Genomic DNA, 132,416 nt, shown 5'->3' on the forward strand with positions numbered 1-132,416 from the left:
TCAGTGGTGGCTCAGTGCCTGCTAGGCCAGTGCTAGGTGCGTGGGTGCTGTTTGTGGTTGTGAGGTCAGTGGTGGCTCAGTGCCTGCTAGGCCAGTGCTAGGTGCGTGGGTGCTGTTTGTGGTTGTGAGGTCAGTGGTGGCTCAGTGCCTGCTAGGCCAGTGCTAGGTGCGTGGCTGCTGTTTGTGGTTGTGAGGTCAGTGGTGGCTCAGTGCCTGCTAGGCCAGTGCTATGTGCGTGGCTGCTGTTTGTGGTTGTGAGGTCAGTGGTGGCTCAGTGCCTGCTAGGCCAGTGCTAGGTGCGTGGGTGCTGTTTGTGGTTGTGAGGTCACTTTTGCCTCAGTACCTGCTAGGCCAGTGCTAGGTGCGTGGGTGCTGTTTGTGGTTGTGAGGTCAGTGGTGGCTCAGTGCCTGCTAGGCCAGTGCTAGGTGCGTGGGTGCTGTTTGTGGTTGTGAGGTCAGTGGTGGCTCAGTGCCTGCTAGGCCAGTGCTAGGTGCGTGGCTGCTGTTGGTGGCTGTGAGGTCAGTGGTGGCTCAGTGCCTGCTAGGCCAGTGCTAGGTGCGTGGCTGCTGTTTTCAATTGTGAGGGCAGTGGTGGCTCAGTGCCTGCTAGGCCAGTGCTAGGTGCGTGGGTGCTGTTTGTGTTTGTGAGGTCAGTGGTGGCTCAGAGCCTGCTAGGCCAGTGCTAGGTGCGTGGGTGCTGTTTGTGGTTGTGAGGTCACTTGTGGCTCAGTGCCTGCTAGGCCAGCGCTAGGTGCGTGGCTGCTGTTGGTGGCTGTGAGGTCAGTGGTGGCTCAGTGCCTGCTAGGCCAGTGCTAGGTGCGTGGGTGCTGTTTGTGGTTGTGAGGTCAGTGGTGGCTCAGTGCCTGCTAGGCCAGTGCTAGGTGCGTGGCTGCTGTTTGTGGTTGTGAGGTCAGTGGTGGCTCAGTGCCTGCTAGGCCAGTGCTAGGTGTGTGGCTGCTGTTTGTGGTTGTGAGGTCAGTGGTGGCTCAGTGCCTGCTAGGCCAGTGCTAGGTGCGTGGGTGCTGTTTGTGGTTGTGAGGTCAGTGGTGGCTCAGTGCCTGCTAGGCCAGTGCTAGGTGCGTGGCTGCTGTTTGTGGTTGTGAGGTCAGTGGTGGCTCAGTGCCTGCTAGGCCAGTGCTATGTGCGTGGCTGCTGTTTGTGGTTGTGAGGTCAGTGGTGGCTCAGTGCCTGCTAGGCCAGTGCTAGGTGCGTGGGTGCTGTTTGTGGTTGTGAGGTCAGTGGTGGCTCAGTGCCTGCTAGGCCAGTGCTAGGTGCGTGGGTGCTGTTTGTGGTTGTGAGGTCAGTGGTGGCTCAGAGCCTGCTAGGGCAGTGCTAGGTGCGTGGGTGCTGTTTTCAGTTGTGAGGTCAGTGGTGGCTCAGTGCCTGCTAGGCCAGTGCTAGGTGCGTGGGTGCTGTTTGTGGTTGTGAGGTCACTTGTGCCTCTGTGCCTGCTAGGCCAGTGCTAGGTGCATGGGTGCTGTTTGTGGTTGTGAGGTCACTTGTGCCTCTGTGCCTGCTAGGCCAGTGCTAGGTGCGTGGCTGCTGTTGGTGGTTGTGAGGTCAGTGGTGGCTCAGTGCCTGCTAGGCCAGTGCTAGGTGCGTGGCTGCTGTTTTCAATTGTGAGGTCACTTGTGGCTCAGTGCCTGCTAGGCCAGTGCTAGGTGCGTGGGTGCTGTTTGTGGTTGTGAGGTCACTTTTGCCTCAGTGCCTGCTAGGCCAGTGCTAGGTGCGTGGCTGCTGTTTGTGGTTGTGAGGTCAGTGGTGGCTCAGTGCCTGCTAGGCCAGTGCTAGGTGCGTGGGTGCTGTTTGTGGTTGTGAGGTCAGTGGTGGCTCAGTGCCTGCTAGGCCAGTGCTAGGTGCGTGGGTGCTGTTTGTGGTTGTGAGGTCAGTGGTGGCTCAGTGCCTGCTAGGCCAGTGCTAGGTGCGTGGGTGCTGTTTGTGGTTGTGAGGTCAGTGGTGGCTCAGTGCCTGCTAGGCCAGTGCTAGGTGCGTGGGTGCTGTTTTCAGTTGTGAGGTCAGTGGTGGCTCAGTGCCTGCTAGGCCAGTGCTAGGTGTGTGGGTGCTGTTTGTGGTTGTGAGGTCAGTGGTGGCTCAGTGCCTGCTAGGCCAGTGCTAGGTGCGTGGCTGCTGTTGGTGGCTGTGAGGTCAGTGGTGGCTCAGTGCCTGCTAGGCCAGTGCTAGGTGCGTGGCTGCTGTTTTCAATGGTGAGGGCAGTGGTGGCTCAGTGCCTGCTAGGCCAGTGCTAGGTGCGTGGCTGCTGTTGGTGGTTGTGTGGTCAGTGGTGGCTCAGTGCCTGCTAGGCCAGTGCTAGGTGCGTGGCTGCTGTTTTCAATTGTGAGGTCAGTGGTGGCTCAGTGCCTGCTAGGCCAGTGCTAGGTGTGTGGCTGCTGTTTGTGGTTGTGAGGTCACTTGTGCCTGTGTGCCTGCTAGGCCAGTGCTAGGTGTGTGGGTGCTGTTTGTGGTTGTGAGGTCAGTGGTGGCTCAGTGCCTGCTAGGCCAGTGCTAGGTGTGTGGCTGCTGTTTGTGGTTGTGAGGTCAGTGGTGGCTCAGTGCCTGCTAGGCCAGTGCTAGGTGCGTGGGTGCTGTTTGTGGTTGTGAGGTCAGTGGTGGCTCAGTGCCTGCTAGGCCAGTGCTAGGTGCGTGGCTGCTGTTTGTGGTTGTGAGGTCAGTGGTGGCTCAGTGCCTGCTAGGCCAGTGCTATGTGCGTGGCTGCTGTTTGTGGTTGTGAGGTCAGTGGTGGCTCAGTGCCTGCTAGGCCAGTGCTAGGTGCGTGGCTGCTGTTTGTGGTTGTGAGGTCAGTGGTGGCTCAGTGCCTGCTAGGCCAGTGCTATGTGCGTGGCTGCTGTTTGTGGTTGTGAGGTCAGTGGTGGCTCAGTGCCTGCTAGGCCAGTGCTAGGTGCGTGGGTGCTGTTTGTGGTTGTGAGGTCACTTGTGCCTCTGTGCCTGCTAGGCCAGTGCTAGGTGCATGGGTGCTGTTTGTGGTTGTGAGGTCACTTGTGCCTCTGTGCCTGCTAGGCCAGTGCTAGGTGCGTGGCTGTTGTTTGTGGTTGTGAGGTCAGTGGTGGCTCAGTGCCTGCTAGGCCAGTGCTAGGTGTGTGGGTGCTGTTTGTGGTTGTGAGGTCAGTGGTGGCTCAGTGCCTGCTAGGCCAGTGCTAGGTGCGTGGCTGCTGTTTGTGGTTGTGAGGTCACTTTTGCCTCAGTGCCTGCTAGGCCAGTGCTAGGTGCGTGGCTGCTGTTTTCAGTTGTGAGGTCAGTGGTGGCTCAGTGCCTGCTAGGCCAGTGCTAGGTGCGTGGGTGCTGTTTGTGGTTGTGAGGTCAGTGGTGGCTCAGTGCCTGCTAGGCCAGTGCTAGGTGCGTGGGTGCTGTTTGTGGTTGTGAGGTCAGTGGTGGCTCAGTGCCTGCTAGGCCAGTGCTAGGTGCGTGGGTGCTGTTTGTGGTTGTGAGGTCAGTGGTGGCTCAGTGCCTGCTAGGCCAGTGCTAGGTGCGTGGGTGCTGTTTGTGGTTGTGAGGTCAGTGGTGGCTCAGAGCCTGCTAGGGCAGTGCTAGGTGCGTGGGTGCTGTTTTCAGTTGTGAGGTCAGTGGTGGCTCAGTGCCTGCTAGGCCAGTGCTAGGTGCGTGGCTGCTGTTGGTGGTTGTGAGGTCACTTGTGCCTCTGTGCCTGCTAGGCCAGTGCTAGGTGCATGGGTGCTGTTTGTGGTTGTGAGGTCACTTGTGCCTCTGTGCCTGCTAGGCCAGTGCTAGGTGCGTGGCTGTTGTTTGTGGTTGTGAGGTCAGTGGTGGCTCAGTGCCTGCTAGGCCAGTGCTAGGTGTGTGGGTGCTGTTTGTGGTTGTGAGGTCAGTGGTGGCTCAGTGCCTGCTAGGCCAGTGCTAGGTGCGTGGGTGCTGTTTGTGGTTGTGAGGTCACTTTTGCCTCAGTGCCTGCTAGGCCAGTGCTAGGTGCGTGGCTGCTGTTTTCAGTTGTGAGGTCAGTGGTGGCTCAGTGCCTGCTAGGCCAGTGCTAGGTGCGTGGGTGCTGTTTGTGGTTGTGAGGTCAGTGGTGGCTCAGTGCCTGCTAGGCCAGTGCTAGGTGCGTGGGTGCTGTTTGTGGTTGTGAGGTCAGTGGTGGCTCAGTGCCTGCTAGGCCAGTGCTAGGTGCGTGGGTGCTGTTTGTGGTTGTGAGGTCAGTGGTGGCTCAGTGCCTGCTAGGCCAGTGCTAGGTGCGTGGCTGCTGTTTGTGGTTGTGAGGTCAGTGGTGGCTCAGTGCCTGCTAGGCCAGTGCTATGTGCGTGGCTGCTGTTTGTGGTTGTGAGGTCAGTGGTGGCTCAGTGCCTGCTAGGCCAGTGCTAGGTGCGTGGGTGCTGTTTGTGGTTGTGAGGTCACTTTTGCCTCAGTACCTGCTAGGCCAGTGCTAGGTGCGTGGGTGCTGTTTGTGGTTGTGAGGTCAGTGGTGGCTCAGTGCCTGCTAGGCCAGTGCTAGGTGCGTGGGTGCTGTTTGTGGTTGTGAGGTCAGTGGTGGCTCAGTGCCTGCTAGGCCAGTGCTAGGTGCGTGGCTGCTGTTGGTGGCTGTGAGGTCAGTGGTGGCTCAGTGCCTGCTAGGCCAGTGCTAGGTGCGTGGCTGCTGTTTTCAATTGTGAGGGCAGTGGTGGCTCAGTGCCTGCTAGGCCAGTGCTAGGTGCGTGGGTGCTGTTTGTGTTTGTGAGGTCAGTGGTGGCTCAGAGCCTGCTAGGCCAGTGCTAGGTGCGTGGGTGCTGTTTGTGGTTGTGAGGTCACTTGTGGCTCAGTGCCTGCTAGGCCAGCGCTAGGTGCGTGGCTGCTGTTGGTGGCTGTGAGGTCAGTGGTGGCTCAGTGCCTGCTAGGCCAGTGCTAGGTGCGTGGGTGCTGTTTGTGGTTGTGAGGTCAGTGGTGGCTCAGTGCCTGCTAGGCCAGTGCTAGGTGCGTGGCTGCTGTTTGTGGTTGTGAGGTCAGTGGTGGCTCAGTGCCTGCTAGGCCAGTGCTAGGTGTGTGGCTGCTGTTTGTGGTTGTGAGGTCAGTGGTGGCTCAGTGCCTGCTAGGCCAGTGCTAGGTGCGTGGGTGCTGTTTGTGGTTGTGAGGTCAGTGGTGGCTCAGTGCCTGCTAGGCCAGTGCTAGGTGCGTGGCTGCTGTTTGTGGTTGTGAGGTCAGTGGTGGCTCAGTGCCTGCTAGGCCAGTGCTATGTGCGTGGCTGCTGTTTGTGGTTGTGAGGTCAGTGGTGGCTCAGTGCCTGCTAGGCCAGTGCTAGGTGCGTGGGTGCTGTTTGTGGTTGTGAGGTCAGTGGTGGCTCAGTGCCTGCTAGGCCAGTGCTAGGTGCGTGGGTGCTGTTTGTGGTTGTGAGGTCAGTGGTGGCTCAGAGCCTGCTAGGGCAGTGCTAGGTGCGTGGGTGCTGTTTTCAGTTGTGAGGTCAGTGGTGGCTCAGTGCCTGCTAGGCCAGTGCTAGGTGCGTGGCTGCTGTTGGTGGTTGTGAGGTCACTTGTGCCTCTGTGCCTGCTAGGCCAGTGCTAGGTGCATGGGTGCTGTTTGTGGTTGTGAGGTCACTTGTGCCTCTGTGCCTGCTAGGCCAGTGCTAGGTGCGTGGCTGCTGTTGGTGGTTGTGAGGTCAGTGGTGGCTCAGTGCCTGCTAGGCCAGTGCTAGGTGCGTGGCTGCTGTTTTCAATTGTGAGGTCACTTGTGGCTCAGTGCCTGCTAGGCCAGTGCTAGGTGCGTGGGTGCTGTTTGTGGTTGTGAGGTCACTTTTGCCTCAGTGCCTGCTAGGCCAGTGCTAGGTGCGTGGCTGCTGTTTGTGGTTGTGAGGTCAGTGGTGGCTCAGTGCCTGCTAGGCCAGTGCTAGGTGCGTGGGTGCTGTTTGTGGTTGTGAGGTCAGTGGTGGCTCAGTGCCTGCTAGGCCAGTGCTAGGTGCGTGGGTGCTGTTTGTGGTTGTGAGGTCAGTGGTGGCTCAGTGCCTGCTAGGCCAGTGCTAGGTGCGTGGGTGCTGTTTGTGGTTGTGAGGTCAGTGGTGGCTCAGTGCCTGCTAGGCCAGTGCTAGGTGCGTGGGTGCTGTTTTCAGTTGTGAGGTCAGTGGTGGCTCAGTGCCTGCTAGGCCAGTGCTAGGTGTGTGGGTGCTGTTTGTGGTTGTGAGGTCAGTGGTGGCTCAGTGCCTGCTAGGCCAGTGCTAGGTGCGTGGCTGCTGTTGGTGGCTGTGAGGTCAGTGGTGGCTCAGTGCCTGCTAGGCCAGTGCTAGGTGCGTGGCTGCTGTTTTCAATGGTGAGGGCAGTGGTGGCTCAGTGCCTGCTAGGCCAGTGCTAGGTGCGTGGCTGCTGTTGGTGGTTGTGTGGTCAGTGGTGGCTCAGTGCCTGCTAGGCCAGTGCTAGGTGCGTGGCTGCTGTTTTCAATTGTGAGGTCAGTGGTGGCTCAGTGCCTGCTAGGCCAGTGCTAGGTGTGTGGCTGCTGTTTGTGGTTGTGAGGTCAGTGGTGGCTCAGTGCCTGCTAGGCCAGTGCTAGGTGCGTGGGTGCTGTTTGTGGTTGTGAGGTCAGTGGTGGCTCAGTGCCTGCTAGGCCAGTGCTAGGTGCGTGGCTGCTGTTTGTGGTTGTGAGGTCAGTGGTGGCTCAGTGCCTGCTAGGCCAGTGCTAGGTGCGTGGCTGCTGTTTGTGGTTGTGAGGTCAGTGGTGGCTCAGTGCCTGCTAGGCCAGTGCTAGGTGCGTGGGTGCTGTTTGTGGTTGTGAGGTCAGTGGTGGCTCAGTGCCTGCTAGGCCAGTGCTAGGTGCGTGGCTGCTGTTTGTGGTTGTGAGGTCAGTGGTGGCTCAGTGCCTGCTAGGCCAGTGCTAGGTGCGTGGGTGCTGTTGGTGGTTGTGAGGTCACTTGTGCCTGTGTGCCTGCTAGGCCAGTGCTAGGTGTGTGGGTGCTGTTTGTGGTTGTGAGGTCAGTGGTGGCTCAGTGCCTGCTAGGCCAGTGCTAGGTGTGTGGCTGCTGTTTGTGGTTGTGAGGTCAGTGGTGGCTCAGTGCCTGCTAGGCCAGTGCTAGGTGCGTGGGTGCTGTTTGTGGTTGTGAGGTCAGTGGTGGCTCAGTGCCTGCTAGGCCAGTGCTAGGTGCGTGGCTGCTGTTTGTGGTTGTGAGGTCAGTGGTGGCTCAGTGCCTGCTAGGCCAGTGCTATGTGCGTGGCTGCTGTTTGTGGTTGTGAGGTCAGTGGTGGCTCAGTGCCTGCTAGGCCAGTGCTAGGTGCGTGGCTGCTGTTTGTGGTTGTGAGGTCAGTGGTGGCTCAGTGCCTGCTAGGCCAGTGCTATGTGCGTGGCTGCTGTTTGTGGTTGTGAGGTCAGTGGTGGCTCAGTGCCTGCTAGGCCAGTGCTAGGTGCGTGGGTGCTGTTTGTGGTTGTGAGGTCAGTGGTGGCTCAGTGCCTGCTAGGCCAGTGCTAGGTGCGTGGGTGCTGTTTGTGGTTGTGAGGTCAGTGGTGGCTCAGAGCCTGCTAGGGCAGTGCTAGGTGCGTGGGTGCTGTTTTCAGTTGTGAGGTCAGTGGTGGCTCAGTGCCTGCTAGGCCAGTGCTAGGTGCGTGGCTGCTGTTTGTGGTTGTGAGGTCACTTGTGCCTCTGTGCCTGCTAGGCCAGTGCTAGGTGCATGGGTGCTGTTTGTGGTTGTGAGGTCACTTGTGCCTCTGTGCCTGCTAGGCCAGTGCTAGGTGCGTGGCTGTTGTTTGTGGTTGTGAGGTCAGTGGTGGCTCAGTGCCTGCTAGGCCAGTGCTAGGTGTGTGGGTGCTGTTTGTGGTTGTGAGGTCAGTGGTGGCTCAGTGCCTGCTAGGCCAGTGCTAGGTGCGTGGCTGCTGTTTGTGGTTGTGAGGTCAGTGGTGGCTCAGTGCCTGCTAGGCCAGTGCTAGGTGCGTGGCTGCTGTTTTCAGTTGTGAGGTCAGTGGTGGCTCAGTGCCTGCTAGGCCAGTGCTAGGTGCGTGGGTGCTGTTTGTGGTTGTGAGGTCAGTGGTGGCTCAGTGCCTGCTAGGCCAGTGCTAGGTGCGTGGGTGCTGTTTGTGGTTGTGAGGTCAGTGGTGGCTCAGTGCCTGCTAGGCCAGTGCTAGGTGCGTGGGTGCTGTTTGTGGTTGTGAGGTCAGTGGTGGCTCAGTGCCTGCTAGGCCAGTGCTAGGTGCGTGGGTGCTGTTTGTGGTTGTGAGGTCAGTGGTGGCTCAGTGCCTGCTAGGCCAGTGCTATGTGCGTGGCTGCTGTTTGTGGTTGTGAGGTCAGTGGTGGCTCAGTGCCTGCTAGGCCAGTGCTAGGTGCGTGGGTGCTGTTTGTGGTTGTGAGGTCACTTGTGCCTCTGTGCCTGCTAGGCCAGTGCTAGGTGCGTGGCTGCTGTTTGTGGTTGTGAGGTCAGTGGTGGCTCAGTGCCTGCTAGGCCAGTGCTAGGTGTGTGGGTGCTGTTTGTGGTTGTGAGGTCAGTGGTGGCTCAGTGCCTGCTGGGCCAGTGCTAGGTGCGTGGCTGCTGTTTGTGGTTGTGAGGTCAGTGGTGGCTCAGTGCCTGCTAGGCCAGTGCTAGGTGCGTGGGTGCTGTTTGTGGTTGTGAGGTCAGTGGTGGCTCAGTGCCTGCTAGGCCAGTGCTAGGTGCGTGGCTGCTGTTTGTGGTTGTGAGGTCAGTGGTGGCTCAGTGCCTGCTAGGCCAGTGCTAGGTGCGTGGGTGCTGTTTGTGGTTGTGAGGTCACTTTTGCCTCAGTACCTGCTAGGCCAGTGCTAGGTGCGTGGGTGCTGTTTGTGGTTGTGAGGTCAGTGGTGGCTCAGTGCCTGCTAGGCCAGTGCTAGGTGCGTGGGTGCTGTTTGTGGTTGTGAGGTCAGTGGTGGCTCAGTGCCTGCTAGGCCAGTGCTAGGTGCGTGGCTGCTGTTGGTGGCTGTGAGGTCAGTGGTGGCTAAGTGCCTGCTAGGCCAGTGCTAGGTGCGTGGCTGCTGTTTTCAATTGTGAGGGCAGTGGTGGCTCAGTGCCTGCTAGGCCAGTGCTAGGTGCGTGGGTGCTGTTTGTGTTTGTGAGGTCAGTGGTGGCTCAGAGCCTGCTAGGCCAGTGCTAGGTGCGTGGGTGCTGTTTGTGGTTGTGAGGTCACTTGTGGCTCAGTGCCTGCTAGGCCAGCGCTAGGTGCGTGGCTGCTGTTGGTGGCTGTGAGGTCAGTGGTGGCTCAGTGCCTGCTAGGCCAGTGCTAGGTGCGTGGGTGCTGTTTGTGGTTGTGAGGTCAGTGGTGGCTCAGTGCCTGCTAGGCCAGTGCTAGGTGCGTGGGTGCTGTTTGTGGTTGTGAGGTCAGTGGTGGCTCAGTGCCTGCTAGGCCAGTGCTAGGTGCGTGGCTGCTGTTTTCAATTGTGAGGTCAGTGGTGGCTCAGTGCCTGCTAGGCCAGTGATAGGTGCGTGGCTGCTGTTTGTGGTTGTGAGGTCAGTGGTGGCTCAGTGCCTGCTAGGCCAGTGCTAGGTGCGTGGCTGCTGTTGGTGGCTGTGAGGTCAGTGGTGGCTCAGTGCCTGCTAGGCCAGTGCTAGGTGCGTGGCTGCTGTTTTCAATGGTGAGGGCAGTGGTGGCTCAGTGCCTGCTAGGCCAGTGCTAGGTGCGTGGGTGCTGTTGGTGGTTGTGTGGTCAGTGGTGGCTCAGTGCCTACTAGGCCAGTGCTAGGTGCGTGGCTGCTGTTTGTGGTTGTGAGGTCAGTGGTGGCTCAGTGCCTGCTAGGCCAGTGCTAGGTGCGTGGCTGCTGTTGGTGGCTGTGAGGTCAGTGGTGGCTCAGTGCCTGCTAGGCCAGTGCTAGGTGCGTGGCTGCTGTTTGTGGTTGTGAGGTCAGTGGTGGCTCAGTGCCTGCTAGGCCAGTGCTAGGTGCGTGGCTGCTGTTTGTGGTTGTGAGGTCAGTGGTGGCTCAGTGCCTGCTAGGCCAGTGCTAGGTGCGTGGGTGCTGGTTGTGGTTGTGAGGTCAGTGGTGGCTCAGTGCCTGCTAGGCCAGTGCTAGGTGCGTGGCTGCTGTTTGTGGTTGTGAGGTCAGTGGTGGCTCAGTGCCTGCTAGGCCAGTGCTAGGTGCGTGGGTGCTGTTTGTGGTTGTGAGGTCAGTGGTGGCTCAGTGCCTGCTAGGCCAGTGCTAGGTGCGTGGGTGCTGTTTGTGGTTGTGAGGTCAGTGGTGGCTCAGTGCCTGCTAGGCCAGTGCTAGGTGCGTGGCTGCTGTTTGTGGTTGTGAGGTCAGTGGTGGCTCAGTGCCTGCTAGGCCAGTGCTAGGTGCGTGGGTGCTGTTTGTGGTTGTGAGGTCACTTTTGCCTCAGTGCCTGCTAGGCCAGTGCTAGGTGCGTGGCTGCTGTTTTCAGTTGTGAGGTCAGTGGTGGCTCAGTGCCTGCTAGGGCAGTGCTAGGTGCGTGGGTGCTGTTTGTGGTTGTGAGGTCACTTTTGCCTCAGTGCCTGCTAGGCCAGTGCTAGGTGCGTGGGTGCTGTTTGTGGTTGTGAGGTCAGTGGTGGCTCAGTGCCTGCTAGGCCAGTGCTAGGTGCGTGGGTGCTGTTTGTGGTTGTGAGGTCAGTGGTGGCTCAGTGCCTGCTAGGCCAGTGCTAGGTGCGTGGCTGCTGTTTTCAGTTGTGAGGTCAGTGGTGGCTCAGTGCCTACTAGGCCAGTGCTAGGTGTGTGGGTGCTGTTTGTGGTTGTGAGGTCAGTGGTGGCTCAGTGCCTGCTAGGCCAGTGCTAGGTGCGTGGCTGCTGTTGGTGGTTGTGAGGTCAGTGGTGGCTCAGTGCCTGCTAGGCCAGTGCTAGGTGTGTGGCTGCTGTTTGTGGTTGTGAGGTCAGTGGTGGCTCAGTGCCTGCTAGGCCAGTGCTAGGTGCGTGGCTGCTCTTTTCAATTGTGAGGTCACTTGTGGCTCAGTGCCTGCTAGGCCATTGCTAGGTGCGTGGCTACTGTTTTCAATTGTGAGGTCAGTGGTGGCTCAGTGCCTGCTAGGCCAGTGCTAGGTGCGTGGGTGCTGTTGGTGGTTGTGAGGTCAGTGGTGGCTCAGTGCCTGCTAGGCCAGTGCTAGGTGCGTGGCTGCTGTTTTCAGTTGTGAGGTCAGTGGTGGCTCAGTGCCTGCTAGGCCAGTGCTAGGTGCGTGGGTGCTGTTTGTGGTTGTGAGGTCAGTGGTGGCTCAGTGCCTGCTAGGCCAGTGCTAGGTGCGTGGGTGCTGTTTGTGGTTGTGAGGTCAGTGGTGGCTCAGTGCCTGCTAGGCCAGTGCTAGGTGCGTGGGTGCTGTTTGTGGTTGTGAGGTCAGTGGTGGCTCAGTGCCTGCTAGGCCAGTGCTAGGTGCGTGGCTGCTGTTTGTGGTTGTGAGGTCAGTGGTGGCTCAGTGCCTGCTAGGCCAGTGCTATGTGCGTGGCTGCTGTTTGTGGTTGTGAGGTCAGTGGTGGCTCAGTGCCTGCTAGGCCAGTGCTAGGTGCGTGGGTGCTGTTTGTGGTTGTGAGGTCACTTGTGCCTCTGTGCCTGCTAGGCCAGTGCTAGGTGCGTGGCTGCTGTTTGTGGTTGTGAGGTCAGTGGTGGCTCAGTGCCTGCTAGGCCAGTGCTAGGTGTGTGGGTGCTGTTTGTGGTTGTGAGGTCAGTGGTGGATCAGTGCCTGCTGGGCCAGTGCTAGGTGCGTGGCTGCTGTTTGTGGTTGTGAGGTCAGTGGTGGCTCAGTGCCTGCTAGGCCAGTGCTAGGTGCGTGGCTGCTGTTTGTGGTTGTGAGGTCAGTGGTGGCTCAGTGCCTGCTAGGCCAGTGCTAGGTGCGTGGCTGCTGTTTGTGGTTGTGAGGTCAGTGGTGGCTCAGTGCCTGCTAGGCCAGTGCTAGGTGCGTGGGTGCTGTTTGTGGTTGCGAGGTCACTTTTGCCTCAGTACCTGCTAGGCCAGTGCTAGGTGCGTGGGTGCTGTTTGTGGTTGTGAGGTCAGTGGTGGCTCAGTGCCTGCTAGGCCAGTGCTAGGTGCGTGGGTGCTGTTTGTGGTTGTGAGGTCAGTGGTGGCTCAGTGCCTGCTAGGCCAGTGCTAGGTGCGTGGCTGCTGTTGGTGGCTGTGAGGTCAGTGGTGGCTCAGTGCCTGCTAGGCCAGTGCTAGGTGCGTGGCTGCTGTTTTCAATTGTGAGGGCAGTGGTGGCTCAGTGCCTGCTAGGCCAGTGCTAGGTGCGTGGGTGCTGTTTGTGGTTGTGAGGTCAGTGGTGGCTCAGAGCCTGCTAGGCCAGTGCTAGGTGCGTGGGTGCTGTTTGTGGTTGTGAGGTCAGTGGTGGCTCAGTGCCTGCTAGGCCAGTGCTAGGTGCGTGGCTGCTGTTTGTGGTTGTGAGGTCAGTGGTGGCTCAGTGCCTGCTAGGCCAGTGCTAGGTGCGTGGCTGCTGTTTGTGGTTGTGAGGTCAGTGGTGGCTCAGTGCCTGCTAGGCCAGTGCTAGGTGCGTGGGTGCTGTTTGTGGTTGTGAGGTCACTTTTGCCTCAGTGCCTGCTAGGCCAGTGCTAGGTGCGTGGCTGCTGTTTTCAGTTGTGAGGTCAGTGGTGGCTCAGTGCCTGCTAGGCCAGTGCTAGGTGCGTGGGTGCTGTTTGTGGTTGTGAGGTCACTTTTGCCTCAGTGCCTGCTAGGCCAGTGCTAGGTGCGTGGGTGCTGTTTGTGGTTGTGAGGTCAGTGGTGGCTCAGTGCCTGCTAGGCCAGTGCTAGGTGCGTGGGTGCTGTTTGTGGTTGTGAGGTCAGTGGTGGCTCAGTGCCTGCTAGGCCAGTGCTAGGTGCGTGGCTGCTGTTTTCAGTTGTGAGGTCAGTGGTGGCTCAGTGCCTACTAGGCCAGTGCTAGGTGTGTGGGTGCTGTTTGTGGTTGTGAGGTCAGTGGTGGCTCAGTGCCTGCTAGGCCAGTGCTAGGTGCGTGGCTGCTGTTGGTGGTTGTGAGGTCAGTGGTGGCTCAGTGCCTGCTAGGCCAGTGCTAGGTGTGTGGCTGCTGTTTGTGGTTGTGAGGTCAGTGGTGGCTCAGTGCCTGCTAGGCCAGTGCTAGGTGCGTGGCTGCTCTTTTCAATTGTGAGGTCACTTGTGGCTCAGTGCCTGCTAGGCCATTGCTAGGTGCGTGGCTACTGTTTTCAATTGTGAGGTCAGTGGTGGCTCAGTGCCTGCTAGGCCAGTGCTAGGTGCGTGGGTGCTGTTTGTGGTTGTGAGGTCAGTGGTGGCTCAGTGCCTGCTAGGCCAGTGCTAGGTGCGTGGCTGCTGTTTTCAGTTGTGAGGTCAGTGGTGGCTCAGTGCCTGCTAGGCCAGTGCTAGGTGCGTGGGTGCTGTTTGTGGTTGTGAGGTCAGTGGTGGCTCAGTGCCTGCTAGGCCAGTGCTAGGTGCGTGGGTGCTGTTTGTGGTTGTGAGGTCAGTGGTGGCTCAGTGCCTGCTAGGCCAGTGCTAGGTGCGTGGGTGCTGTTTGTGGTTGTGAGGTCAGTGGTGGCTCAGTGCCTGCTAGGCCAGTGCTAGGTGCGTGGCTGCTGTTGGTGGTTGTGAGGTCAGTGGTGGCTCAGTGCCTGCTAGGCCAGTGCTAGGTGCGTGGCTGCTGTTTTCAATTGTGAGGTCACTTGGGGCTCAGTGCCTGCTAGGCCAGTGCTAGGTGCGTGGCTGCTGTTTGTGGTTGTGAGGTCAGTGGTGGCTCAGTGCCTGCTAGGCCAGTGCTATGTGCGTGGCTGCTGTTTGTGGTTGTGAGGTCAGTGGTGGCTCAGTGCCTGCTAGGCCAGTGCTAGGTGCGTGGGTGCTGTTTGTGGTTGTGAGGTCACTTGTGCCTCTGTGCCTGCTAGGCCAGTGCTAGGTGCGTGGCTGCTGTTTGTGGTTGTGAGGTCAGTGGTGGCTCAGTGCCTGCTAGGCCAGTGCTAGGTGTGTGGGTGCTGTTTGTGGTTGTGAGGTCAGTGGTGGCTCAGTGCCTGCTGGGCCAGTGCTAGGTGCGTGGCTGCTGTTTGTGGTTGTGAGGTCAGTGGTGGCTCAGTGCCTGCTAGGCCAGTGCTAGGTGCGTGGCTGCTGTTTGTGGTTGTGAGGTCAGTGGTGGCTCAGTGCCTGCTAGGCCAGTGCTAGGTGCGTGGCTGCTGTTTGTGGTTGTGAGGTCAGTGGTGGCTCAGTGCCTGCTAGGCCAGTGCTAGGTGCGTGGCTGCTGTTTGTGGTTGTGAGGTCAGTGGTGGCTCAGTGCCTGCTAGGCCAGTGCTAGGTGCGTGGGTGCTGTTTGTGGTTGTGAGGTCACTTTTGCCTCAGTGCCTGCTAGGCCAGTGCTAGGTGCGTGGCTGCTGTTTTCAGTTGTGAGGTCAGTGGTGGCTCAGTGCCTGCTAGGGCAGTGCTAGGTGCGTGGGTGCTGTTTGTGGTTGTGAGGTCACTTTTGCCTCAGTGCCTGCTAGGCCAGTGCTAGGTGCGTGGGTGCTGTTTGTGGTTGTGAGGTCAGTGGTGGCTCAGTGCCTGCTAGGCCAGTGCTAGGTGCGTGGGTGCTGTTTGTGGTTGTGAGGTCAGTGGTGGCTCAGTGCCTGCTAGGCCAGTGCTAGGTGCGTGGCTGCTGTTTTCAGTTGTGAGGTCAGTGGTGGCTCAGTGCCTACTAGGCCAGTGCTAGGTGTGTGGGTGCTGTTTGTGGTTGTGAGGTCAGTGGTGGCTCAGTGCCTGCTAGGCCAGTGCTAGGTGCGTGGCTGCTGTTGGTGGTTGTGAGGTCAGTGGTGGCTCAGTGCCTGCTAGGCCAGTGCTAGGTGTGTGGCTGCTGTTTGTGGTTGTGAGGTCAGTGGTGGCTCAGTGCCTGCTAGGCCAGTGCTAGGTGCGTGGCTGCTCTTTTCAATTGTGAGGTCACTTGTGGCTCAGTGCCTGCTAGGCCATTGCTAGGTGCGTGGCTACTGTTTTCAATTGTGAGGTCAGTGGTGGCTCAGTGCCTGCTAGGCCAGTGCTAGGTGCGTGGGTGCTGTTGGTGGTTGTGAGGTCAGTGGTGGCTCAGTGCCTGCTAGGCCAGTGCTAGGTGCGTGGGTGCTGTTTGTGTTTGTGAGGTCAGTGGTGGCTCAGTGCCTGCTAGGCCAGTGCTAGGTGCGTGGGTGCTGTTTGTGGTTGTGAGGTCAGTGGTGGCTCAGTGCCTGCTAGGCCAGTGCTAGGTGCGTGGGTGCTGTTTGTGGTTGTGAGGTCAGTGGTGGCTCAGTGCCTGCTAGGCCAGTGCTAGGTGCGTGGGTGCTGTTTGTGGTTGTGAGGTCAGTGGTGGCTCAGTGCCTGCTAGGCCAGTGCTAGGTGCGTGGCTGCTGTTTGTGGTTGTGAGGTCAGTGGTGGCTCAGTGCCTGCTAGGCCAGTGCTATGTGCGTGGCTGCTGTTTGTGGTTGTGAGGTCAGTGGTGGCTCAGTGCCTGCTAGGCCAGTGCTAGGTGCGTGGGTGCTGTTTGTGGTTGTGAGGTCACTTGTGCCTCTGTGCCTGCTAGGCCAGTGCTAGGTGCGTGGCTGCTGTTTGTGGTTGTGAGGTCAGTGGTGGCTCAGTGCCTGCTAGGCCAGTGCTAGGTGTGTGGGTGCTGTTTGTGGTTGTGAGGTCAGTGGTGGATCAGTGCCTGCTGGGCCAGTGCTAGGTGCGTGGCTGCTGTTTGTGGTTGTGAGGTCAGTGGTGGCTCAGTGCCTGCTAGGCCAGTGCTAGGTGCGTGGCTGCTGTTTGTGGTTGTGAGGTCAGTGGTGGCTCAGTGCCTGCTAGGCCAGTGCTAGGTGCGTGGCTGCTGTTTGTGGTTGTGAGGTCAGTGGTGGCTCAGTGCCTGCTAGGCCAGTGCTAGGTGCGTGGGTGCTGTTTGTGGTTGCGAGGTCACTTTTGCCTCAGTACCTGCTAGGCCAGTGCTAGGTGCGTGGGTGCTGTTTGTGGTTGTGAGGTCAGTGGTGGCTCAGTGCCTGCTAGGCCAGTGCTAGGTGCGTGGGTGCTGTTTGTGGTTGTGAGGTCAGTGGTGGCTCAGTGCCTGCTAGGCCAGTGCTAGGTGCGTGGCTGCTGTTGGTGGCTGTGAGGTCAGTGGTGGCTCAGTGCCTGCTAGGCCAGTGCTAGGTGCGTGGCTGCTGTTTTCAATTGTGAGGGCAGTGGTGGCTCAGTGCCTGCTAGGCCAGTGCTAGGTGCGTGGGTGCTGTTTGTGGTTGTGAGGTCAGTGGTGGCTCAGAGCCTGCTAGGCCAGTGCTAGGTGCGTGGGTGCTGTTTGTGGTTGTGAGGTCAGTGGTGGCTCAGTGCCTGCTAGGCCAGTGCTAGGTGCGTGGCTGCTGTTTGTGGTTGTGAGGTCAGTGGTGGCTCAGTGCCTGCTAGGCCAGTGCTAGGTGCGTGGCTGCTGTTTGTGGTTGTGAGGTCAGTGGTGGCTCAGTGCCTGCTAGGCCAGTGCTAGGTGCGTGGGTGCTGTTTGTGGTTGTGAGGTCACTTTTGCCTCAGTGCCTGCTAGGCCAGTGCTAGGTGCGTGGCTGCTGTTTTCAGTTGTGAGGTCAGTGGTGGCTCAGTGCCTGCTAGGCCAGTGCTAGGTGCGTGGGTGCTGTTTGTGGTTGTGAGGTCACTTTTGCCTCAGTGCCTGCTAGGCCAGTGCTAGGTGCGTGGGTGCTGTTTGTGGTTGTGAGGTCAGTGGTGGCTCAGTGCCTGCTAGGCCAGTGCTAGGTGCGTGGGTGCTGTTTGTGGTTGTGAGGTCAGTGGTGGCTCAGTGCCTGCTAGGCCAGTGCTAGGTGCGTGGCTGCTGTTTTCAGTTGTGAGGTCAGTGGTGGCTCAGTGCCTACTAGGCCAGTGCTAGGTGTGTGGGTGCTGTTTGTGGTTGTGAGGTCAGTGGTGGCTCAGTGCCTGCTAGGCCAGTGCTAGGTGCGTGGCTGCTGTTGGTGGTTGTGAGGTCAGTGGTGGCTCAGTGCCTGCTAGGCCAGTGCTAGGTGTGTGGCTGCTGTTTGTGGTTGTGAGGTCAGTGGTGGCTCAGTGCCTGCTAGGCCAGTGCTAGGTGCGTGGCTGCTCTTTTCAATTGTGAGGTCACTTGTGGCTCAGTGCCTGCTAGGCCATTGCTAGGTGCGTGGCTACTGTTTTCAATTGTGAGGTCAGTGGTGGCTCAGTGCCTGCTAGGCCAGTGCTAGGTGCGTGGGTGCTGTTGGTGGTTGTGAGGTCAGTGGTGGCTCAGTGCCTGCTAGGCCAGTGCTAGGTGCGTGGCTGCTGTTTTCAGTTGTGAGGTCAGTGGTGGCTCAGTGCCTGCTAGGCCAGTGCTAGGTGCGTGGGTGCTGTTTGTGGTTGTGAGGTCAGTGGTGGCTCAGTGCCTGCTAGGCCAGTGCTAGGTGCGTGGGTGCTGTTTGTGGTTGTGAGGTCAGTGGTGGCTCAGTGCCTGCTAGGCCAGTGCTAGGTGCGTGGGTGCTGTTTGTGGTTGTGAGGTCAGTGGTGGCTCAGTGCCTGCTAGGCCAGTGCTAGGTGCGTGGCTGCTGTTTGTGGTTGTGAGGTCAGTGGTGGCTCAGTGCCTGCTAGGCCAGTGCTATGTGCGTGGCTGCTGTTTGTGGTTGTGAGGTCAGTGGTGGCTCAGTGCCTGCTAGGCCAGTGCTAGGTGCGTGGGTGCTGTTTGTGGTTGTGAGGTCACTTGTGCCTCTGTGCCTGCTAGGCCAGTGCTAGGTGCGTGGCTGCTGTTTGTGGTTGTGAGGTCAGTGGTGGCTCAGTGCCTGCTAGGCCAGTGCTAGGTGTGTGGGTGCTGTTTGTGGTTGTGAGGTCAGTGGTGGCTCAGTGCCTGCTGGGCCAGTGCTAGGTGCGTGGCTGCTGTTTGTGGTTGTGAGGTCAGTGGTGGCTCAGTGCCTGCTAGGCCAGTGCTAGGTGCGTGGCTGCTGTTTGTGGTTGTGAGGTCAGTGGTGGCTCAGTGCCTGCTAGGCCAGTGCTAGGTGCGTGGCTGCTGTTTGTGGTTGTGAGGTCAGTGGTGGCTCAGTGCCTGCTAGGCCAGTGCTAGGTGCGTGGGTGCTGTTTGTGGTTGCGAGGTCACTTTTGCCTCAGTACCTGCTAGGCCAGTGCTAGGTGCGTGGGTGCTGTTTGTGGTTGTGAGGTCAGTGGTGGCTCAGTGCCTGCTAGGCCAGTGCTAGGTGCGTGGGTGCTGTTTGTGGTTGTGAGGTCAGTGGTGGCTCAGTGCCTGCTAGGCCAGTGCTAGGTGCGTGGCTGCTGTTGGTGGCTGTGAGGTCAGTGGTGGCTCAGTGCCTGCTAGGCCAGTGCTAGGTGCGTGGCTGCTGTTTTCAATTGTGAGGGCAGTGGTGGCTCAGTGCCTGCTAGGCCAGTGCTAGGTGCGTGGGTGCTGTTTGTGGTTGTGAGGTCAGTGGTGGCTCAGAGCCTGCTAGGCCAGTGCTAGGTGCGTGGGTGCTGTTTGTGGTTGTGAGGTCAGTGGTGGCTCAGTGCCTGCTAGGCCAGTGCTAGGTGCGTGGCTGCTGTTTGTGGTTGTGAGGTCAGTGGTGGCTCAGTGCCTGCTAGGCCAGTGCTAGGTGCATGGGTGCTGTTTGTGGTTGTGAGGTCAGTGGTGGCTCAGTGCCTGCTAGGCCAGTGCTAGGTGCGTGGGTGCTGTTTGTGGTTGTGAGGTCACTTGTGGCTCAGTGCCTGCTAGGCCAGCGCTAGGTGCGTGGCTGCTGTTGGTGGCTGTGAGGTCAGTGGTGGCTCAGTGCCTGCTAGGCCAGTGCTAGGTGCGTGGGTGCTGTTTGTGGTTGTGAGGTCAGTGGTGGCTCAGTGCCTGCTAGGCCAGTGCTAGGTGCGTGGGTGCTGTTTGTGGTTGTGAGGTCAGTGGTGGCTCAGTGCCTGCTAGGCCAGTGCTAGGTGCGTGGCTGCTGTTTTCAATTGTGAGGTCAGTGGTGGCTCAGTGCCTGCTAGGCCAGTGCTAGGTGCGTGGCTGCTGTTTGTGGTTGTGAGGTCAGTGGTGGCTCAGTGCCTGCTAGGCCAGTGCTAGGTGCGTGGCTGCTGTTGGTGGCTGTGAGGTCAGTGGTGGCTCAGTGCCTGCTAGGCCAGTGCTAGGTGCGTGGCTGCTGTTTTCAATGGTGAGGGCAGTGGTGGCTCAGTGCCTGCTAGGCCAGTGCTAGGTGCGTGGGTGCTGTTGGTGGTTGTGTGGTCAGTGGTGGCTCAGTGCCTACTAGGCCAGTGCTAGGTGCGTGGCTGCTGTTTGTGGTTGTAAGGTCAGTGGTGGCTCAGTGCCTGCTAGGCCAGTGCTAGGTGCGTGGCTGCTGTTTGTGGTTGTGAGGTCAGTGGTGGCTCAGTGCCTGCTAGGCCAGTGCTAGGTGCGTGGCTGCTGTTTGTGGTTGTGAGGTCAGTGGTGGCTCAGTGCCTGCTAGGCCAGTGCTAGGTGCGTGGGTGCTGTTTGTGGTTGTGAGGTCAGTGGTGGCTCAGTGCCTGCTAGGCCAGTGCTAGGTGCGTGGCTGCTGTTTGTGGTTGTGAGGTCAGTGGTGGCTCAGTGCCTGCTAGGCCAGTGCTAGGTGCGTGGGTGCTGTTTGTGGTTGTGAGGTCAGTGGTGGCTCAGTGCCTGCTAGGCCAGGGCTAGGTGCGTGGGTGCTGTTTGTGGTTGTGAGGTCAGTGGTGGCTCAGTGCCTGCTAGGCCAGTGCTAGGTGCGTGGGTGCTGTTTGTGGTTGTGAGGTCAGTGGTGGCTCAGTGCCTGCTAGGCCAGTGCTAGGTGCGTGGGTGCTGTTTGTGGTTGTGAGGTCAGTGGTGGCTCAGTGCCTGCTAGGCCAGTGCTAGGTGCGTGGCTGCTGTTTGTGGTTGTGAGGTCAGTGGTGGCTCAGTGCCTGCTAGGCCAGTGCTAGGTGCGTGGCTGCTGTTGGTGGTTGTGAGGTCACTTGTGCCTGTGTGCCTGCTAGGCCAGTGCTAGGTGTGTGGGTGCTGTTTGTGGTTGTGAGGTCAGTGGTGGCTCAGTGCCTGCTAGGCCAGTGCTAGGTGTGTGGCTGCTGTTTGTGGTTGTGAGGTCAGTGGTGGCTCAGTGCCTGCTAGGCCAGTGCTAGGTGCGTGGGTGCTGTTTGTGGTTGTGAGGTGAGTGGTGGCTCAGTGCCTGCTAGGCCAGTGCTAGGTGCGTGGCTGCTGTTTGTGGTTGTGAGGTCAGTGGTGGCTCAGTGCCTGCTAGGCCAGTGCTAGGTGCGTGGGTGCTGTTTGTGGTTGTGAGGTCAGTGGTGGCTCAGTGCCTGCTAGGCCAGTGCTAGGTGCGTGGGTGCTGTTTGTGGTTGTGAGGTGAGTGGTGGCTCAGAGCCTGCTAGGGCAGTGCTAGGTGCGTGGGTGCTGTTTTCAGTTGTGAGGTCAGTGGTGGCTCAGTGCCTGCTAGGCCAGTGCTAGGTGCGTGGCTGCTGTTGGTGGTTGTGAGGTCAGTGGTGGCTCAGTGCCTGCTAGGCCAGTGCTAGGTGTGTGGGTGCTGTTTGTGGTTGTGAGGTCAGTGGTGGCTCAGTGCCTGCTAGGCCAGTGCTAGGTGTGTGGGTGCTGTTTGTGGTTGTGAGGTCAGTGGTGGCTCAGTGCCTGCTAGGCCAGTGCTAGGTGCGTGGGTGCTGTTTGTGGTTGTGAGGTCAGTGGTGGCTCAGTGCCTGCTAGGCCAGTGCTAGGTGCGTGGCTGCTGTTGGTGGTTGTGAGGTCAGTGGTGGCTCAGTGCCTGCTAGGCCAGTGCTAGGTGCTTGGCTGCTGTTTTCAATTGTGAGGTCAGTGGTGGCTCAGTGCCTGCTAGGCCAGTGCTAGGTGCGTGGGTGCTGTTTGTGGTTGTGAGGTCACTTTTGCCTCAGTGCCTGCTAGGCCAGTGCTATGTGCGTGGCTGCTGTTTGTGGTTGTGAGGTCAGTGGTGGCTCAGTGCCTGCTAGGCCAGTGCTAGGTGCGTGGCTGCTGTTTGTGGTTGTGAGGTCAGTGGTGGCTCAGTGCCTGCTAGGCCAGTGCTAGGTGCGTGGCTGCTGTTTGTGGTTGTGAGGTCAGTGGTGGCTCAGTGCCTGCTAGGCCAGTGCTAGGTGCGTGGGTGCTGTTTGTGGTTGTGAGGTCAGTGGTGGCTCAGTGCCTGCTAGGCCAGTGCTAGGTGCGTGGCTGCTGTTGGTGGCTCTGAGGTCAGTGGTGGCTCAGTGCCTGCTAGGCCAGTGCTAGGTGCGTGGCTGCTGTTTTCAATTGTGAGGGCAGTGGTGGCTCAGTGCCTGCTAGGCCAGTGCTAGGTGCGTGGGTGCTGTTTGTGTTTGTGAGGTCAGTGGTGGCTCAGAGCCTGCTAGGCCAGTGCTAGGTGCGTGGGTGCTGTTTGTGGTTGTGAGGTCAGTGGTGGCTCAGTGCCTGCTAGGCCAGTGCTAGGTGCGTGGGTGCTGTTTGTGGTTGTGAGGTCACTTGTGGCTCAGTGCCTGCTAGGCCAGCGCTAGGTGCGTGGCTGCTGTTGGTGGCTGTGAGGTCAGTGGTGGCTCAGTGCCTGCTAGGCCAGTGCTAGGTGCGTGGCTGCTGTTTTCAATTGTGAGGTCAGTGGTGGCTCAGTGCCTGCTAGGCCAGTGCTAGGTGCGTGGGTGCTGTTTGTGGTTGTGAGGTCAGTGGTGGCTCAGTGCCTGCTAGGCCAGTGCTAGGCACGTGGGTGCTGTTTTCAATCGTGAGGTCAGTGGTGGCTCAGTGCCTGCTAGGCCAGTGCTAGGTGCGTGGGTGCTGTTTTCAGTTGTGAGGTCAGTGGTGGCTCAGTGCCTGCTAGGCCAGTGCTAGGTGCGTGGGTGCTGTTTGTGGTTGTGAGGTCAGTGGTGGCTCAGTGCCTGCTAGGCCAGTGCTAGGTGCGTGGCTGCTGTTTGTGGTTGTGAGGTCAGTGGTGGCTCAGTGCCTGCTAGGCCAGTGCTAGGTGCGTGGCTGCTGTTTTCAATGGTGAGGGCAGTGGTGGCTCAGTGCCTGCTAGGCCAGTGCTAGGTGCGTGGGTGCTGTTGGTGGTTGTGTGGTCAGTGGTGGCTCAGTGCCTACTAGGCCAGTGCTAGGTGCGTGGCTGCTGTTTGTGGTTGTGAGGTCAGTGGTGGCTCAGTGCCTGCTAGGCCAGTGCTAGGTGCGTGGCTGCTGTTTGTGGTTGTGAGGTCAGTGGTGGCTCAGTGCCTGCTAGGCCAGTGCTAGGTGCGTGGCTGCTGTTTGTGGTTGTGAGGTCAGTGGTGGCTCAGTGCCTGCTAGGCCAGTGCTAGGTGCGTGGCTGCTGTTTGTGGTTGTGAGGTCAGTGGTGGCTCAGTGCCTGCTAGGCCAGTGCTAGGTGCGTGGCTGCTGTTTGTGGTTGTGAGGTCAGTGGTGGCTCAGTGCCTGCTAGGCCAGTGCTAGGTGCGTGGGTGCTGTTTGTGGTTGTGAGGTCAGTGGTGGCTCAGTGCCTGCTAGGCCAGTGCTAGGTGCGTGGGTGCTGTTTGTGGTTGTGAGGTCAGTGGTGGCTCAGTGCCTGCTAGGCCAGTGCTAGGTGCGTGGCTGCTGTTGGTGGTTGTGAGGTCAGTGGTGGCTCAGTGCCTGCTAGGCCAGTGCTAGGTGCGTGGCTGCTGTTTTCAATTGTGAGGTCACTTGTGGCTCAGTGCCTGCTAGGCCAGTGATAGGTGCGTGGCTGCTGTTTGTGGTTGTGAGGTCAGTGGTGGCTCAGTGCCTGCTAGGCCAGTGCTAGGTGCGTGGGTGCTGTTTGTGGTTGTGAGGTCACTTGTGGCTCAGTGCCTGCTAGGCCAGCGCTAGGTGCGTGGCTGCTGTTTGTGGTTGTGAGGTCAGTGGTGGCTCAGTGCCTGCTAGGCCAGTGCTAGGTGCGTGGCTGCTGTTTTCAGTCGTGAGGTCAGTGGTGGCTCAGTGCCTGCTAGGCCAGTGCTAGGTGCGTGGCTGCTGTTTGTGGTTGTGAGGTCAGTGGTGGCTCAGTGCCTGCTAGGCCAGTGCTAGGTGCGTGGGTGCTGTTTGTGGTTGTGAGGTCAGTGGTGGCTCAGTGCCTGCTAGGCCAGTGCTAGGTGCGTGGCTGCTGTTTTCAGTCGTGAGGTCAGTGGTGGCTCAGTGCCTGCTAGGCCAGTGCTAGGTGCGTGGCTGCTGTTTGTGGTTGTGAGGTCAGTGGTGGCTCAGTGCCTGCTAGGCCAGTGCTAGGTGCGTGGCTGCTGTTTGTGGTTGTGAGGTCAGTGGTGGCTCAGTGCCTGCTAGGCCAGTGCTATGTGCGTGGCTGCTGTTTGTGGTTGTGAGGTCAGTGGTGGCTCAGTGCCTGCTAGGCCAGTGCTAGGTGCGTGGGTGCTGTTTGTGGTTGTGAGGTCAGTGGTGGCTCAGTGCCTGCTAGGCCAGTGCTAGGTGCGTGGCTGCTGTTTGTGGTTGTGAGGTCAGTGGTGGCTCAGTGCCTGCTAGGCCAGTGCTAGGTGCGTGGCTGCTGTTTGTGGTTGTGAGGTCAGTGGTGGCTCAGTGCCTGCTAGGCCAGTGCTAGGTGCGTGGCTGCTGTTTTCAGTCGTGAGGTCAGTGGTGGCTCAGTGCCTGCTAGGCCAGTGCTAGGTGCGTGGGTGCTGTTTTCAGTTGTGAGGTCAGTGGTGGCTCAGTGCCTGCTAGGCCAGTGCTAGGTGCGTGGCTGCTGTTTGTGGTTGTGAGGTCAGTGGTGACTCAGTGCCTGCTAGGCCAGTGCTAGGTGCGTGGGTGCTGTTTGTGGTTGTGAGGTCAGTGGTGGCTCAGTGCCTGCTAGGCCAGTGCTAGGTGCGTGGGTGCTGTTGGTGGTTGTGAGGTCAGTGGTGGCTCAGTGCCTGCTAGGCCAGTGCTAGGTGCGTGGCTGCTGTTTGTGGTTGTGAGGTCACTGGTGGCTCAGTGCCTGCTAGGCCAGTGCTGGGTGCGTGGCTGCTGTTTGTGGTTGTGAGGTCAGTGGTGGCTCAGTGCCTGCTAGGCCAGTGCTAGGTGCGTGGCTGCTGTTGGTGGTTGTGAGGTCAGTGGTGGCTCAGTGCCTGCTAGGCCAGTGCTAGGTGCGTGGCTGCTGTTTGTGGTTGTGAGGTCAGTGGTGGCTCAGTGCCTGCTAGGCCAGTGCTAGGTGCGTGGCTGCTGTTGGTGGTTGTGAGGTCAGTGGTGGCTCAGTGCCTGCTAGGCCAGTGCTAGGTGCGTGGCTGCTGTTGGTGGTTGTGAGGTCACTTGTGGCTCAGTGCCTGCTAGGCCAGTGCTAGGTGCGTGGGTGCTGTTGGTGGTTGTGAGGTCAGTGGTGGCTCAGTGCCTGCTAGGCCAGTGCTAGGTGCGTGGGTGCTGTTTGTGGTTGTGAGGTCAGTGGTGGCTCAGTGCCTGCTAGGCCAGTGCTAGGTGCATGGCTGCAGTTGGTGGTTGTGAGGTCAGTGGTGGCTCAGTGCCTGCTAGGCCAGTGCTAGGTGCGTGGGTGCTGTTTTCAGTTGTGAGGTCAGTGGTGGCTCAGTGCCTACTAGGCCAGTGCTAGGTGCGTGGCTGCTGTTTGTGGTTGTGAGGTCAGTGGTGGCTCAGTGCCTGCTAGGCCAGTGCTAGGTGCGTGGGTGCTGTTTTCAGTTGTGAGGTCAGTGGTGGCTCAGTGCCTACTAGGCCAGTGCTAGGTGTGTGGGTGCTGTTTGTGGTTGTGAGGTCAGTGGTGGCTCAGTGCCTGCTAGGCCAGTGCTAGGTGCGTGGCTGCTGTTGGTGGTTGTGAGGTCAGTGGTGGCTCAGTGCCTGCTAGGCCAGTGCTAGGTGCGTGGCTGCTGTTTGTGGTTGTGAGGTCAGTGGTGGCTCAGTGCCTGCTAGGCCAGTGCTAGGTGCGTGGGTGCTGTTTGTGGTTGTGAGGTCAGTGGTGGCTCAGTGCCTGCTAGGCCAGTGCTAGGTGCGTGGGTGCTGTTTGTGGTTGTGAGGTCAGTGGTGGCTCAGTGCCTGCTAGGCCAGTGCTAGGTGCGTGGGTGCTGTTTGTGGTTGTGAGGTCAGTGGTGGCTCAGTGCCTGCTAGGCCAGTGCTAGGTGCGTGGCTGCTGTTGGTGGTTGTGAGGTCAGTGGTGGCTCAGTGCCTGCTAGGCCAGTGCTAGGTGCGTGGCTGCTGTTTTCAATGGTGAGGTCAGTGGTGGCTCAGTGCCTGCTAGGCCAGTGCTAGGTGCGTGGGTGCTGTTTGTGGTTGTGAGGTCAGTGGTGGCTCAGTGCCTGCTAGGCCAGTGCTAGGTGTGTGGGTGCTGTTTGTGGTTGTGAGGTCAGTGGTGGCTCAGTGCCTGCTAGGCCAGTGCTAGGTGCGTGGCTTCTGTTTTCAGTTGTGAGGTCAGTGGTGGCTCAGTGCCTGCTAGGCCAGTGCTAGGTGCGTGGGTGCTGTTTGTGGTTGTGAGGTCAGTGGTGGCTCAGTGCCTGCTAGGCCAGTGCTAGGTGCGTGGGTGCTGTTTGTGGTTGTGAGGTCAGTGGTGGCTCAGTGCCTGCTAGGCAGTGCTAGGTGCGTGGGTGCTGTTTTCAGTTGTGAGGTCAGTGGTGGCTCAGTGCCTGCTAGGCCAGTGCTAGGTGCGTGGGTGCTGTTTGTGGTTGTGAGGTCAGTGGTGGCTCAGTGCCTGCTAGGCCAGTGCTAGGTGCGTGGCTGCTGTTTGTGGTTGTGAGGTCAGTGGTGGCTCAGTGCCTGCTAGGCCAGTGCTAGGTGCGTGGCTGCTGTTTGTGGTTGTGAGGTCAGTGGTGGCTCAGTGCCTGCTAGGCCAGTGCTAGGTGCGTGGGTGCTGTTTGTGGTTGTGAGGTCAGTGGTGGCTCAGTGCCTGCTAGGCCAGTGCTAGGTGCGTGGCTGCTGTTTGTGGTTGTGAGGTCAGTGGTGGCTCAGTGCCTGCTAGGCCAGTGCTAGGTGCGTGGCTGCTGTTTGTGGTTGTGAGGTCAGTGGTGGCTCAGTGCCTGCTAGGCCAGTGCTAGGTGCGTGGCTGCTGTTTTCAGTCGTGAGGTCAGTGGTGGCTCAGTGCCTGCTAGGCCAGTGCTAGGTGCGTGGGTGCTGTTTTCAGTTGTGAGGTCAGTGGTGGCTCAGTGCCTGCTAGGCCAGTGCTAGGTGCGTGGCTGCTGTTTGTGGTTGTGAGGTCAGTGGTGACTCAGTGCCTGCTAGGCCAGTGCTAGGTGCGTGGCTGCTGTTTGTGGTTGTGAGGTCAGTGGTGGCTCAGTGCCTGCTAGGCCAGTGCTAGGTGCGTGGGTGCTGTTGGTGGTTGTGAGGTCAGTGGTGGCTCAGTGCCTGCTAGGCCAGTGCTAGGTGCGTGGCTGCTGTTTGTGGTTGTGAGGTCACTGGTGGCTCAGTGCCTGCTAGGCCAGTGCTGGGTGCGTGGCTGCTGTTTGTGGTTGTGAGGTCAGTGGTGGCTCAGTGCCTGCTAGGCCAGTGCTAGGTGCGTGGCTGCTGTTGGTGGTTGTGAGGTCAGTGGTGGCTCAGTGCCTGCTAGGCCAGTGCTAGGTGCGTGGCTGCTGTTTGTGGTTGTGAGGTCAGTGGTGGCTCAGTGCCTGCTAGGCCAGTGCTAGGTGCGTGGCTGCTGTTGGTGGTTGTGAGGTCAGTGGTGGCTCAGTGCCTGCTAGGCCAGTGCTAGGTGCGTGGCTGCTGTTGGTGGTTGTGAGGTCACTTGTGGCTCAGTGCCTGCTAGGCCAGTGCTAGGTGCGTGGGTGCTGTTGGTGGTTGTGAGGTCAGTGGTGGCTCAGTGCCTGCTAGGCCAGTGCTAGGTGCGTGGGTGCTGTTTGTGGTTGTGAGGTCAGTGGTGGCTCAGTGCCTGCTAGGCCAGTGCTAGGTGCATGGCTGCAGTTGGTGGTTGTGAGGTCAGTGGTGGCTCAGTGCCTGCTAGGCCAGTGCTAGGTGCGTGGGTGCTGTTTTCAGTTGTGAGGTCAGTGGTGGCTCAGTGCCTACTAGGCCAGTGCTAGGTGCGTGGCTGCTGTTTGTGGTTGTGAGGTCAGTGGTGGCTCAGTGCCTGCTAGGCCAGTGCTAGGTGCGTGGGTGCTGTTTTCAGTTGTGAGGTCAGTGGTGGCTCAGTGCCTACTAGGCCAGTGCTAGGTGTGTGGGTGCTGTTTGTGGTTGTGAGGTCAGTGGTGGCTCAGTGCCTGCTAGGCCAGTGCTAGGTGCGTGGCTGCTGTTGGTGGTTGTGAGGTCAGTGGTGGCTCAGTGCCTGCTAGGCCAGTGCTAGGTGCGTGGCTGCTGTTTGTGGTTGTGAGGTCAGTGGTGGCTCAGTGCCTGCTAGGCCAGTGCTAGGTGCGTGGGTGCTGTTTGTGGTTGTGAGGTCAGTGGTGGCTCAGTGCCTGCTAGGCCAGTGCTAGGTGCGTGGGTGCTGTTTGTGGTTGTGAGGTCAGTGGTGGCTCAGTGCCTGCTAGGCCAGTGCTAGGTGCGTGGGTGCTGTTTGTGGTTGTGAGGTCAGTGGTGGCTCAGTGCCTGCTAGGCCAGTGCTAGGTGCGTGGCTGCTGTTGGTGGTTGTGAGGTCAGTGGTGGCTCAGTGCCTGCTAGGCCAGTGCTAGGTGCGTGGCTGCTGTTTTCAATGGTGAGGTCAGTGGTGGCTCAGTGCCTGCTAGGCCAGTGCTAGGTGCGTGGGTGCTGTTTGTGGTTGTGAGGTCAGTGGTGGCTCAGTGCCTGCTAGGCCAGTGCTAGGTGTGTGGGTGCTGTTTGTGGTTGTGAGGTCAGTGGTGGCTCAGTGCCTGCTAGGCCAGTGCTAGGTGCGTGGCTTCTGTTTTCAGTTGTGAGGTCAGTGGTGGCTCAGTGCCTGCTAGGCCAGTGCTAGGTGCGTGGGTGCTGTTTGTGGTTGTGAGGTCAGTGGTGGCTCAGTGCCTGCTAGGCCAGTGCTAGGTGCGTGGGTGCTGTTTGTGGTTGTGAGGTCAGTGGTGGCTCAGTGCCTGCTAGGCAGTGCTAGGTGCGTGGGTGCTGTTTTCAGTTGTGAGGTCAGTGGTGGCTCAGTGCCTGCTAGGCCAGTGCTAGGTGCGTGGGTGCTGTTTGTGGTTGTGAGGTCAGTGGTGGCTCAGTGCCTGCTAGGCCAGTGCTAGGTGCGTGGCTGCTGTTTGTGGTTGTGAGGTCAGTGGTGGCTCAGTGCCTGCTAGGCCAGTGCTATGTGCGTGGCTGCTGTTTGTGGTTGTGAGGTCAGTGGTGGCTCAGTGCCTGCTAGGCCAGTGCTAGGTGCGTGGGTGCTGTTTGTGGTTGTGAGGTCGGTGGTGGCTCAGTGCCTGCTAGGCCAGTGCTAGGTGCGTGGCTGCTGTTGGTGGCTGTGAGGTCAGTGGTGGCTCAGTGCCTGCTAGGCCAGTGCTAGGTGCGTGGGTGCTGTTTTCAATGGTGAGGGCAGTGGTGGCTCAGTGCCTGCTAGGCCAGTGCTAGGTGCGTGGCTGCAATTTGTGGTTGTGAGGTCAGTGGTGGCTCAGTGCCTGCTAGGCCAGTGCTAGGTGCGTGGCTGCTGTTTGTGGTTGTGAGGTCAGTGGTGGCTCAGTGCCTGCTAGGCCAGTGCTAGGTGCGTGGCTGCTGTTTGTGGTTGTGAGGTCAGTGGTGGCTCAGTGCCTGCTAGGCCAGTGCTAGGTGCGTGGGTGCTGTTTGTGGTTGTGAGGTGAGTGGTGGCTCAGTGCCTGCTAGGCCAGTGCTAGGTGCGTGGCTGCTGTTTGTGGTTGTGAGGTCAGTGGTGGCTCAGTGCCTGCTAGGCCAGTGCTAGGTGCGTGGGTGCTGTTTGTGGTTGTGAGGTCAGTGGTGGCTCAGTGCCTGCTAGGCCAGTGCTATGTGCGTGGCTGCTGTTTGTGGTTGTGAGGTCAGTGGTGGCTCAGTGCCTGCTAGGCCAGTGCTAGGTGCGTGGGTGCTGTTTGTGGTTGTGAGGTCAGTGGTGGCTCAGTGCCTGCTAGGCCAGTGCTAGGTGCGTGGGTGCTGTTTGTGGTTGTGAGGTCAGTGGTGGCTCAGTGCCTGCTAGGCCAGTGCTAGGTGCGTGGCTGCTGTTGGTGGTTGTGAGGTCAGTGGTGGCTCAGTGCCTGCTAGGCCAGTGCTAGGTGCGTGGCTGCTGTTTTCAGTCGTGAGGTCAGTGGTGGCTCAGTGCCTGCTAGGCCAGTGCTAGGTGCGTGGCTGCTGTTTGTGGTTGTGAGGTCAGTGGTGGCTCAGTGCCTGCTAGGCCAGTGCTAGGTGCGTGGCTGCTGTTGGTGGCTGTGAGGTCAGTGGTGGCTCAGTGCCTGCTAGGCCGGTGCTAGGTGCGTGGCTGCTGTTTTCAATTGTGAGGGCAGTGGTGGCTCAGTGCCTGCTAGGCCAGTGCTAGGTGCGTGGGTGCTGTTGGTGGTTGTGAGGTCAGTGGTGGCTCAGTGCCTGCTAGGCCAGTGCTAGGTGCGTGGCTGCTGTTGGTGGTTGTGAGGTCAGTGGTGGCTCAGTGCCTGCTAGGCCAGTGCTAGGTGCGTGGCTGCTGTTTTCTGTCGTGAGGTCAGTGGTGGCTCAGTGCCTGCTAGGCCAGTGCTAGGTGCGTGGCTGCTGTTTTCAATTGTGAGGTCAGTGGTGGCTCAGTGCCTGCTAGGCCAGTGCTAGGTGCGTGGCTGCTGTTTGTGGTTGTGAGGTCAGTGGTGGCTCAGTGCCTGCTAGGCCAGTGCTAGGTGCGTGGGTGCTGTTTGTGGTTGTGAGGTCAGTGGTGGCTCAGTGCCTGCTAGGCAGTGCTAGGTGCGTGGGTGCTGTTTTCAGTTGTGAGGTCAGTGGTGGCTCAGTGCCTGCTAGGCCAGTGCTAGGTGCGTGGGTGCTGTTTGTGGTTGTGAGGTCAGTGGTGGCTCAGTGCCTGCTAGGCCAGTGCTAGGTGCGTGGCTGCTGTTTGTGGTTGTGAGGTCAGTGGTGGCTCAGTGCCTGCTAGGCCAGTGCTATGTGCGTGGCTGCTGTTTGTGGTTGTGAGGTCAGTGGTGGCTCAGTGCCTGCTAGGCCAGTGCTAGGTGCGTGGGTGCTGTTTGTGGTTGTGAGGTCGGTGGTGGCTCAGTGCCTGCTAGGCCAGTGCTAGGTGCGTGGCTGCTGTTGGTGGCTGTGAGGTCAGTGGTGGCTCAGTGCCTGCTAGGCCAGTGCTAGGTGCGTGGGTGCTGTTTTCAATGGTGAGGGCAGTGGTGGCTCAGTGCCTGCTAGGCCAGTGCTAGGTGCGTGGCTGCAATTTGTGGTTGTGAGGTCAGTGGTGGCTCAGTGCCTGCTAGGCCAGTGCTAGGTGCGTGGCTGCTGTTTGTGGTTGTGAGGTCAGTGGTGGCTCAGTGCCTGCTAGGCCAGTGCTAGGTGCGTGGGTGCTGTTTGTGGTTGTGAGGTCAGTGGTGGCTCAGTGCCTGCTAGGCCAGTGCTAGGTGCGTGGGTGCTGTTTGTGGTTGTGAGGTGAGTGGTGGCTCAGTGCCTGCTAGGCCAGTGCTAGGTGCGTGGCTGCTGTTTGTGGTTGTGAGGTCAGTGGTGGCTCAGTGCCTGCTAGGCCAGTGCTAGGTGCGTGGCTGCTGTTTGTGGTTGTGAGGTCAGTGGTGGCTCAGTGCCTGCTAGGCCAGTGCTATGTGCGTGGCTGCTGTTTGTGGTTGTGAGGTCAGTGGTGGCTCAGTGCCTGCTAGGCCAGTGCTAGGTGCGTGGGTGCTGTTTGTGGTTGTGAGGTCAGTGGTGGCTCAGTGCCTGCTAGGCCAGTGCTAGGTGCGTGGGTGCTGTTGGTGGTTGTGAGGTCAGTGGTGGCTCAGTGCCTGCTAGGCCAGTGCTAGGTGCGTGGCTGCTGTTTTCAGTCGTGAGGTCAGTGGTGGCTCAGTGCCTGCTAGGCCAGTGCTAGGTGCGTGGCTGCTGTTTTCAGTCGTGAGGTCAGTGGTGGCTCAGTGCCTGCTAGGCCAGTGCTAGGTGCGTGGCTGCTGTTTGTGGTTGTGAGGTCAGTGGTGGCTCAGTGCCTGCTAGGCCAGTGCTAGGTGCGTGGCTGCTGTTGGTGGCTGTGAGGTCAGTGGTGGCTCAGTGCCTGCTAGGCCGGTGCTAGGTGCGTGGCTGCTGTTTTCAATTGTGAGGGCAGTGGTGGCTCAGTGCCTGCTAGGCCAGTGCTAGGTGCGTGGGTGCTGTTGGTGGTTGTGAGGTCAGTGGTGGCTCAGTGCCTGCTAGGCCAGTGCTAGGTGCGTGGCTGCTGTTGGTGGTTGTGAGGTCAGTGGTGGCTCAGTGCCTGCTAGGCCAGTGCTAGGTGCGTGGCTGCTGTTTGTGGTTGTGAGGTCAGTGGTGGCTCAGTGCCTGCTAGGCCAGTGCTAGGTGCGTGGCTGCTGTTTTCTGTCGTGAGGTCAGTGGTGGCTCAGTGCCTGCTAGGCCAGTGCTAGGTGCGTGGCTGCTGTTTTCAATTGTGAGGTCAGTGGTGGCTCAGTGCCTGCTAGGCCAGTGCTAGGTGCGTGGGTGCTGTTTGTGGTTGTGAGGTCAGTGGTGGCTCAGTGCCTGCTAGGCCAGTGCTAGGCACGTGGGTGCTGTTTTCAATCGTGAGGTCAGTGGTGGCTCAGTGCCTGCTAGGCCAGTGCTAGGTGCGTGGGTGCTGTTTTCAGTTGTGAGGTCAGTGGTGGCTCAGTGCCTGCTAGGCCAGTGCTAGGTGCGTGGCTGCTGTTTGTGGTTGTGAGGTCAGTGGTGGCTCAGTGCCTGCTAGGCCAGTGCTAGGTGCGTGGCTGCTGTTGGTGGCTGTGAGGTCAGTGGTGGCTCAGTGCCTGCTAGGCCAGTGCTAGGTGCGTGGCTGCTGTTTTCAATGGTGAGGGCAGTGGTGGCTCAGTGCCTGCTAGGCCAGTGCTAGGTGCGTGGGTGCTGTTGGTGGTTGTGTGGTCAGTGGTGGCTCAGTGCCTACTAGGCCAGTGCTAGGTGCGTGGCTGCTGTTTGTGGTTGTGAGGTCAGTGGTGGCTCAGTGCCTGCTAGGCCAGTGCTAGGTGCGTGGCTGCTGTTTGTGGTTGTGAGGTCAGTGGTGGCTCAGTGCCTGCTAGGCCAGTGCTAGGTGCGTGGCTGCTGTTTGTGGTTGTGAGGTCAGTGGTGGCTCAGTGCCTGCTAGGCCAGTGCTAGGTGCGTGGCTGCTGTTTGTGGTTGTGAGGTCAGTGGTGGCTCAGTGCCTGCTAGGCCAGTGCTAGGTGCGTGGCTGCTGTTTGTGGTTGTGAGGTCAGTGGTGGCTCAGTGCCTGCTAGGCCAGTGCTAGGTGCGTGGCTGCTGTTTGTGGTTGTGAGGTCAGTGGTGGCTCAGTGCCTGCTAGGCCAGTGCTAGGTGCGTGGCTGCTGTTTGTGGTTGTGAGGTCAGTGGTGGCTCAGTGCCTGCTAGGCCAGTGCTAGGTGCGTGGCTGCTGTTTGTGGTTGTGAGGTCACTTGTGGCTCAGTGCCTGCTAGGCCAGCGCTAGGTGCGTGGCTGCTGTTTGTGGTTGTGAGGTCAGTGGTGGCTCAGTGCCTGCTAGGCCAGTGCTAGGTGCGTGGCTGCTGTTGGTGGTTGTGAGGTCAGTGGTGGCTCAGTGCCTGCTAGGCCAGTGCTAGGTGCGTGGCTGCTGTTTGTGGTTGTGAGGTCAGTGGTGGCTCAGTGCCTGCTAGGCCAGTGCTAGGTGCGTGGGTGCTGTTTGTGGTTGTGAGGTCAGTGGTGGCTCAGTGCCTGCTAGGCCAGTGCTAGGTGCGTGGCTGCTGTTTTCAGTCGTGAGGTCAGTGGTGGCTCAGTGCCTGCTAGGCCAGTGCTAGGTGCGTGGCTGCTGTTTTCAGTCGTGAGGTCAGTGGTGGCTCAGTGCCTGCTAGGCCAGTGCTAGGTGCGTGGGTGCTGTTTGTGGTTGTGAGGTCAGTGGTGGCTCAGTGCCTGCTAGGCCAGTGCTATGTGCGTGGCTGCTGTTTGTGGTTGTGAGGTCACTTGTGGCTCAGTGCCTGCTAGGCCAGTGCTATGTGCGTGGCTGCTGTTGGTGGTTGTGAGGTCACTTGTGGCTCAGTGCCTGCTAGGCCAGTGCTAGGTGCGTGGGTGCTGTTTTCAATGGTGAGGGCAGTGGTGGCTCAGTGCCTGCTAGGCCAGTGCTAGGTGCGTGGCTGCAATTTGTGGTTGTGAGGTCAGTGGTGGCTCAGTGCCTGCTAGGCCAGTGCTAGGTGCGTGGCTGCTGTTTGTGGTTGTGAGGTCAGTGGTGGCTCAGTGCCTGCTAGGCCAGTGCTAGGTGCGTGGCTGCTGTTTGTGGTTGTGAGGTCAGTGGTGGCTCAGTGCCTGCTAGGCCAGTGCTAGGTGCGTGGGTGCTGTTTGTGGTTGTGAGGTGAGTGGTGGCTCAGTGCCTGCTAGGCCAGTGCTAGGTGCGTGGCTGCTGTTTGTGGTTGTGAGGTCAGTGGTGGCTCAGTGCCTGCTAGGCCAGTGCTAGGTGCGTGGGTGCTGTTTGTGGTTGTGAGGTCAGTGGTGGCTCAGTGCCTGCTAGGCCAGTGCTAGGTGCGTGGCTGCTGTTGGTGGTTGTGAGGTCAGTGGTGGCTCAGTGCCTGCTAGGCCAGTGCTAGGTGCGTGGGTGCTGTTTGTGGTTGTGAGGTCAGTGGTGGCTCAGTGCCTGCTAGGCCAGTGCTAGGTGCGTGGGTGCTGTTTGTGGTTGTGAGGTCAGTGGTGGCTCAGTGCCTGCTAGGCCAGTGCTAGGTGCGTGGCTGCTGTTGGTGGTTGTGAGGTCAGTGGTGGCTCAGTGCCTGCTAGGCCAGTGCTAGGTGCGTGGCTGCTGTTTTCAGTCGTGAGGTCAGTGGTGGCTCAGTGCCTGCTAGGCCAGTGCTAGGTGCGTGGCTGCTGTTTGTGGTTGTGAGGTCAGTGGTGGCTCAGTGCCTGCTAGGCCAGTGCTAGGTGCGTGGCTGCTGTTGGTGGCTGTGAGGTCAGTGGTGGCTCAGTGCCTGCTAGGCCGGTGCTAGGTGCGTGGCTGCTGTTTTCAATTGTGAGGGCAGTGGTGGCTCAGTGCCTGCTAGGCCAGTGCTAGGTGCGTGGGTGCTGTTGGTGGTTGTGAGGTCAGTGGTGGCTCAGTGCCTGCTAGGCCAGTGCTAGGTGCGTGGCTGCTGTTGGTGGTTGTGAGGTCAGTGGTGGCTCAGTGCCTGCTAGGCCAGTGCTAGGTGCGTGGCTGCTGTTTGTGGTTGTGAGGTCAGTGGTGGCTCAGTGCCTGCTAGGCCAGTGCTAGGTGCGTGGCTGCTGTTTTCTGTCGTGAGGTCAGTGGTGGCTCAGTGCCTGCTAGGCCAGTGCTAGGTGCGTGGCTGCTGTTTTCAATTGTGAGGTCAGTGGTGGCTCAGTGCCTGCTAGGCCAGTGCTAGGTGCGTGGCTGCTGTTTGTGGTTGTGAGGTCAGTGGTGGCTCAGTGCCTGCTAGGCCAGTGCTAGGTGCGTGGGTGCTGTTTGTGGTTGTGAGGTCAGTGGTGGCTCAGTGCCTGCTAGGCAGTGCTAGGTGCGTGGGTGCTGTTTTCAGTTGTGAGGTCAGTGGTGGCTCAGTGCCTGCTAGGCCAGTGCTAGGTGCGTGGGTGCTGTTTGTGGTTGTGAGGTCAGTGGTGGCTCAGTGCCTGCTAGGCCAGTGCTAGGTGCGTGGCTGCTGTTTGTGGTTGTGAGGTCAGTGGTGGCTCAGTGCCTGCTAGGCCAGTGCTATGTGCGTGGCTGCTGTTTGTGGTTGTGAGGTCAGTGGTGGCTCAGTGCCTGCTAGGCCAGTGCTAGGTGCGTGGGTGCTGTTTGTGGTTGTGAGGTCGGTGGTGGCTCAGTGCCTGCTAGGCCAGTGCTAGGTGCGTGGCTGCTGTTGGTGGCTGTGAGGTCAGTGGTGGCTCAGTGCCTGCTAGGCCAGTGCTAGGTGCGTGGGTGCTGTTTTCAATGGTGAGGGCAGTGGTGGCTCAGTGCCTGCTAGGCCAGTGCTAGGTGCGTGGCTGCAATTTGTGGTTGTGAGGTCAGTGGTGGCTCAGTGCCTGCTAGGCCAGTGCTAGGTGCGTGGCTGCTGTTTGTGGTTGTGAGGTCAGTGGTGGCTCAGTGCCTGCTAGGCCAGTGCTAGGTGCGTGGGTGCTGTTTGTGGTTGTGAGGTCAGTGGTGGCTCAGTGCCTGCTAGGCCAGTGCTAGGTGCGTGGGTGCTGTTTGTGGTTGTGAGGTGAGTGGTGGCTCAGTGCCTGCTAGGCCAGTGCTAGGTGCGTGGCTGCTGTTTGTGGTTGTGAGGTCAGTGGTGGCTCAGTGCCTGCTAGGCCAGTGCTAGGTGCGTGGCTGCTGTTTGTGGTTGTGAGGTCAGTGGTGGCTCAGTGCCTGCTAGGCCAGTGCTATGTGCGTGGCTGCTGTTTGTGGTTGTGAGGTCAGTGGTGGCTCAGTGCCTGCTAGGCCAGTGCTAGGTGCGTGGGTGCTGTTTGTGGTTGTGAGGTCAGTGGTGGCTCAGTGCCTGCTAGGCCAGTGCTAGGTGCGTGGGTGCTGTTGGTGGTTGTGAGGTCAGTGGTGGCTCAGTGCCTGCTAGGCCAGTGCTAGGTGCGTGGCTGCTGTTTTCAGTCGTGAGGTCAGTGGTGGCTCAGTGCCTGCTAGGCCAGTGCTAGGTGCGTGGCTGCTGTTTTCAGTCGTGAGGTCAGTGGTGGCTCAGTGCCTGCTAGGCCAGTGCTAGGTGCGTGGCTGCTGTTTGTGGTTGTGAGGTCAGTGGTGGCTCAGTGCCTGCTAGGCCAGTGCTAGGTGCGTGGCTGCTGTTGGTGGCTGTGAGGTCAGTGGTGGCTCAGTGCCTGCTAGGCCGGTGCTAGGTGCGTGGCTGCTGTTTTCAATTGTGAGGGCAGTGGTGGCTCAGTGCCTGCTAGGCCAGTGCTAGGTGCGTGGGTGCTGTTGGTGGTTGTGAGGTCAGTGGTGGCTCAGTGCCTGCTAGGCCAGTGCTAGGTGCGTGGCTGCTGTTGGTGGTTGTGAGGTCAGTGGTGGCTCAGTGCCTGCTAGGCCAGTGCTAGGTGCGTGGCTGCTGTTTGTGGTTGTGAGGTCAGTGGTGGCTCAGTGCCTGCTAGGCCAGTGCTAGGTGCGTGGCTGCTGTTTTCTGTCGTGAGGTCAGTGGTGGCTCAGTGCCTGCTAGGCCAGTGCTAGGTGCGTGGCTGCTGTTTTCAATTGTGAGGTCAGTGGTGGCTCAGTGCCTGCTAGGCCAGTGCTAGGTGCGTGGGTGCTGTTTGTGGTTGTGAGGTCAGTGGTGGCTCAGTGCCTGCTAGGCCAGTGCTAGGCACGTGGGTGCTGTTTTCAATCGTGAGGTCAGTGGTGGCTCAGTGCCTGCTAGGCCAGTGCTAGGTGCGTGGGTGCTGTTTTCAGTTGTGAGGTCAGTGGTGGCTCAGTGCCTGCTAGGCCAGTGCTAGGTGCGTGGCTGCTGTTTGTGGTTGTGAGGTCAGTGGTGGCTCAGTGCCTGCTAGGCCAGTGCTAGGTGCGTGGCTGCTGTTGGTGGCTGTGAGGTCAGTGGTGGCTCAGTGCCTGCTAGGCCAGTGCTAGGTGCGTGGCTGCTGTTTTCAATGGTGAGGGCAGTGGTGGCTCAGTGCCTGCTAGGCCAGTGCTAGGTGCGTGGGTGCTCCTGGTGGTTGTGTGGTCAGTGGTGGCTCAGTGCCTACTAGGCCAGTGCTAGGTGCGTGGCTGCTGTTTGTGGTTGTGAGGTCAGTGGTGGCTCAGTGCCTGCTAGGCCAGTGCTAGGTGCGTGGCTGCTGTTTGTGGTTGTGAGGTCAGTGGTGGCTCAGTGCCTGCTAGGCCAGTGCTAGGTGCGTGGCTGCTGTTTGTGGTTGTGAGGTCAGTGGTGGCTCAGTGCCTGCCAGGCCAGTGCTAGGTGCGTGGCTGCTGTTTGTGGTTGTGAGGTCAGTGGTGGCTCAGTGCCTGCTAGGCCAGTGCTAGGTGCGTGGCTGCTGTTTGTGGTTGTGAGGTCAGTGGTGGCTCAGTGCCTGCTAGGCCAGTGCTAGGTGCGTGGCTGCTGTTTGTGGTTGTGAGGTCAGTGGTGGCTCAGTGCCTGCTAGGCCAGTGCTAGGTGCGTGGCTGCTGTTTGTGGTTGTGAGGTCAGTGGTGGCTCAGTGCCTGCTAGGCCAGTGCTAGGTGCGTGGCTGCTGTTTGTGGTTGTGAGGTCAGTGGTGGCTCAGTGCCTGCTAGGCCAGCGCTAGGTGCGTGGCTGCTGTTTGTGGTTGTGAGGTCAGTGGTGGCTCAGTGCCTGCTAGGCCAGTGCTAGGTGCGTGGCTGCTGTTGGTGGTTGTGAGGTCAGTGGTGGCTCAGTGCCTGCTAGGCCAGTGCTAGGTGCGTGGCTGCTGTTTGTGGTTGTGAGGTCAGTGGTGGCTCAGTGCCTGCTAGGCCAGTGCTAGGTGCGTGGGTGCTGTTTGTGGTTGTGAGGTCAGTGGTGGCTCAGTGCCTGCTAGGCCAGTGCTAGGTGCGTGGCTGCTGTTTTCAGTCGTGAGGTCAGTGGTGGCTCAGTGCCTGCTAGGCCAGTGCTAGGTGCGTGGCTGCTGTTTTCAGTCGTGAGGTCAGTGGTGGCTCAGTGCCTGCTAGGCCAGTGCTAGGTGCGTGGGTGCTGTTTGTGGTTGTGAGGTCAGTGGTGGCTCAGTGCCTGCTAGGCCAGTGCTATGTGCGTGGCTGCTGTTTGTGGTTGTGAGGTCAGTGGTGGCTCAGTGCCTGCTAGGCCAGTGCTAGGTGCGTGGGTGCTGTTTGTGGTTGTGAGGTCAGTGGTGGCTCAGTGCCTGCTAGGCCAGTGCTAGGTGCGTGGCTGCTGTTTGTGGTTGTGAGGTCAGTGGTGGCTCAGTGCCTGCTAGGCCAGTGCTAGGTGCGTGGCTGCTGTTTGTGGTTGTGAGGTCAGTGGTGGCTCAGTGCCTGCTAGGCCAGTGCTAGGTGCGTGGCTGCTGTTTTCAGTCGTGAGGTCAGTGGTGGCTCAGTGCCTGCTAGGCCAGTGCTAGGTGCGTGGGTGCTGTTTTCAGTTGTGAGGTCAGTGGTGGCTCAGTGCCTGCTAGGCCAGTGCTAGGTGCGTGGCTGCTGTTTGTGGTTGTGAGGTCAGTGGTGACTCAGTGCCTGCTAGGCCAGTGCTAGGTGCGTGGCTGCTGTTGGTGGTTGTGAGGTCAGTGGTGGCTCAGTGCCTGCTAGGCCAGTGCTAGGTGCGTGGGTGCTGTTGGTGGTTGTGAGGTCAGTGGTGGCTCAGTGCCTGCTAGGCCAGTGCTAGGTGCGTGGCTGCTGTTTGTGGTTGTGAGGTCACTGGTGGCTCAGTGCCTGCTAGGCCAGTGCTGGGTGCGTGGCTGCTGTTTGTGGTTGTGAGGTCAGTGGTGGCTCAGTGCCTGCTAGGCCAGTGCTAGGTGCGTGGCTGCTGTTGGTGGTTGTGAGGTCAGTGGTGGCTCAGTGCCTGCTAGGCCAGTGCTAGGTGCGTGGCTGCTGTTTGTGGTTGTGAGGTCAGTGGTGGCTCAGTGCCTGCTAGGCCAGTGCTAGGTGCGTGGGTGCTGTTTGTGGTTGTGAGGTCAGTGGTGGCTCAGTGCCTGCTAGGCCAGTGCTAGGTGCGTGGCTGCTGTTGGTGGTTGTGAGGTCAGTGGTGGCTCAGTGCCTGCTAGGCCAGTGCTAGGTGCGTGGCTGCTGTTGGTGGTTGTGAGGTCACTTGTGGCTCAGTGCCTGCTAGGCCAGTGCTAGGTGCGTGGGTGCTGTTGGTGGTTGTGAGGTCAGTGGTGGCTCAGTGCCTGCTAGGCCAGTGCTAGGTGCGTGGGTGCTGTTTGTGGTTGTGAGGTCAGTGGTGGCTCAGTGCCTGCTAGGCCAGTGCTAGGTGCGTGGCTGCTGTTTGTGGTTGTGAGGTCAGTGGTGGCTCAGTGCCTGCTAGGCCAGTGCTAGGTGCGTGGCTGCTGTTTGTGGTTGTGAGGTCAGTGGTGGCTCAGTGCCTGCTAGGCCAGTGCTAGGTGCGTGGCTGCTGTTTGTGGTTGTGAGGTCACTTGTGGCTCAGTGCCTGCTAGGCCAGTGCTAGGTGCGTGGGTGCTGTTTGTGGTTGTGAGGTCAGTGGTGGCTCAGTGCCTGCTAGGCCAGTGCTAGGTGCATGGCTGCAGTTGGTGGTTGTGAGGTCAGTGGTGGCTCAGTGCCTGCTAGGCCAGTGCTAGGTGCGTGGGTGCTGTTTTCAGTTGTGAGGTCAGTGGTGGCTCAGTGCCTACTAGGCCAGTGCTAGGTGCGTGGCTGCAGTTGGTGGTTGTGAGGTCAGTGGTGGCTCAGTGCCTGCTAGGCCAGTGCTAGGTGCGTGGGTGCTGTTTTCAGTTGTGAGGTCAGTGGTGGCTCAGTGCCTACTAGGCCAGTGCTAGGTGCGTGGCTGCTGTTTGTGGTTGTGAGGTCAGTGGTGGCTCAGTGCCTGCTAGGCCAGTGCTAGGTGCGTGGGTGCTGTTTGTGGTTGTGAGGTCACTTGTGGCTCAGTGCCTGCTAGGCCAGTGCTAGGTGCGTGGCTGCTGTTGGTGGCTGTGAGGTCAGTGGTGGCTCAGTGCCTGCTAGGCCAGTGCTAGGTGCGTGGCTGCTGTTTTCAATGGTGAGGGCAGTGGTGGCTCAGTGCCTGCTAGGCCAGTGCTAGGTGCGTGGCTGCAATTTGTGGTTGTGAGGTCAGTGGTGGCTCAGTGCCTGCTAGGCCAGTGCTAGGTGCGTGGCTGCTGTTTGTGGTTGTGAGGTCAGTGGTGGCTCAGTGCCTGCTAGGCCAGTGCTAGGTGCGTGGGTGCTGTTTGTGGTTGTGAGGTCAGTGGTGGCTCAGTGCCTGCTAGGCCAGTGCTAGGTGCGTGGGTGCTGTTTGTGGTTGTGAGGTGAGTGGTGGCTCAGTGCCTGCTAGGCCAGTGCTAGGTGCGTGGCTGCTGTTTGTGGTTGTGAGGTCAGTGGTGGCTCAGTGCCTGCTAGGCCAGTGCTAGGTGCGTGGCTGCTGTTTGTGGTTGTGAGGTCAGTGGTGGCTCAGTGCCTGCTAGGCCAGTGCTATGTGCGTGGCTGCTGTTTGTGGTTGTGAGGTCAGTGGTGGCTCAGTGCCTGCTAGGCCAGTGCTAGGTGCGTGGGTGCTGTTTGTGGTTGTGAGGTCAGTGGTGGCTCAGTGCCTGCTAGGCCAGTGCTAGGTGCGTGGCTGCTGTTTGTGGTTGTGAGGTCAGTGGTGGCTCAGTGCCTGCTAGGCCAGTGCTAGGTGCGTGGCTGCTGTTGGTGGTTGTGAGGTCAGTGGTGGCTCAGTGCCTGCTAGGCCAGTGCTAGGTGCGTGGCTGCTGTTTTCAGTCGTGAGGTCAGTGGTGGCTCAGTGCCTGCTAGGCCAGTGCTAGGTGCGTGGCTGCTGTTTGTGGTTGTGAGGTCAGTGGTGGCTCAGTGCCTGCTAGGCCAGTGCTAGGTGCGTGGCTGCTGTTGGTGGCTGTGAGGTCAGTGGTGGCTCAGTGCCTGCTAGGCCGGTGCTAGGTGCGTGGCTGCTGTTTTCAATTGTGAGGGCAGTGGTGGCTCAGTGCCTGCTAGGCCAGTGCTAGGTGCGTGGGTGCTGTTGGTGGTTGTGAGGTCAGTGGTGGCTCAGTGCCTGCTAGGCCAGTGCTAGGTGCGTGGCTGCTGTTGGTGGTTGTGAGGTCAGTGGTGGCTCAGTGCCTGCTAGGCCAGTGCTAGGTGCGTGGCTGCTGTTTTCAGTCGTGAGGTCAGTGGTGGCTCAGTGCCTGCTAGGCCAGTGCTAGGTGCGTGGGTGCTGTTTGTGGTTGTGAGGTCAGTGGTGGCTCAGTGCCTGCTAGGCAGTGCTAGGTGCGTGGGTGCTGTTGGTGGTTGTGAGGTCACTTGTGCCTCTGTGCCTGCTAGGCCAGTGCTAGGTGTGTGGCTGCTGTTGGTGGTTGTGAGGTCAGTGGTGGCTCAGTGCCTGCTAGGCCAGTGCTAGGTGCGTGGCTGCTGTTTGTGGTTGTGAGGTCAGTGGTGGCTCAGTGCCTGCTAGGCCAGTGCTAGGTGCGTGGCTGCTGTTGGTGGTTGTGAGGTCAGTGGTGGCTCAGTGCCTGCTAGGCCAGTGCTAGGTGCGTGGCTGCTGTTTGTGGTTGTGAGGTGAGTGGTGGCTCAGTGCCTGCTAGGCCAGTGCTAGGTGCGTGGCTGCTGTTTGTGGTTGTGAGGTCAGTGGTGGCTCAGTGCCTGCTAGGCCAGTGCTATGTGCGTGGCTGCTGTTTGTGGTTGTGAGGTCAGTGGTGGCTCAGTGCCTGCTAGGCCAGTGCTAGGTGCGTGGGTGCTGTTTGTGGTTGTGATGTCGGTGGTGGCTCAGTGCCTGCTAGGCCAGTGCTAGGTGCGTGGCTGCTGTTTGTGGTTGTGAGGTCAGTGGTGGCTCAGTGCCTGCTAGGCCAGTGCTAGGTGCGTGGCTGCTGTTTGTGGTTGTGAGGTCAGTGGTGGCTCAGTGCCTGCTAGGCCAGTGCTAGGTGCGTGGCTGCTGTTTGTGGTTGTGAGGTCAGTGGTGGCTCAGTGCCTGCTAGGCCAGTGCTAGGTGCGTGGGTGCTGTTTGTGGTTGTGAGGTCAGTGGTGGCTCAGTGCCTGCTAGGCCAGTGCTAGGTGCGTGGGTGCTGTTTGTGGTTGTGAGGTGAGTGGTGGCTCAGTGCCTGCTAGGCCAGTGCTACGTGCGTGGCTGCTGTTTGTGGTTGTGAGGTCAGTGGTGGCTCAGTGCCTGCTAGGCCAGTGCTAGGTGCGTGGGTGCTGTTTGTGGTTGTGAGGTCAGTGGTGGCTCAGTGCCTGCTAGGCCAGTGCTAGGTGCGTGGGTGCTGTTTGTGGTTGTGAGGTCAGTGGTGGCTCAGTGCCTGCTAGGGCAGTGCTAGGTGCGTGGCTGCTGTTTGTGGTTGTGAGGTCAGTGGTGGCTCAGTGCCTGCTAGGCCAGTGCTAGGTGCGTGGGTGCTGTTTGTGGTTGTGAGGTCAGTGGTGGCTCAGTGCCTGCTAGGCCAGTGCTACGTGCGTGGCTGCTGTTGGTGGTTGTGAGGTCAGTGGTGGCTCAGTGCCTGCTAGGCCAGTGCTAGGTGCGTGGGTGCTGTTTGTGGTTGTGAGGTCACTTGTGGCTCAGTGCCTGCTAGGCCAGCGCTAGGTGCGTGGCTGCTGTTGGTGGCTGTGAGGTCAGTGGTGGCTCAGTGCCTGCTAGGCCGGTGCTAGGTGCGTGGCTGCTGTTTTCAATTGTGAGGGCAGTGGTGGCTCAGTGCCTGCTAGGCCAGTGCTAGGTGCGTGGGTGCTGTTGGTGGTTGTGAGGTCAGTGGTGGCTCAGTGCCTGCTAGGCCAGTGCTAGGTGCGTGGCTGCTGTTGGTGGTTGTGAGGTCAGTGGTGGCTCAGTGCCTGCTAGGCCAGTGCTAGGTGCGTGGCTGCTGTTTTCAGTCGTGAGGTCAGTGGTGGCTCAGTGCCTGCTAGGCCAGTGCTAGGTGCGTGGGTGCTGTTTGTGGTTGTGAGGTCAGTGGTGGCTCAGTGCCTGCTAGGCCAGTGCTAGGTGTGTGGGTGCTGTTTGTGGTTGTGAGGTCAGTGGTGGCTCAGTGCCTGCTAGGCCAGTGCTAGGTGCGTGGCTGCTGTTTTCAGTTGTGAGGTCAGTGGTGGCTCAGTGCCTGCTAGGCCAGTGCTAGGTGCGTGGGTGCTGTTTGTGGTTGTGAGGTCAGTGGTGGCTCAGTGCCTGCTAGGCCAGTGCTAGGTGCGTGGGTGCTGTTTGTGGTTGTGAGGTCAGTGGTGGCTCAGTGCCTGCTAGGCAGTGCTAGGTGCGTGGCTGCTGTTGGTGGTTGTGAGGTCAGTGGTGGCTCAGTGCCTGCTAGGCCAGTGCTAGGTGCGTGGGTGCTGTTGGTGGTTGTGAGGTCACTTGTGCCTCTGTGCCTGCTAGGCCAGTGCTAGGTGTGTGGGTGCTGTTTGTGGTTGTGAGGTCAGTGGTGGCTCAGTGCCTGCTAGGCCAGTGCTAGGTGCGTGGCTGCTGTTTGTGGTTGTGAGGTCAGTGGTGGCTCAGTGCCTGCTAGGCCAGTGCTAGGTGCGTGGCTGCTGTTTGTGGTTGTGAGGTCAGTGGTGGCTCAGTGCCTGCTAGGCCAGTGCTATGTGCGTGGCTGCTGTTTGTGGTTGTGAGGTCAGTGGTGGCTCAGTGCCTGCTAGGCCAGTGCTAGGTGCGTGGGTGCTGTTTGTGGTTGTGAGGTCGGTGGTGGCTCAGTGCCTGCTAGGCCAGTGCTAGGTGCGTGGCTGCTGTTGGTGGCTGTGAGGTCAGTGGTGGCTCAGTGCCTGCTAGGCCAGTGCTAGGTGCGTGCCTGCTGTTTTCAATGGTGAGGGCAGTGGTGGCTCAGTGCCTGCTAGGCCAGTGCTAGGTGCGTGGGTGCTGTTGGTGGTTGTGTGGTCAGTGGTGGCTCAGTGCCTACTAGGCCAGTGCTAGGTGCGTGGCTGCTGTTTGTGGTTGTGAGGTCAGTGGTGGCTCAGTGCCTGCTAGGCCAGTGCTAGGTGCGTGGCTGCTGTTGGTGGCTGTGAGGTCAGTGGTGGCTCAGTGCCTGCTAGGCCAGTGCTAGGTGCGTGGCTGCTGTTTGTGGTTGTGAGGTCAGTGGTGGCTCAGTGCCTGCTAGGCCAGTGCTAGGTGCGTGGCTGCTGTTTGTGGTTGTGAGGTCAGTGGTGGCTCAGTGCCTGCTAGGCCAGTGCTAGGTGCGTGGGTGCTGTTTGTGGTTGTGAGGTCAGTGGTGGCTCAGTGCCTGCTAGGCCAGTGCTAGGTGCGTGGGTGCTGTTTGTGGTTGTGAGGTGAGTGGTGGCTCAGTGCCTGCTAGGCCAGTGCTAGGTGCGTGGCTGCTGTTTGTGGTTGTGAGGTCAGTGGTGGCTCAGTGCCTGCTAGGCCAGTGCTAGGTGCGTGGGTGCTGTTTGTGGTTGTGAGGTCAGTGGTGGCTCAGTGCCTGCTAGGCCAGTGCTAGGTGCGTGGGTGCTGTTTGTGGTTGTGAGGTCAGTGGTGGCTCAGTGCCTGCTAGGGCAGTGCTTGGTGCGTGGCTGCTGTTTGTGGTTGTGAGGTCAGTGGTGGCTCAGTGCCTGCTAGGCCAGTGCTAGGTGCGTGGGTGCTGTTTGTGGTTGTGAGGTCAGTGGTGGCTCAGTGCCTGCTAGGCCAGTGCTACGTGCGTGGCTGCTGTTGGTGGTTGTGAGGTCAGTGGTGGCTCAGTGCCTGCTAGGCCAGTGCTAGGTGCGTGGGTGCTGTTTGTGGTTGTGAGGTCACTTGTGGCTCAGTGCCTGCTAGGCCAGCGCTAGGTGCGTGGCTGCTGTTGGTGGCTGTGAGGTCAGTGGTGGCTCAGTGCCTGCTAGGCCAGTGCTAGGTGCGTGGCTGCTGTTGGTGGTTGTGAGGTCAGTGGTGGCTCAGTGCCTGCTAGGCCAGTGCTAGGTGCGTGGGTGCTGTTTGTGGTTGTGAGGTCAGTGGTGGCTCAGTGCCTGCTAGGCCAGTGCTAGGTGCGTGGCTGCTGTTTTCAGTCGTGAGGTCAGTGGTGGCTCAGTGCCTGCTAGGCCAGTGCTAGGTGCGTGGGTGCTGTTTTCAGTTGTGAGGTCAGTGGTGGCTCAGTGCCTGCTAGGCCAGTGCTAGGTGCGTGGCTGCTGTTGGTGGCTGTGAGGTCAGTGGTGGCTCAGTGCCTGCTAGGCCGGTGCTAGGTGCGTGGCTGCTGTTTGTGGTTGTGAGGGCAGTGGTGGCTCAGTGCCTGCTAGGCCAGTGCTAGGTGCGTGGGTGCTGTTTGTGGTTGTGAGGTCAGTGGTGGCTCAGTGCCTGCTAGGCCAGTGCTAGGTGCGTGGCTGCTGTTGGTGGCTGTGAGGTCAGTGGTGGCTCAGTGCCTGCTAGGCCAGTGCTAGGTGCGTGGCTGCTGTTTTCAGTTGTGAGGTCAGTGGTGGCTCAGTGCCTGCTAGGCCAGTGCTAGGTGTGTGGGTGCTGTTTGTGGTTGTGAGGTCAGTGGTGGCTCAGTGCCTGCTAGGCCAGTGCTAGGTGCGTGGCTGCTGTTTGTGGTTGTGAGGTCAGTGGTGGCTCAGTGCCTGCTAGGCCAGTGCTAGGTGCGTGGCTGCTGTTTGTGGTTGTGAGGTCAGTGGTGGCTCAGTGCCTGCTAGGCCAGTGCTAGGTGCGTGGCTGCTGTTTGTGGTTGTGAGGTCAGTGGTGGCTCAGTGCCTGCTAGGCCAGTGCTAGGTGCGTGGCTGCTGTTTGTGGTTGTGAGGTCAGTGGTGGCTCAGTGCCTGCTAGGCCAGTGCTAGGTGCGTGGCTGCTGTTTGTGGTTGTGAGGTCAGTGGTGGCTCAGTGCCTGCTAGGCCAGTGCTACGTGCGTGGCTGCTGTTTGTGGTTGTGAGGTCAGTGGTGGCTCAGTGCCTGCTAGGCCAGTGCTAGGTGCGTGGGTGCTGTTTTCAGTTGTGAGGTCAGTGGTGGCTCAGTGCCTGCTAGGCCAGTGCTAGGTGCGTGGCTGCTGTTTGTGGTTGTGAGGTCAGTGGTGACTCAGTGCCTGCTAGGCCAGTGCTAGGTGCGTGGGTGCTGTTTGTGGTTGTGAGGTCAGTGGTGGCTCAGTGCCTGCTAGGCCAGTGCTAGGTGCGTGGCTGCTGTTTGTGGTTGTGAGGTCAGTGGTGGCTCAGTGCCTGCTAGGCCAGTGCTAGGTGCATGGGTGCTGTTTGTGGTTGTGAGGTCAGTGGTGGCTCAGTGCCTGCTAGGCCAGTGCTAGGTGCGTGGGTGCTGTTTGTGGTTGTGAGGTCACTTGTGGCTCAGTGCCTGCTAGGCCAGTGCTAGGTGCGTGGGTGCTGTTTGTGGTTGTGAGGTCAGTGGTGGCTCAGTGCCTGCTAGGCCAGTGCTAGGTGCGTGGCTGCTGTTTGTGGTTGTGAGGTCAGTGGTGGCTCAGTGCCTGCTAGGCCAGTGCTAGGTGCGTGGCTGCTGTTGGTGGTTGTGAGGTCAGTGGTGGCTCAGTGCCTGCTAGGCCAGTGCTAGGTGCGTGGCTGCTGTTTTCAATTGTGAAGTCACTTGTGGCTCAGTGCCTGCTAGGCCAGTGCTAGGTGCGTGGGTGCTGTTGGTGGTTGTGAGGTCAGTGGTGGCTCAGTGCCTGCTAGGCCAGTGCTAGGTGCGTGGCTGCTGTTTGTGGTTGTGAGGTCAGTGGTGGCTCAGTGCCTGCTAGGGCAGTGCTAGGTGCGTGGGTGCTGTTGGTGGTTGTGAGGTCAGTGGTGGCTCAGTGCCTGCTAGGCCAGTGCTAGGTGCGTGGGTGCTGTTGGTGGTTGTGAGGTCAGTGGTGGCTCAGTGCCTGCTAGGCCAGTGCTAGGTGCGTGGCTGCTGTTTTCAATTGTGAGGTCACTTGTGGCTCAGTGCCTGCTAGGCCAGTGCTAGGTGCGTGGCTGCTGTTGGTGGTTGTGAGGTCAGTGGTGGCTCAGTGCCTGCTAGGCCAGTGCTAGGTGCGTGGCTGCTGTTGGTGGTTGTGAGGTCAGTGGTGGCTCAGTGCCTGCTAGGCCAGTGCTAGGTGCGTGGGTGCTGTTTGTGGTTGTGAGGTCAGTGGTGGCTCAGTGCCTGCTAGGCCAGTGCTAGGTGCGTGGGTGCTGTTTGTGGTTGTGAGGTCAGTGGTGGCTCAGTGCCTGCTAGGCCAGTGCTAGGCACGTGGGTGCTGTTTTCAATCGTGAGGTCAGTGGTGGCTCAGTGCCTGCTAGGCCAGTGCTAGGTGCGTGGCTGCTGTTTGTGGTTGTGAGGTCAGTGGTGGCTCAGTGCCTGCTAGGCCAGTGCTAGGTGCGTGGGTGCTGTTTGTGGTTGTGAGGTCACTTGTGGCTCAGTGCCTGCTAGGCCAGTGCTAGGTGCGTGGCTGCTGTTGGTGGTTGTGAGGTCAGTGGTGGCTCAGTGCCTGCTAGGCCAGTGCTAGGTGCGTGGCTGCTGTTTTCAATTGTGAGGTCACTTGTGGCTCAGTGCCTGCTAGGCCAGTGCTAGGTGCGTGGCTGCTGTTTGTGGTTGTGAGGTCAGTGGTGGCTCAGTGCCTGCTAGGCCAGTGCTAGGTGCGTGGCTGCTGTTTGTGGTTGTGAGGTCAGTGGTGGCTCAGTGCCTGCTAGGCCAGTGCTAGGTGCGTGGGTGCTGTTTGTGGTTGTGAGGTCAGTGGTGGCTCAGTGCCTGCTAGGCCAGTGCTAGGTGCGTGGCTGCTGTTTGTGGTTGTGAGGTCGGTGGTGGCTCAGTGCCTGCTAGGCCAGTGCTAGGTGCGTGGCTGCTGTTGGTGGTTGTGAGGTCAGTGGTGGCTCAGTGCCTGCTAGGCCAGTGCTAGGTGCGTGGCTGCTGTTTTCAATTGTGAGGTCACTTGTGGCTCAGTGCCTGCTAGGCCAGTGCTAGGTGCGTGGCTGCTGTTGGTGGTTGTGAGGTCAGTGGTGGCTCAGTGCCTGCTAGGCCAGTGCTACGTGCGTGGCTGCTGTTTGTGGTTGTGAGGTCAGTGGTGGCTCAGTGCCTGCTAGGCCAGTGCTAGGTGCGTGGCTGCTGTTTGTGGTTGTGAGGTCAGTGGTGGCTCAGTGCCTGCTAGGCCAGTGCTAGGTGCGTGGCTGCTGTTTGTGGTTGTGAGGTCAGTGGTGGCTCAGTGCCTGCTAGGCCAGTGCTAGGTGCGTGGGTGCTGTTTGTGGTTGTGAGGTCAGTGGTGGCTCAGTGCCTGCTAGGCCAGTGCTAGGTGCGTGGCTGCTGTTTGTGGTTGTGAGGTCAGTGGTGGCTCAGTGCCTGCTAGGCCAGTGCTAGGTGCGTGGCTGCTGTTTGTGGTTGTGAGGTCAGTGGTGGCTCAGTGCCTGCTAGGCCAGTGCTAGGTGCGTGGCTGCTGTTGGTGGTTGTGAGGTCAGTGGTGGCTCAGTGCCTGCTAGGCCAGTGCTAGGTGCGTGGCTGCTGTTGGTGGTTGTGAGGTCAGTGGTGGCTCAGTGCCTGCTAGGCCAGTGCTAGGTGCGTGGCTGCTGTTGGTGGTTGTGAGGTCAGTGGTGGCTCAGTGCCTGCTAGGCCTGTGCTAGGTGCGTGGGTGCTGTTTGTGGTTGTGAGGTCACTTTTGCCTCAGTGCCTGCTAGGCCAGTGCTAGGTGCGTGGCTGCTGTTTGTGGTTGTGAGGTCAGTGGTGGCTCAGTGCCTGCTAGGCCAGTGCTAGGTGCGTGGCTGCTGTTTGTGGTTGTGAGGTCAGTGGTGGCTCAGTGCCTGCTAGGGCAGTGCTAGGCACGTGGGTGCTGTTTTCAATTGTGAGGTCAGTGGTGGCTCAGTGCCTGCTAGGCCAGTGCTAGGTGCGTGGCTGCTGTTTGTGGTTGTGAGGTCAGTGGTGGCTCAGTGCCTGCTAGGCCAGTGCTATGTGCGTGGCTGCTGTTGGTGGCTGTGAGGTCACTTTTACCTCAGTGCCTGCTAGGCCAGTGCTAGGTGCGTGGGTGCTGTTTGTGGTTGTGAGGTCAGTGGTGGCTCAGTGCCTGCTAGGCCAGTGGTAGGTGCGTGGCTGCTGTTTGTGGTTGTGAGGTCAGTGGTGGCTCAGTGCCTGCTAGGCCAGTGCTAGGTGCGTGGGTGCTGTTTGTGGTTGTGAGGTCAGTGGTGGCTCAGTGCCTGCTAGGCCAGTGCTAGGTGCGTGGCTGCTGTTTTCAATTGTGAGGTCAGTGGTGGCTCAGTGCCTGCTAGGCCAGTGCTACGTGCGTGGGTGCTGTTTTCAGTTGTGAGGTCAGTGGTGGCTCAGTGCCTGCTAGGCCAGTGCTAGGTGCGTGGCTGCTGTTGGTGGTTGTGAGGTCAGTGGTGGCTCAGTGCCTGCTAGGCCAGTGCTAGGTGCGTGGCTGCTGTTTGTGGTTGTGAGGTCAGTGGTGGCTCAGTGCCTGCTAGGCCAGTGCTAGGTGCGTGGCTGCTGTTTTCAATTGTGAGGTCAGTGGTGGCTCAGTGCCTGCTAGGCCAGTGCTAGGTGCGTGGCTGCTGTTTTCAATGGTGAGGGCAGTGGTGGCTCAGTGCCTGCTAGGCCAGTGCTAGGTGCGTGGGTGCTGTTGGTGGTTGTGTGGTCAGTGGTGGCTCAGTGCCTACTAGGCCAGTGCTAGGTGCGTGGCTGCTGTTTGTGGTTGTGAGGTCAGTGGTGGCTCAGTGCCTGCTAGGCCAGTGCTAGGTGCGTGGCTGCTGTTGGTGGCTGTGAGGTCAGTGGTGGCTCAGTGCCTGCTAGGCCAGTGCTAGGTGCGTGGCTGCTGTTTGTGGTTGTGAGGTCAGTGGTGGCTCAGTGCCTGCTAGGCCAGTGCTAGGTGCGTGGCTGCTGTTTGTGGTTGTGAGGTCAGTGGTGGCTCAGTGCCTGCTAGGCCAGTGCTAGGTGCGTGGCTGCTGTTTGTGGTTGTGAGGTCAGTGGTGGCTCAGTGCCTGCTAGGCCAGTGCTAGGTGCGTGGGTGCTGTTTGTGGTTGTGAGGTGAGTGGTGGCTCAGTGCCTGCTAGGCCAGTGCTAGGTGCGTGGCTGCTGTTTGTGGTTGTGAGGTCAGTGGTGGCTCAGTGCCTGCTAGGCCAGTGCTAGGTGCGTGGGTGCTGTTTGTGGTTGTGAGGTCAGTGGTGGCTCAGTGCCTGCTAGGCCAGTGCTAGGTGCGTGGGTGCTGTTTGTGGTTGTGAGGTCAGTGGTGGCTCAGTGCCTGCTAGGGCAGTGCTAGGTGCGTGGCTGCTGTTTGTGGTTGTGAGGTCAGTGGTGGCTCAGTGCCTGCTAGGCCAGTGCTAGGTGCGTGGGTGCTGTTTGTGGTTGTGAGGTCAGTGGTGGCTCAGTGCCTGCTAGGCCAGTGCTACGTGCGTGGCTGCTGTTGGTGGTTGTGAGGTCAGTGGTGGCTCAGTGCCTGCTAGGCCAGTGCTAGGTGCGTGGGTGCTGTTTGTGGTTGTGAGGTCACTTGTGGCTCAGTGCCTGCTAGGCCAGCGCTAGGTGCGTGGCTGCTGTTGGTGGCTGTGAGGTCAGTGGTGGCTCAGTGCCTGCTAGGCCAGTGCTAGGTGCGTGGGTGCTGTTGGTGGTTGTGAGGTCAGTGGTGGCTCAGTGCCTGCTAGGCCAGTGCTAGGTGCGTGGGTGCTGTTTGTGGTTGTGAGGTCAGTGGTGGCTCAGTGCCTGCTAGGCCAGTGCTAGGTGCGTGGCTGCTGTTTTCAGTCGTGAGGTCAGTGGTGGCTCAGTGCCTGCTAGGCCAGTGCTAGGTGCGTGGGTGCTGTTTTCAGTTGTGAGGTCAGTGGTGGCTCAGTGCCTGCTAGGCCAGTGCTAGGTGCGTGGCTGCTGTTGGTGGCTGTGAGGTCAGTGGTGGCTCAGTGCCTGCTAGGCCGGTGCTAGGTGCGTGGCTGCTGTTTTCAATTGTGAGGGCAGTGGTGGCTCAGTGCCTGCTAGGCCAGTGCTAGGTGCGTGGGTGCTGTTGGTGGTTGTGTGGTCAGTGGTGGCTCAGTGCCTACTAGGCCAGTGCTAGGTGCGTGGGTGCTGTTTGTGGTTGTGAGGTCAGTGGTGGCTCAGTGCCTGCTAGGCCAGTGCTAGGTGCGTGGGTGCTGTTTGTGGTTGTGAGGTCAGTGGTGGCTCAGTGCCTGCTAGGCCAGTGCTATGTGCGTGGGTGCTGTTTGTGGTTGTGAGGTCAGTGGTGGCTCAGTGCCTGCTAGGGCAGTGCTAGGTGCGTGGGTGCTGTTTGTGGTTGTGAGGTCAGTGGTGGCTCAGTGCCTGCTAGGCCAGTGCTAGGTGCGTGGCTGCTGTTGGTGGCTGTGAGGTCAGTGGTGGCTCAGTGCCTGCTAGGCCAGTGCTAGGTGCGTGGCTGCTGTTTTCAGTTGTGAGGTCAGTGGTGGCTCAGTGCCTGCTAGGCCAGTGCTAGGTGCGTGGGTGCTGTTTGTGGTTGTGAGGTCAGTGGTGGCTCAGTGCCTGCTAGGCCAGTGCTAGGTGCGTGGCTGCTGTTTGTGGTTGTGAGGTCAGTGGTGGCTCAGTGCCTGCTAGGCCAGTGCTAGGTGCGTGGCTGCTGTTTGTGGTTGTGAGGTCAGTGGTGGCTCAGTGCCTGCTAGGCCAGTGCTAGGTGCGTGGGTGCTGTTTGTGGTTGTGAGGTCAGTGGTGGCTCAGTGCCTGCTAGGCCAGTGCTAGGTGCGTGGGTGCTGTTTGTGGTTGTGAGGTCAGTGGTGGCTCAGTGCCTGCTAGGCCAGTGCTAGGTGCGTGGCTGCTGTTTGTGGTTGTGAGGTCAGTGGTGGCTCAGTGCCTGCTAGGCCAGTGCTAGGTGCGTGGGTGCTGTTTTCAGTTGTGAGGTCAGTGGTGGCTCAGTGCCTGCTAGGCCAGTGCTAGGTGCGTGGCTGCTGTTTGTGGTTGTGAGGTCACTGGTGGCTCAGTGCCTGCTAGGCCAGTGCTAGGTGCGTGGCTGCTGTTTGTGGTTGTGAGGTCAGTGGTGGCTCAGTGCCTGCTAGGCCAGTGCTAGGTGCGTGGGTGCTGTTTGTGGTTGTGAGGTCACTTGTGGCTCAGTGCCTGCTAGGCCAGTGCTAGGTGCGTGGCTGCTGTTTGTGGTTGTGAGGTCACTGGTGGCTCAGTGCCTGCTAGGCCAGTGCTAGGTGCGTGGCTGCTGTTTGTGGTTGTGAGGTCAGTGGTGGCTCAGTGCCTGCTAGGCCAGTGCTAGGTGCGTGGCTGCTGTTGGTGGTTGTGAGGTCAGTGGTGGCTCAGTGCCTGCTAGGCCAGTGCTAGGTGCGTGGCTGCTGTTTTCAATTGTGAAGTCACTTGTGGCTCAGTGCCTGCTAGGCCAGTGCTAGGTGCGTGGGTGCTGTTGGTGGTTGTGAGGTCAGTGGTGGCTCAGTGCCTGCTAGGCCAGTGCTAGGTGCGTGGCTGCTGTTTGTGGTTGTGAGGTCAGTGGTGGCTCAGTGCCTGCTAGGGCAGTGCTAGGTGCGTGGGTGCTGTTGGTGGTTGTGAGGTCAGTGGTGGCTCAGTGCCTGCTAGGCCAGTGCTAGGTGCGTGGGTGCTGTTGGTGGTTGTGAGGTCAGTGGTGGCTCAGTGCCTGCTAGGCCAGTGCTAGGTGCGTGGCTGCTGTTGGTGGCTGTGAGGTCAGTGGTGGCTCAGTGCCTGCTAGGCCGGTGCTAGGTGCGTGGCTGCTGTTTTCAATTGTGAGGTCAGTGGTGGCTCAGTGCCTGCTAGGCCAGTGCTAGGTGCGTGGCTGCTGTTTTCAATGGTGAGGGCAGTGGTGGCTCAGTGCCTGCTAGGCCAGTGCTAGGTGCGTGGGTGCTGTTGGTGGTTGTGTGGTCAGTGGTGGCTCAGTGCCTACTAGGCCAGTGCTAGGTGCGTGGCTGCTGTTTGTGGTTGTGAGGTCAGTGGTGGCTCAGTGCCTGCTAGGCCAGTGCTAGGTGCGTGGCTGCTGTTGGTGGCTGTGAGGTCAGTGGTGGCTCAGTGCCTGCTAGGCCAGTGCTAGGTGCGTGGCTGCTGTTTGTGGTTGTGAGGTGAGTGGTGGCTCAGTGCCTGCTAGGCCAGTGCTAGGTGCGTGGCTGCTGTTTGTGGTTGTGAGGTCAGTGGTGGCTCAGTGCCTGCTAGGCCAGTGCTAGGTGCGTGGGTGCTGTTTGTGGTTGTGAGGTCAGTGGTGGCTCAGTGCCTGCTAGGCCAGTGCTAGGTGCGTGGGTGCTGTTTGTGGTTGTGAGGTCAGTGGTGGCTCAGTGCCTGCTAGGGCAGTGCTAGGTGCGTGGCTGCTGTTTGTGGTTGTGAGGTCAGTGGTGGCTCAGTGCCTGCTAGGCCAGTGCTAGGTGCGTGGGTGCTGTTTGTGGTTGTGAGGTCAGTGGTGGCTCAGTGCCTGCTAGGCCAGTGCTACGTGCGTGGCTGCTGTTGGTGGTTGTGAGGTCAGTGGTGGCTCAGTGCCTGCTAGGCCAGTGCTAGGTGCGTGGGTGCTGTTTGTGGTTGTGAGGTCACTTGTGGCTCAGTGCCTGCTAGGCCAGCGCTAGGTGCGTGGCTGCTGTTGGTGGTTGTGAGGTCAGTGGTGGCTCAGTGCCTGCTAGGCCAGTGCTAGGTGCGTGGGTGCTGTTTGTGGTTGTGAGGTCAGTGGTGGCTCAGTGCCTGCTAGGCCAGTGCTAGGTGCGTGGCTGCTGTTTTCAGTCGTGAGGTCGGTGGTGGCTCAGTGCCTGCTAGGCCAGTGCTAGGTGCGTGGGTGCTGTTTTCAGTTGTGAGGTCAGTGGTGGCTCAGTGCCTGCTAGGCCAGTGCTAGGTGCGTGGCTGCTGTTGGTGGCTGTGAGGTCAGTGGTGGCTCAGTGCCTGCTAGGCCGGTGCTAGGTGCGTGGCTGCGGTTTTCAATTGTGAGGGCAGTGGTGGCTCAGTGCCTGCTAGGCCAGTGCTAGGTGCGTGGGTGCTGTTGGTGGTTGTGTGGTCAGTGGTGGCTCAGTGCCTACTAGGCCAGTGCTAGGTGCGTGGGTGCTGTTGGTGGTTGTGTGGTCAGTGGTGGCTCAGTGCCTGCTAGGCCAGTGCTAGGTGCGTGGGTGCTGTTTGTGGTTGTGAGGTCAGTGGTGGCTCAGTGCCTGCTAGGCCAGTGCTATGTGCGTGGCTGCTGTTTGTGGTTGTGAGGTCAGTGGTGGCTCAGTGCCTGCTAGGGCAGTGCTAGGTGCGTGGGTGCTGTTTGTGGTTGTGAGGTCAGTGGTGGCTCAGTGCCTGCTAGGCCAGTGCTAGGTGCGTGGCTGCTGTTGGTGGCTGTGAGGTCAGTGGTGGCTCAGTGCCTGCTAGGCCAGTGCTAGGTGCGTGGCTGCTGTTTTCAGTTGTGAGGTCAGTGGTGGCTCAGTGCCTGCTAGGCCAGTGCTAGGTGCGTGGGTGCTGTTTGTGGTTGTGAGGTCAGTGGTGGCTCAGTGCCTGCTAGGCCAGTGCTAGGTGCGTGGCTGCTGTTTGTGGTTGTGAGGTCAGTGGTGGCTCAGTGCCTGCTAGGCCAGTGCTAGGTGCGTGGCTGCTGTTTGTGGTTGTGAGGTCAGTGGTGGCTCAGTGCCTGCTAGGCCAGTGCTAGGTGCGTGGCTGCTGTTTGTGGTTGTGAGGTCAGTGGTGGCTCAGTGCCTGCTAGGCCAGTGCTAGGTGCGTGGCTGCTGTTTGTGGTTGTGAGGTCAGTGGTGGCTCAGTGCCTGCTAGGCCAGTGCTAGGTGCGTGGCTGCTGTTTGTGGTTGTGAGGTCAGTGGTGGCTCAGTGCCTGCTAGGCCAGTGCTACGTGCGTGGCTGCTGTTTGTGGTTGTGAGGTCAGTGGTGGCTCAGTGCCTGCTAGGCCAGTGCTAGGTGCGTGGCTGCTGTTTTCAGTCGTGAGGTCAGTGGTGGCTCAGTGCCTGCTAGGCCAGTGCTAGGTGCGTGGCTGCTGTTTGTGGTTGTGAGGTCAGTGGTGACTCAGTGCCTGCTAGGCCAGTGCTAGGTGCGTGGGTGCTGTTTGTGGTTGTGAGGTCAGTGGTGGCTCAGTGCCTGCTAGGCCAGTGCTAGGTGCGTGGCTGCTGTTTGTGGTTGTGAGGTCAGTGGTGGCTCAGTGCCTGCTAGGCCAGTGCTAGGTGCATGGGTGCTGTTTGTGGTTGTGAGGTCAGTGGTGGCTCAGTGCCTGCTAGGCCAGTGCTAGGTGCGTGGGTGCTGTTTGTGGTTGTGAGGTCACTTGTGGCTCAGTGCCTGCTAGGCCAGTGCTAGGTGCGTGGGTGCTGTTTGTGGTTGTGAGGTCAGTGGTGGCTCAGTGCCTGCTAGGCCAGTGCTAGGTGCGTGGCTGCTGTTTGTGGTTGTGAGGTCAGTGGTGGCTCAGTGCCTGCTAGGCCAGTGCTAGGTGCGTGGCTGCTGTTGGTGGTTGTGAGGTCAGTGGTGGCTCAGTGCCTGCTAGGCCAGTGCTAGGTGCGTGGCTGCTGTTTTCAATTGTGAAGTCACTTGTGGCTCAGTGCCTGCTAGGCCAGTGCTAGGTGCGTGGGTGCTGTTGGTGGTTGTGAGGTCAGTGGTGGCTCAGTGCCTGCTAGGCCAGTGCTAGGTGCGTGGCTGCTGTTTGTGGTTGTGAGGTCAGTGGTGGCTCAGTGCCTGCTAGGGCAGTGCTAGGTGCGTGGGTGCTGTTGGTGGTTGTGAGGTCAGTGGTGGCTCAGTGCCTGCTAGGCCAGTGCTAGGTGCGTGGGTGCTGTTGGTGGTTGTGAGGTCAGTGGTGGCTCAGTGCCTGCTAGGCCAGTGCTAGGTGCGTGGCTGCTGTTTTCAATTGTGAGGTCACTTGTGGCTCAGTGCCTGCTAGGCCAGTGCTAGGTGCGTGGCTGCTGTTGGTGGTTGTGAGGTCAGTGGTGGCTCAGTGCCTGCTAGGCCAGTGCTAGGTGCGTGGCTGCTGTTGGTGGTTGTGAGGTCAGTGGTGGCTCAGTGCCTGCTAGGCCAGTGCTAGGTGCGTGGGTGCTGTTTGTGGTTGTGAGGTCAGTGGTGGCTCAGTGCCTGCTAGGCCAGTGCTAGGTGCGTGGGTGCTGTTTGTGGTTGTGAGGTCAGTGGTGGCTCAGTGCCTGCTAGGCCAGTGCTAGGCACGTGGGTGCTGTTTTCAATCGTGAGGTCAGTGGTGGCTCAGTGCCTGCTAGGCCAGTGCTAGGTGCGTGGCTGCTGTTGGTGGTTGTGAGGTCAGTGGTGGCTCAGTGCCTGCTAGGCCAGTGCTAGGTGCGTGGGTGCTGTTTGTGGTTGTGAGGTCACTTGTGGCTCAGTGCCTGCTAGGCCAGTGCTAGGTGCGTGGCTGCTGTTGGTGGTTGTGAGGTCAGTGGTGGCTCAGTGCCTGCTAGGCCAGTGCTAGGTGCGTGGCTGCTGTTTTCAATTGTGAGGTCACTTGTGGCTCAGTGCCTGCTAGGCCAGTGCTAGGTGCGTGGCTGCTGTTTGTGGTTGTGAGGTCAGTGGTGGCTCAGTGCCTGCTAGGCCAGTGCTAGGTGCGTGGCTGCTGTTTGTGGTTGTGAGGTCAGTGGTGGCTCAGTGCCTGCTAGGCCAGTGCTAGGTGCGTGGGTGCTGTTTGTGGTTGTGAGGTCAGTGGTGGCTCAGTGCCTGCTAGGCCAGTGCTAGGTGCGTGGCTGCTGTTTGTGGTTGTGAGGTCAGTGGTGGCTCAGTGCCTGCTAGGCCAGTGCTAGGTGCGTGGCTGCTGTTGGTGGTTGTGAGGTCAGTGGTGGCTCAGTGCCTGCTAGGCCAGTGCTAGGTGCGTGGCTGCTGTTTTCAATTGTGAGGTCACTTGTGGCTCAGTGCCTGCTAGGCCAGTGCTAGGTGCGTGGCTGCTGTTGGTGGTTGTGAGGTCAGTGGTGGCTCAGTGCCTGCTAGGCCAGTGCTACGTGCGTGGCTGCTGTTTGTGGTTGTGAGGTCAGTGGTGGCTCAGTGCCTGCTAGGCCAGTGCTAGGTGCGTGGCTGCTGTTTGTGGTTGTGAGGTCAGTGGTGGCTCAGTGCCTGCTAGGCCAGTGCTAGGTGCGTGGCTGCTGTTTGTGGTTGTGAGGTCAGTGGTGGCTCAGTGCCTGCTAGGCCAGTGCTAGGTGCGTGGGTGCTGTTTGTGGTTGTGAGGTCAGTGGTGGCTCAGTGCCTGCTAGGCCAGTGCTAGGTGCGTGGGTGCTGTTTGTGGTTGTGAGGTCAGTGGTGGCTCAGTGCCTGCTAGGCCAGTGCTAGGTGCGTGGCTGCTGTTTGTGGTTGTGAGGTCAGTGGTGGCTCAGTGCCTGCTAGGCCAGTGCTAGGTGCGTGGCTGCTGTTGGTGGTTGTGAGGTCAGTGGTGGCTCAGTGCCTGCTAGGCCAGTGCTAGGTGCGTGGATGCTGTTGGTGGTTGTGAGGTCAGTGGTGGCTCAGTGCCTGCTAGGCCAGTGCTAGGTGCGTGGCTGCTGTTGGTGGTTGTGAGGTCAGTGGTGGCTCAGTGCCTGCTAGGCCTGTGCTAGGTGCGTGGGTGCTGTTTGTGGTTGTGTGGTCACTTTTGCCTCAGTGCCTGCTAGGCCAGTGCTAGGTGCGTGGCTGCTGTTTGTGGTTGTGAGGTCAGTGGTGGCTCAGTGCCTGCTAGGCCAGTGCTAGGTGCGTGGCTGCTGTTTGTGGTTGTGAGGTCAGTGGTGGCTCAGTGCCTGCTAGGGCAGTGCTAGGCACGTGGGTGCTGTTTTCAATTGTGAGGTCAGTGGTGGCTCAGTGCCTGCTAGGCCAGTGCTAGGTGCGTGGCTGCTGTTTGTGGTTGTGAGGTCAGTGGTGGCTCAGTGCCTGCTAGGCCAGTGCTATGTGCGTGGCTGCTGTTGGTGGCTGTGAGGTCACTTTTGCCTCAGTGCCTGCTAGGCCAGTGCTAGGTGCGTGGGTGCTGTTTGTGGTTGTGAGGTCAGTGGTGGCTCAGTGCCTGCTAGGCCAGTGCTAGGTGCGTGGCTGCTGTTTGTGGTTGTGAGGTCAGTGGTGGCTCAGTGCCTGCTAGGCCAGTGCTAGGTGCGTGGGTGCTGTTTGTGGTTGTGAGGTCAGTGGTGGCTCAGTGCCTGCTAGGCCAGTGCTAGGTGCGTGGCTGCTGTTTTCAATTGTGAGGTCAGTGGTGGCTCAGTGCCTGCTAGGCCAGTGCTACGTGCGTGGGTGCTGTTTTCAGTTGTGAGGTCAGTGGTGGCTCAGTGCCTGCTTGGCCAGTGCTAGGTGCGTGGCTGCTGTTTGTGGTTGTGAGGTCAGTGGTGGCTCAGTGCCTGCTAGGCCAGTGCTAGGTGCGTGGGTGCTGTTGGTGGTTGTGAGGTCAGTGGTGGCTCAGTGCCTGCTAGGCCAGTGCTAGGTGCGTGGGTGCTGTTTGTGGTTGTGAGGTCAGTGGTGGCTCAGTGCCTGCTAGGCCAGTGCTAGGTGCGTGGGTGCTTTTGGTGGTTGTGAGGTCAGTGGTGGCTCAGTGCCTGCTAGGCCAGTGCTAGGTGCGTGGCTGCTGTTTGTGGTTGTGAGGTCAGTGGTGGCTCAGTGCCTGCTAGGCCAGTGCTAGGCACGTGGGTGCTGTTTTCAATCGTGAGGTCAGTGGTGGCTCAGTGCCTGCTAGGCCAGTGCTAGGTGCGTGGCTGCTGTTTGTGGTTGTGAGGTCAGTGGTGGCTCAGTGCCTGCTAGGCCAGTGCTAGGTGCGTGGGTGCTGTTTGTGGTTGTGAGGTCACTTGTGGCTCAGTGCCTGCTAGGCCAGTGCTAGGTGCGTGGCTGCTGTTGGTGGTTGTGAGGTCAGTGGTGGCTCAGTGCCTGCTAGGCCAGTGCTAGGTGCGTGGCTGCTGTTTGTGGTTGTGAGGTCAGTGGTGGCTCAGTGCCTGCTAGGCCAGTGCTAGGTGCGTGGGTGCTGTTTGTGGTTGTGAGGTCAGTGGTGGCTCAGTGCCTGCTAGGCCAGTGCTAGGTGCGTGGCTGCTGTTTGTGGTTGTGAGGTCAGTGGTGGCTCAGTGCCTGCTAGGCCAGTGCTAGGTGCGTGGGTGCTGTTTGTGGTTGTGAGGTCAGTGGTGGCTCAGTGCCTGCTAGGCCAGTGCTAGGTGCGTGGCTGCTGTTTGTGGTTGTGAGGTCAGTGGTGGCTCAGTGCCTGCTAGGCCAGTGCTAGGTGCGTGGCTGCTGTTGGTGGTTGTGAGGTCAGTGGTGGCTCAGTGCCTGCTAGGCCAGTGCTAGGTGCGTGGCTGCTGTTTTCAATTGTGAGGTCACTTGTGGCTCAGTGCCTGCTAGGCCAGTGCTAGGTGCGTGGCTGCTGTTGGTGGTTGTGAGGTCAGTGGTGGCTCAGTGCCTGCTAGGCCAGTGCTAGGTGCGTGGCTGCTGTTTGTGGTTGTGAGGTCAGTGGTGGCTCAGTGCCTGCTAGGCCAGTGCTAGGTGCGTGGCTGCTGTTTGTGGTTGTGAGGTCAGTGGTGGCTCAGTGCCTGCTAGGCCAGTGCTAGGTGCGTGGGTGCTGTTTGTGGTTGTGAGGTCAGTGGTGGCTCAGTGCCTGCTAGGCCAGTGCTAGGTGCGTGGGTGCTGTTTGTGGTTGTGAGGTCAGTGGTGGCTCAGTGCCTGCTAGGCCAGTGCTAGGTGCGTGGCTGCTGTTTGTGGTTGTGAGGTCAGTGGTGGCTCAGTGCCTGCTAGGCCAGTGCTAGGTGCGTGGGTGCTGTTTGTGGTTGTGAGGTCAGTGGTGGCTCAGTGCCTGCTAGGCCAGTGCTAGGTGCGTGGCTGCTGTTGGTGGTTGTGAGGTCAGTGGTGGCTCAGTGCCTGCTAGGCCAGTGCTAGGTGCGTGGCTGCTGTTGGTGGTTGTGAGGTCAGTGGTGGCTCAGTGCCTGCTAGGCCTGTGCTAGGTGCGTGGGTGCTGTTTGTGGTTGTCAGGTCACTTTTGCCTCAGTGCCTGCTAGGCCAGTGCTAGGTGCGTGGCTGCTGTTTGTGGTTGTGAGGTCAGTGGTGGCTCAGTGCCTGCTAGGCCAGTGCTAGGTGCGTGGCTGCTGTTTGTGGTTGTGAGGTCAGTGGTGGCTCAGTGCCTGCTAGGCCAGTGCTAGGCACGTGGGTGCTGTTTTCAATTGTGAGGTCAGTGGTGGCTCAGTGCCTGCTAGGCCAGTGCTAGGTGCGTGGCTGCTGTTTGTGGTTGTGAGGTCAGTGGTGGCTCAGTGCCTGCTAGGCCAGTGCTATGTGCGTGGCTGCTGTTGGTGGCTGTGAGGTCACTTTTGCCTCAGTGCCTGCTAGGCCAGTGCTAGGTGCGTGGGTGCTGTTTGTGGTTGTGAGGTCAGTGGTGGCTCAGTGCCTGCTAGGCCAGTGCTAGGTGCGTGGCTGCTGTTTGTGGTTGTGAGGTCAGTGGTGGCTCAGTGCCTGCTAGGCCAGTGCTACGTGCGTGGCTGCTGTTTGTGGTTGTGAGGTCAGTGGTGGCTCAGTGCCTGCTAGGCCAGTGCTAGGTGCGTGGCTGCTGTTTTCAATTGTGAGGTCAGTGGTGGCTCAGTGCCTGCTAGGCCAGTGCTACGTGCGTGGGTGCTGTTTTCAGTTGTGAGGTCAGTGGTGGCTCAGTGCCTGCTAGGCCAGTGCTAGGTGCGTGGCTGCTGTTTGTGGTTGTGAGGTCAGTGGTGGCTCAGTGCCTGCTAGGCCAGTGCTACGTGCGTGGCTGCTGTTGGTGGTTGTGAGGTCAGTGGTGGCTCAGTGCCTGCTAGGCCAGTGCTAGGTGCGTGGCTGCTGTTTGTGGTTGTGAGGTCAGTGGTGGCTCAGTGCCTGCTAGGCCAGTGCTAGGTGTGTGGGTGCTGTTTGTGGTTGTGAGGTCAGTGGTGGCTCAGTGCCTGCTAGGGCAGTGCTAGGCACGTGGGTGCTGTTTTCAATTGTGAGGTCAGTGGTGGCTCAGTGCCTGCTAGGCCAGTGCTAGGTGCGTGGGTGCTGTTTGTGGTTGTGAGGTCAGTGGTGGCTCAGTGCCTGCTAGGCCAGTTCTATGTGCGTGGCTGCTGTTGGTGGCTGTGAGGTCACTTGTGGCTCAGTGCCTGCTAGGCCAGTGCTAGGTGCGTGGCTGCTGTTGGTGGTTGTGAGGTCAGTGGTGGCTCAGTGCCTGCTAGGCCAGTGCTAGGTGCGTGGCTGCTGTTTGTGGTTGTGAGGTCAGTGGTGGCTCAGTGCCTGCTAGGCCAGTGCTAGGTGCGTGGCTGCTGTTTGTGGTTGTGAGGTCAGTGGTGGCTCAGTGCCTGCTAGGGCAGTGCTAGGTGCGTGGGTGCTGTTGGTGGTTGTTAGGTCAGTGGTGGCTCAGTGCCTGCTAGGCCAGTGCTAGGTGCGTGGGTGCTGTTGGTGGTTGTGAGGTCAGTGGTGGCTCAGTGCCTGCTAGGCCAGTGCTAGGTGCGTGGCTGCTGTTTTCAATTGTGAGGTCACTTGTGGCTCAGTGCCTGCTAGGCCAGTGCTAGGTGCGTGGCTGCTGTTGGTGGTTGTGAGGTCAGTGGTGGCTCAGTGCCTGCTAGGCCAGTGCTAGGTGCGTGGCTGCTGTTTGTGGTTGTGAGGTCAGTGGTGGCTCAGTGCCTGCTAGGCCAGTGCTAGGTGCGTGGGTGCTGTTTGTGGTTGTGAGGTCAGTGGTGGCTCAGTGCCTGCTAGGCCAGTGCTAGGTGCGTGGCTGCTGTTTGTGGTTGTGAGGTCAGTGGTGGCTCAGTGCCTGCTAGGCCAGTGCTAGGCACGTGGGTGCTGTTTTCAATCGTGAGGTCAGTGGTGGCTCAGTGCCTGCTAGGCCAGTGCTAGGTGCCTGGCTGCTGTTTGTGGTTGTGAGGTCAGTGGTGGCTCAGTGCCTGCTAGGCCAGTGCTAGGTGCGTGGGTGCTGTTTGTGGTTGTGAGGTCACTTGTGGCTCAGTGCCTGCTAGGCCAGTGCTAGGTGCGTGGCTGCTGTTTGTGGTTGTGAGGTCAGTGGTGGCTCAGTGCCTGCTAGGCCAGTGCTAGGTGCGTGGCTGCTGTTTTCAATTGTGAGGTCACTTGTGGCTCAGTGCCTGCTAGGCCAGTGCTAGGTGCGTGGCTGCTGTTTGTGGTTGTGAGGTCAGTGGTGGCTCAGTGCCTGCTAGGCCAGTGCTAGGTGCGTGGCTGCTGTTTGTGGTTGTGAGGTCAGTGGTGGCTCAGTGCCTGCTAGGCCAGTGCTAGGTGCGTGGGTGCTGTTTGTGGTTGTGAGGTCAGTGGTGGCTCAGTGCCTGCTAGGCCAGTGCTAGGTGCGTGGCTGCTGTTTGTGGTTGTGAGGTCAGTGGTGGCTCAGTGCCTGCTAGGCCAGTGCTAGGTGCGTGGCTGCTGTTGGTGGTTGTGAGGTCAGTGGTGGCTCAGTGCCTGCTAGGCCAGTGCTAGGTGCGTGGCTGCTGTTTTCAATTGTGAGGTCACTTGTGGCTCAGTGCCTGCTAGGCCAGTGCTAGGTGCGTGGCTGCTGTTGGTGGTTGTGAGGTCAGTGGTGGCTCAGTGCCTGCTAGGCCAGTGCTACGTGCGTGGCTGCTGTTTGTGGTTGTGAGGTCAGTGGTGGCTCAGTGCCTGCTAGGCCAGTGCTAGGTGCGTGGCTGCTGTTTGTGGTTGTGAGGTCAGTGGTGGCTCAGTGCCTGCTAGGCCAGTGCTAGGTGCGTGGCTGCTGTTTGTGGTTGTGAGGTCAGTGGTGGCTCAGTGCCTGCTAGGCCAGTGCTAGGTGCGTGGGTGCTGTTTGTGGTTGTGAGGTCAGTGGTGGCTCAGTGCCTGCTAGGCCAGTGCTAGGTGCGTGGGTGCTGTTTGTGGTTGTGAGGTCAGTGGTGGCTCAGTGCCTGCTAGGCCAGTGCTAGGTGCGTGGCTGCTGTTTGTGGTTGTGAGGTCAGTGGTGGCTCAGTGCCTGCTAGGCCAGTGCTAGGTGCGTGGCTGCTGTTGGTGGTTGTGAGGTCAGTGGTGGCTCAGTGCCTGCTAGGCCAGTGCTAGGTGCGTGGCTGCTGTTGGTGGTTGTGAGGTCAGTGGTGGCTCAGTGCCTGCTAGGCCAGTGCTAGGTGCGTGGCTGCTGTTGGTGGTTGTGAGGTCAGTGGTGGCTCAGTGCCTGCTAGGCCTGTGCTAGGTGCGTGGGTGCTGTTTGTGGTTGTCAGGTCACTTTTGCCTCAGTGCCTGCTAGGCCAGTGCTAGGTGCGTGGGTGCTGTTTGTGGTTGTGAGGTCAGTGGTGGCTCAGTGCCTGCTAGGCCAGTGCTAGGTGCGTGGCTGCTGTTTGTGGTTGTGAGGTCAGTGGTGGCTCAGTGCCTGCTAGGGCAGTGCTAGGCACGTGGGTGCTGTTTTCAATTGTGAGGTCAGTGGTGGCTCAGTGCCTGCTAGGCCAGTGCTAGGTGCGTGGCTGCTGTTTGTGGTTGTGAGGTCAGTGGTGGCTCAGTGCCTGCTAGGCCAGTGCTATGTGCGTGGCTGCTGTTTGTGGTTGTGAGGTCAGTGGTGGCTCAGTGCCTGCTAGGCCAGTGCTAGGTGCGTGGCTGCTGTTTGTGGTTGTGAGGTCAGTGGTGGCTCAGTGCCTGCTAGGCCAGTGCTAGGTGCGTGGCTGCTGTTTGTGGTTGTGAGGTCAGTGGTGGCTCAGTGCCTGCTAGGCCAGTGCTAGGTGCGTGGGTGCTGTTTGTGGTTGTGAGGTCAGTGGTGGCTCAGTGCCTGCTAGGCCAGTGCTAGGTGCGTGGCTGCTGTTTTCAATTGTGAGGTCAGTGGTGGCTCAGTGCCTGCTAGGCCAGTGCTACGTGCGTGGGTGCTGTTTTCAGTTGTGAGGTCAGTGGTGGCTCAGTGCCTGCTAGGCCAGTGCTAGGTGCGTGGCTGCTGTTTGTGTTTGTGAGGTCAGTGGTGGCTCAGTGCCTGCTAGGCCAGTGCTAGGTGCGTGGGTGCTGTTGGTGGTTGTGAGGTCAGTGGTGGCTCAGTGCCTGCTAGGCCAGTGCTAGGTGCGTGGGTGCTGTTTGTGGTTGTGAGGTCAGTGGTGGCTCAGTGCCTGCTAGGCCAGTGCTAGGTGCGTGGGTGCTTTTGGTGTTTGTGAGGTCAGTGGTGGCTCAGTGCCTGCTAGGCCAGTGCTAGGTGCGTGGCTGCTGTTTGTGGTTGTGAGGTCAGTGGTGGCTCAGTGCCTGCTAGGCCAGTGCTAGGTGCGTGGCTGCTGTTTGTGGTTGTGAGGTCAGTGGTGACTCAGTGCCTGCTAGGCCAGTGCTAGGTGCGTGGCTGCTGTTGGTGGTTGTGAGGTCAGTGGTGGCTCAGTGCCTGCTAGGCCAGTGCTAGGTGCGTGGCTGCTGTTTGTGGTTGTGAGGTCAGTGGTGGCTCAGTGCCTGCTAGGCCAGTGCTAGGTGCGTGGGTGCTGTTTTCAGTTGTGAGGTCAGTGGTGGCTCAGTGCCTGCTAGGCCAGTGCTAGGTGCGTGGCTGCTGTTTGTGGTTGTGAGGTCAGTGGTGGCTCAGTGCCTGCTAGGCCAGTGCTAGGTGCGTGGGTGCTGTTGGTGGTTGTGAGGTCAGTGGTGGCTCAGTGCCTGCTAGGCCAGTGCTAGGTGCGTGGCTGCTGTTTGTGGTTGTGAGGTCAGTGGTGGCTCAGTGCCTGCTAGGCCAGTGCTAGGTGCGTGGGTGCTGTTGGTGGTTGTGAGGTCAGTGGTGGCTCAGTGCCTGCTAGGCCAGTGCTAGGTGTGTGGGTGCTGTTTGTGGTTGTGAGGTCAGTGGTGGCTCAGTGCCTGCTAGGCCAGTGCTAGGTGTGTGGCTGCTCTTTTCAGTTGTGAGGTCAGTGGTGGCTCAGTGCCTGCTAGGGCAGTGCTAGGCACGTGGGTGCTGTTTTCAATTGTGAGGTCAGTGGTGGCTCAGTGCCTGCTAGGCCAGTGCTAGGTGCGTGGCTGCTGTTTGTGGTTGTGAGGTCAGTGGTGGCTCAGTGCCTGCTAGGCCAGTGCTATGTGCGTGGCTGCTGTTGGTGGCTGTGAGGTCACTTTTGCCTCAGTGCCTGCTAGGCCAGTGCTAGGTGCGTGGCTGCTGTTTGTGGTTGTGAGGTCAGTGGTGGCTCAGTGCCTGCTAGGCCAGTGCTAGGTGCGTGGGTGCTGTTGGTGGTTGTGAGGTCAGTGGTGGCTCAGTGCCTGCTAGGCCAGTGCTAGGTGCGTGGGTGCTGTTTGTGGTTGTGAGGTCAGTGGTGGCTCAGTGCCTGCTAGGCCAGTGCTAGGTGCGTGGCTGCTGTTGGTGGTTGTGAGGTCAGTGGTGGCTCAGTGCCTGCTAGGCCAGTGCTAGGTGCGTGGGTGCTGTTTGTGGTTGTGAGGTCAGTGGTGGCTCAGTGCCTGCTAGGCCAGTGCTAGGTGTGTGGCTGCTGTTTGTGGTTGTGAGGTCAGTGGTGGCTCAGTGCCTGCTAGGGCAGTGCTAGGCACGTGGGTGCTGTTTTCAATTGTGAGGTCAGTGGTGGCTCAGTGCCTGCTAGGCCAGTGCTAGGTGCGTGGCTGCTGTTTGTGGTTGTGAGGTCAGTGGTGGCTCAGTGCCTGCTAGGCCAGTGCTAGGTGCATGGCTGCTGTTGGTGGCTGTGAGGTCACTTTTGCCTCAGTGCCTGCTAGGCCAGTGCTAGGTGCGTGGGTGCTGTTTGTGGTTGTGAGGTCAGTGGTGGCTCAGTGCCTGCTAGGCCAGTGCTAGGTGCGTGGGTGCTGTTTGTGGTTGTGAGGTCAGTGGTGGCTCAGTGCCTGCTAGGCCAGTGCTATGTGCGTGGCTGCTGTTTGTGGTTGTGAGGTCAGTGGTGGCTCAGTGCCTGCTAGGCCAGTGCTAGGTGCGTGGCTGCTGTTTGTGGTTGTGAGGTCAGTGGTGGCTCAGTGCCTGCTAGGCCAGTGCTAGGTGCGTGGCTGCTGTTTGTGGTTGTGAGGTCAGTGGTGGCTCAGTGCCTGCTAGGCCAGTGCTAGGTGCGTGGGTGCTGTTTGTGGTTGTGAGGTCAGTGGTGACTCAGTGCCTGCTAGGCCAGTGCTAGGTGCGTGGGTGCTGTTGGTGGTTGTGAGGTCAGTGGTGGCTCAGTGCCTGCTAGGCCAGTGCTAGGTGCGTGGCTGCTGTTTGTGGTTGTGAGGTCAGTGGTGGCTCAGTGCCTGCTAGGCCAGTGCTAGGTGCGTGGCTGCTGTTTGTGGTTGTGAGGTCAGTGGTGGCTCAGTGCCTGCTAGGCCAGTGCTAGTTGCGTGGCTGCTGTTTGTGGTTGTGAGGTCAGTGGTGGCTCAGTGCCTGCTAGGCCAGTGCTAGGTGCATGGGTGCTGTTTGTGGTTGTGAGGTCAGTGGTGGCTCAGTGCCTGCTAGGCCAGTGCTAGGTGCGTGGGTGCTGTTTGTGGTTGTGAGGTCACTTGTGGCTCAGTGCCTGCTAGGCCAGTGCTAGGTGCGTGGGTGCTGTTTGTGGTTGTGAGGTCAGTGGTGGCTCAGTGCCTGCTAGGCCAGTGCTAGGTGCGTGGGTGCTGTTTGTGGTTGTGAGGTCAGTGGTGGCTCAGTGCCTGCTAGGCCAGTGCTAGGTGCGTGGCTGCTGTTGGTGGTTGTGAGGTCAGTGGTGGCTCAGTGCCTGCTAGGCCAGTGCTAGGTGCGTGGCTGCTGTTTTCAGTTGTGAGGTCAGTGGTGGCTCAGTGCCTGCTAGGCCAGTGCTAGGTGCGTGGCTGCTGTTTGTGGTTGTGAGGTCAGTGGTGGCTCAGTGCCTGCTAGGCCAGTGCTAGGTGCGTGGGTGCTGTTTGTGGTTGTGAGGTCAGTGGTGGCTCAGTGCCTGCTAGGCCAGTGCTAGGTGCGTGGGTGCTGTTTGTGGTTGTGAGGTCAGTGGTGGCTCAGTGCCTGCTAGGCCAGTGCTAGGTGCGTGGCTGTTGTTTGTGGTTGTGAGGTCAGTGGTGGCTCAGTGCCTGCTAGGCCAGTGCTAGGTGCGTGGCTGCTGTTGGTGGTTGTGAGGTCAGTGGTGGCTCAGTGCCTGCTAGGCCAGTGCTAGGTGCGTGGGTGCTGTTTGTGGTTGTGAGGTCACTTGTGCCTCTGTGCCTGCTAGGCCAGTGCTAGGTGCGTGGCTGCTGTTTGTGGTTGTGAGGTCAGTGGTGGCTCAGTGCCTGCTAGGCCAGTGCTAGGTGCGTGGCTGCTGTTTGTGGTTGTGAGGTCAGTGGTGGCTCAGTGCCTGCTAGGCCAGTGCTAGGTGCGTGGGTGCTGTTTGTGGTTGTGAGGTCAGTGGTGGCTCAGTGCCTGCTAGGCCAGTGCTAGGTGCGTGGGTGCTGTTTGTGGTTGTGAGGTCAGTGGTGGCTCAGTGCCTGCTAGGCCAGTGCTAGGTGTGTGGGTGCTGTTTGTGGTTGTGAGGTCAGTGGTGGCTCAGTGCCTGCTAGGCCAGTGCTAGGTGCGTGGCTGCTGTTTGTGGTTGTGAGGTCAGTGGTGGCTCAGTGCCTGCTAGGCCAGTGCTAGGTGCGTGGGTGCTGTTTGTGGTTGTGAGGTCAGTGGTGGCTCAGTGCCTGCTAGGCCAGTGCTAGGTGCGTGGCTGCTGTTTGTGGTTGTGAGGTCAGTGGTGGCTCAGTGCCTGCTAGGCCAGTGCTAGGTGCGTGGGTGCTGTTTGTGGTTGTGAGGTCACTTTTGCCTCAGTACCTGCTAGGCCAGTGCTAGGTGCGTGGGTGCTGTTTGTGGTTGTGAGGTCAGTGGTGGCTCAGTGCCTGCTAGGCCAGTGCTAGGTGCGTGGGTGCTGTTTGTGGTTGTGAGGTCAGTGGTGGCTCAGTGCCTGCTAGGCCAGTGCTAGGTGCGTGGCTGCTGTTGGTGTTTGTGAGGTCAGTGGTGGCTCAGTGCCTGCTAGGCCAGTGCTAGGTGCGTGGCTGCTGTTTTCAATTGTGAGGGCAGTGGTGGCTCAGTGCCTGCTAGGCCAGTGCTAGGTGCGTGGCTGCTTTTTGTGGTTGTGAGGTCAGTGGTGGCTCAGTGCCTGCTAGGCCAGTGCTAGTTGCGTGGCTGCTGTTTGTGGTTGTGAGGTCAGTGGTGGCTCAGTGCCTGCTAGGCCAGTGCTAGGTGCATGGGTGCTGTTTGTGGTTGTGAGGTCAGTGGTGGCTCAGTGCCTGCTAGGCCAGTGCTAGGTGCGTGGGTGCTGTTTGTGGTTGTGAGGTCACTTGTGGCTCAGTGCCTGCTAGGCCAGTGCTAGGTGCGTGGGTGCTGTTTGTGGTTGTGAGGTCAGTGGTGGCTCAGTGCCTGCTAGGCCAGTGCTAGGTGCGTGGGTGCTGTTTGTGGTTGTGAGGTCAGTGGTGGCTCAGTGCCTGCTAGGCCAGTGCTAGGTGCGTGGCTGCTGTTGGTGGTTGTGAGGTCAGTGGTGGCTCAGTGCCTGCTAGGCCAGTGCTAGGTGCGTGGCTGCTGTTTTCAGTTGTGAGGTCAGTGGTGGCTCAGTGCCTGCTAGGCCAGTGCTAGGTGCGTGGCTGCTGTTTGTGGTTGTGAGGTCAGTGGTGGCTCAGTGCCTGCTAGGCCAGTGCTAGGTGCGTGGCTGCTGTTTGTGGTTGTGAGGTCAGTGGTGGCTCAGTGCCTGCTAGGCCAGTGCTAGGTGCGTGGGTGCTGTTTGTGGTTGTGAGGTCAGTGGTGGCTCAGTGCCTGCTAGGCCAGTGCTAGGTGCGTGGCTGCTGTTTGTGGTTGTGAGGTCAGTGGTGGCTCAGTGCCTGCTAGGCCAGTGCTAGGTGCGTGGCTGCTGTTTGTGGTTGTGAGGTCAGTGGTGGCTCAGTGCCTGCTAGGCCAGTGCTAGGTGCGTGGGTGCTGTTTGTGGTTGTGAGGTCACTTGTGCCTCTGTGCCTGCTAGGCCAGTGCTAGGTGCGTGGCTGCTGTTTGTGGTTGTGAGGTCAGTGGTGGCTCAGTGCCTGCTAGGCCAGTGCTAGGTGCGTGGGTGCTGTTGGTGGTTGTGAGGTCAGTGGTGGCTCAGTGCCTGTTAGGCCAGTGCTAGGTGCGTGGCTGCTGTTTTCAGTTGTGAGGTCAGTGGTGGCTCAGTGCCTGCTAGGCCAGTGCTAGGTGCGTGGCTGCTGTTTGTGGTTGTGAGGTCAGTGGTGGCTCAGTGCCTGCTAGGCCAGTGCTAGGTGCGTGGCTGCTGTTTGTGGTTGTGAGGTCAGTGGTGGCTCAGTGCCTGCTAGGCCAGTGCTAGGTGCATGGGTGCTGTTTGTGGTTGTGAGGTCAGTGGTGGCTCAGTGCCTGCTAGGCCAGTGCTAGGTGCGTGGCTGCTGTTTGTGGTTGTGAGGTCACTTGTGGCTCAGTGCCTGCTAGGCCAGTGCTAGGTGCGTGGGTGCTGTTTGTGGTTGTGAGGTCAGTGGTGGCTCAGTGCCTGCTAGGCCAGTGCTAGGTGCGTGGGTGCTGTTTGTGGTTGTGAGGTCAGTGGTGGCTCAGTGCCTGCTAGGCCAGTGCTAGGTGCGTGGGTGCTGTTGGTGGTTGTGAGGTCAGTGGTGGCTCAGTGCCTGCTAGGCCAGTGCTAGGTGCGTGGCTGCTGTTTTCAGTTGTGAGGTCAGTGGTGGCTCAGTGCCTGCTAGGCCAGTGCTAGGTGCGTGGCTGCTGTTTGTGGTTGTGAGGTCAGTGGTGGCTCAGTGCCTGCTAGGCCAGTGCTAGGTGCGTGGCTGCTGTTTGTGGTTGTGAGGTCAGTGGTGGCTCAGTGCCTGCTAGGCCAGTGCTAGGTGCGTGGCTGCTGTTTGTGGTTGTGAGGTCAGTGGTGGCTCAGTGCCTGCTAGGCCAGTGCTAGGTGCGTGGCTGCTGTTTGTGGTTGTGAGGTCAGTGGTGGCTCAGTGCCTGCTAGGCCAGTGCTAGGTGCGTGGCTGCTGTTTGTGGTTGTGAGGTCAGTGGTGGCTCAGTGCCTGCTAGGCCAGTGCTAGGTGCGTGGGTGCTGTTTGTGGTTGTGAGGTCACTTGTGCCTCTGTGCCTGCTAGGCCAGTGCTAGGTGCGTGGCTGCTGTTTGTGGTTGTGAGGTCAGTGGTGGCTCAGTGCCTGCTAGGCCAGTGCTAGGTGTGTGGGTGCTGTTTGTGGTTGTGAGGTCAGTGGTGGCTCAGTGCCTGCTAGGCCAGTGCTAGGTGCGTGGCTGCTGTTTGTGGTTGTGAGGTCAGTGGTGGCTCAGTGCCTGCTAGGCCAGTGCTAGGTGCGTGGCTGCTGTTTGTGGTTGTGAGGTCAGTGGTGGCTCAGTGCCTGCTAGGCCAGTGCTAGGTGCGTGGGTGCTGTTTGTGGTTGTGAGGTCAGTGGTGGCTCAGTGCCTGCTAGGCCAGTGCTAGGTGCGTGGGTGCTGTTTGTGGTTGTGAGGTCACTTGTGGCTCAGTGCCTGGTAAGCCAGTGCTAGGTGCGTGGCTGCTGTTTTCAGTCGTGAGGTCAGTGGTGGCTCAGTGCCTGCTAGGCCAGTGCTAGGTTCGTGGCTGCTGTTTTCAATTGTGAGGTCAGTGGTGGCTCAGTGCGTGCTAGGCCAGTGCTAGGTGCGTGGCTGCTGTTTGTGGTTGTGAGGGCAGTGGTGGCTCAGTGCCTGCTAGGCCAGTGCTAGGTGCGTGGCTGCTGTTTTCAATTGTGAGGGCAGTGGTGGCTCAGTGCCTGCTAGGGCAGTGCTAGGCACGTGGGTCCTGTTTTCAATTGTGAGGTCAGTGGTGGCTCAGTGCCTGCTAGGCCAGTGCTAGGTGCGTGGCTGCTGTTTTCAATTGTGAGGTCACTTTTGCCTCAGTGCCTGCTAGGCCAGTGCTAGGTGCGTGGCTGCTGTTTTCAGTTGTGAGGTCAGTGGTGGCTCAGTGCCTGCTAGGCCAGTGCTAGGTGTGTGGGTGCTGTTTGTGGTTGTGAGGTCAGTGGTGGCTCAGTGCCTGCTAGGCCAGTGCTAGGTGCGTGGCTGCTGTTTGTGGTTGTGAGGTCAGTGGTGGCTCAGTGCCTGCTAGGCCAGTGCTAGGTGCGTGGCTGCTGTTTGTGGTTGTGAGGTCAGTGGTGGCTCAGTGCCTGCTAGGCCAGTTCTAGGTGTGTGGGTGCTGTTTGTGGTTGTGAGGTCAGTGGTGGCTCAGTGCCTGCTAGGCCAGTGCTAGGTGTGTGGGTGCTGTTTGTGGTTGTGAGGTCAGTGGTGGCTCAGTGCCTGCTAGGCCAGTGCTAGGTGCGTGGGTGCTGTTTGTGGTTGTGAGGTCAGTGGTGGCTCAGTGCCTGCTAGGCCAGTGCTAGGTGCGTGGGTGCTGTTGGTGGTTGTGAGGTCAGTGGTGGCTCAGTGCCTGCTAGGCCAGTGCTAGGTGCGTGGCTGCTGTTGGTGGCTGTGAGGTCAGTGGTGGCTCAGTGCCTGCTAGGCCAGTGCTTGGTGCGTGGCTGCTGTTTTCAATTGTGAGGGCAGTGGTGGCTCAGTGCCTGCTAGGCCAGTGCTAGGTGCGTGGGTGCTGTTTGTGTTTGTGAGGTCAGTGGTGGCTCAGAGCCTGCTAGGCCAGTGCTAGGTGCGTGGCTGCTGTTTGTGGTTGTGAGGTCAGTGGTGGCTCAGTGCCTGCTAGGCCAGTGCTAGGTGCGTGGCTGCTGTTTGTGGTTGTGAGGTCAGTGGTGGCTCAGTGCCTGCTAGGCCAGTGCTAGGTGCATGGGTGCTGTTTGTGGTTGTGAGGTCAGTGGTGGCTCAGTGCCTGCTAGGCCAGTGCTAGGTGCGTGGGTGCTGTTTGTGGTTGTGAGGTCACTTGTGGCTCAGTGCCTGCTAGGCCAGCGCTAGGTGCGTGGCTGCTGTTTGTGGTTGTGAGGTCAGTGGTGGCTCAGTGCCTGCTAGGCCAGTGCTAGGTGCGTGGGTGCTGTTTGTGGTTGTGAGGTCAGTGGTGGCTCAGTGAGTGCTAGGCCAGTGCTAGGTGCGTGGCTGCTGTTTGTGGTTGTGAGGTCAGTGGTGGCTCAGTGCCTGCTAGGCCAGTGCTAGGTGCGTGGCTGCTGTTTGTGGTTGTGAGGTCAGTGGTGGCTCAGTGCCTGCTAGGCCAGTGCTAGGTGCGTGGCTGCTGTTTGTGGTTGTGAGGTCAGTGGTGGCTCAGTGCCTGCTAGGCCAGTGCTAGGTGCGTGGCTGCTGTTTTCTGTCGTGAGGTCAGTGGTGGCTCAGTGCCTGCTAGGCCAGTGCTAGGTGCGTGGCTGCTGTTTTCAATTGTGAGGTCAGTGGTGGCTCAGTGCCTGCTAGGCCAGTGCTAGGTGCGTGGGTGCTGTTTGTGGTTGTGAGGTCAGTGGTGGCTCAGTGCCTGCTAGGCCAGTGCTAGGCACGTGGGTGCTGTTTTCAATCGTGAGGTCAGTGGTGGCTCAGTGCCTGCTAGGCCAGTGCTAGGTGCGTGGCTGCTGTTTGTGGTTGTGAGGTCAGTGGTGGCTCAGTGCCTGCTAGGCCAGTGCTAGGTGCGTGGGTGCTGTTTTCAGTTGTGAGGTCAGTGGTGGCTCAGTGCCTGCTAGGCCAGTGCTAGGTGCGTGGCTGCTGTTTGTGGTTGTGAGGTCAGTGGTGGCTCAGTGCCTGCTAGGCCAGTGCTAGGTGCGTGGCTGCTGTTGGTGGCTGTGAGGTCAGTGGTGGCTCAGTGCCTGCTAGGCCAGTGCTAGGTGCGTGGCTGCTGTTTTCAATGGTGAGGGCAGTGGTGGCTCAGTGCCTGCTAGGCCAGTGCTAGGTGCGTGGCTGCTGTTGGTGGTTGTGTGGTCAGTGGTGGCTCAGTGCCTACTAGGCCAGTGCTAGGTGCGTGGCTGCTGTTTGTGGTTGTGAGGTCAGTGGTGGCTCAGTGCCTGCTAGGCCAGTGCTAGGTGCGTGGCTGCTGTTTGTGGTTGTGAGGTCAGTGGTGGCTCAGTGCCTGCTAGGCCAGTGCTAGGTGCGTGGGTGCTGTTTGTGGTTGTGAGGTCAGTGGTGGCTCAGTGCCTGCTAGGCCAGTGCTAGGTGCGTGGGTGCTGTTTGTGGTTGTGAGGTCAGTGGTGGCTCAGTGCCTGCTAGGCCAGTGCTAGGTGCGTGGCTGCTGTTGGTGGTTGTGAGGTCAGTGGTGGCTCAGTGCCTGCTAGGCCAGTGCTAGGTGCGTGGCTGCTGTTTTCAATTGTGAGGTCACTTGTGGCTCAGTGCCTGCTAGGCCAGTGATAGGTGCGTGGCTGCTGTTTGTGGTTGTGAGGTCAGTGGTGGCTCAGTGCCTGCTAGGCCAGTGCTAGGTGCGTGGGTGCTGTTTGTGGTTGTGAGGTCACTTGTGGCTCAGTGCCTGCTAGGCCAGCGCTAGGTGCGTGGCTGCTGTTTGTGGTTGTGAGGTCAGTGGTGGCTCAGTGCCTGCTAGGCCAGTGCTAGGTGCGTGGGTGCTGTTGGTGGTTGTGAGGTCAGTGGTGGCTCAGTGCCTGCTAGGCCAGTGCTAGGTGCGTGGGTGCTGTTTGTGGTTGTGAGGTGAGTGGTGGCTCAGTGCCTGCTAGGCCAGTGCTAGGTGCGTGGCTGCTGTTTTCAGTCGTGAGGTCAGTGGTGGCGCAGTGCCTGCTAGGCCAGTGCTAGGTGCTTGGCTGCTGTTTGTGGTTGTGAGGTCAGTGGTGGCTCAGTGCCTGCTAGGCCAGTGCTAGGTGCGTGGCTGCTGTTTGTGGTTGTGAGGTCACTTGTGGCTCAGTGCCTGCTAGGCCAGCGCTAGGTGCGTGGCTGCTGTTGGTGGCTGTGAGGTCAGTGGTGGCTCAGTGCCTGCTAGGCCAGTGCTAGGTGCGTGGCTGCTGTTTGTGGTTGTGAGGTCAGTGGTGGCTCAGTGCCTGCTAGGCCAGTGCTAGGTGCGTGGCTGCTGTTTGTGGTTGTGAGGTCACTGGTGGCTCAGTGCCTGCTAGGCCAGTGCTAGGTGTGTGGGTGCTGTTTGTGGTTGTGAGGTCAGTGGTGGCTCAGTGCCTGCTAGGCCAGTGCTAGGTGTGTGGGTGCTGTTTGTGGTTGTGAGGTCAGTGGTGGCTCAGTGCCTGCTAGGCCAGTGCTAGGTGCGTGGGTGCTGTTGGTGGTTGTGAGGTCAGTGGTGGCTCAGTGCCTGCTAGGCCAGTGCTAGGTGCGTGGGTGCTGTTTGTGGTTGTGAGGTCAGTGGTGGCTCAGTGAGTGCTAGGCCAGTGCTAGGTGCGTGGCTGCTGTTTGTGGTTGTGAGGTCAGTGGTGGCTCAGTGCCTGCTAGGCCAGTGCTAGGTGCGTGGCTGCTGTTTGTGGTTGTGAGGTCAGTGGTGGCTCAGTGCCTGCTAGGCCAGTGCTAGGTGCGTGGCTGCTGTTTGTGGTTGTGAGGTCAGTGGTGGCTCAGTGCCTGCTAGGCCAGTGCTAGGTGCGTGGCTGCTGTTTTCTGTCGTGAGGTCAGTGGTGGCTCAGTGCCTGCTAGGCCAGTGCTAGGTGCGTGGCTGCTGTTTTCAATTGTGAGGTCAGTGGTGGCTCAGTGCCTGCTAGGCCAGTGCTAGGTGCGTGGGTGCTGTTTGTGGTTGTGAGGTCAGTGGTGGCTCAGTGCCTGCTAGGCCAGTGCTAGGCACGTGGGTGCTGTTTTCAATCGTGAGGTCAGTGGTGGCTCAGTGCCTGCTAGGCCAGTGCTAGGTGCGTGGCTGCTGTTTGTGGTTGTGAGGTCAGTGGTGGCTCAGTGCCTGCTAGGCCAGTGCTAGGTGCGTGGGTGCTGTTTTCAGTTGTGAGGTCAGTGGTGGCTCAGTGCCTGCTAGGCCAGTGCTAGGTGCGTGGCTGCTGTTTGTGGTTGTGAGGTCAGTGGTGGCTCAGTGCCTGCTAGGCCAGTGCTAGGTGCGTGGCTGCTGTTGGTGGCTGTGAGGTCAGTGGTGGCTCAGTGCCTGCTAGGCCAGTGCTAGGTGCGTGGCTGCTGTTTTCAATGGTGAGGGCAGTGGTGGCTCAGTGCCTGCTAGGCCAGTGCTAGGTGCGTGGCTGCTGTTGGTGGTTGTGAGGTCAGTGGTGGCTCAGTGCCTGCTAGGCAGTGCTAGGTGCGTGGGTGCTGTTTTCAGTTGTGAGGTCAGTGGTGGCTCAGTGCCTGCTAGGCCAGTGCTAGGTGCGTGGGTGCTGTTTGTGGTTGTGAGGTCAGTGGTGGCTCAGTGCCTGCTAGGCCAGTGCTAGGTGCGTGGCTGCTGTTTGTGGTTGTGAGGTCAGTGGTGGCTCAGTGCCTGCTAGGCCAGTGCTAAGTGCGTGGCTGCTGTTTGTGGTTGTGAGGTCAGTGGTGGCTCAGTGCCTGCTAGGCCAGTGCTAGGTGCGTGGCTGCTGTTTGTGGTTGTGAGGTCAGTGGTGGCTCAGTGCCTGCTAGGCCAGTGCTAGGTGCGTGGGTGCTGTTTGTGGTTGTGAGGTGAGTGGTGGCTCAGTGCCTGCTAGGCCAGTGCTAGGTGCGTGGCTGCTGTTTGTGGTTGTGAGGTCAGTGGTGGCTCAGTGCCTGCTAGGCCAGTGCTAGGTGCGTGGCTGCTGTTTGTGGTTGTGAGGTCAGTGGTGGCTCAGTGCCTGCTAGGCCAGTGCTAGGTGCGTGGCTGCTGTTTGTGGTTGTGAGGTCAGTGGTGGCTCAGTGCCTGCTAGGCCAGTGCTAGGTGCGTGGGTGCTGTTTGTGGTTGTGAGGTCAGTGGTGGCTCAGTGCCTGCTAGGCCAGTGCTAGGTGCGTGGGTGCTGTTTGTGGTTGTGAGGTCAGTGGTGGCTCAGTGCCTGCTAGGCCAGTGCTAGGTGCGTGGCTGCTGTTGGTGGTTGTGAGGTCAGTGGTGGCTCAGTGCCTGCTAGGCCAGTGCTAGGTGCGTGGCTGCTGTTTTCAATTGTGAGGTCAGTGGTGGCTCAGTGCCTGCTAGGCCAGTGATAGGTGCGTGGCTGCTGTTGGTGGTTGTGAGGTCAGTGGTGGCTCAGTGCCTGCTAGGCCAGTGCTAGGTGCATGGGTGCTGTTTGTGGTTGTGAGGTGAGTGGTGGCTCAGTGCCTGCTAGGCCAGTGCTAGGTGCGTGGCTGCTGTTTTCAGTCGTGAGGTCAGTGGTGGCTCAGTGCCTGCTAGGCCAGTGCTAGGTGCGTGGCTGCTGTTTGTGGTTGTGAGGTCAGTGGTGGCTCAGTGCCTGCTAGGCCAGTGCTAGGTGCGTGGCTGCTGTTTGTGGTTGTGAGGTCAGTGGTGGCTCAGTGCCTGCTAGGCCAGTGCTAGGTGCGTGGCTGCTGTTTTCAGTCGTGAGGTCAGTGGTGGCTCAGTGCCTGCTAGGCCAGTGCTAGGTGCGTGGCTGCTGTTTGTGGTTGTGAGGTCAGTGGTGGCTCAGTGCCTGCTAGGCCAGTGCTAGGTGCGTGGCTGCTGTTTGTGGTTGTGAGGTCAGTGGTGGCTCAGTGCCTGCTAGGCCAGTGCTATGTGCGTGGCTGCTGTTTGTGGTTGTGAGGTCAGTGGTGGCTCAGTGCCTGCTAGGCCAGTGCTAGGTGCGTGGGTGCTGTTTGTGGTTGTGAGGTCAGTGGTGGCTCAGTGCCTGCTAGGCCAGTGCTAGGTGCGTGGCTGCTGTTGGTGGTTGTGAGGTCAGTGGTGGCTCAGTGCCTGCTAGGCCAGTGCTAGGTGCGTGGCTGCTGTTGGTGGTTGTGAGGTCACTTGTGGCTCAGTGCCTGCTAGGCCAGTGCTAGGTGCGTGGGTGCTGTTGGTGGTTGTGAGGTCAGTGGTGGCTCAGTGCCTGCTAGGCCAGTGCTAGGTGCGTGGGTGCTGTTTGTGGTTGTGAGGTCAGTGGTGGCTCAGTGCCTGCTAGGCCAGTGCTAGGTGCGTGGGTGCTGTTTGTGGTTGTGAGGTCAGTGGTGGCTCAGTGCCTGCTAGGCCAGTGCTAGGTGCGTGGCTGCTGTTTGTGGTTGTGAGGTCAGTGGTGGCTCAGTGCCTGCTAGGCCAGTGCTAGGTGCGTGGCTGCTGTTTGTGGTTGTGAGGTCACTTGTGGCTCAGTGCCTGCTAGGCCAGTGCTAGGTGCGTGGGTGCTGTTTTCAATTATGAGGTCAGTGGTGGCTCAGTGCCTGCTAGGCCAGTGCTAGGTGCATGGGTGCAGTTGGTGGTTGTGAGGTCAGTGGTGGCTCAGTGCCTGCTAAGCCAGTGCTAGGTGCGTGGGTGCTGTTTTCAGTTGTGAGGTCAGTGGTGGCTCAGTGCCTACTAGGCCAGTGCTAGGTGCGTGGCTGCTGTTTGTGGTTGTGAGGTCAGTGGTGGCTCAGTGCCTGCTAGGCCAGTGCTAGGTGCGTGGGTGCTGTTTTCAGTTGTGAGGTCAGTGGTGGCTCAGTGCCTACTAGGCCAGTGCTAGGTGTGTGGGTGCTGTTTGTGGTTGTGAGGTCAGTGGTGGCTCAGTGCCTGCTAGGCCAGTGCTAGGTGCGTGGCTGCTGTTGGTGGCTGTGAGGTCAGTGGTGGCTCAGTGCCTGCTAGGCCAGTGCTAGGTGCGTGGCTGCTGTTTGTGGTTGTGAGGTCAGTGGTGGCTCAGTGCCTGCTAGGCCAGTGCTAGGTGCGTGGGTGCTGTTTGTGGTTGTGAGGTCAGTGGTGGCTCAGTGCCTGCTAGGCCAGTGCTAGGTGCGTGGGTGCTGTTTGTGGTTGTGAGGTCAGTGGTGGCTCAGTGCCTGCTAGGCCAGTGCTAGGTGCGTGGCTGCTGTTTGTGGTTGTGAGGTCAGTGGTGGCTCAGTGCCTGCTAGGCCAGTGCTAGGTGCGTGGCTGCTGTTGGTGGTTGTGAGGTGAGTGGTGGCTCAGTGCCTGCTAGGCCAGTGCTAGGTGCGTGGCTGCTGTTTTCAGTCGTGAGGTCAGTGGTGGCTCAGTGCCTGCTAGGCCAGTGCTAGGTGCGTGGGTGCTGTTTGTGGTTGTGAGGTCAGTGGTGGCTCAGTGCCTGCTAGGCCAGTGCTAGGTGTGTGGGTGCTGTTTGTGGTTGTGAGGTCAGTGGTGGCTCAGTGCCTGCTAGGCCAGTGCTAGGTGCGTGGCTTCTGTTTTCAGTTGTGAGGTCAGTGGTGGCTCAGTGCCTGCTAGGCCAGTGCTAGGTGCGTGGCTGCTGTTTGTGGTTGTGAGGTCAGTGGTGGCTCAGTGCCTGCTAGGCCAGTGCTAGGTGCGTGGCTGCTGTTTTCAATTGTGAGGTCAGTGGTGGCTCAGTGCCTGCTAGGCCAGTGCTAGGTGCATGGGTGCAGTTGGTGGTTGTGAGGTCAGTGGTGGCTCAGTGCCTGCTAGGCCAGTGCTAGGTGCGTGGCTGCTGTTTGTGGTTGTGAGGTCAGTGGTGGCTCAGTGCCTGCTAGGCCAGTGCTAGGTGCGTGGGTGCTGTTTGTGGTTGTGAGGTCAGTGGTGGCTCAGTGCCTGCTAGGCCAGTGCTATGTGCGTGGCTGCTGTTTGTGGTTGTGAGGTCAGTGGTGGCTCAGTGCCTGCTAGGGCAGTGCTAGGTGCGTGGGTGCTGTTTGTGGTTGTGAGGTCAGTGGTGGCTCAGTGCCTGCTAGGCCAGTGCTAGGTGCGTGGGTGCTGTTTGTGGTTGTGAGGTCACTTGTGGCTCAGTGCCTGCTAGGCCAGTGCTAGGTGCGTGGCTGCTGTTTGTGGTTGTGAGGTCAGTGGTGGCTCAGTGCCTGCTAGGCCAGTGCTAGGTGCGTGGGTGCTGTTTGTGGTTGTGAGGTCAGTGGTGGCTCAGTGCCTGCTAGGCCAGTGCTAGGTGCGTGGCTGCTGTTGGTGGTTGTGAGGTCAGTGGTGGCTCAGTGCCTGCTAGGCCAGTGCTAAGTGCGTGGGTGCTGTTTTCAGTTGTGAGGTCACTTGTGGCTCAGTGCCTGCTAGGCCAGTGCTAGGTGCGTGGCTGCTGTTGGTGGTTGTGAGGTCAGTGGTGGCTCAGTGCCTGCTAGGCCAGTGCTACGTGCGTGGCTGCTGTTTGTGGTTGTGAGGTCAGTGGTGGCTCAGTGCCTGCTAGGCCAGTGCTAGGTGCGTGGGTGCTGTTTGTGGTTGTGAGGTCAGTGGTGGCTCAGTGCCTGCTAGGCCAGTGCTAGGTGCGTGGGTGCTGTTTGTGGTTGTGAGGTCAGTGGTGGCTCAGTGCCTGCTAGGCCAGTGCTAGGTGCGTGGCTGCTGTTGGTGGTTGTGAGGTCAGTGGTGGCTCAGTGCCTGCTAGGCCAGTGCTAGGTGCGTGGGTGCTGTTTTCAGTCGTGAGGTCAGTGGTGGCTCAGTGCCTGCTAGGCCAGTGCTAGGTGCGTGGGTGCTGTTTGTGGTTGTGAGGTCACTTTTGCCTCAGTACCTGCTAGGCCAGTGCTAGGTGCGTGGGTGCTGTTGGTGGTTGTGAGGTCACTTGTGCCTCTGTGCCTGCTAGGCCAGTGCTAGGTGTGTGGGTGCTGTTTGTGGTTGTGAGGTCAGTGGTGGCTCAGTGCCTGCTAGGCCAGTGCTAGGTGCGTGGGTGCTGTTTGTGGTTGTGAGGTGAGTGGTGGCTCAGTGCCTGCTAGGCCAGTGCTAGGTGCGTGGCTGCTGTTTGTGGTTGTGAGGTCAGTGGTGGCTCAGTGCCTGCTAGGCCAGTGCTATGTGCGTGGCTGCTGTTTGTGGTTGTGAGGTCAGTGGTGGCTCAGTGCCTGCTAGGCCAGTGCTAGGTGCGTGGGTGCTGTTTGTGGTTGTGAGGTCGGTGGTGGCTCAGTGCCTGCTAGGCCAGTGCTAGGTGCGTGGCTGCTGTTGGTGGCTGTGAGGTCAGTGGTGGCTCAGTGCCTGCTAGGCCAGTGCTAGGTGCGTGGCTGCTGTTTTCAATGGTGAGGGCAGTGGTGGCTCAGTGCCTGCTAGGCCAGTGCTAGGTGCGTGGGTGCTGTTGGTGGTTGTGTGGTCAGTGGTGGCTCAGTGCCTACTAGGCCAGTGCTAGGTGCGTGGCTGCTGTTTGTGGTTGTGAGGTCAGTGGTGGCTCAGTGCCTGCTAGGCCAGTGCTAGGTGCGTGGCTGCTGTTGGTGGCTGTGAGGTCAGTGGTGGCTCAGTGCCTGCTAGGCCAGTGCTAGGTGCGTGGCTGCTGTTTGTGGTTGTGAGGTCAGTGGTGGCTCAGTGCCTGCTAGGCCAGTGCTAGGTGCGTGGGTGCTCTTTGTGGTTGTGAGGTCAGTGGTGGCTCAGTGCCTGCTAGGCCAGTGCTAGGTGCGTGGGTGCTGTTTGTGGTTGTGAGGTCAGTGGTGGCTCAGTGCCTGCTAGGCCAGTGCTAGGTGCGTGGCTGCTGTTTGTGGTTGTGAGGTGAGTGGTGGCTCAGTGCCTGCTAGGCCAGTGCTAGGTGCGTGGCTGCTGTTTGTGGTTGTGAGGTCAGTGGTGGCTCAGTGCCTGCTAGGCCAGTGCTAGGTGCGTGGGTGCTGTTTGTGGTTGTGAGGTCAGTGGTGGCTCAGTGCCTGCTAGGCCAGTGCTAGGTGCGTGGGTGCTGTTTGTGGTTGTGAGGTCAGTGGTGGCTCAGTGCCTGCTAGGGCAGTGCTAGGTGCGTGGCTGCTGTTTGTGGTTGTGAGGTCAGTGGTGGCTGAGTGCCTGCTAGGCCAGTGCTAGGTGCGTGGGTGCTGTTTGTGGTTGTGAGGTCAGTGGTGGCTCAGTGCCTGCTAGGCCAGTGCTACGTGCGTGGCTGCTGTTGGTGGTTGTGAGGTCAGTGGTGGCTCAGTGCCTGCTAGGCCAGTGCTAGGTGCGTGGCTGCTGTTTTCAATTGTGAGGTCACTTGTGGCTCAGTGCCTGCTAGGCCAGTGATAGGTGCGTGGGTGCTGTTTGTGGTTGTGAGGTCAGTGGTGGCTCAGTGCCTGCTAGGCCAGTGCTAGGTGCGTGGCTGCTGTTGGTGGCTGTGAGGTCAGTGGTGGCTCAGTGCCTGCTAGGCCAGTGCTAGGTGCGTGGCTGCTGTTTTCAATTGTGAGGGCAGTGGTGGCTCAGTGCCTGCTAGGCCAGTGCTAGGTGCGTGGGTGCTGTTGGTGGTTGTGTGGTCAGGGGTGGCTCAGTGCCTACTAGGCCAGTGCTAGGTGCGTGGCTGCTGTTTGTGGTTGTGAGGTCAGTGGTGGCTCAGTGCCTGCTAGGCCAGTGCTAGGTGCGTGGCTGCTGTTGGTGGCTGTGAGGTCAGTGGTGGCTCAGTGCCTGCTAGGCCAGTGCTAGGTGCGTGGCTGCTGTTTTCAGTTGTGAGGTCAGTGGTGGCTCAGTGCCTGCTAGGCCAGTGCTAGGTGCGTGGCTGCTGTTTGTGGTTGTGAGGTCAGTGGTGGCTCAGTGCCTGCTAGGCCAGTGCTAGGTGCGTGGCTGCTGTTTGTGGTTGTGAGGTCAGTGGTGGCTCAGTGCCTGCTAGGCCAGTGCTAGGTGCGTGGCTGCTGTTTGTGGTTGTGAGGTCAGTGGTGGCTCAGTGCCTGCTAGGCCAGTGCTAGGTGCGTGGGTGCTGTTTGTGGTTGTGAGGTCAGTGGTGGCTCAGTGCCTGCTAGGCCAGTGCTAGGTGCGTGGCTGCTGTTTGTGGTTGTGAGGTCACTTGTGGCTCAGTGCCTGCTAGGCCAGTGCTAGGTGCGTGGCTGCTGTTTGTGGTTGTGAGGTCAGTGGTGGCTCAGTGCCTGCTAGGCCAGTGCTAGGTGCGTGGGTGCTGTTTGTGGTTGTGAGGTCAGTGGTGGCTCAGTGCCTGCTAGGCCAGTGCTAGGTGCGTGGGTGCTGTTTTCAGTTGTGAGGTCAGTGGTGGCTCAGTGCCTGCTAGGCCAGTGCTAGGTGCGTGGCTGCTGTTTGTGGTTGTGAGGTCAGTGGTGACTCAGTGCCTGCTAGGCCAGTGCTAGGTGCGTGGCTGCTGTTTGTGGTTGTGAGGTCAGTGGTGGCTCAGTGCCTGCTAGGCCAGTGCTAGGTGCGTGGCTGCTGTTTGTGGTTGTGAGGTCAGTGGTGGCTCAGTGCCTGCTAGGCCAGTGCTAGGTGCATGGGTGCTGTTTGTGGTTGTGAGGTCAGTGGTGGCTCAGTGCCTGCTAGGCCAGTGCTAGGTGCGTGGGTGCTGTTTGTGGTTGTGAGGTCAGTGGTGGCTCAGTGCCTGCTAGGCCAGTGCTAGGTGCGTGGCTGCTGTTTGTGGTTGTGAGGTCAGTGGTGGCTCAGTGCCTGCTAGGCCAGTGCTATGTGCGTGGCTGCTGTTTGTGGTTGTGAGGTCAGTGGTGGCTCAGTGCCTGCTAGGCCAGTGCTAGGTGCGTGGGTGCTGTTTGTGGTTGTGAGGTCGGTGGTGGCTCAGTGCCTGCTAGGCCAGTGCTAGGTGCGTGGCTGCTGTTGGTGGCTGTCAGGTCAGTGGTGGCTCAGTGCCTGCTAGGCCAGTGCTAGGTGCGTGGCTGCTGTTTTCAATGGTGAGGGCAGTGGTGGCTCAGTGCCTGCTAGGCCAGTGCTAGGTGCGTGGGTGCTGTTGGTGGTTGTGATGTCACTTGTGGCTCAGTGAGTGCTAGGCCAGTGCTAGGTGCGTGGCTGCTGTTTGTGGTTGTGAGGTCAGTGGTGGCTCAGTGCCTGCTAGGCCAGTGCTAGGTGCGTGGCTGCTGTTTGTGGTTGTGAGGTCAGTGGTGGCTCAGTGCCTGCTAGGCCAGTGCTAGGTGCGTGGCTGCTGTTTGTGGTTGTGAGGTCAGTGGTGGCTCAGTGCCTGCTAGGCCAGTGCTAGGTGCGTGGGTGCTGTTTGTGGTTGTGAGGTGAGTGGTGGCTCAGTGCCTGCTAGGCCAGTGCTAGGTGCGTGGCTGCTGTTTGTGGTTGTGAGGTCAGTGGTGGCTCAGTGCCTGCTAGGCCAGTGCTAGGTGCGTGGGTGCTGTTTGTGGTTGTGAGGTCAGTGGTGGCTCAGTGCCTGCTAGGCCAGTGCTAGGTGCGTGGGTGCTGTTTGTGGTTGTGAGGTCACTTGTGGCTCAGTGCCTGCTAGGCCAGTGCTAGGTGCGTGGGTGCTGTTGGTGGTTGTGAGGTCACTTGTGCCTCTGTGCCTGCTAGGCCAGTGCTAGGTGCGTGGGTGCTGTTTTCAGTTGTGAGGTCAGTGGTGGCTCAGTGCCTGCTAGGCCAGTGCTAGGTGCGTGGCTGCTGTTTTCAATTGTGAGGTCACTTGTGGCTCAGTGCCTGCTAGGCCAGTGCTAGGTGCGTGGCTGCTGTTGGTGGTTGTGAGGTCAGTGGTGGCTCAGTGCCTGCTAGGCCAGTGCTACGTGCGTGGCTGCTGTTTGTGGTTGTGAGGTCAGTGGTGGCTCAGTGCCTGCTAGGCCAGTGCTAGGTGCGTGGGTGCTGTTTGTGGTTGTGAGGTCAGTGGTGGCTCAGTGCCTGCTAGGCCAGTGCTAGGTGCGTGGGTGCTGTTTGTGGTTGTGAGGTCAGTGATGGCTCAGTGCCTACTAGGCCATTGCTAGGTGCGTGGCTGCTGTTGGTGGTTGTGAGGTCAGTGGTGGCTCAGTGCCTGCTAGGCCAGTGCTAGGTGCGTGGGTGCTGTTTTCAGTCGTGAGGTCAGTGGTGGCTCAGTGCCTGCTAGGCCAGTGCTAGGTGCGTGGCTGCTGTTTGTGGTTGTGAGGTCAGTGGTGGCTCAGTGCCTGCTAGGCCAGTGCTAGGTGCGTGGCTGCTGTTTGTGGTTGTGAGGTCAGTGGTGGCTCAGTGCCTGCTAGGCCAGTGCTAGGTGCGTGGCTGCTGTTTGTGGTTGTGAGGTCAGTGGTGGCTCAGTGCCTGCTAGGCCAGTGCTAGGTGCGTGGCTGCTGTTTGTGGTTGTGAGGTCAGTGGTGGCTCAGTGCCTGCTAGGCCAGTGCTAGGTGCGTGGCTGCTGTTTGTGGTTGTGAGGTCACTTGTGGCTCAGTGCCTGCTAGGCCAGTGCTAGGTGCGTGGCTGCTGTTTGTGGTTGTGAGGTCAGTGGTGGCTCAGTGCCTGCTAGGCCAGTGCTACGTGCGTGGCTGCTGTTTGTGGTTGTGAGGTCAGTGGTGGCTCAGTGCCTGCTAGGCCAGTGCTAGGTGCGTGGGTGCTGTTTTCAGTTGTGAGGTCAGTGGTGGCTCAGTGCCTGCTAGGCCAGTGCTAGGTGCGTGGCTGCTGTTTGTGGTTGTGAGGTCAGTGGTGACTCAGTGCCTGCTAGGCCAGTGCTAGGTGCGTGGCTGCTGTTTGTGGTTGTGAGGTCAGTGGTGGCTCAGTGCCTGCTAGGCCAGTGCTAGGTGCGTGGCTGCTGTTTGTGGTTGTGAGGTCAGTGGTGGCTCAGTGCCTGCTAGGCCAGTGCTAGGTGCATGGGTGCTGTTTGTGGTTGTGAGGTCAGTGGTGGCTCAGTGCCTGCTAGGCCAGTGCTAGGTGCGTGGGTGCTGTTTGTGGTTGTGAGGTCAGTGGTGGCTCAGTGCCTGCTAGGCCAGTGCTAGGTGCGTGGCTGCTGTTTGTGGTTGTGAGGTCAGTGGTGGCTCAGTGCCTGCTAGGCCAGTGCTATGTGCGTGGCTGCTGTTTGTGGTTGTGAGGTCAGTGGTGGCTCAGTGCCTGCTAGGCCAGTGCTAGGTGCGTGGGTGCTGTTTGTGGTTGTGAGGTCGGTGGTGGCTCAGTGCCTGCTAGGCCAGTGCTAGGTGCGTGGCTGCTGTTGGTGGCTGTGAGGTCAGTGGTGGCTCAGTGCCTGCTAGGCCAGTGCTAGGTGCGTGGCTGCTGTTTTCAATGGTGAGGGCAGTGGTGGCTCAGTGCCTGCTAGGCCAGTGCTAGGTGCGTGGGTGCTGTTGGTGGTTGTGATGTCACTTGTGGCTCAGTGAGTGCTAGGCCAGTGCTAGGTGCGTGGGTGCTGTTTGTGGTTGTGAGGTCAGTGGTGGCTCAGTGCCTGCTAGGCCAGTGCTAGGTGCGTGGCTGCTGTTTGTGGTTGTGAGGTCAGTGGTGGCTCAGTGCCTGCTAGGCCAGTGCTAGGTGCGTGGCTGCTGTTTGTGGTTGTGAGGTCAGTGGTGGCTCAGTGCCTGCTAGGCCAGTGCTAGGTGCGTGGGTGCTGTTTGTGGTTGTGAGGTGAGTGGTGGCTCAGTGCCTGCTAGGCCAGTGCTAGGTGCGTGGCTGCTGTTTGTGGTTGTGAGGTCAGTGGTGGCTCAGTGCCTGCTAGGCCAGTGCTAGGTGCGTGGGTGCTGTTTGTGGTTGTGAGGTCAGTGGTGGCTCAGTGCCTGCTAGGCCAGTGCTAGGTGCGTGGGTGCTGTTTGTGGTTGTGAGGTCACTTGTGGCTCAGTGCCTGCTAGGCCAGTGCTAGGTGCGTGGCTGCTGTTTGTGGTTGTGAGGTCAGTGGTGGCTCAGTGCCTGCTAGGCCAGTGCTAGGTGCGTGGGTGCTGTTGGTGGTTGTGAGGTCAGTGGTGGCTCAGTGCCTGCTAGGCCAGTGCTAGGTGCGTGGGTGCTGTTTTCAGTTGTGAGGTCAGTGGTGGCTCAGTGCCTGCTAGGCCAGTGCTAGGTGCGTGGCTGCTGTTTTCAATTGTGAGGTCACTTGTGGCTCAGTGCCTGCTAGGCCAGTGCTAGGTGCGTGGCTGCTGTTGGTGGTTGTGAGGTCAGTGGTGGCTCAGTGCCTGCTAGGCCAGTGCTACGTGCGTGGCTGCTGTTTGTGGTTGTGAGGTCAGTGGTGGCTCAGTGCCTGCTAGGCCAGTGCTAGGTGCGTGGGTGCTGTTTGTGGTTGTGAGGTCAGTGGTGGCTCAGTGCCTGCTAGGCCAGTGCTAGGTGCGTGGGTGCTGTTTGTGGTTGTGAGGTCAGTGATGGCTCAGTGCCTACTAGGCCATTGCTAGGTGCGTGGCTGCTGTTGGTGGTTGTGAGGTCAGTGGTGGCTCAGTGCCTGCTAGGCCAGTGCTAGGTGCGTGGGTGCTGTTTTCAGTCGTGAGGTCAGTGGTGGCTCAGTGCCTGCTAGGCCAGTGCTAGGTGCGTGGGTGCTGTTTGTGGTTGTGAGGTCACTTTTGCCTCAGTACCTGCTAGGCCAGTGCTAGGTGCGTGGGTGCTGTTGGTGGTTGTGAGGTCACTTGTGCCTCTGTGCCTGCTAGGCCAGTGCTAGGTGTGTGGGTGCTGTTTGTGGTTGTGAGGTCAGTGGTGGCTCAGTGCCTGCTAGGCCAGTGCTAGGTGCGTGGGTGCTGTTTGTGGTTGTGAGGTGAGTGGTGGCTCAGTGCCTGCTAGGCCAGTGCTAGGTGCGTGGCTGCTGTTTTCAGTTGTGAGGTCAGTGGTGGCTCAGTGCCTGCTAGGCCAGTGCTATGTGCGTGGCTGCTGTTTGTGGTTGTGAGGTCAGTGGTGGCTCAGTGCCTGCTAGGCCAGTGCTAGGTGCGTGGGTGCTGTTTGTGGTTGTGAGGTCGGTGGTGGCTCAGTGCCTGCTAGGCCAGTGCTAGGTGCGTGGCTGCTGTTGGTGGCTGTGAGGTCAGTGGTGGCTCAGTGCCTGCTAGGCCAGTGCTAGGTGCGTGGCTGCTGTTTTCAATGGTGAGGGCAGTGGTGGCTCAGTGCCTGCTAGGCCAGTGCTAGGTGCGTGGGTGCTGTTGGTGGTTGTGTGGTCAGTGGTGGCTCAGTGCCTACTAGGCCAGTGCTAGGTGCGTGGCTGCTGTTTGTGGTTGTGAGGTCAGTGGTGGCTCAGTGCCTGCTAGGCCAGTGCTAGGTGCGTGGCTGCTGTTGGTGGCTGTGAGGTCAGTGGTGGCTCAGTGCCTGCTAGGCCAGTGCTAGGTGCGTGGCTGCTGTTTGTGGTTGTGAGGTCAGTGGTGGCTCAGTGCCTGCTAGGCCAGTGCTAGGTGCGTGGCTGCTGTTTGTGGTTGTGAGGTCAGTGGTGGCTCAGTGCCTGCTAGGCCAGTGCTAGGTGCGTGGGTGCTGTTTGTGGTTGTGAGGTCAGTGGTGGCTCAGTGCCTGCTAGGCCAGTGCTAGGTGCGTGGCTGCTGTTTGTGGTTGTGAGGTGAGTGGTGGCTCAGTGCCTGCTAGGCCAGTGCTAGGTGCGTGGCTGCTGTTTGTGGTTGTGAGGTCAGTGGTGGCTCAGTGCCTGCTAGGCCAGTGCTAGGTGCGTGGCTGCTGTTTGTGGTTGTGAGGTCAGTGGTGGCTCAGTGCCTGCTAGGCCAGTGCTAGGTGCGTGGCTGCTGTTTGTGCTTGTGAGGTCAGTGGTGGCTCAGTGCCTGCTAGGGCAGTGCTAGGTGCGTGGCTGCTGTTTGTGGTTGTGAGGTCAGTGGTGGCTCAGTGCCTGCTAGGCCAGTGCTAGGTGCGTGGCTGCTGTTTGTGGTTGTGAGGTCAGTGGTGGCTCAGTGCCTGCTAGGCCAGTGCTACGTGCGTGGCTGCTGTTGGTGGTTGTGAGGTCAGTGGTGGCTCAGTGCCTGCTAGGCCAGTGCTAGGTGCGTGGCTGCTGTTTTCAATTGTGAGGTCACTTGTGGCTCAGTGCCTGCTAGGCCAGTGCTAGGTGCGTGGGTGCTGTTTGTGGTTGTGAGGTCACTGGTGGCTCAGTGCCTGCTAGGCCAGCGCTAGGTGCGTGGCTGCTGTTGGTGGCTGTGAGGTCAGTGGTGGCTCAGTGCCTGCTAGGCCAGTGCTAGGTGCGTGGGTGCTGTTGGTGGTTGTGAGGTCAGTGGTGGCTCAGTGCCTGCTAGGCCAGTGCTAGGTGCGTGGCTGCTGTTTTCAGTCGTGAGGTCAGTGGTGGCTCAGTGCCTGCTAGGCCAGTGCTAGGTGCGTGGCTGCTGTTGGTGGTTGTGAGGTCAGTGGTGGCTCAGTGCCTGCTAGGCCAGTGCTAGGTGCGTGGCTGCTGTTGGTGGCTGTGAGGTCAGTGGTGGCTCAGTGCCTGCTAGGCCAGTGCTAGGTGCGTGGCTGCTGTTTTCAATTGTGAAGTCACTTGTGGCTCAGTGCCTGCTAGGCCAGTGCTAGGTGCGTGGCTGCTGTTGGTGGTTGTGAGGTCAGTGGTGGCTCAGTGCCTGCTAGGCCAGTGCTACGTGCGTGGCTGCTGTTTGTGGTTGTGAGGTCAGTGGTGGCTCAGTGCCTGCTAGGCCAGTGCTAGGTGCGTGGGTGCTGTTTGTGATTGTGAGGTCAGTGGTGGCTCAGTGCCTGCTAGGCCAGTGCTAGGTGCGTGGCTGCTGTTTGTGGTTGTGAGGTCAGTGGTGGCTCAGTGCCTGCTAGGCCAGTGCTAGGTGCGTGGGTGCTGTTTGTGGTTGTGAGGTCAGTGGTGGCTCAGTGCCTGCTAGGGCAGTGCTAGGTGCGTGGGTGCTGTTGGTGGTTGTGAGGTCAGTGGTGGCTCAGTGCCTGCTAGGCCAGTGCTAGGTGCGTGGGTGCTGTTGGTGGTTGTGAGGTCAGTGGTGGCTCAGTGCCTGCTAGGCCAGTGCTAGGTGCGTGGGTGCTGTTGGTGGTTGTGAGGTCAGTGGTGGCTCAGTGCCTGCTAGGCCAGTGCTAGGTGCGTGGGTGCTGTTTGTGGTTGTGAGGTGAGTGGTGGCTCAGTGCCTGCTAGGCCAGTGCTAGGTGCGTGGCTGCTGTTTTCAGTCGTGAGGTCAGTGGTGGCGCAGTGCCTGCTAGGCCAGTGCTAGGTGCTTGGCTGCTGTTTGTGGTTGTGAGGTCAGTGGTGGCTCAGTGCCTGCTAGGCCAGTGCTAGGTGCGTGGCTGCTGTTTGTGGTTGTGAGGTCACTTGTGGCTCAGTGCCTGCTAGGCCAGCGCTAGGTGCGTGGCTGCTGTTGGTGGCTGTGAGGTCAGTGGTGGCTCAGTGCCTGCTAGGCCAGTGCTAGGTGCGTGGCTGCTGTTTGTGGTTGTGAGGTCAGTGGTGGCTCAGTGCCTGCTAGGCCAGTGCTAGGTGCGTGGCTGCTGTTTGTGGTTGTGAGGTCACTGGTGGCTCAGTGCCTGCTAGGCCAGTGCTAGGTGTGTGGGTGCTGTTTGTGGTTGTGAGGTCAGTGGTGGCTCAGTGCCTGCTAGGCCAGTGCTAGGTGTGTGGGTGCTGTTTGTGGTTGTGAGGTCAGTGGTGGCTCAGTGCCTGCTAGGCCAGTGCTAGGTGCGTGGGTGCTGTTTGTGGTTGTGAGGTCAGTGGTGGCTCAGTGCCTGCTAGGCCAGTGCTAGGTGCGTGGGTGCTGTTTGTGGTTGTGAGGTCAGTGGTGGCTCAGTGAGTGCTAGGCCAGTGCTAGGTGCGTGGCTGCTGTTTGTGGTTGTGAGGTCAGTGGTGGCTCAGTGCCTGCTAGGCCAGTGCTAGGTGCGTGGCTGCTGTTTGTGGTTGTGAGGTCAGTGGTGGCTCAGTGCCTGCTAGGCCAGTGCTAGGTGCGTGGCTGCTGTTTGTGGTTGTGAGGTCAGTGGTGGCTCAGTGCCTGCTAGGCCAGTGCTAGGTGCGTGGCTGCTGTTTTCTGTCGTGAGGTCAGTGGTGGCTCAGTGCCTGCTAGGCCAGTGCTAGGTGCGTGGCTGCTGTTTTCAATTGTGAGGTCAGTGGTGGCTCAGTGCCTGCTAGGCCAGTGCTAGGTGCGTGGGTGCTGTTTGTGGTTGTGAGGTCAGTGGTGGCTCAGTGCCTGCTAGGCCAGTGCTAGGCACGTGGGTGCTGTTTTCAATCGTGAGGTCAGTGGTGGCTCAGTGCCTGCTAGGCCAGTGCTAGGTGCGTGGCTGCTGTTTGTGGTTGTGAGGTCAGTGGTGGCTCAGTGCCTGCTAGGCCAGTGCTAGGTGCGTGGGTGCTGTTTTCAGTTGTGAGGTCAGTGGTGGCTCAGTGCCTGCTAGGCCAGTGCTAGGTGCGTGGCTGCTGTTTGTGGTTGTGAGGTCAGTGGTGGCTCAGTGCCTGCTAGGCCAGTGCTAGGTGCGTGGCTGCTGTTGGTGGCTGTGAGGTCAGTGGTGGCTCAGTGCCTGCTAGGCCAGTGCTAGGTGCGTGGCTGCTGTTTTCAATGGTGAGGGCAGTGGTGGCTCAGTGCCTGCTAGGCCAGTGCTAGGTGCGTGGCTGCTGTTGGTGGTTGTGAGGTCAGTGGTGGCTCAGTGCCTGCTAGGCAGTGCTAGGTGCGTGGGTGCTGTTTTCAGTTGTGAGGTCAGTGGTGGCTCAGTGCCTGCTAGGCCAGTGCTAGGTGTGTGGGTGCTGTTTGTGGTTGTGAGGTCAGTGGTGGCTCAGTGCCTGCTAGGCCAGTGCTAGGTGCGTGGCTGCTGTTTGTGGTTGTGAGGTCAGTGGTGGCTCAGTGCCTGCTAGGCCAGTGCTAAGTGCGTGGCTGCTGTTTGTGGTTGTGAGGTCAGTGGTGGCTCAGTGCCTGCTAGGCCAGTGCTAGGTGCGTGGCTGCTGTTTGTGGTTGTGAGGTCAGTGGTGGCTCAGTGCCTGCTAGGCCAGTGCTAGGTGCGTGGGTGCTGTTTGTGGTTGTGAGGTGAGTGGTGGCTCAGTGCCTGCTAGGCCAGTGCTAGGTGCGTGGCTGCTGTTTGTGGTTGTGAGGTCAGTGGTGGCTCAGTGCCTGCTAGGCCAGTGCTAGGTGCGTGGGTGCTGTTTGTGGTTGTGAGGTCAGTGGTGGCTCAGTGCCTGCTAGGCCAGTGCTAGGTGCGTGGCTGCTGTTTGTGGTTGTGAGGTCAGTGGTGGCTCAGTGCCTGCTAGGCCAGTGCTAGGTGCGTGGGTGCTGTTTGTGGTTGTGAGGTCAGTGGTGGCTCAGTGCCTGCTAGGCCAGTGCTAGGTGCGTGGCTGCTGTTTGTGGTTGTGAGGTCAGTGGTGGCTCAGTGCCTGCTAGGCCAGTGCTAGGTGCGTGGCTGCTGTTGGTGGTTGTGAGGTCAGTGGTGGCTCAGTGCCTGCTAGGCCAGTGCTAGGTGCGTGGCTGCTGTTTTCAATTGTGAGGTCACTTGTGGCTCAGTGCCTGCTAGGCCAGTGATAGGTGCGTGGCTGCTGTTTGTGGTTGTGAGGTCAGTGGTGGCTCAGTGCCTGCTAGGCCAGTGCTAGGTGCGTGGGTGCTGTTGGTGGTTGTGAGGTCAGTGGTGGCTCAGTGCCTGCTAGGCCAGTGCTAGGTGCATGGGTGCTGTTTGTGGTTGTGAGGTGAGTGGTGGCTCAGTGCCTGCTAGGCCAGTGCTAGGTGCGTGGCTGCTGTTTTCAGTCGTGAGGTCAGTGGTGGCTCAGTGCCTGCTAGGCCAGTGCTTGGTGCGTGGCTGCTGTTTGTGGTTGTGAGGTCAGTGGTGGCTCAGTGCCTGCTAGGCCAGTGCTAGGTGCGTGGCTGCTGTTTGTGGTTGTGAGGTCAGTGGTGGCTCAGTGCCTGCTAGGCCAGTGCTAGGTGCGTGGCTGCTGTTTTCAGTCGTGAGGTCAGTGGTGGCTCAGTGCCTGCTAGGCCAGTGCTAGGTGCGTGGCTGCTGTTTGTGGTTGTGAGGTCAGTGGTGGCTCAGTGCCTGCTAGGCCAGTGCTAGGTGCGTGGCTGCTGTTTGTGGTTGTGAGGTCAGTGGTGGCTCAGTGCCTGCTAGGCCAGTGCTATGTGCGTGGCTGCTGTTTGTGGTTGTGAGGTCAGTGGTGGCTCAGTGCCTGCTAGGCCAGTGCTAGGTGCGTGGGTGCTGTTTGTGGTTGTGAGGTCAGTGGTGGCTCAGTGCCTGCTAGGCCAGTGCTAGGTGCGTGGCTGCTGTTTGTGGTTGTGAGGTCAGTGGTGGCTCAGTGCCTGCTAGGCCAGTGCTAGGTGCGTGGCTGCTGTTTGTGGTTGTGAGGTCAGTGGTGGCTCAGTGCCTGCTAGGCCAGTGCTAAGTGCGTGGCTGCTGTTTGTGGTTGTGAGGTCAGTGGTGGCTCAGTGCCTGCTAGGCCAGTGCTAGGTGCGTGGGTGCTGTTTTCAGTTGTGAGGTCAGTGGTGGCTCAGTGCCTGCTAGGCCAGTGCTAGGTGCGTGGCTGCTGTTTGTGGTTGTGAGGTCAGTGGTGACTCAGTGCCTGCTAGGCCAGTGCTAGGTGCGTGGCTGCTGTTTGTGGTTGTGAGGTCAGTGGTGGCTCAGTGCCTGCTAGGCCAGTGCTAGGTGCGTGGCTGCTGTATGTGGTTGTGAGGTCAGTGGTGGCTCAGTGCCTGCTAGGCCAGTGCTAGGTGCATGGGTGCTGTTTGTGGTTGTGAGGTCACTGGTGGCTCAGTGCCTGCTAGGCCAGTGCTGGGTGCGTGGCTGCTGTTGGTGGTTGTGAGGTCAGTGGTGGCTCAGTGCCTGCTAGGCCAGTGCTAGGTGCGTGGGTGCTGTTTGTGGTTGTGAGGTCAGTGGTGGCTCAGTGCCTGCTAGGCCAGTGCTAGGTGCGTGGGTGCTGTTTGTGGTTGTGAGGTCAGTGGTGGCTCAGTGCCTGCTAGGCCAGTGCTAGGTGCGTGGCTGCTGTTGGTGGTTGTGAGGTCAGTGGTGGCTCAGTGCCTGCTAGGCCAGTGCTAGGTGCGTGGCTGCTGTTGGTGGTTGTGAGGTCACTTGTGGCTCAGTGCCTGCTAGGCCAGTGCTAGGTGCGTGGGTGCTGTTTGTGGTTGTGAGGTCAGTGGTGGCTCAGTGCCTGCTAGGCCAGTGCTAGGTGCGTGGGTGCTGTTTGTGGTTGTGAGGTCAGTGGTGGCTCAGTGCCTGCTAGGCCAGTGCTAGGTGCGTGGGTGCTGTTTGTGGTTGTGAGGTCAGTGGTGGCTCAGTGCCTGCTAGGCCAGTGCTAGGTGCGTGGCTGCTGTTTGTGGTTGTGAGGTCAGTGGTGGCTCAGTGCCTGCTAGGCCAGTGCTAGGTGCGTGGCTGCTGTTTGTGGTTGTGAGGTCACTTGTGGCTCAGTGCCTGCTAGGCCAGTGCTAGGTGCGTGGGTGCTGTTTTCAATTGTGAGGTCAGTGGTGGCTCAGTGCCTGCTAGGCCAGTGCTAGGTGCATGGGTGCAGTTGGTGGTTGTGAGGTCAGTGGTGGCTCAGTGCCTGCTAAGCCAGTGCTAGGTGCGTGGGTGCTGTTTTCAGTTGTGAGGTCAGTGGTGGCTCAGTGCCTACTAGGCCAGTGCTAGGTGCGTGGCTGCTGTTTGTGGTTGTGAGGTCAGTGGTGGCTCAGTGCCTGCTAGGCCAGTGCTAGGTGCGTGGGTGCTGTTTTCAGTTGTGAGGTCAGTGGTGGCTCAGTGCCTACTAGGCCAGTGCTAGGTGTGTGGGTGCTGTTTGTGGTTGTGAGGTCAGTGGTGGCTCAGTGCCTGCTAGGCCAGTGCTAGGTGCGTGGCTGCTGTTGGTGGTTGTGAGGTCAGTGGTGGCTCAGTGCCTGCTAGGCCAGTGCTAGGTGCGTGGCTGCTGTTTGTGGTTGTGAGGTCAGTGGTGGCTCAGTGCCTGCTAGGCCAGTGCTAGGTGCGTGGGTGCTGTTTGTGGTTGTGAGGTCAGTGGTGGCTCAGTGCCTGCTAGGCCAGTGCTAGGTGCGTGGGTGCTGTTTGTGGTTGTGAGGTCAGTGGTGGCTCAGTGCCTGCTAGGCCAGTGCTAGGTGCGTGGCTGCTGTTTGTGGTTGTGAGGTCAGTGGTGGCTCAGTGCCTGCTAGGCCAGTGCTAGGTGCGTGGCTGCTGTTGGTGGTTGTGAGGTGAGTGGTGGCTCAGTGCCTGCTAGGCCAGTGCTAGGTGCGTGGCTGCTGTTTTCAGTCGTGAGGTCAGTGGTGGCTCAGTGCCTGCTAGGCCAGTGCTAGGTGCGTGGGTGCTGTTTGTGGTTGTGAGGTCAGTGGTGGCTCAGTGCCTGCTAGGCCAGTGCTAGGTGTGTGGGTGCTGTTTGTGGTTGTGAGGTCAGTGGTGGCTCAGTGCCTGCTAGGCCAGTGCTAGGTGCGTGGCTTCTGTTTTCAGTTGTGAGGTCAGTGGTGGCTCAGTGCCTGCTAGGCCAGTGCTAGGTGCGTGGCTGCTGTTTGTGGTTGTGAGGTCAGTGGTGGCTCAGTGCCTGCTAGGCCAGTGCTAGGTGCGTGGCTGCTGTTTTCAATTGTGAGGTCAGTGGTGGCTCAGTGCCTGCTAGGCCAGTGCTAGGTGCATGGGTGCAGTTGGTGGTTGTGAGGTCAGTGGTGGCTCAGTGCCTGCTAGGCCAGTGCTAGGTGCGTGGCTGCTGTTTGTGGTTGTGAGGTCAGTGGTGGCTCAGTGCCTGCTAGGCCAGTGCTAGGTGCGTGGGTGCTGTTTGTGGTTGTGAGGTCAGTGGTGGCTCAGTGCCTGCTAGGCCAGTGCTATGTGCGTGGCTGCTGTTTGTGGTTGTGAGGTCAGTGGTGGCTCAGTGCCTGCTAGGGCAGTGCTAGGTGCGTGGGTGCTGTTTGTGGTTGTGAGGTCAGTGGTGGCTCAGTGCCTGCTAGGCCAGTGCTAGGTGCGTGGGTGCTGTTTGTGGTTGTGAGGTCACTTGTGGCTCAGTGCCTGCTAGGCCAGTGCTAGGTGCGTGGCTGCTGTTTGTGGTTGTGAGGTCAGTGGTGGCTCAGTGCCTGCTAGGCCAGTGCTAGGTGCGTGGGTGCTGTTTGTGGTTGTGAGGTCAGTGGTGGCTCAGTGCCTGCTAGGCCAGTGCTAGGTGCGTGGCTGCTGTTGGTGGTTGTGAGGTCAGTGGTGGCTCAGTGCCTGCTAGGCCAGTGCTAGGTGCGTGGCTGCTGTTTTCAATTGTGAGGTCACTTGTGGCTCAGTGCCTGCTAGGCCAGTGCTAGGTGCGTGGCTGCTGTTGGTGGTTGTGAGGTCAGTGGTGGCTCAGTGCCTGCTAGGCCAGTGCTACGTGCGTGGCTGCTGTTTGTGGTTGTGAGGTCAGTGGTGGCTCAGTGCCTGCTAGGCCAGTGCTAGGTGCGTGGGTGCTGTTTGTGGTTGTGAGGTCAGTGGTGGCTCAGTGCCTGCTAGGCCAGTGCTAGGTGCGTGGGTGCTGTTTGTGGTTGTGAGGTCAGTGGTGGCTCAGTGCCTGCTAGGCCAGTGCTAGGTGCGTGGCTGCTGTTGGTGGTTGTGAGGTCAGTGGTGGCTCAGTGCCTGCTAGGCCAGTGCTAGGTGCGTGGGTGCTGTTTTCAGTCGTGAGGTCAGTGGTGGCTCAGTGCCTGCTAGGCCAGTGCTAGGTGCGTGGGTGCTGTTTGTGGTTGTGAGGTCACTTTTGCCTCAGTACCTGCTAGGCCAGTGCTAGGTGCGTGGGTGCTGTTGGTGGTTGTGAGGTCACTTGTGCCTCTGTGCCTGCTAGGCCAGTGCTAGGTGTGTGGGTGCTGTTTGTGGTTGTGAGGTCAGTGGTGGCTCAGTGCCTGCTAGGCCAGTGCTAGGTGCGTGGGTGCTGTTTGTGGTTGTGAGGTGAGTGGTGGCTCAGTGCCTGCTAGGCCAGTGCTAGGTGCGTGGCTGCTGTTTGTGGTTGTGAGGTCAGTGGTGGCTCAGTGCCTGCTAGGCCAGTGCTATGTGCGTGGCTGCTGTTTGTGGTTGTGAGGTCAGTGGTGGCTCAGTGCCTGCTAGGCCAGTGCTAGGTGCGTGGGTGCTGTTTGTGGTTGTGAGGTCGGTGGTGGCTCAGTGCCTGCTAGGCCAGTGCTAGGTGCGTGGCTGCTGTTGGTGGCTGTGAGGTCAGTGGTGGCTCAGTGCCTGCTAGGCCAGTGCTAGGTGCGTGGCTGCTGTTTTCAATGGTGAGGGCAGTGGTGGCTCAGTGCCTGCTAGGCCAGTGCTAGGTGCGTGGGTGCTGTTGGTGGTTGTGTGGTCAGTGGTGGCTCAGTGCCTACTAGGCCAGTGCTAGGTGCGTGGCTGCTGTTTGTGGTTGTGAGGTCAGTGGTGGCTCAGTGCCTGCTAGGCCAGTGCTAGGTGCGTGGCTGCTGTTGGTGGCTGTGAGGTCAGTGGTGGCTCAGTGCCTGCTAGGCCAGTGCTAGGTGCGTGGCTGCTGTTTGTGGTTGTGAGGTCAGTGGTGGCTCAGTGCCTGCTAGGCCAGTGCTAGGTGCGTGGGTGCTGTTTGTGGTTGTGAGGTCAGTGGTGGCTCAGTGCCTGCTAGGCCAGTGCTAGGTGCGTGGGTGCTGTTTGTGGTTGTGAGGTCAGTGGTGGCTCAGTGCCTGCTAGGCCAGTGCTAGGTGCGTGGCTGCTGTTTGTGGTTGTGAGGTGAGTGGTGGCTCAGTGCCTGCTAGGCCAGTGCTAGGTGCGTGGCTGCTGTTTGTGGTTGTGAGGTCAGTGGTGGCTCAGTGCCTGCTAGGCCAGTGCTAGGTGCGTGGCTGCTGTTTGTGGTTGTGAGGTCAGTGGTGGCTCAGTGCCTGCTAGGCCAGTGCTAGGTGCGTGGGTGCTGTTTGTGGTTGTGAGGTCAGTGGTGGCTCAGTGCCTGCTAGGGCAGTGCTAGGTGCGTGGCTGCTGTTTGTGGTTGTGAGGTCAGTGGTGGCTCAGTGCCTGCTAGGCCAGTGCTAGGTGCGTGGGTGCTGTTTGTGGTTGTGAGGTCAGTGGTGGCTCAGTGCCTGCTAGGCCAGTGCTACGTGCGTGGCTGCTGTTGGTGGTTGTGAGGTCAGTGGTGGCTCAGTGCCTGCTAGGCCAGTGCTAGGTGCGTGGCTGCTGTTTTCAATTGTGAGGTCACTTGTGGCTCAGTGCCTGCTAGGCCAGTGCTAGGTGCGTGGGTGCTGTTTGTGGTTGTGAGGTCAGTGGTGGCTCAGTGCCTGCTAGGCCAGTGCTAGGTGCGTGGCTGCTGTTGGTGGCTGTGAGGTCAGTGGTGGCTCAGTGCCTGCTAGGCCAGTGCTAGGTGCGTGGCTGCTGTTTTCAATTGTGAGGGCAGTGGTGGCTCAGTGCCTGCTAGGCCAGTGCTAGGTGCGTGGGTGCTGTTGGTGGTTGTGTGGTCAGGGGTGGCTCAGTGCCTACTAGGCCAGTGCTAGGTGCGTGGCTGCTGTTTGTGGTTGTGAGGTCAGTGGTGGCTCAGTGCCTGCTAGGCCAGTGCTAGGTGCGTGGCTGCTGTTGGTGGCTGTGAGGTCAGTGGTGGCTCAGTGCCTGCTAGGCCAGTGCTAGGTGCGTGGCTGCTGTTTTCAGTTGTGAGGTCAGTGGTGGCTCAGTGCCTGCTAGGCCAGTGCTAGGTGCGTGGCTGCTGTTTGTGGTTGTGAGGTCAGTGGTGGCTCAGTGCCTGCTAGGCCAGTGCTAGGTGCGTGGCTGCTGTTTGTGGTTGTGAGGTCAGTGGTGGCTCAGTGCCTGCTAGGCCAGTGCTAGGTGCGTGGCTGCTGTTTGTGGTTGTGAGGTCAGTGGTGGCTCAGTGCCTGCTAGGCCAGTGCTAGGTGCGTGGCTGCTGTTTGTGGTTGTGAGGTCAGTGGTGGCTCAGTGCCTGCTAGGCCAGTGCTAGGTGCGTGGCTGCTGTTTGTGGTTGTGAGGTCACTTGTGGCTCAGTGCCTGCTAGGCCAGTGCTAGGTGCGTGGCTGCTGTTTGTGGTTGTGAGGTCAGTGGTGGCTCAGTGCCTGCTAGGCCAGTGCTACGTGCGTGGCTGCTGTTTGTGGTTGTGAGGTCAGTGGTGGCTCAGTGCCTGCTAGGCCAGTGCTAGGTGCGTGGGTGCTGTTTTCAGTTGTGAGGTCAGTGGTGGCTCAGTGCCTGCTAGGCCAGTGCTAGGTGCGTGGCTGCTGTTTGTGGTTGTGAGGTCAGTGGTGACTCAGTGCCTGCTAGGCCAGTGCTAGGTGCGTGGCTGCTGTTTGTGGTTGTGAGGTCAGTGGTGGCTCAGTGCCTGCTAGGCCAGTGCTAGGTGCGTGGCTGCTGTTTGTGGTTGTGAGGTCAGTGGTGGCTCAGTGCCTGCTAGGCCAGTGCTAGGTGCATGGGTGCTGTTTGTGGTTGTGAGGTCAGTGGTGGCTCAGTGCCTGCTAGGCCAGTGCTAGGTGCGTGGGTGCTGTTTGTGGTTGTGAGGTCAGTGGTGGCTCAGTGCCTGCTAGGCCAGTGCTAGGTGCGTGGCTGCTGTTTGTGGTTGTGAGGTCAGTGGTGGCTCAGTGCCTGCTAGGCCAGTGCTATGTGCGTGGCTGCTGTTTGTGGTTGTGAGGTCAGTGGTGGCTCAGTGCCTGCTAGGCCAGTGCTAGGTGCGTGGGTGCTGTTTGTGGTTGTGAGGTCGGTGGTGGCTCAGTGCCTGCTAGGCCAGTGCTAGGTGCGTGGCTGCTGTTGGTGGCTGTGAGGTCAGTGGTGGCTCAGTGCCTGCTAGGCCAGTGCTAGGTGCGTGGCTGCTGTTTTCAATGGTGAGGGCAGTGGTGGCTCAGTGCCTGCTAGGCCAGTGCTAGGTGCGTGGGTGCTGTTGGTGGTTGTGATGTCACTTGTGGCTCAGTGAGTGCTAGGCCAGTGCTAGGTGCGTGGCTGCTGTTTGTGGTTGTGAGGTCAGTGGTGGCTCAGTGCCTGCTAGGCCAGTGCTAGGTGCGTGGCTGCTGTTTGTGGTTGTGAGGTCAGTGGTGGCTCAGTGCCTGCTAGGCCAGTGCTAGGTGCGTGGCTGCTGTTTGTGGTTGTGAGGTCAGTGGTGGCTCAGTGCCTGCTAGGCCAGTGCTAGGTGCGTGGGTGCTGTTTGTGGTTGTGAGGTGAGTGGTGGCTCAGTGCCTGCTAGGCCAGTGCTAGGTGCGTGGCTGCTGTTTGTGGTTGTGAGGTCAGTGGTGGCTCAGTGCCTGCTAGGCCAGTGCTAGGTGCGTGGCTGCTGTTTGTGGTTGTGAGGTCAGTGGTGGCTCAGTGCCTGCTAGGCCAGTGCTATGTGCGTGGCTGCTGTTTGTGGTTGTGAGGTCAGTGGTGGCTCATTGCCTGCTAGGGCAGTGCTAGGTGCGTGGGTGCTGTTTGTGGTTGTGAGGTCAGTGGTGGCTCAGTGCCTGCTAGGCCAGTGCTAGGTGCGTGGGTGCTGTTTGTGGTTGTGAGGTCACTTGTGGCTCAGTGCCTGCTAGGCCAGTGCTAGGTGCGTGGCTGCTGTTTGTGGTTGTGAGGTCAGTGGTGGCTCAGTGCCTGCTAGGCCAGTGCTAGGTGCGTGGGTGCTGTTGGTGGTTGTGAGGTCAGTGGTGGCTCAGTGCCTGCTAGGCCAGTGCTAGGTGCGTGGGTGCTGTTTTCAGTTGTGAGGTCAGTGGTGGCTCAGTGCCTGCTAGGCCAGTGCTAGGTGCGTGGCTGCTGTTTTCAATTGTGAGGTCACTTGTGGCTCAGTGCCTGCTAGGCCAGTGCTAGGTGCGTGGCTGCTGTTGGTGGTTGTGAGGTCAGTGGTGGCTCAGTGCCTGCTAGGCCAGTGCTACGTGCGTGGCTGCTGTTTGTGGTTGTGAGGTCAGTGGTGGCTCAGTGCCTGCTAGGCCAGTGCTAGGTGCGTGGGTGCTGTTTGTGGTTGTGAGGTCAGTGGTGGCTCAGTGCCTGCTAGGCCAGTGCTAGGTGCGTGGGTGCTGTTTGTGGTTGTGAGGTCAGTGATGGCTCAGTGCCTACTAGGCCATTGCTAGGTGCGTGGCTGCTGTTTGTGGTTGTGAGGTCAGTGGTGGCTCAGTGCCTGCTAGGCCAGTGCTAGGTGCGTGGGTGCTGTTTTCAGTCGTGAGGTCAGTGGTGGCTCAGTGCCTGCTAGGCCAGTGCTAGGTGCGTGGGTGCTGTTTGTGGTTGTGAGGTCACTTTTGCCTCAGTACCTGCTAGGCCAGTGCTAGGTGCGTGGGTGCTGTTGGTGGTTGTGAGGTCACTTGTGCCTCTGTGCCTGCTAGGCCAGTGCTAGGTGTGTGGGTGCTGTTTGTGGTTGTGAGGTCAGTGGTGGCTCAGTGCCTGCTAGGCCAGTGCTAGGTGCGTGGGTGCTGTTTGTGGTTGTGAGGTGAGTGGTGGCTCAGTGCCTGCTAGGCCAGTGCTAGGTGCGTGGCTGCTGTTTTCAGTTGTGAGGTCAGTGGTGGCTCAGTGCCTGCTAGGCCAGTGCTATGTGCGTGGCTGCTGTTTGTGGTTGTGAGGTCAGTGGTGGCTCAGTGCCTGCTAGGCCAGTGCTAGGTGCGTGGGTGCTGTTTGTGGTTGTGAGGTCGGTGGTGGCTCAGTGCCTGCTAGGCCAGTGCTAGGTGCGTGGCTGCTGTTGGTGGCTGTGAGGTCAGTGGTGGCTCAGTGCCTGCTAGGCCAGTGCTAGGTGCGTGGCTGCTGTTTTCAATGGTGAGGGCAGTGGTGGCTCAGTGCCTGCTAGGCCAGTGCTAGGTGCGTGGGTGCTGTTGGTGGTTGTGTGGTCAGTGGTGGCTCAGTGCCTACTAGGCCAGTGCTAGGTGCGTGGCTGCTGTTTGTGGTTGTGAGGTCAGTGGTGGCTCAGTGCCTGCTAGGCCAGTGCTAGGTGCGTGGCTGCTGTTGGTGGCTGTGAGGTCAGTGGTGGCTCAGTGCCTGCTAGGCCAGTGCTAGGTGCGTGGCTGCTGTTTGTGGTTGTGAGGTCAGTGGTGGCTCAGTGCCTGCTAGGCCAGTGCTAGGTGCGTGGCTGCTGTTTGTGGTTGTGAGGTCAGTGGTGGCTCAGTGCCTGCTAGGCCAGTGCTAGGTGCGTGGGTGCTGTTTGTGGTTGTGAGGTCAGTGGTGGCTCAGTGCCTGCTAGGCCAGTGCTAGGTGCGTGGGTGCTGTTTGTGGTTGTGAGGTGAGTGGTGGCTCAGTGCCTGCTAGGCCAGTGCTAGGTGCGTGGCTGCTGTTTGTGGTTGTGAGGTCAGTGGTGGCTCAGTGCCTGCTAGGCCAGTGCTAGGTGCGTGGCTGCTGTTTGTGGTTGTGAGGTCAGTGGTGGCTCAGTGCCTGCTAGGCCAGTGCTAGGTGCGTGGCTGCTGTTTGTGCTTGTGAGGTCAGTGGTGGCTCAGTGCCTGCTAGGGCAGTGCTAGGTGCGTGGCTGCTGTTTGTGGTTGTGAGGTCAGTGGTGGCTCAGTGCCTGCTAGGCCAGTGCTAGGTGCGTGGCTGCTGTTTGTGGTTGTGAGGTCAGTGGTGGCTCAGTGCCTGCTAGGCCAGTGCTACGTGCGTGGCTGCTGTTGGTGGTTGTGAGGTCAGTGGTGGCTCAGTGCCTGCTAGGCCAGTGCTAGGTGCGTGGCTGCTGTTTTCAATTGTGAGGTCACTTGTGGCTCAGTGCCTGCTAGGCCAGTGCTAGGTGCGTGGCTGCTGTTTGTGGTTGTGAGGTCAGTGGTGGCTCAGTGCCTGCTAGGCCAGTGCTAGGTGCGTGGGTGCTGTTTGTGGTTGTGAGGTCACTGGTGGCTCAGTGCCTGCTAGGCCAGCGCTAGGTGCGTGGCTGCTGTTGGTGGCTGTGAGGTCAGTGGTGGCTCAGTGCCTGCTAGGCCAGTGCTAGGTGCGTGGGTGCTGTTGGTGGTTGTGAGGTCAGTGGTGGCTCAGTGCCTGCTAGGCCAGTGCTAGGTGCGTGGCTGCTGTTTTCAGTCGTGAGGTCAGTGGTGGCTCAGTGCCTGCTAGGCCAGTGCTAGGTGCGTGGCTGCTGTTGGTGGTTGTGAGGTCAGTGGTGGCTCAGTGCCTGCTAGGCCAGTGCTAGGTGCGTGGCTGCTGTTGGTGGCTGTGAGGTCAGTGGTGGCTCAGTGCCTGCTAGGCCAGTGCTAGGTGCGTGGCTGCTGTTTTCAATTGTGAAGTCACTTGTGGCTCAGTGCCTGCTAGGCCAGTGCTAGGTGCGTGGCTGCTGTTGGTGGTTGTGAGGTCAGTGGTGGCTCAGTGCCTGCTAGGCCAGTGCTACGTGCGTGGCTGCTGTTTGTGGTTGTGAGGTCAGTGGTGGCTCAGTGCCTGCTAGGCCAGTGCTAGGTGCGTGGGTGCTGTTTGTGATTGTGAGGTCAGTGGTGGCTCAGTGCCTGCTAGGCCAGTGCTAGGTGCGTGGCTGCTGTTTGTGGTTGTGAGGTCAGTGGTGGCTCAGTGCCTGCTAGGCCAGTGCTAGGTGCGTGGGTGCTGTTTGTGGTTGTGAGGTCAGTGGTGGCTCAGTGCCTGCTAGGGCAGTGCTAGGTGCGTGGGTGCTGTTGGTGGTTGTGAGGTCAGTGGTGGCTCAGTGCCTGCTAGGCCAGTGCTAGGTGCGTGGGTGCTGTTGGTGGTTGTGAGGTCAGTGGTGGCTCAGTGCCTGCTAGGCCAGTGCTAGGTGCGTGGCTGCTGTTTTCAATTGTGAGGTCACTTGTGGCTCAGTGCCTGCTAGGCCAGTGCTAGGTGCGTGGCTGCTGTTGGTGGTTGTGAGGTCAGTGGTGGCTCAGTGCCTGCTAGGCCAGTGCTAGGTGCGTGGGTGCTGTTTGTGGTTGTGAGGTCAGTGGTGGCTCAGTGCCTGCTAGGCCAGTGCTACGTGCGTGGCTGCTGTTTGTGGTTGTGAGGTCAGTGGTGGCTCAGTGCCTGCTAGGCCAGTGCTAGGTGCGTGTCTGCTGTTTTCAGTTGTGAGGTCACTTGTGGCTCAGTGCCTGCTAGGCCAGTGCTAGGTGCGTGGCTGCTGTTTGTGGTTGTGAGGTCAGTGGTGGCTCAGTGCCTGCTAGGCCAGTGCTAGGTGCGTGGGTGCTGTTTGTGGTTGTGAGGTCACTTGTGGCTCAGTGCCTGCTAGGCCAGTGCTAGGTGCGTGGGTGCTGTTGGTGGTTGTGAGGTCAGTGGTGGCTCAGTGCCTGCTAGGCCAGTGCTAGGTGCGTGGGTGCTGTTTGTGGTTGTGAGGTCAGTGGTGGCTCAGTGCCTGCTAGGCCAGTGCTAGGTGCGTGGCTGCTGTTGGTGGTTGTGAGGTCAGTGGTGGCTCAGTGCCTGCTAGGCCAGTGCTAGGTGCGTGGCTGCTGTTTTCAATTGTGAGGTCACTTGTGGCTCAGTGCCTGCTAGGCCAGTGCTAGGTGCGTGGCTGCTGTTTGTGGTTGTGAGGTCAGTGGTGGCTCAGTGCCTGCTAGGCCAGTGCTAGGTGCGTGGCTGCTGTTTTCAATTGTGAGGTCACTTGTGGCTCAGTGACTGCTAGGCCAGTGCTAGGTGCGTGGGTGCTGTTTGTGGTTGTGAGGTCAGTGGTGGCTCATTGCCTGCTAGGCCAGTGCTAGATGTGTGGGTGCTGTTTGTGGTTGTGAGGTCACTTTTGCCTCAGTACCTGCTAGGCCAGTGCTAGGTGCGTGGGTGCTGTTTGTGGTTGTGAGGTCAGTGGTGGCTCAGTGTCTGATAGGCCAGTGCTAGGTGCGTGGCTGCTGTTTGTGGTTGTGAGGTCAGTGGTGGCTCAGTGCCTCCTAGGCCAGTGCTAGATGTGTGGGTGCTGTTTGTGGTTGTGAGGTCACTTTTGCCTCAGTACCTGCTAGGCCAGTGCTAGGTGCGTGGCTGCTGTTTGTGGTTGTGAGGTCAGTGGTGGCTCAGTGTCTGATAGGCCAGTGCTAGGTGCGTGGCTGCTGTTTGTGGTTGTGAGGTCAGTGGTGGCTCAGTGCCTGCTAGGCCAGTGCTAGGTGCGTGTCTGCTGTTTGTGGTTGTGAGGTCAGTGGTGGCTCAGTGCCTGCTAGGCCAGTGCTAGGTGCGTGGCTGCTGTTTTCAGTTGTGAGGTCAGTGGTGGCTCAGTGCCTGCTAGGCCAGTGCTAGGTGCGTGGGTGCTGTTGGTGGTTGTGAGGTCAGTGGTGGCTCAGTGCCTGCTAGGCCAGTGCTAGGTGCGTGGCTGCTGTTTGTGGTTGTGAGGTCAGTGGTGGCTCAGTGCCTTCTAGGCCAGTGCTAGGTGTGTGGCTGCTGTTTTCGGTTGTGAGGTCACTTGTGCCTCAGTGCCTGCTAGGCCAGTGCTAGGTGCGTGGGTGCTGTTGGTGGTTGTGAGGTCAGTGGTGGCTCAGTGCCTGCTAGGCCAGTGCTAGGTGCGTGGCTGCTGTTTGTGGTTGTGAGGTCAGTGGTGGCTCAGTGCCTGCTAGGCCAGTGCTAGGTGCGTGGCTGCTGTTTGTGGTTGTGAGGTCAGTGGTGGCTCAGTGTCTGATAGCCCAGTGCTACATGCGTGGGTGCTGTTGGTGGTTGTGAGGTCAGTGGTGGCTCAGTGCCTGCTAGGCCAGTGCTAGGTGCGTGGGTGCTGTTGGTGGTTGTGAGGTCAGTGGTGGCTCAGTGCCTGCTAGGCCAGTGCGAGGTGCGTGGGTGCTCTTTGTGGTTGTGAGGTCAGTGGTGGCTCAGTGTCTGATAGCCCAGTGCTAGGTGCGTGGGTGCTGTTTGTGGTTGTGAGGTCAGTGGTGGCTCAGTGCCTGCTAGGCCAGTGCTAGGTGCGTGGGTGCTGTTTGTGCTTGTGAGGTCAGTGGTGGCTCAGCGCCTGCCAGGACAGTGCTAGGCGTGTGGCTGCTGTTTGTGGTTGTGAGGTCAGTGGTGGCTCAGTGCCTGCTAGGCCAGTGCTGGGTGCGTGGGTGCTGTTTGTGGTTGTGAGGTCAGTGGTGGCTCAGAGCCTGCTAGGCCAGTGCTAGGTGCGTGGCTGCTGTTTGTGGTTGTGAGGTCAGTGGTGGCTCAGTGCCTGCTAGGCCAGTGCTAGGTGCGTGGGTGCTGTTGGTGGTTGTGAGGTCAGTGGTGACTCAGCGCCTGCTAGGCCAGTGCTAGGTGCGTGGGTGCTGTTTGTGGTTGTGAGGTCAGTGGTGGCTCAGTGCCTGCTAGGCCTGTGCTAGGTGCGTGGGTGCTGTTTGTGGTTGTGAGGTCAGTGGTGGCTCAGTGCCTGCTAGGCCAGTGCTAGGTGCGGGGCTGCTGTTTGTGGTTGTGAGGTCAGTGGTGGCTCAGTGCCTGCTAGGCCAGTGCTAGGTGCGTGGCTGCTGTTTGTGGTTGTGAGGTCAGTGGTGGCTCAGTGCCTGCTAGGCCAGTGCTAGGTGCGTGGGTGCTGTTTGTGGTTGTGAGCTCAGTGGTGGCTCAGTGCCTGCTAGGCCAGTACTAGGTGCGTGGGTGCTCTTTTCAGTTGTGAGGTCAGTGGTGTCTCAGTGTTATAGGTAAACGTGACAAATTGACAACCACTCGGGCCGGGTTGCATAAATTCCAATTTATAAAATAATTGAGCAAGTCACAAGCAAGCAAAACAGCGCTGGGCGGCCGGGGGGAGTCTCCTGCTCCACCAACGGCACGCGCAACCCCCCCCTCACAGTCTCCTTATATGCGATTCCAGTTCCGGGTATACGGGGCACCTCCTGTAACTTCTGCGGTTGCGCCAGCTGTTGCTAGGGGGTCTTCTTCAGCCCTCTGGTGGTCGTGGGGATGAAGGCTGGAGTCTTCCTCTGCATTGTGTGCCATATTAGGCTATCTAAACTAACATTGCCGCTTCGCTAGCTCAGGCGGGGTACATGCCCCCCACCACAGGCTGTAGGATGTTCCCACAGATGTTCCCAAGGCTGTTTCTCGCTGATGTAACAAATTAGTACATACCACAATACAAGATGTTCCCAAGGCTGTTTCTCACTTTGATGCAACAAATTAGCACATATCACAATCCCCCCCTTTTTGTTTTGGTCCCTTCTAATTTGTTCATCAAATCGAGCAACAGCCTCCTGTGCCAGGGAGAGCATAGGGTTATGCTTACTCTCATCTTCATTGAGTTGTTTATATTGACTTTTTATCAACAGTAGGTGGGCAGCTTCGAGTCTGCTTTTTGCTAAGTTAATAATTTTATTTACTATACACGGCCCAAAGGTCAACACAAGTACTAGTAAAGCTAATGGACCCGCTATTGCAGACAATAAGGTTGTTAGCCAGGGAGAACGACTGAACCATGATTCATACCACCCTTGCTGGGCTTCTCTTTCATTTTTACGCCTTTCAAGGCCTTCTCTCAGTTTCGCCATAGTATCCCTGACAACTCCTGTATGATCCGCGTAAAAACAACATTCTTCTCCTAGGGCTGCACACAATCCTCCCTGTTGCAAAAATAAGAGGTCCATCCCTCTTCTGTTCTGTAACACCACTTCTGATAGTGATGTTAACGACTTTTCTAAGGCGGTGATGGATTTTTCTACCATTTAAAGGGTTGGTGTACGTTATGTTCCCCTTTGATTCGTCTTCCTAATAAGCCCAGCACAATCATCTTCCAGAGGAGTAGTGGACCCATGGCTTGGTTAACGGATACTTTACAAACCCTTAATGCCTTGGAGGGGCGATCCGTGATGCCAGGTGTCTCTGGGACTTTAAAGAATCTGGGTCTTATAACTTTAGGTATTCCTGCTTAGGAGGTGGCTTGTCGGCCTCGATCCCCACAGTTTCTATACGTCTCTGTCTCCTCTGCCTACTCTTTTGCTCAGAGCAGCAGGGCGTACCTGTCTTCTCGACAGCAGCCGTATTCTTCAGGGGAACCTCCTTTATGTGCCTTTCTGATTTGAAAGGCTCCCCAGTTTTTCAAGAGAGACACCCAACATACGGCACGGTCCACCTACAATTGGTGTTTTTAATGTTGGCCTTTTAACAAAGGCTTCCCACCATTCTACCGATCTTTGCTTATGATCTTTTAATGTCCAATAAGTCAATTTTGTCGTAACAAAGGCGGCAGATGCTGCTAGGGAGATACCCGTACTAACAATGAGTCCACTACTTCCCTTTACAAACCCTACGTGCATAACACACAAAGGGATAACAAATACAACGTGGGGTTATAACAAATACTATGTTAGGTTTTACAAAATGTGGTCTCACTTATCGAGGATTCCAGGTTTCTTCTTAAAGGTTACTTTTAAATTGTCCGGATTTCCAAAGGCTTTCCACGATGATTCTGAAATCGGTCCTTTAATTCTGCTAGCATGTGTCCATCCTCGCTCTGCGGTACGAATAGCAGCGTCTGTGGTAAGCGAGACAAGAAAAGGTCCCTCCCAGCGGGGAGTTAAGGATGAGTCTTTCCAGGTTTTAATTAAAACCTTGTCTCCAGGGTTAACTCGGTGAATGGCTACATCTAGTGGAGGTCTCTGTTTGGCAGAGCTGAGGTGGGGCCCCGGCTCCAAGCACCAGACTAAAGCAGAGGAAGACAGCGAGCCGCCTCGGCGCACGGAGCAGCACAGGCGGTGCTGGGCTGGGGGAGGCACCGTCACCCCACTACCTGCCTGCTGGGGGGTCCTGGGGCTGCTGCCACCGCCGGCCAGGGCAGCAGCATCTCCAGCGGGGAGAAGGGGGAAGCCTGCACCCCACTTCTCGCAGCGCCTGCTGGGACCCCAAGCAGGGTGCTCAGCCCAGGAGCAGCCGGGGTCTCATCCTGCCTTCCCGGGGCGGTGTAGGGGCTGATGCGGGAAGGGGGCTCCTTGCCAGGGCGGGGGCTGTCTCATCGCTCTGTGCCTGGAGCCGCACATGGCGGGCAGACAGGCTCTTCAGCCAACACACGGAGTATGGGGTGGGGGTATTATGGGGAGACATACAAGGCTCCAGTAACCTTTGATTTATTAGCCTCTGGATTACTGGTCGGAGTCCTTGCCTCCCTTCCTTTGACATTGGATATTGCTTGTCTCTAACAGGGATTTCTGGATTTTGTATACTCACTTCAAAGGGAGCAATATCTAGTCTTCCTACTGATTCTGGGGTATACCAAACTTCAGGGTTGATTTTGGCCTCATCTTCAATAATAAGGGTGCATAATTTTATAATTTTATAACTAATTCTTGATTCTCTACTTCTAAATTGACTCTTAATTCAACCATCATATCTTGGCCCAGTAAATTATATTCAGCTTCGGGAACTAATAAAAAGGATCCAACACTTAGTCGAGATTCTGATTCTATTTCCACATTTTTAATTACTGGGACCTTAAAGGGTTCTCCTTTAGCTCCTATCACTCATAATTTCTCTGGGGATGGTTTACACCCCCAGGGTACCGTTTGGACAGTAGATCTTTCTGCCCCAGAATCTACAAGGAATTCTACTTCTTGTCACTGGGGACCCAATTTCAGTTTTATCAAGGGCTCGGTTCCTTTATGAGTCCCCAGCAGATAGAGCCCCTGACCCCCCTAATCTTCTTGGAACATTTGCTCATCCTGCATTCGTTTCCTGCAATTCCTCTTCAGATGCCCTTTCTTCTGGCAATAAAAACACTCAACCTGCCTCAAGTCCCTCGTCACAACTTCCCTGGGTTGTCCTTCTTGGTGAGGTGGCTTTCTTTTAGGTCTGTTATACGACCTAGAGGGTTGTGCCTGGATTCCTCTCTGTCCTTCTCGGACTGCTGCCACCAGAATCTTTGCCTGCCGCCGATGGGTTTCCTCTTCCCTCCGCACATGCACTTTCTGAGCTTCCCTCAGCAATTCGTCCAGTCCTCTATCTTGCCAATCATCTAACTTCTCTAACTTCCTTCTGATATCTGGAAAGGCCTTTGCTACAAACTGTGTTTTCAATAGAGCCTGTCCCACAGGGGTACTGGGGTCTACCCCGGAATAAAGTTGCAGATTTTTCCTAAGTCTCTCAAGCCATTCTGTTGGTGTCTCGTCCCTTTTTTGTTGTTCCATGAAGGCCTTATTAATATTTTGCCCCCTGGGAACAGATTCCCTGATTCCCTGAACTATTATGGTTCCTAGATCGGACATATGTGTCCGATGCTCAGCATTCTGATTGTCCCTGTCCGGCCGTTGGGTGGGCCATTTGATATCTGCTGCAGGACCTTGTTGGTGCTGTTGATCCCAAATCCGCATCCCAGCCCTACGGATCATTTCCCTTTCTTCCACTGTAAATAATATGCTTAAGATGGATTGTAATTCCTCCCATGTATAAAGGCTAGGACCCAAAAACTGATCTAGTTTTTCAGCCACCCCTAAAGGGTCTTCTAATAAATTCCCCATTTCCTTCTTAAAATCCCGTGCATCCCCTGAACTCAGGGGCACGGACACAAAACCCATCCCTGGTTGCGGTCCTCCCATGGGGAGTTCTCGCAAGGGGTACAGCTGATCAGGTCGCCCACCTCCCCTCGTTTGACTCCTCGTGACCCTTCAGGTTTCTTCTGGGGAACTAGGAGGGTCTAGATCCCAGTCCGGGGTTGTTGGGGGGGGGGGCTATGAGAAGGGGCTGGTATTGGGTTTTGAGCTGGAGCTGAGGGAATATAGGGGGGAGAAGAAATGAGAAGTTCCTCCAATATTTTGCTTTTCTTCCTCGAACCCTTCTCTTTCAGGGTAAATATCATGGTCAGAGTATCTGGTCTCATCCATAAACTAGCATACTCACTTTCTTCTAAACTAAAGGGCTGCTTTGAATTCACATATATATTTGGGGCCTGACATATCCAATTTTCAAAAGACCCGTATATTGGCCAATAAAGGGGGTCTCTTCTAATCTGCTTCCCACCCCATACTTGCATGCAGTAATGTACCATTTTCTCTCGACTTTTGCCTTTTCGGGAGGGCCAATCGTTCCAATACTTAATCATTAATCCTAAAGGACTATCGACTGTAAAGCCCTCTATGGGATCAGAAGACTTGCTCTTTTTCTGTCCCATCTTCCGGAGCACACACACACACGCTCAATCACTCCCCTAGGTCGTGGCCCACGCCCTCGCGGACAATGGGAACCGCACTACTGTAGGGTCCGCTCTCGCTTCGTCCCTTGGGGACGTCTCACTTAGACGTGCTCCGGGGATCCCACCCCAACCGAACGGAACCACATACATATACTCACTCAGTCCTGAGTCTTCGTTCGGATCTTCGTGCACAAAGTTTATGGGGTGCTGCAGTTCTTTTGCTTACTTGTCCTGATTTAGGGTTCGGAAATACAGGTTCTGGTAGGGGAACTACCCACTCAAGGGCCATCCGAAGATGGGGCGCCTCCCCTGAGTCAGAGTCCCGAAACCAGGGAAGCCTGTATCCGAGTCACGGCACCAAATTGTTATAGGTAAACGCGACAAATTGACAACCACTCGGGCTGGGTTGCATAAATTCCAATTTAATAGAATAATTGAGCAAGTCACAAGTAAGCAAAACAGCGCTGGGCGGCCGGGGAGTCTCCTGCTCCACCAACGGCGCGCGCAATCCCCCGCTCACAGTCCCCTTATATGCCTGTAACTTCTGTGGTTGCGCCGGCTGTTGCTGGGGGGGTCAGGATGAAAGCTGGCGTCTTCCTCTGCGTTGTACGTGGTGCCCTTCAGGTCGCGCGCATACATTTCACAATACAATATCGCTCTGCTGGCTCAGTACAATCATTGTGGTGATAGCCGGTACTTAGCGCCTAGTTTCATGGTAAAATCACTTCGCGAGTTGATGTAACAAATTATCACCTATCACAAAACACCTTGCTCAAATCAAGTTGAAAGGCATTTTCTGCTCTCCAACCACAAATACAGCTATGCAATCCTAGAAGGCAATCAGGTTGGTGAGGCACAATTTACCCTGGACAAATCCATGCTGACTCTTCCCTATCAATCTTCTCCTCCCTCATGTGCCCAGAAATGAGTGGACTCACTCCATGACACACTCCTCAACCAGTTGAGGCTGAACAGCCTGTCGTTCCCTGGGTTGCCCTCTGGGCCTTTCTTGAGAGTGGATGTAACGATTGCCTTTCTGCAGTTATTGTGGGGGGACCACACCCCATCTCCACAACCTCTCAAGGATGACAGAGGACGGCCTTGCTACGACCGTGGCCAGCTCTTTCAGTGTCCTTGGCTGCAGCCGTTCCAATCCAACTGACTTGTAGGGGTGGAGTTCTTGCAAGTCATCCCTCACTCAGCCCTCATGCACTGTTGGTTGCTTTTCTCACCTGGAGCCCTGACTCTAGGCACAACAGCCTGGGAGACCTTGCTGGAGAAGACTGAAGCCAAAAAGGCACTGAGCTCCCACCATTCAGCAAAGGGCCAACATTTTCCTTTCTATTCTTTACCATAGCTGAAGCAGTAGCAGCCCTTCTTCATGCCTTTGATGTCCCCTGCCAGTGTGTACCCTCTGAGAGCTTTGGCTTCCCTAACACCATCCCAACTTTACTGCACAATATATTTGAATTCCTCCATTGCTGCATATCCCTCCTTCCACTTTGTCTTTGGTGTCATATTGCCCTGGAGTTGAGCTGTGAGTTCCTGTTTTAGCCTGGTTTCCCCTTCTCATGCTGTTTCCCACTACCAAGAAGAGATCCAAGATCTTTTCAAGCACTCAGAGGCTACTACTGTACTGCCCTTTGCCTCCATTTCACCAGGCTGAAGAAGCCCAGGTCCCTCAGCCTTTCCTTCAGGCCCCCAACCCCATCTTGGAAGACTCCTCTGGACCACCTCCAGTTGCTCCCCGTTCCTCCAGCACTGGGCAGCCCACACTGGGACACACTATTTCAGATGCGGTCACACCAGGGCTGAGTTGAGGAAGATGATAATTCCACTTGTCTGGGTGGCCACACTCTTCCTGAAGCAGCCTCATATGAAGCTGGCCTCATTTGCAGTGAGCGTGCACCACTGGCTCATATGGCATCCCTCGTAACGTCCAGGCCCTTCTCCTCAGGGTCACTCCTCTGATGGTCAGGTGCCAGCCTGTCCTGATGCATGGGCTGTCCTGTCCCCCGATGCAGGACTTGCCACTGCTCCTTGTACAACACCATGAGGCTTCTGTTGGCCAAACCCCCAAGTTTCTCAGGGCCCCTCTAGACTAAAGTTCCCTTGTGTCAGCTGTAAATGAGTGTGTGCAGATGGCTCATCCTGCCTTGCGGTGCCTCTGACAGGATAACAGCAGGAGGACCTGCAGGACACTACGCATAATAAAAGGAGGCAGTCGTTTAAAGGGACTGCTGGCAAAGGTAGGGATCACCATGGCAAGCATCTCAGAAAAGCCAAATGAATGTACAAAGAAAGCAAATCCAGGGTCAAAGAGGAAAGGGTAAAGAAGGGTTGGCTGACTTCATGGGAGAGTATCAGGTTGGTAAAAGAAAACAACTTGGAAGGTGGAAAAGAGGGAAAAATGCGATAAAAAGTGAAGAAGAATAAAAAAAAAAGAGACTATTTGGGGGTACCTGCCAAGCAACTCTGAATTTGAACTACTCTGGAGCAGGAAAAGAAACATGCAGTTGATCTGGTCATACTTTTATGAGATCTGCTTCCACAATCACAGGCAAGCTGAATGTTTTCCCAAGATCAAGAGAAGACTCGAGGTGGAAGGAAATGCAGAATCATTCCATCTGGAAGGGATCTCAGGATGTCTCTGGCCCAACCTCCTTGCCACAGCAGGGTCAGCTATCAGGTCCGATCAGTTTGCTCAGGGCTTTACTCATTTCGGACTTGAAAACCTCTGAGGATGGAGATGGCACAGTCTCTCTGGGCAACCTGGCCCCCGTGCTTGACTCTCTGGATGGGTCAGAAGTTTCTCCTTACACCCAGCCTGACATCTCGTTTCAGCTCATGCACATCAGCCTTCACCCTCGCATCATGCACAACAGTGAAGAGCCTGCCTCCATCTCCTTGATGACATCCTGGTGGGTACGGGGAGGCTGTTATTAGGTGTTCCCAAAGCCTTCTCTTCTCCAGGCTGAACAAACGCAGCTCCCTCACCTCCCAGAGTGACAAAGTCAACATTACCTGTGTGTGCCTAGGAGGTTTAAGGCTCTTTCAGTCCTTCTGGGTTTTGTTGGATCAGCAAAGGACCGCATGGATGTTAGAGTGCAATCATCCTCATGCCATGACTTTCTGCATTTGTCACACTCATTTGGCATCGTGTTGTAATGTACAGGTGTTGTAGGCTGTAGAGGGGGTTCACTCTGGACAAGCAGTCACTCATAATGAACCCTTGAACTGAAAACCTTTCAGGCCCAAGGGGCAACCTCACACCACTAGGAGGGGCTGGCTCTGGGGAGGCCATGTTAGGTGCTAACCCACGTGCAGAAAAGGATTTGCTGCCTGCAAGAATTGCAGTGGCTATCGCCAGAGAGGACAAAATCATCAAATCATTCAGGCTGGAAGGGACCTTGGGAGGACTCTAGTCCAACCTCCTGCTCACTTAGGAATCAACACTGAGTTCACACCAAGTTCCTCAGGGCTTTGTCCAGCTGCGTCCTGCAAGCCTCCAAGAAGAGAGAGTCCACAACCCCTCTAGACGCCACTTCAAATGCTTCAGGATCCTCATTGATTTTTCTCCCTTATATACAATTTTAACTGCACTTGTGTCAGCTTTGAACTCTTTCCTCTCATTCTCCCACCATGAATGCCTGTAAAAACCTGGTTCATTCTCAGTGGCAACCTTGAGTTGGGAAGCTGCTATGAGTTCCCCCAGAAACCTTCCCTTCTCTGCACTGAACAAACCCATTCCCTCAGCCTCTCCTCACAGGGCAAGTGCTTCAGCCCCCAACCACCTTGGGGGCCTGCCACTGAGCTCACTCCATGTGATCAACAGTGTTCTTCTACAGGGAACCCCACCTGGACACAGTCTCTGGATGGGCTCTAATGAGTGGTGAGTAGAGGGAGATAATCACTTCCCTCCATCTCCTGGCTGTGCTCCTGTTCATGCAGCCCAAGATGCTGTTGCCTGCTTTGCTGCCAGGGCACACTGCTGGCTGATGTTCAGCTCCCTGCCCACAAAGACTCCCCAGCCCATATTATTGCAGGGTGTTGGTCTACCCCAGGTGCAGGACCTGCATTTGTCCTTGTTGAATTTCACAAAGTTGGTGACAGATCGTTCCTCCCATCTGCTGAGGTCCCTCTGAATGGCAGCCCTCAAACATGTGACTCTTCCTCCTGATGAGGTGTCATCTACAAAGGTGATGAGAGTTGCATCCTCCAGGTCACTGGTGAACCTGTCAGACAAGACAGGTCTGAGTATAGACCCCTGCATGCTCCACCTTTACCTGGCTTCCTGGTAAAGCATGACGCATTCAAAAAACCCTCTGAACTCCATCATCCAAACAGCTTTTTATCCACCCGCGTGTCTACCCATCTTAACATGATGCCTTATTGTATTCAAGAATATTCATGGAGACAGTGTTCAACACCTTCCTAAAATCATGGTAAATGACATCCAGTACTTTCTGCTGCTCCACAACCACAGGTCTTTTATCACAGAAGGCACTCAGGTTGTGCAGGAATGATTTACCTTCAGTGAATCCATGCTGACTGTTCCCAGGCACACTCTTCATGTGCCCAGAAATATGATCTGAGAGCATTTGCTCCATGACACACTCCTCACCAAAGTGAGGCTGAAGGGCCTGCAGCTCCCCAGGTTGCCCTTGTGGCCTTTCTTGAAGATGGGCACAACACATTCCTTTTTCTGGTCATTGGGACCTCCCCTGATCTACACAACCTTTCAAAAGTTGATAGAGACTGGCCTTGTTACAACGTTGGCCAGCCCTCTCAGTGTCCTTGGATGCAGCCCATCGCATCCCAGAGACTTGCATGGGCTGAGTACTTACAAGCAATCCCTCACTCAACCCTCATCCCCTGCTGGCTGTTTTTCTCTTCTGGAGCCCTGAATCGAGGCACAACAGCTCAGGAGACCTTGCTGGTGAAGACTGAAACCAAGAAGGCACTGAGTTCCTCAGACCTATCTGCATCTGCTATTACTAGAGCCCCTGCCCCATTCAGCAGTGAGACCAGGTGTTCTTTGCTTATTCATTCTGTGTTAGCAGAGTAGTAGCAGCTCTTCTTCATGCCCTTGACATCTTCCGCAAGTGTCTACCCTCAGGGAGCTTGGGTTTCACCATCCCTACTTTGGTGGACAACAGCATCCTGTTGAACCAAGCCAATCTCCCAAGATGTCTCCCAGTTCTAATGGGTATCGCTATGGACCATCCTTGTGCTTCGTGGCTGCTGTCCTTAAAGACCTGCTGGTTTTCCTAAGCTCCATTGCCCCTCATAGCTGCCTCCAATGGGATCCCCCACCAGTCCCCTGGAGAGGACAAAGTTTCCTCCTCTGAAGGCCGGAGTCTGTACACTACTATTGTCCTTCCTCACTACCCTCACGATCTGGGACTCCACTATTCCATAGTCACTGCAGACAAGGTTTCCACAGATTATCACATCCCTGATCCGTGCTTCCTTGTGTGAGTACCAGATCCAGGTGAGCGTCACCCTTCCTGGCCCATCAAGGAGCTGTGCTTAGAAGCTGTCTCTGACACCCTCCAGGAATCTCCTGGACTTCTTGCACCCTGCCATATGCCCTTCCAATGAATATCAGGGAGATTGAAGTCCCCCAAAAGAACCAGGGCCTGTAACCACTGACTTGCTCAGGTTGCTTAAAGGAGACTGCATCCACCTCCGCACCCTCATCGGGTGGTCTGTAACCCCCATCACAACATCACCTTTACTCTGATGCTCATGCACAAGCTCTCACCCAAACCCTTGTCCATCCCATGCAAGAGCTCCATCCATCTGAGCTGTCCCTTCACACCAAGGGCATCCCCCCTGCTCATCTTCCCTAACGGTCTTGCCTGCAGAGATTGTACCCTGCCATCACAGCCCTCCAGTCATGCTAGTGGTCCCACTGCATCTCAGTTATTGCAAACATGGTTCAGTCCTGTGACAGCTTGTGCGTCTCCATCTGCTCCTCTCTGTGCCTCTTAGGCTGCATGCACTTGTGTATATTTGGGCTGCAGAGCATCAGCTGTGGCACAGAGTGCAGACCGGTCATGGTGAAACATGTTACCAAGGGCCAAGGACACTGTGTGTGCAATGGCCCCACTTTAGAGCAGAGACACACTGGCCTAGATAGCAGGTGGCAATGTAACGGTGAAAGGAGGTTCCCACTGAGAGAGCAAAGCCTGCGGTGCCCAAGGCCAGGGAGAAACAGAGCTGGGCTGTGGAGAAGTGGCAGGAGAGAAGATTGCTGCCTGAGCTGATTTGCAGCACCTTGGAGCCTGTGACAAAGGTGAAGTGATCTCCAGGCAGAACAAGGTGCCACTGAAGAAGTCCCTGGCACTGGGCAGCATGTGATCCAGGCACCCTGAGGTCATCATTAGCCCAGTCCCTGTTCATATCACCTCGTGGTGAGAAGAGGTTCAGGAGGAGGAAAGGTAGAAGGTTTTAAGGGTGCAGAGACCAGAGCAGAGACCTTGGTGGGATGTGCCTCTCCCATTTGTGAAGCAGTCTTGGCTGTAGATCAACAGGACTTGGCCTAAAGGCAGTGGTGGGATCCAGTTCTCTGGACACTGGTAGGAAAACTGAATTGCCCTGGGGTACTTGTCCAGCACCCACTCCAAAGGGCCATGGTTTTCCTAGAGGTCCCGTGGTGTATCTGCTAGAGACATGTGGATGGGCTGGACACCCCCAGGCATCAGACATGGCCCTGCAGGCCTGTTTCTGTGTCGCTGAGTCAAGTGCCTGCACTGGATGACGTCAACTGTTTGCAATGTTTGGGTCTGCATGTGTCTCAGCTTCCTAGTGAGTGGAGCTCTGGTAGCAGTGGGCATCTAGTATCATTGCAGGTGGCCAAGGCAATTCCCTACCTGACCCCACCTCATGCTCTAGAAGGATGTGTGTCTCTCAGATTCTCCATCAGAGCAAGCAGACCTTGGCACATGTTCTCCAGCACCTCTGTCTCTTCTAATGTCACCAGGTGTTTGTGTGTGAGCAACTGACTCCCACCCTTGAACTCCATTGATTATAACAGGAGCATGGACTAAGATCTCGCATGCAGACATCCGTGCTGTGCTCACTTCTGCCTGGGCAAGGGGAATCCCACCCCCTTTGTGTTTTTTTATGGAGCTCGCGAGAACAATCTAAATCCCATACCAGCCCAGGGCCTTCTAAACCAGACTGAGAAGCCCAAACTGACTCCTCTGAATCAACACCTGAACCATGTGTCAATGAGCTCCCTTCTTGTCCCCACCTAGGTGTCCTGCCTAGTTAAGAGGTGGGAATAGGAACTTTCAGAGTGGGACAGTTCCAGCTATCATAGATAGCCATCCTCTGATGAAATAAATTGCAGTGCTGGAATCAGTCTCCCTCCACTCTTTAGCAAAGGACAATAGCTGATTATTTTAGTCTACCTCAGTGAACATTTCCCAGGAAGATGGAGCAGAAGACCTGCATGGTCATGCACAGACCAAGATCTCGCATGCAGACATCCATGCTGTTCTCACTTCTGCCTGGGACAGGGGAATCCCACCTCCTCTGTGTTTTTTGTGGAGCTCATAGGAAGGATCTGAATGCTATGCCAGCCCAGGGCCTTCTAAAGCAGCCTGAGAAGCCTAAATTGACTCATCTGAATCAAGACCTGAACAATGGGAAAAGGAGCTCTAGTCTTCTGCTCATCTAGGGGTCCTAGATAAGAGACGGGAGTAGGGGTTTCCAGAGTGGGACATTTCCACTTTTCATAGACAACCATCCTCTGATGAGACAAATTGCAAGGCTGGAATCAGTCTTCTTTCAGTGCTTAGACAGGGACCATCAGTGATTATTTTAGTCTACTTCAGTGAACATTTCCCAGGAGGAGGCAGCAGAAGGGACAGAAAAATTCATGCCTTCAGCTGGGCCTTTGGTCCTGAGTGGGGCCAGGCTCCAGGGATGGAGGGAGCTCATGGCAACCAGGCAGCACTGCTGAGACACAGCGCTGTCAGGAGCAGCTCCTCTGCAAAGAGCAGCAGGGCTCCAGGCACTGCCTGCAGTTTCTGCCAGAAGAAGAGACAAGATAGGGAGAAGTGAAAGGCAGTGTGCAGCGTAAGGAGAGAGGAGAGCTCCTTGTGGGAGAAATCTTCACAGCCCCTGACACAGTAAGTCTCTGGCTGCAGGGCAATGCTACTGCAGTTCCTGGCAATGTCTTGAAACCCATCCAGTCACACGATGGATTTTTAAGGATCGCTCTATCGGTTTCACCTTTACAGAGTAGGAGGAGATGCTTCAGAGCAGGGATTCCCTGCCACACTGTCACAGGGACAGGGCATGCTGCTACCTTCTCCCAGGGACGCTGCAGGGGGTGAAGCCTGGGTGTGCTCACAGATCTGTCCAGGACTGCAATTCAGAGCAGTGTCCCTGTGCCCCAGGGTGCTGTGTGCCCAGAGCAGTGACTCTGCTGCCCACAACGGTCAGCCCTCAGCCTGCCTGGGGACCTTCCCACAGGGAGAAGCTCTGGGTGGGAGGAGAGACCTGCGGCAGGGCAGCTTGAGCCTCCTGTCAAGAGGATGCTATGTGGGTCAGGGCTGCCCACAGCTCCAGCTCACTCCCAGGATATTTCTAAAGGGGACTTTCCAAAAGGAATGTCAAGGCAGGGGATACATGAAAGGGAGGGAGCTGTCATGAGTCAGTGCTTTCAGTTATTTTCTGTTGGGGTGGGGTAAAATGGGAACAGATCTGTCAGGTTTAGACAGGAGATGGAGGCTCCAAAACAGTGACACTGAGAGAGGAGCAGCTCTGGGAAGGACTCAGCAAATGCCTCCATCCACCCCTCAGCCTAGGGACAGAACCAGCATCACCTTTCCAGCCTCAGCAAGGTTTCTCTCACCTGCTCCGTAGCACCTGCAAACACGGAGGTGCCCTGGGCAGTGTCCTGCCCCCAGGAGGTTTCTGCAGGGCAGAGCTGAGCTCACAGCGGGTGGGATGGGGTGTGTGAGCACTGAGAGGGGAGAGACGTGGGGACAGAGAAACAGCTCCCCGCAGGGACGGCTCCATGCAGCAGAGTCATGCTCCAAGTGTGAGAGGAAACTCCAACACCAACGCCTTCTCTCCCAGCCAGCACAGCCTTCTGCTCTCAAGGTTGGGGGGTCCACGGCAGGAGTCGTTTCCTCGTCTGAAAATCCCTTCAACATTATGAGTGGGTTAAATCTCACTGGAACTGCCAGTAATTTAAAATTTTAGTCCCCCCCTGTTCCCATCTACATAGTGCTGTAGGTCAGGGCTGACTCCTCTGGAGCCCATGGGCGGATGCCCCTGCTCCGCATGGCAAAATCAGCCAGCACAAATCGAAGCTCAAGCCACGGAGATCAATGGTGGTGCCACTGAGATGGGGATAGGTAATGTGTGTGTGCTTGGTGTGTGTGTGGGGGGGGAGGAGGGTGTTATGAGAAAGCTTTGCTCAGAGAAGCCTGTTGTCAACTTGTCAATGTCTTTTCTTCCTCGAACAGTCTCCCTGTGTCGCAAAGGAGCAAATGTCCAACAGCAGCTCCCTGAATGAGTTCCTCCTCCTGGCATTTGCGGACACACGGGAGCTGCAGCTCTTGCACTTCTCGCTCTTCCTGGGCATCTACCTGGCTGCCCTCCTGGGCAACGGCCTCATCATCACAGCCATAGCCTGTGACCACCGCCTCCACACCCCCATGTACTTCTTCCTCCTCAACCTCTCTGTTCTGGACCTTGGCTCCATCTCCACCACTGTCCCCAAATCCATGGCCAATTCCCTGGGGGACACCAGGGCCATTTCCTACTCAGGATGTGCTGCCCAGGTCTTTTTCTTCTTTTTTTTATTTGCATCAGAGTATTATCTCCTCACAGTCATGGCCTATGACCGCTTTGTTGCCATTTGTAAACCCCTGCACTACGGGACCCTCATGGGCAGCAGAGCTTGTGTCAGAATGGCAGCAGCTGCCTGGGGCAGTGGTTTCCTCAATGCTGTGCTGCACACTGGGAACACATTTTCCATACCACTCTGCCAAGGCAACACAGTGGACCAGTTCTTCTGTGAAGTTCCGCAGATCCTCAAGCTCTCCTGCTCAGACTCCTACCTCAGGGAAGTTGGGCTTCTGGTGGTTAGTCTTTGTTTAGCCTTTGGGTGTTTCGTTTTCATTGTGCTGTCCTACGTGCAGATCTTCACTGCTGTGCTGAGGATCCCCTCTGAGCAGGGACGACACAAAGCCTTTTCCATGTGCCTCCCGCACCTGGCCGTGGTCTCCCTGTTTGTCAGCACTGTCATGTTTGCCTACCTGAAGCCCCCTTCCATCTCCTCCCCAGCTCTGGATCTGGTGCTGGCTGTTCTGTACTCAGTGTTGCCTCCAACTCTGAACCCCCTCATCTACAGCATGAGGAACAAGGAGCTCAAGGATGCCCTGAGGAAAGTGATCCAATGGGTACAATGTCAGCACCAATAACTGTCCATTGTGCATCCATTCCTCAGGGTATCTGGAATCAAGGCTGTGTGCTGTGCGTTTATTTCTTTCTTACTTTTCTTTTTTGCATCCATGTCAAAAAAACAAACAACAACAAAAAATCCAGTTCGTGTCACGTCTCATCAGGAATCTCTCATTTGAATCTGACCCAAAGTCCATGTTGAAGCAGGAAGCCAGGCTTCCCCTTTCATCAGCAGAGGTGGGAGAACCTCAGAGCCCCACTAGTCTGAGCTCCCATGGATGTCCTGAGTGCAATGCAAAGAGTTTCCCTTTGCAGGGTCCCTTTCGGCATTGTCTCTTTCAACACCAAGGGAGCTCAGGGGCGCAGAGTCAGGCTCAGATGAGCACAGGCAGGGTGAGACCATGGGTCCCGTGTCCATTAGGAGAGCTCAGCACCCCTGGCCACAGTCAGGGTGTGATCCTACACCCCTCTTCTGTGAGGGTGGCAGCCGGCTGTCACCATGGGCTGGTCACTTGCTTCTGCAGAGCTCTACCACCCAAAGCGAAGTGGGAGTGGAGGGGAGGAGATACTGGACAAAGCCTGTGGGAAGAGACCTTCTGCTTCTCAGGACCATTCCCCCACTGCCACAGCAGGCATTTCCTGTGCAGCCTTTGTGTGGGGGCTGCAGCTTTCTTGGAGACGTGTCCACCAACAGCAGCAGGACTTTCTCTTTTCAGGGCCTTTCCAAATCTGCCCTTTCTTCAGAAGATGGAGTCAAAAATACACCCAAAGAAATTGCACCACAAAAGGGCCTGCTGCTCTGCTTGTGAACTCCATGGGATGCGGGGAACAAGCTCCGACTCTACATGTGGTCTGATAGGGACTGAGGGCTGGATCCAGGATTCATCTCTTGGTGACCAGTGCCAGTGGAGATGGGGATTGGTCTCTGAATTTTCTGCCCAAGGCTGTCCCACAGGTGACAGTGCTGATGAGAGATGCCCATCCTTCTGGAGGGGAATCTGAGCTCCAGGAAAGTTCAGGGGATCTCCAGGGACAGCGTGTGGTGGGGGTGGGCAGTGAGTAGAGCCTCGCAAAATGAGGGATGGTCCACGGTGGAGTGACCAGAAGGTGAAGCACTAAATTTAGGTAAGCATGGGGAAATGAGGGCTCTGCAGTCCCCAGAGAGGTATTGGGGACCCAGGAGGCCCAGGGAAGGGGCACGGGAGAGTGATTCCTGCACCCTCAGTGAAACACCACAGTCTGCAGCTAGTGCACAACCAAACACATCTCCTGCCATTGCAAATGCCCTGAGGTCACTCTGAGAACCATCCATGAGCACAGACACATGTCAGCAGTATCAGTGGTGTTGATCCCTGTCCAGATGGGTCTGCTTCCTGCTGCGACCAGCATGGCCAGAGCCGAGTCAGGAGTCACCCCACGGCCTCATGACCCCACAACCTAATTGCTCTGCAGAGCAGCACCACCAGCCCAGGGTCCTGCAGGGAGCACAGAGCAGGGGTGCAGGAATAGCCAGGCCAGCATGGACACACTGACCTGGGGAAAGGCTCTCTGGGGAGCAGGGATGTCCCAGGAGAGAAGCAGGGCAGCGTTCAGAGATAGGAAATGAGAACGAGAAGCAGGTTTCACTGTGCACCAGCTCAGGGCAGGCAGCTCTGTCCCCGAGGTAGCAGGAGCTGCTGGAGGGGCTGCAGGGCCACGGCTCTCATGCTGTGCTGGGCAGCAAGGTGGGCATGGAGGGGCTGCAGGCAGACAGGGAGGGGGATGTGCTGGGCACAAGAGCAGGGCAGACAGAGAGTGACCGGCCTCATTGAGGGGCCTCTTGCCCCTGCTGGGGGCCTTGGACCATGCCTGAGACACACTGTGGACATGGCTGTGCCTGGCCCTGCACCTCTCGGGTCCTGACCCATCCCTGTCCCCATCCTGCTGCCTGACTCCCCATCTCTGCCTCGGACTTGCCTCCAACTACAGGCAAGAAAGCCTTGGCAAGGGAAGCTGGCATCCAAGGAGATCCCAAAGAAGGCTGTAAATGCAGAAGGTGACCCTATATCCATAGCAGCAACTCTTGCCTGACAGGCAATTTAAAGGTGTCAGGAGAGCTTCAGATTTGGACCCTCTGCCCAGGGAACACTGCATGCAGAGTCTTAGCTGCATGAAGAAGCAAAAGCAGTCACTGGGGGTCTGATTTGATGATGCCCAGTTATGACAGCAGGTCTTTCTGCGTCACAGCTCGACTGTTTATGAACCATTTGTGACTGGGTTCCTGCTAGAAAGAGGATGTTGTCGGGAGCAGCAAGAGTGGGGCTGCTCCATGTGGGAAGCAGAGCTGGGAGCTGAGGGTGCCTGCAAGGCAGGCAGGGCAGGAACCCACTGATGAGCTGTGCCATCCCACAGTGCCCAGACAAGAAGAGCAGAGCAAGTTTGGGGATGGTAACTGGGGTCAGGCACAGTTCAGCGGTGGCCAGACAAGACTGGAGGGCTCCCACCAGCCCTGCTTTGCACTGGAGCTTGGACTGGAGAACTCCAGAGGTCCCTTCCCACCAAAACTCCTCTGTGACTCCATGAATTCTTGCTCCTCAGTCTCTAATTCAGCATGGCTGGCAGTGGGATGAGAGCACGCAGGGCAGGACAGAACGAGCCCCATTCTCGGCTGGGGTCTTCACCCCAAATTCCCTGCTCCTCCCCCTGCTCCTGGCACTTCTGCTGCTGTGCCCATGTCAAACCCTCCTGCCGCCAGACTGCCCTGGGCCCGAGGCAGCTCCAGCTCCCTCCAGGGCTGCGCTGGAGCCTTTCTGGGGTGGGCTGAGGTGGGACTGGCACTGCCAGGGTGGGTCAGGAGAGGGCAGCTCGCCTCAGCCACACTGGGGCTGCGGCTGGGCATAGCATTTCCCTGGGGAGCTCCCTGAGCAGCCGCTCCGGGGGATCCTCCACCTCTGCCCTGGCAGCACCACCAGCACTCAGAGTGCTGGGGTGGACATGCACAGAGGGTGGAAAGGGGACGGGCTGCCCAGGGGGATAATGGAGACGTTGTCTGTGCATGCAGGGATGGAGTGAGGAAAGGCAGAGCTCAGCTGGAGCTGGCACCAGAGACCTCAGACATGGAGAGGGCTGTGGTATTATTAAAAGATTCTTAAATAATCCCCCGGAGTTTGGGGGGTCTGAGAACCTGCGGCCTGCCCACTCTGGGCTGGGCCCCACGTGGGGGTCAGCAAACAGCCATGCTCCAGGATCTGCCAGGCTCTGGTGCAGAAGAGAGGTCATGCAAGGCTGCCTTTTCCCCTCCATCAGGATACAGAAACCTGCAGGAGGATGGAGGTGGCCATGGACAACCCCACAGCTGGGGTGAGCAGCCAGCACAGGAAAAGGGGTGATGTGAGGGGCTGGTGTGGGATGATGGACTTGAGGCAGCTTCCCCAGTGTGTCCATGCAACACAGGGAACCACCTGGGATCTTCTCTCCTGCACCCGCCATGTCCTGGTGCCTTTCCCAGGAGACCTGCATTTGCCCTCCAAGCACACGGCTCTGTGCTCCCACACTGCCATTCACACAGAGTAGCTGCCTGTTGGCATTTTTTTCCCCTCCTGGGCCCTTTCCAGCCCAGCAAAGACCCTCCCCAGCTCTCCCCACCTCCCCTGCCCTCTCCCCAGACCACCCAGCAGAGCAGCCCACGCTGGGGGTGCCCAGCAGCAGTGCCTGTTACAGGGGGCTGCAGAGCTCTGGGCACTCACTCCACAGCCACAGCCCCTCTGAAGGGCACAGCAGGTCCTGGGGGGCAGAGAGGGGTGTCAGCCTCCCCATCAGACCCAGGGCTGGGGGCAGCAATGGCCCAAGGAAATGGAAGCCAGTCACACTGTGTCTCTACTCCTCTCGTGACCAGGAAATCCTTAACCCTGGCTGCCTGCAGCCCCTCTGGGCAGCCCCTCTCCCCAGGACAGCACAAGACTCCTGGCCCTGAGGCTCCTCAGGCAGCTCCAGTGACAGAGCAGCCTGCCCTGAGCTGACACACATAGAAACAGGTTTTCATTTATTCCCCCCCACAGAAGCAAACAATTGTGCCTTTGCTTTTCTCCAGGGATGTCCCTGCTCCCCAGAGAGCCTTTCCCCAGGTCAGTGTGTCTGTGCTGGGCTCACCAGCCATTCATGCACCTCTCCCCTGTGCTCCCCACAGGGCCCTGCACTGACAGGGCTGCTCTGCAGGGCAAGTGGACTGTGGGGCCCCGGGGTGACTCCACACTGGCCATGCTGGTCAGGGCAGGCCCAGCTGCACCACCATCATTGCACCTGACAATCCTCTCCTCAGGGTCTGTGTCTGTGGAGAATGATTGGAGCAATCACAGGGCATTTCCAATGGCTCAGGGGTGTCATAGACCCAGCCCACTGCCTCTCCTGAGATTGCAGAGCCCTGATTTCATGCATTCTTTGGCTTAGCCCTTTGCTTTGGGTGACTCCACTTGGTTTTCTGAGACTCCACTCACTGCCCATCCCAGGAATGGGCTGTCCCTGGAGATCCCCTGTGCTCTTCTGGTGGCTCATAGTCCCTTCCAGAAGGATGGGCATCCTTCACCAGCCCTCTAATATGTGAAACCGTCCCTGGCAGAGACCTCTTGACCACTCACCCTCCTCAAGGGCACTGGGCACCCTCAAGAGAGGGATGAATCCAGCCCTCATTCCCTCATACATTACCCAAAAGAGCAGATGCCCCTTAGCAAATGGAAAACCCAAGCACAGCAACAGGGCCTTTTCAGGTGCAATTCCCTGAGTGCATTCTTGGCTCCAGCTTGGGAAGAAGAGCCCAACCTTCAGGCACAGTACTAAGGAGATCCCCTTTTATTACAGTGGTGCTACTTGGGAGGCCAACTCTGACACAGTGATGAGCAGATTTACAGAAGTCCTCTGGGTCAGACAGCAGGGTTTGTGCCTCTGGAGAGGTGGGATGAATTCAAGCATTTGTGCACAAACATGGCTATCACAGACAGAACTCTGAAAGCACAAGAGTTGCCTGAGATAAACTGGAAATCACTTGTGAGGAGAGATGGGCAGCTCATTGCTGCTGAAATAGTAACAGCTGAAACAGCTTCTTCAATGAGTCCTTGACCTCCTTGTTCCTCATGCTGTAGATGAGAGGGTTCACTGTTAGAGGTACCAAGGAGTACAGAACAGCCACCACCAGATCCAGAGCTGGGGAGGAGATGGAAGGGGGCTTCAGGTAGGCAAAAAATGTGGTGCTGATGAACAGGGAGACCACGGCCAGGTGAGGGAGGCATGTGGAAAAGGCTTTGTGCCAGCTCTGCTCAGAGGGCATCCTGAGAACAACAGTAAAGATCTGCACGTAGGACAGCACAATGAAAATGAAACACCCCAAAGTTAAAGAGGCACCAACCACAAAAAGCCCAGCTTCCCTGAGGTAGGAGTCTGAGCAAGAGAGCTTGAGGATGTGGGGGATTTCACAGAAGAACTGGTCCACTGTGTTGCCTTGGCAGAGTGGTATTGAAAATGTGTTAGCAGTGTGTATGAGAAAATTGAGAAAACCACTGGCCCAGGCAGCTGCTGCCATTTTGACACAAGCTGTGGTGCCCATGAGGGTCCCATAGTGCAGGGGTTTGCAGATGGCAACATAGCGGTCATAGGCCATGACTGTGAGAAGACAATACTCAGCTGACATGAAAAAGGCAAATGAAAACATCTGGGCAACACATCCTAAATACTAAATGGCCCTGGTGTCCCACAGAGAATTGGCCATGGATTTGGGGACAGTGGTGGAGATGTTGCCAAGGTTGGGGAGGGAGAGGTTGAGGAGGAAGAAGTACATGGGGGTGTGGAGGCGGTGGTCACAGGCTACAGCTGTGATGATGAGGCCGTTGCCCAGGAGGGCAGCCAGGTGGATGCCCAGGAAGAGCGAGAAGTGCCAGAGCTGCAGCTCCCATGTGTCTGTGAACGCCAGGAGGAGGAACTCATTGAGGGAGCTGCTGTTGGACATTTTGCTATCTCCAGGCATGGGGGAATGTGCAAAGAAGAAAAGACATTGAGAAGTTAGCAGAGACTTTTAAAGCAAAGAAACACCCAAATGTTGCAGTTCTCTCTTTGAGCTGGAGTATGATCATACTCATATGTTGTCCTAGAAGGAAACCAGCCCCTGATGAGAGCACACGAGTCCAGTTTCAAAGTGCACATCTCCAAACTTCTCACCCTTTCTCCAGGCACCTGAGGGAGCTCTCCACACTGCCCTTCTAGCCAAGGACACACAGGGCTCTTTGCAGATGCCCACATACAGCCTCCCACCACCATCTCCATACTCTCACCATCTCTGCACCTTCCTCCTGGGGCTCTTAGTTATAACAGAGGTGCTATGAGACAGCACTGCCTTTCTAGAGGGCAGGTGGCAGCCTGGCAGGACACTATAAGGAAATGGTGAAAGGACTCTTAGGACTGGAGATGGGCTCTCCCTAAAGACAGAGTCAGCTCATTTCCCAGCCCCACGGACTGCATTTTCTGGAGCTCCACAAGTCAGAAGGGGGCTGGGGCAACCTCATTCCCATGCAGACCCCTCTGCTGCACAACTTGCGGCATCCATGTCTGAACTGCAGCTGAAAACAACCAACCCCAGAGAGCCCGAGAACAAGAACAGGAGCAGCATGGACAGGAGGGGAAACAAGGAGCAGCACCATGATCCAGGTGCCAGGGGAGGCAAGGAGAGAGAGACAGACGGGAACTCAGGAAAACCTTCATCTTACCAGCTACGCATGCCGCCTTGCAGGCAGGGACATCGCAGGGCAGTCACTCTCAGTCCCTTTGTCAGGCACCTCTCCTCTGCCGGAGGGCTGGCTGCAGAGAAGGCAGCTCATGCCCTGGACCCCATGGCTGTCAGGGCAGAGGCTCTGCTGCGTGGGAGAGGAGACACAGGGAGCTTGCTCAGAGGAAGGTGTCTGCATCGGAGGAACTGACCATGACTTGCCCAAATCCATCCTCCCATGACGATTCTGTTGGCACTTCCCTCTCATTCCCTGCCCATCTCTACGGCCTGGGGCTGCTCCTGCTGCCTGGAGCTTTCTCTCTCCAAACATCTTTTCCCTGTCCGTACTCACAGACCCTGTCCCACCCTCTCTCTGCACAGTTCTGCCCTACAGAAACCTCCCGGATCAGGGCACTGTCCATGGCATCTCTGTGCTCACGGGTCCAAAGCAGCAGGTCACATTAGCCCTGATAAGTCCATAAAGGTGCTGTTGGTGCTGCTGTAGGTGGAGGTGGGGTTGAAAGGGTTTGCTGAGCTTCCTCACAGACCTCCTGATCTCTGAGAGGGAAGGTCAGGGAGTCCCAGTTCCTTGCCAAACCAGAAAACGCTTTCCTTTTTTCTCCCTGCCAACATTAGGAAACTGAAAGCCCTGGAAGGAAGCTCCTTCCCTTTCAAACAGCTTCTTTTGCACCTTCCTCTGCAGTGCAGCGACACTGCTCTGAATCACAGTTCTGGGCAGACCTGTGTGCATGTCCCAGCTTCACAGCCCTGCAGCTGTCCTTGGGAGAAAGTAGCAGCATGACCTGTCCCTGTGACGGTGTGGCAGGGAATGCCTGCTCTCAAGCATCTCCCCCTCCTCTGCAAAGGAGAGTGATCCTAGAAAAACCTATCAGTCATGGGATGAAATAGGTGTAGAAGATGCTTCCAGGAACCTCAGTGGCATTGCCCTGCAGCCAGAGACTTACTTTCCTCCCACAATAAGCTCTCCTCTGTCCTCCAACTCCACACTGCCTTGCACTTCTCTCTGCCTTGTCTCCTCTCATGTCAGCAGCAGCAGGCAGTGCCCTCAGCCCTGCTGCTCTTTGCAGAGGAGCTGCTCCCGCACACAGTTGTCTCTGGGCAGTGCTGCCTGGTTGCCATGAGCTCCCTCCTTCCCTGGAGCCTGGCCCCACTCAGGTACAGAGGCGCAGCTGAAGACGTGGCTTTCTCTGTCCCTTGTGCTCTCTCCTCCTAGGAAATGTTCACTGAAACTAACTGAAATAATCACTGATGGTCCCTCTCTAAACCATACAGAGTGACCAGTTACAGCATTGTCCCTTGTTTCATCAGAGGATGGTTATCCACGAGAGATGGAAACATCGCACCCTGGAAATCCATATTCCCATGTCTTAACTAGGCAGGACACCTAGAAGCGGACAAGGAGGGAGGTCATTCACCAAAGGTTCAGGTTTTCATTCAGATGAGTCAGTCTGGGCATCACACGTCCTGGGCTGGAGTAGGATTTAGATCCCTCCTGTGAACTCCACAGACACACAGGAGGTGGGATTTCCTTTCCAAAAAAAATGAACTGTGCACAACAGAGGTGTCTGCATGGGAGCTCCTTGTCTAAGCTCCCATTATAAACCCTGAAGATGGAGGGTGGGAGTCAGTTGCTCAACACACAAACACCTGGTGACACTGGAAGAGACAGAGGTGGTCCAAGGCATGTGCCAGAGTCTTCTTGCTCGGATGGAGCAACTATGACACCCCCATCCTTCTGTAGCATGAGTTGGGGGTCAGGTGGAGAATTCCCTTGGCCATCTGAAATGACACTAGATGCCTCCTCCTACTAGAGCTCCACTCACTATAAAGCTGAGACATAGGAAGATCCCAATGTTACAAACAGCTAATGCAATTCAGTGCAGACACTTGATTTAATGACATAGAAATAGGCCTGCAGGGCCATGTCGGATGCCTGGGGTGTCCAGCACGTCCACATGTCTCTAGTAGTTCCAGCATGGGACCTACAGGAAGCCATGCCTTTTAGGAGTGTTTGCTGGGCAAGTGCCCCAGGGCATCCTGGGTTTCCTATCAGTGCCCAAACAAATGAATCCCACCACTGCCTTTAGGCACTCTCTGCACTGTCTACATCCAAGCATGGTGCGCAAATGGGAGGCACATTACACCAAGGGCTCCTCTCTAGACTCCGCACTCTCAAACCACAGAGTCAAAGAATCACAGAATCACTGAGGTTGGAAGGGACCTCTGGAGATCATCTAGTCCAAGCCCCCTGCTCAAGCAGGGTCACCTAGAGCACATTGCACAGGATTGCATCCAGGCATGTTTTGTATATCTCGAGAGAAGGAGACTCCACAACCTCTCTGGGCAACCTGTTCCAGTGCTCTGTCACCCTCACAGTGAAAAAGTTTTTCCTCATGTTCAGATGGAAGTGTCTGTGCTTCAGTTTGTGCCCGTTGCCTCGCGTCCTGTCACTCAGCACCACTGAAAAGAGTCTGGCCCCATCCTCTCGACACCCTCCCTTCACATACTTGTACACGTTGATAAGATCTCCTCTCGGCCTTCTCTTCTCCAGGCTAAACAGGCCCAGCTCTCTCAGCCTTTCCTCATAAGAGAGATGCTCCAGTCCCCTAATCATCTTTGTAGCCCTTCGCTGCACTTGCTCCAGTAGTGCCACATCCCTCTTGTACTGGGCAGCCCAGAACTGGACGCAGTACTCCAGATGTGGCCTCACCAGGGCTGAGTAGAGGGGGAGAATCACCTCCCTCGACCTGCTGGCAACACTCTTCCTGATGCACCCCAGGATACCATTGGCCTTCTTGGCCACAAGGGCACGTTGCTGCCTCATGGTCAATTTGGTGTCCACCAGCACTCCCAGGTCCTTCTCAGCAGAGCTGCTTTCCAGCAGGTCAGCCCCCAACCTGTACTGGTGTATGGGGTTATTCCTCCCCAGGTGCAGGACCCTGCACTTGCCTTTGTTGAACTTCAGGAGGTTCCTCTCTGCCCACCTCTCCAGCCTCTCCAGGTCCCTCTGAATGGCAGCACAGCCCTCTGGTGTATCAGCCACTCCTCCCAGTTTTGTATCATCAGCCAACTTGCTGAGGGTGCACTCTGTGCCTTCATCCAGGTCATTGATGAAGAAGTTGAACAAGACTGGACCCAGTCCTGACCCCTGGGGGACACCGCTAGCTACAGGCCTCCAACTAGACTCTGTGCTGCTGATCACAGCCCTCGGAGCTCTGCCATTCAGCCAGGTCTCAATCCACCTCACTGTCCACTCATCTAGCCCACACTTCCTGAGCTTGTCTATGAGGATGTTATGGGAGGCAGTGTCAAAAGCCTTGCTGAAGTCTAGGTAGACAACATCCACTGCTCTCCCCTCATCTACCCAGCCAGTCATTCCATCATAGCAGGCTATCAGATTGGTTAGGCATGATTTCCCCTTGGCGAAGCCATGCTGACTACTCCTGATCACCTTCTTTTCCTCCACATGCTTGGAGATGGCCTCTCTGAGGGCTCAGACCTCATCAGACCCCAGAGCATGGCCGTATGCTGATCCCAGTTGAAAGGATCAGGTCTGGGTAGGGTCTGGGGACTGGTGGGAGGCTGTCAGTCAGGAGAGCTGAGGGAGACAGGGCACCAAGGACTATCATGGGGACTATGTTGGGGGGATGTTTCCCCACCCCAGAACACACCCTGTCCTGTGTGAAGCCTGCACAGTGGGGCTGTGGGGACACGTGAAGGGCACCAGGGCTGGACCAGTGGAGGGATGAGACACAGATGGGAGCCACGACACTCCAGAAGCTCCTGGCAGTCATGGAGGGGACTCACTGCTGCTAGCAGGACTGTAGGTTTCTCAAAGTCTACAGCCACCAGCACCACCTGTCAGGACTCCCAGACCCAGCACAGATGGTCGGTGCTCAGCACTGCAGCTCACAATGCCACCCATCCTGTGTCACCGTCCTCGCTCAGGAGCGCTGCTGGGTGCATCACTCCCTGCCCAGGTGCGGAGAAGAGCTGCTGGAGGTCTGCTCTTCTCATCCCTGCTGTTCCCAGGTCTGCCCTGGCATTGGCCCACAGGCTCTGCCCTGGGTCATGTTATGTTTCCATACATTCTCATCTGACACTACATAGGGACCTGCAGTGCCTAGCTCTGCTTGCAGCTGGCCACCACAGACTGCCTGCGTGGTCCCAAGTGATCCCAGGAAGGCTGTGCTTGGAGGCGAGACTGTGATTGTCCTCAGTCAAAGCAGATGGGATGGTCTGGGTGGGGGCCAAGGGGAGGAAAGGACAAGAGACAACAAGGAGAAGAGGCAGTAGGGGAAATTTCAAATGAGTTGATGGGAAAAAATATAGAATACCCATGGTACTGAGTAGCACTGCGGCAGGGGACTGGAAATCTTAAAAAACTCTCCTGGAGAAAGCACCTACCAACCTCATCTAACTGTCAAGTTAGCCCATCTCAGAGCAGATCGTGGTCCTGGAGAACTCTGGTGGTCCCTCCCAAACCAAATCCTCTAGGAGGAAGGGGCTGGAAGGCAGAGTCAGAGGCAGGGGACAGTGTTGTGGGGTTGAGGTCTTGCTGGCATTTGGACTGCCTGGTCAAGCCTGTCCTCAGAGTCACACAGCGAGCGAGTTCATCCTCAAAAGGAGTCTCTGCTCCATGGGCAACAGGAGTCAAAGCAGTGCGGGGAGACTGCAGAGAAGTTCTCAGGAGCACACCAGGCTTTCAGGCTCTTCAACTGCTGAGGTGTCCCCAGACCGGTGCTTTGCATCCTGGGTCTGAAGGGCTGAGAAATCTTTAGAGCCAGAGCAGATCGTGTTTCCCATCTCCTGGGCTCATGGGTTACAGGGCATCAGCAGGGCTGTACTGGCTGCAGGGAGGGGATCACTGCCCAGGGCACGAGCAGATCCCCCTCTGACCTCCCCTCTCTCTTCACACCCCAGAACAGAGATCGTGTTTCCCATGTTGGTCCTCCCTGCCAGGCTGTATTCCCAGCTGGAGGGGACGCAGGCTCCACACTGGGGAAATGCAGGAGAGCCCAGTCTCATCTAGAGGAGCAGGGTCCCACCACACCTGCTGGGTGGCCAGGGCTGCAGGCTGCACACCCCACTCTGTTCCCTGCAGACCTCCAGCAGCAAGGCAGGCATGCCTGGGGGTCTGGTGCCATTGGGGTGGTGGCCTTTGGACCAGCCTCTGTCTGTAAGGGACTCAGGAGCTTCTCTGCCTCCATGTTAGTGGCAAAGTTTGTTTCCCAGGTTCTTCTCTGTGGAGAGCTGAGGATTTCATTCTCGGGAGAAGGGGAAAAAGGAAACCCTTTGTCCATGAGATCACCCCGTCAACCCTCTACTGCCTTCTCCTGCTGTATCACTGCTGAAAGTCCTTTGGCAGGTGCATTTTTTGGTTTCTGACCCTATATATGACCCTGCTTTGAGCAGCAGGTTGCACTACAGGCCTCCTGTGGTCCCTTCAACCTGAATTATCCTGAAAGCCAATGAACTCAGGCCCCATTTCAAGCACAGAGCAAATGTCTCTGGGACAGGAGCCCTTTGTGCTTTATGTGACCATCTAAAAGAAGGCAGGTGAACACCTCCTCCTCCCTCCTCATTCCTGAGATGGTGGAGAGGTAAGAGGAATAACAGAGTCACCATCCTGGACCGCAGCAGAGAAGATTTCATCTCATTTGGGATGGAGTTAGGCAAGCCAAAGCTCAGCTGGAGCTGGAGCTGGAGCTGGAGCTAGGAAGGGATGGGGAGGGTAACCTGAAGGGCTTCTGTAGGGACATTGGCAGTACAAGGCAGGCAGGCAAGGAAAATGTGTTCTCCCTGCTCAGTGGGGCAGGGGACGTAGTGACAAAGAGAGGGGAAAGGCTGAGGAACTCACTGCCTCTTTTCCCTGGTCTTTTCCTGGTTTTGTCTACTGCCAGGCCTCCCTGGCCCCCGAGTCCTTTGGCAGCATCTGTGTTAGCAAAGCCTCACCCATGGTAGTGGAAAATGCAGCTGGGGAGGACTTTTGCCCAGTGGGCACACACAAGTCCCTGGGACCAGACAGGAAGTACCCCAGGGTGCAGGGAGAGGTGGCTGGAGTCACTGCAATGCTGCTCCCAATTGTCTGTGAAATGTCATGGTAATCAGGGAGGTTCCTGATGCCTGGGAAAAGGCAGACATCACACCCATTTTGCAGAAGGGCAAGAGGGAGGATCTGGACAATGACAGCCTGGTCCTCTTCATCTCAGTCCCTGGGAAGGTGATGCAGCAAATCCTCCTGGAAACCATCTCCAAGCATAGGAAGGAGAAGGCCTGGAAGAGGCAGCATGCGATGACCAAAGGGAAACGGAAACCATGCCTGACCAACCTGATTGCCTTCTACCATAAGATGAATGCCTGCGTGCACAAGGGGGATTTTGCAGGGGTTTTGTGAACCTTCACTTTAGCAAGGCCTTTGGCACAGTCCCCCAGAGTCTCCTTAGAGGCAAATTGTTGAGCTCTGCCCTGGATCAACGGACCATAAGGCAGGTGGAAGATTGGATGGGCCATCAGGCTGAAACGCTGTGATCAGTGGTCCATGTTCCAAGTGGCAGCCGGTTACTAGTGGCATCCCTCAGTGATCACCATGTGGGGCAGGACTGCTTAACACCTTTATGAATGGCCTGCACAATGGATGGAGTGCACTCTCAGCACGTTTGTGGCCAATGCATACATGGGGGGAGCCCCTGGGTCTCGTCCACCCTAAGTGCTGTGATTCAGTGAATCTTTCCCTGGAGAGCTCTGTAAAGAGAGAAGTGGCTGAAGAAGAAGAAAGGACAGAGAGGCAGAAGAAGAGAGCTGAAACATGACAGTTTAAATAAAGTAGTTCCTCCAAACAAAGTTTCTGCATTCCGAGTGTTGGCAGCAAATGTATTTTGATGAATAATTTGTGTGTGTATATATAACATATATATTACACACACACACACACATATATGTATAAACACACACTTGCATAGAGAGGCTAATTTCTGTAGTGCATGAACATGGTCCTGCCAATTAACAAGAAAAAAAATATATATATATATATGGCAATGGTAAAAACTGTGTGAGGTTTTGGAAACAAGGATTTCTTGTCTATTGTTGCAGTGAGTTATTTTTTGAGAAGATCTCAACTTATGACTAGGATCTACTTTTGGGGCTTGATTCATTTGACCTCATAGGGAGGCTATTTGCTGCCTGAGGTGCCCTGGGGTAGCTGTGTTGCCATGTGGTGCTGGAAATTTTGGAGGTGATTCCTGTGTGGGACCTTAGCTTGTCGTTAGGAAAAGTATCTCAAAACAACTGAGTTGAGACAACTTAGTTCCCTCCATAGAGTAGAAAGGGAAGTGCAGAGAACTGTATTTGACAGAGACATCTGCACTGACGGGGTCTGGCCTGGGGTGAGATCAGCCTCCTCCTTGTTGTCAATGTTGTCAACCCCTTCTTGCCCAGTTCTCTGTGTCCTGCCTAGTTAAGAGATGGGAATCGGGGCTTCCAGAGACGGACATTTCCACCTCTTGCACAAAACCATCCCCTGATGAGATTATTTGTAATGCTGGAATCAGTGTTCCTTCAGCGCTTAGAGAGGGCCCATTGGTGATTATATTAGTCTACTTCAATGAACATGATGAAATAGTGGAAATCTTCAGGAAGGGTGTTAATCTGGGGAGAAGAAATATCGATCTGCCCTTGACCTTGTGTTTCCACTGCTCTGTCTATTAGGCTGAGGATAAAATCTCAGTGATCTCTCACATATTTGCACATGTCCTGATAAAATTTTTCATTTCTGAAGTCATCTTTGCATCAGACTCTCTGGAAATATGCACTTTCCATAGTTTCCCAGTTTCCTCCTCCCCTTCCTCTTTATCATTCAGGTACCTCTCAACTCTCCAGTTGCTGCTCTGAGCTGCTGGGAGTCTGAAGCTTGCCTCGTCTTTCAGCAGTCTCATTGTCTCTTCAGCCAGCTCCTTTGTTGTGTTTCTTGTCTATCCTTTCCTATTTATCTGTTGAGAACATTTCAAGGAAGGTTATGTCTTGTGGGCAGTGGAGCTCACTGGAGGTA

Source organism: Apteryx mantelli, chromosome 11, assembly GCF_036417845.1.
Source record: "Apteryx mantelli isolate bAptMan1 chromosome 11, bAptMan1.hap1, whole genome shotgun sequence".
Classification (NCBI taxonomy): Eukaryota; Metazoa; Chordata; class Aves; order Apterygiformes; family Apterygidae; genus Apteryx; species Apteryx mantelli.